The sequence below is a fragment of the Haliotis rufescens genome, unplaced genomic scaffold, assembly GCF_023055435.1.
Source record: "Haliotis rufescens isolate VD_foot unplaced genomic scaffold, xgHalRufe1.0.p SCAF_26, whole genome shotgun sequence".
Taxonomy (NCBI): domain Eukaryota; kingdom Metazoa; phylum Mollusca; class Gastropoda; order Lepetellida; family Haliotidae; genus Haliotis; species Haliotis rufescens.
The window spans coordinates 473,043-602,926 of NW_025963957.1; the positions used below are offsets into that span (position 1 = coordinate 473,043).

Genomic DNA, 129,884 nt, shown 5'->3' on the forward strand with positions numbered 1-129,884 from the left:
TTTAATGTTTCATGTCGTGGTAAAAATATGCGTACCATTGAGAGACAGTTGCAGCTATGTCTCAATAAAATCGAAAAATGGTGTCTTGAAAATGGTTTTAGGTTTTCAAAAGCTAAGACCAATTGTATACACTTTTGTCGGAAATACAAACACCACAAAGATCCAGAGCTATTTTTACATGGCACTCCTATCAAGGTTGTAGAAGAAGCCAAGTTCCTGGGTCTCATTTTCGATCATCATTTGACTTTTAAGCCCCATATTAATTATCTTAAAACTAAATGTCTGAAGGCTCTAGATTTGTTGAAAGTAGTTGCTAATACAAAGTGGGGAGGTGATCAGACAACACTCCTACACTTGTATAGGTCTCTGATCCGCTCTAAATTAGATTATGGCTCCATCGTTTATGGTGGAGCCTGTAAGAGCAATTTACAAAAGTTAGATTCCATTCACCATCAGGGCCTACGACTTTGTCTAGGCGCTTTTCGAACATCTCCTGTTGACAGCCTATATGTAGAAGCTGATGAACCATCGTTGAAGCAACGTCGTATCAAATTATCACTACAATATATTACTAAATTACATTCTAGTCCATTAAACCCCGCATACAAATGTGTTTTTCAACCACTTTACGAACAGCTTTTTCCCCGTAAGTCTAAGTTAGTCCCACCACTAGGCATTCGGATTAAACCTCACATTACAGCTGCACATATTGAGTTAGATAACATTTCTCCTTTCAGGCTTCTGTCTTCTCCTCCTTGGCAACTTATCAGACCAGAGGTGGACTTGACTCTCACACAATTTAAAAAACAAGACACTAATCAATTAATATATCAGCAAGAGTATATTCAGGTTAGAACCAGATATGAAACCCACCGTTCCATTTTTACAGATGGATCCAAGGACGGTAGCACAGTCTCCAGTGCTGCTGTCATTGGATCAAAAACCGTATCATCCCGCTTACCAGACCATAGCTCAATTTTCACCGCTGAAGCCAAAGCCATATTAACTGCTTTGGAATATATCCAACAACAGTCCAGTTGTAGACGGTTCATCATCTTTTCAGATTCATTGTCATGTCTACAGGCGATCAAGTCTGGCTCTTCACATCATCCATTTATTTTAGATATTTTAGAATTATATAATGACCTTGCTACTGGCCAATGCGACATCGTCTTTTGCTGGTTGCCCAGTCATGTTGGAATCACGGGTAACACTATGGCTGATGCTGCAGCAAAGGCAGCTCTCAACAAATCTGTGACACCACTTCTTCTACCATACAGTGACTACAAACCTGTTATTAGATGCTATATCAAAGACCTAATGCAGAAGAAGTGGGACACTCAAGTGGGTATAAATAAATTACATGCAATCAAAGCAACTATCGGTTATACCTACTTGGGTTGTCAGTCCAGATTTGAAGAGGTCATTTTAAGACGTTGTCGTATTGGCCATTCTCGTTGTACCCATGAACATTTACTAAAAGGTGAGGATCCTCCATTCTGCATCCCTTGTGATGAAAGAATCACAGTCAAGCATGTCCTGCTTGACTGTATTGATTTTTCCATCACAAGGGATAATTATTTCCAGGTTTCATCTATGAAGGATCTTTTTAATGTAGGTGCTCATTTAATTATTGATTTTTTAAAAGAAATAGACTTGATTGATAAATTTTGATATGTATTGTTGTAAAAAGTATATTTTTAATTTGGAAGAATGAATTAATAACTGAAATTGTTAGTGGCTGTACCTTCAAAGGGGGTTGAAGTAACGTAAAATAATTGTCCCCCTGAGAGGGTACATAAGTCCTATTTCATTCAAAGTATTTTTCATTTTCCTTGGTTTTAATCGCAGAATACTTGTTTGTTTTTAAATGCTTTGGCTTAAACTTACTACTAATCACCAGTGACCAGAGGGATGGTGTAAATCCTGCAGGGGTACCATGCAGGAAGCAGATGCACCGTAAGTCCCCATGGTCCCTTGTGTGGTGGCCTAACTTTGGTTGCTGGTGATCTCTAGCCAACTCTTATATTGTATTGTATTGATTAGTCCAAATTTTATAGTTACTTACTAGTTTTATATTTATAGCTGTGATATTCTAGTTATTTTACTGTCCTTTGCCGACAGATTTTATAGTTTATAGTTTATAGTTATGTATTATTACTGTACAACTTGATTTAGTCACGATATGGCTGAAATATTGCCGATGTGACTATAAATCTTAACTCACTCACTCACTACTGAAAAGAGAAGCTATTGTGTGAGTTCATCATTGTCCCAGTATCACTGTGTTCATCATTGTCCCAGTATCACTGTGTTAATCATTGTCCCCGTATCAATGTGTTCATCATTGTCCCAGTATCAATGTGTTCATCATTGTCCCAATGTCACGCTACCTCTTACTGAAAAGAGAAGCTATTGTGTGAGTTCATCATTGTCCCAGTATCACTTTGTTCATCATTGTCCCAGTATCAATGTGTTCATCATTGTCCCAGTATCAATTCGTTCATCATTGTCCCAGTATCAATGTGTTCATCATTGTCCCAATGTCACGCTACCTCTTACTGAAAGAGAAGCTATGGTGTGTGTTCATCATTGTCCCAGTATCAATGTGTTCATCATTGTCCCAGTATCACTGTGTTCATCATTGTCCCAGTATCACTGTGTTCATCATTGTCCCAGTATCAATGTGTTCATCATTGTCCCAGTATCACTGTGTTCATCATTGTCCCAATGTCACGCTACCTCTTACTGAAAAGAGAAGCTTTTGTGTGTGTTCATCATTGTCCCAGTATCAATGTGTTCATCATTGCCCCAGTATCAATGTGTTCATCATTGTCCCAATGTCACGCTACCTCTTACTGAAAAGAGAAGCTATTGTGTGAGTTCATCATTGTCCCAGTATCACTGTGTTCATCATTGTCCCAGTATCAATGTGTTCATCATTGTCCCAGTATCAATTCGTTCATCATTGTCCCAGTATCAATGTGTTCATCATTGTCCCAATGTCACGCTACCTCTTACTGAAAAGAGAAGCGATTGTGTGTGTTCATCATTGTCCCAGTATCAATGTGTTAATCATTGTCCCCGTATCAATGTGTTCTTCATTGTCCCAGTATCACTGTGTTCATCATTGTCCCAATGTCACGCTACCTCTTACTGAAAAGAGAAGCTATTGTGTGAGTTCATCATTGTCCCAGTATCACTGTGTTCATCATTGTCCCAGTATAAATGTGTTCATCATTGTCCAAGTATCACTGTGTTCATCATTGTCCCAATGTCACGCTACCTCTTACTGAAAAGAGAAGCTATTGTGTGAGTTCATCATTGTCCCAGTATCAATGTGTTCATCATTGTCCCAGTATAAATGTGTTCATCATTGTCCCAGTATCACTGTGTTCATCATTGTCCCAATGTCACGCTACCTCTTACTGAAAAGAGAAGCGATTGTGTGAGTTCATCATTGTCCCAGTATCACTGTGTTCATCATTGTCCCAGTATCAATGTGTTCATCATTGTCCAAGTATCACTGTGTTCATCATTGTCCCAATGTCACGCTACCTCTTACTGAAAAGAGAAGCTATTGTGTGAGTTCATCCTTGTCCCAGTATCACTGTGTTCATCATTGTCCCAGTATCAATGTGTTCATCATTGTCCCAGTATCAATGTGTTCATCATTGTCCAAGTATCAATGTGTTCATCATTGTCCCAGTATCAATGTGTTCATCATTGTCCCAGTATCACTGTGTTCACCATTGTCCCAGTATCACTGTGTTCATCATTGTCCCAGTATCACTGTGTTCATCATTGTCCCAGTATCAATGTGTTCATCATTGTCCCAGTATCAATGTGTTCATCATTGTCCCAGTATCACTGTGTTCATCATTGTCCCAATGTCAGGAAACTTCCAATAGTCAGCAATAATCCTTAAAGTTCGCATTTATTATTTTCCTTTATCGGGGTAGAACTCTGTTTCGATACTTGTATTTCAAATAACGAGTTGGGTTTCGTATGATTTTACTGTATAACCTGAATAACTTTAGAGTGTGGGTGAAGAAATTCCTTCCTGCAACTTTTTGAAATAGATGGCACATTGTGTATGTGAGTTTGCTTAGCGTAGCGCTGTCGGTAAGGATGTTACTTCCTCAAGTGTCAGCGGCCTTGAGTTATTAATTCTTTGAAGAAATGGTGTTATCAAAAAAAAAGGTTTGACACTCCAAGCTTGGAATTCAACACATTGACTGTAAATTACATTGCATTATCATTGAGTGTAAATACATTATTAAGAAAGTTATATGGAAATGGAACAGATTTATGCATAAATGTCTTGATACTTTCACACTGTTGTCATGCCTGCCATTATATCGAGTTTTTTTCCAACTGTTCTAATCTGAGGTGTGGCACATACATTTAAACCGAGTATTCTCTTATTCCTTGGTAAATATATAATTTATATGATTGATTGATTCTCAAGTGTCAGGTCATTATTAGTTCTTCTTATGTCATCATAACTATTAACAGAATATATACTCAACAACAAAAGTTCCTGTGACACCAATATTTTAGTGTATTTTTCAAACAAGTAAAGTTTGGTTTTTAATATTGTAGTACACGTATGGAATCAAGTCACAAAAACGCAACTGCTTGGACGGCCATGCAGTGGGGACAAGTTCTATTCACTGACGAGTCTCGTTTTCACCTCAGCCACAGCGATGGACGGATTCGAGTGTACCGACGTTGAGGTGAACGTTACGTCAGTCATTGTGTCATGGAAGAAGATCGGTACGGGGGCAGCAGCGTTATGGTATGAGGTGGGATTACAGCAAGACAGAGGACCCGTTTGATAGTGGTAGTGGGAAATCTCAATGGACAGCGCTACCGCAACGAGATCATCGCCCTGTTGTTCTACCGTTTTTGCGAGGTCATGGCCCAGGCATTACCTTTCAACATGACAACGCCCGGCCTCATATTGCTCGACTTGTTCAGGATGCTTTTCAACAAAACAACGTGAATGTCATCCCTGGCCCGCTTGCTCCCCTGATCTCTCACCAATCGAGTACATGTGTGCCTTCGACGTCAACCAGGTGTTCCACAGACAATCCATGAACTTCGAAACATGCTCCAGCAGGTATGGACAGATATCCCACAGGACCTTGTGCAACGCCTGGTCCATTCCATGAGACGAAGATGGGTTGTTTGCATCGCAACCAGAGGTGGACACACACGCTATTGATTTGTAAATTGACATTTTGGCATGTTCATGTTGTTTTTTTATGAAATCACGCATTTTCTGAAGACAGTATGGCAAATTAAACCATTTGAACACTTACAGGCGCCTTTTATCTGTTGCAAACCGAAATTGTTTCAGATTTGGTAAAAACATACGTTTGCATTAAATCTTATTCAATGTCACAGGAACTTTTGTTGTTCAGCATATATAGCTGATACAGAAATATAGTAACGTTACTTATCAAGACCTGTCAGCAAGATTGATGAGGGACCAGTATAGGGTATAATCTCAACTTCCTGTTGACGCTTCTGCTGTGAAAGCGTGCCTGTTAGCAATTTCATCGGGTTACAGATGTGTCTCAATTCTCATCAATCATTTAATAGCTCAGCCTTGTCCAGGAAATAGCACACAATAATTGTCTTATGTACTGTGGAGGGTGAAACACTTGCCAAGACATCCTTAACATTTGATTTAGCACTGTGTTAATACACATTCAAAGAGGTGAGGTGAGGTGAAATTGGGTTTAACGTCGCATCCAAGATTATTGCACTTATATAGCGACGTGCATGCACGTGTGTGTGTGGCTGCTTGTACTAGTCCGGACTCATGCCGATTTATAGCGCTAGCTCACTGAGATACCATGCCGCAGTTTAACATGAATACCCCACTCAGACACAGTATACTGACTCCGAGCCGACCAGTCCTTGTTTTAGCCCCTTAATGCCTAGCGCCAGACAGGGTAACAACAAGTACCATCTTTTAACGCCTTTTGGTATGACGCGGCCGGGGATCGAACCCCGAACCTTCCGCTCTCCGGGCGGACGCTCTACCACTAGACCACGGAGGCGGACCACACATTCAAAGAACAGACATAACAATGGTTAATCTATTGTTTTTCTTAATTTTTTATTTTTTTCTCGATGTGACACTTTAGTTCACTTACATATATTCGATATTCAAATAGTATGTCATAAACACTAAAGACTAATTGACAAAAATGAAACAAATGTTAGATGTTGCTGCAAAAGTTGAAACAGGAAGGTTAACCAAGAAATCGGTAGGTACAGAGTGTGAGTGAGTGAGTTGGGTTTAACGCCACTTTTAACAGTATTCCAGTTATATTATGGCTTGTCAGCTTAATGTGGGAGGAAAGCCCGAAGTAATGCAGGTCTCAGATGTTTACCATTTCGGTGAAACCCACGAGCATGGGTATGACGCTGCCAAAAATGCACAGCGAATCGCGGCGCCTTAGACCACTGGGCTACCCGTGGCCCCAAAGCTACCGATATATTGTACAGATACAGGTTGCATGTGACATTTGTATTATTTCCATTAATTACAGGATTACACCTACTTACGCTTGCTACAGGTAAAATTTGTGAAGCTGATCCTATGATTTACAATCTGATACCATCTAGATGTACCAAATCTGGTAAAATCTAGTGGTTTCAATATCAAATATTATATCGTATCTTACCTATGTCTTACCTACGAAGTCGAAGTCGTGTCTTTATATAATGGGATTCAGATGAAAAAGGAAGCAATCACCTCTCTACTGGTACTATCAGGGGAGGAGGGGTAGCCTAGTGGTTATAGCGTTCTTCAAGCCAAATACCCAGTTTCGATTTCCCACATGGGTACAATGTGTGAATCAGCCCATTTCTGGTGTCTTCCCCCCATGATATTGCTGGAATATTGCTAAAAGCCACGTGAAACTCGTTCACTCTGGTACTGCCAAAAAGTAGGCCCCATTTTGTTCAATTTGCAAAGCTGGCTACTTTCGAAAAGGCAAATAACAGTAGATATTTCAAATTGTTACACAAACAGGGTTTCACTGTATTAACACTTAAGATGATTGATTACTGGAGATTGATTTGTTTGTTTGTTTGTTTTGATTTGTTTGCTGTTTAACGCGCATTCAGCAGTATTTCAGCTATATGACTGCGGTCTGTAAATAATTGAGTCTGGACCAGACAATCCAGTGATTGACTTCATGCGCATCGATTTACACAATTGGGATACGATGACATGCATCAACCAAATCAGCGAGCCTGACCACCCGATCCTGTTAGTCGCCTCTCATGACAATCATAGTCGCCGTTTATGGCAAACATGGGATGCTGAAGACCCCGGATCTTCACAGGTCGGAGATTGATTTGATTACTGCAAATTCTTAAAGTAAATACATTGCTGGTGTGACCAATTGGTTGAAGATGTCACTGTATAATTTTACCTGCCTTTATAAACAAAAGATACAAGTGAATAAATCCAGTATACTACTGAATTCAAACCGACTTTCATGGGACCAACAGACCAATGTTGTCATGGAGGGGAACATATTAACCTATGTGATTCCGGCGTCACAGACAGACCCATGGTGTTGAGTGGATTCCAAACTGCTTTCATTTTCTTGTGTTAAATGTGTATGCAATGATTTCAGCTGTATGTGCAAATATGAGATAGCAGGCTTTTCAAAAGAGGTGGTGCGCACTATCGCACTCCATAAATAACCGTACAGTGACCAAGACAGGGATGTCAGTATTTCACTTCTTTCTCATATGAGATATCAAGATTTTGTACAGCCTCTTAAAGTACGTCAGTAAAATGTACAAGCTGTAAAAACAGTTACCTGTCTGCAAATAATGATGACTCCCTGAATACAATCCAACCTCAGCAATGTCAGACAAGTCCAATTTATTTACAGGGGACTAAATCTGGTATTCTCAACATTTTCATGTTGATTATCTGCAACTTTTCTCCCAATCCTGATTGTCATATGTCTCCTGCTTTTTGATTCGATAGTTCGACCATAGCGTTCATCTGCACTGTCCAGCTACATCTATGGGCTTCAACTCGCAGGACACTTCCCTCTCAAAAATAACGTCCTCCAATTTACGATTCATCTCGTAGCTAACTTATATATCATGGTACAATCTCATGTCACAGCGCACTCAGGCATACAAAAAAGTACAAATAGAAAGAGAATGTTTGAGAATTTATTTTATGTACAATATCCTTGGTTTATGTACATATCATACAGCTGGAGTTGCCTCCCTCCCTCACATAACAATAAGTACACTCTGGTTCAGTCCTCAAGAATTGCCATTTTCTTCAATTTTAACTTCTTGGGGTTTTTCCCAGTCTTCATCATTTGAATCTTCCTCTTTCTTGACTCTTTCCTCACTTCGTATTTCCTTATCTTCTTCCTGGCAGCAACGTCCGGTCTCGACACAGCCTGTGAACATGACACATATAGTGTGAACAGGACACATATAGAGTGAACACACACACAGAGTCAGGACACATACAGAGTGAACAGGACAAATATAGAGTGAACACACACATACAGAGTCAGGACACATACAGAGTGAACAGGACATATATATAGAGTGAACAGGACACATACAGAGTCAGGACACATAGTGTGAACAGGACACATATAGTGTGAACAGGACATATATACAGAGTGAACAGGACACATACAGAGTGAACAGGACACATATAGTGTGAACAGGACATATATAGAGTGAACACACACATACAGAGTCAGGACACATACAGAGTGAACAGGACACATATAGTGTGAACAGGACATATATACAGAGTGAACAGGACACATAAAGTGTGAACAGGACATATATAGAGTGAACACACACATACAGAGTCAGGACACATATAGTGTGAACAGGACATATAGAGTGAACAGGACACATAGTGTGAACAGGACACATATAGTGTGAACAGGACATATATATAGAGTGAACAGGACACATATAGAGTGAACAGGACACATATAGTGTGAACAGGACATATATAGAGTGAACACACACATACAGAGTCAGGACACATATAGAGTGAACAGGACACATATAGAGTGAACAGGACATATATATAGAGTGAACAGGACACATATAGAGTGAACAGGACACATATAGTGTGAACAGGACATATATAGAGTGAACAGGACACATATAGTGTGAACAGGACATATATAGAGTGAACACACATACAGAGTCAGGACATATATAGAGTGAACAGGACACATATAGAGTGAACAGGACATATATAAAGAGTGAACAGGACACATATAGTGTGAACAGGACATATATACAGAGTGAACAGGACACATAAAGTGTGAACAGGACATATATAGAGTGAACACACACATACAGAGTCAGGACACATATAGTGTGAACAGGACATATAGAGTGAACAGGACACATAGTGTGAACAGGACACATATAGTGTGAACAGGACATATATAGAGTGAACAGGACACATATAGAGTGAACAGGACACATATAGAGTGAACAGGACACATAGTGTGAACAGGACACATATAGAGTGAACAGGACACATATAGAGTGAACAGGACACATATAGTGTGAACAGGACACATAGTGTGAACAGGACACATATAGAGTGAACAGGACACATATAGAGTGAACAGGACACATATAGTGTGAACAGGACACATAGTGTGAACAGGACACATATAGAGTGAACAGGACACATATAGAGTGAACAGGACACATATAGTGTGAACAGGACACATACAGAGTGAACAGGACACATACAGAGTGAACAGGACACATAAAGTGAACAGGACATATATAGAGTGAACAGGACATATATAGAGTGAACAGGACACATACAGAGTGAACAGGACACACATAGAGTGAACAGGACACATACAGAGTGAACAGGACACATATAGAGTGAACAGGACACATATAGAGTCAGGACACATACAGAGTGAACAGGACACATATAGAGTGAACAGGACACATACAGAGTGAACAGGACACATATAGAGTGAACAGGACACATACAGAGTGAACAGGACACATACAGAGTGAACAGGACACATACAGAGTCAGGACACATATAGAGTGAACAGGACACATATAGAGTGAACAGGACACATACAGAGTCAGGACATATATAGAGTGAACAGGACACATACAGAGTGAACAGGACACATACAGAGTGAACAGGACATATATAGAGTGAACAGGACACACATAGAGTGAACAGGACACATACAGAGTGAACAGGACACATATAGAGTGAACAGGACACATATAGAGTGAACAGGACACATATAGTGTGAACAGGACATATATAGAGTGAACACACACATACAGAGTCAGGACACATACAGAGTGAACAGGACACATATAGAGTGAACAGGACACATATAGTGTGAACAGGACACAGAGTGAACATGACACATATTGTTTGTTTGTTCCCACTCCTTGATCCAGTTAGTCGCCTCTTACGACAAGCATAGTTTACTGAAGACCTTTTCTTCACAGGTCAACACACATAACGAGTGAACATGATACATATAGAGTGAACAGCAGGTTTATTGGTTAACGTGCGTGCGTGCGTGCATGCGTGCGTCAGTATACTGACTCCGAGCCAACCAGTCCTTGTTTTAGCCCCTTTATGTTGAGCACCAGACAGGGTAACAACAAGAACCAGGACACATACATCTTTCAGTATGACACGGTCGAGCATCAAACCCCATACCTTCCACTCTCCGGGCGGATGCTCTACCACTAGACCATGGAACGCGTCTGACACCCTTAAGACTATTGTTAAAAGTATATCTCACCTCAACAGCTTTCATGCGTTTCTTCCCTGCTCGCTTCTCAGCCCTGGTCTGCTGCACTGTGGCGTACACCTGGGAGAATGCCTCCACTCCCACCAGCCTCTTCAGCAGATCCATCACTTCCTGGGCCAGAGTCTTCAGGCTCGAGTCTGGAGCATAATCATCATAATAATAAGTGGCTGGCGTCTCGTACATAATCATCACAATAATAAGTGACTGGCGTCTCATACATAATCATCACAATAATAAGTGGCTGGCGTCTCGTACATAATCATCACAATAATAAGTGGCTGGCGTCTCGTACATAATCATCACAATAATAGGTGGCTGGCGTCTTATATATTATCATCACAATAATAAGTGGCTGGCGTCTCGTACATAATCATCATTATATTCAGTGGCTTGAGGCAGTGATCAATGAAAATAAATAACAATCACAATGACATAGGGTCCATGGATTTTCTACTTGATGAACAAACTACTCGTCAAGGAGAAAAGAGTGCATCTTGATGTCATTCTATCATGTACTGATACACTTTGTAATTTTCCGAAATAAATGGAAATCTTTATTTGTTTGATATACTGTGTGGTGTACTTATGCATTGATAGCATCAAACAAACACCTAAAAAAAATACTAAACCTTCGCTCACAAGCGAAAACAAGGGGTTCAGTTGGTTATTAACTGGTTTGGCAAGGTAAAATAACAAAACAATTACTGGCAATGTAGTTTACAAAATTGGAAATACATTCCACTTAATTGTATTGGCGGAACTCATTTCAACATGTCATAATGATTATGTCAAATGTGTAATGGTTGGAAACTATTCCTTTAATGTACCTTGGAGCGAGTGAAGAGTACAGTTTTACGCCGGTTTAAGTAATATTCCAGCAATATCACTGCGGGGGACACCAGAAATGGGTTCACACATATACACATGTGGGGAATCAAACCCAGGTCTTTGGTATGACAAGCAAACGCTTTAACCACTAGACTACCCCGACTCCCCTAATGTACCTTGGAGTGAGTGAGTATGGTTTTACGCCGCTTTTAGCAATATGCCAGCAATATCACGGCGGGGGACACCAAAAATGGGCTTCACACATTGTACTCATGTCGGGGTTCGAACCCGGGTCTTTGGCGTGACGAGCGAATGCTTTAACCACTTGGCTACCCGACCGCCCCTCATGTACCTTGGAAGAATCTAAACTTGAAATTTGCTTCCCCATTACTAGGAAACAAAGAGGACACTTCTGAACTGACCTGCATTGGCCTGAGTTGTCATCTCCCTGTGCAGCGCGGGCATGACAATACGCAGGATGTCCTGTAACCCAGACTTGTCCTGTTCCAGACACACCGCCGCCAGCCACTTGAAGATCCCCTCTCTCTGTCAAACCGATAACACTACATGACAGGAGGTTGAAGAGATACACTTCTAAACAGCTCATGATCAAAGGCACCATTTTTATAACTATGAAACATGTTTTCATTTACTAACTGACTTTATGGAGGTAAAAACAGCAATAACTTCATGGACTGATTATTTTAGCATTGAGACAAAACTTGTAAAGAACAATATGAAATCAGTGACATCATTCACTGCAATGACGGACACAAGCCCCACCCACCCACTCTATTATCAGCCATTAAGGAAACAGTAGTCCGGTAGTGGGCGTGGCCTAATTCTTTTTGCTAATGGAAAATTGTATTCATATGTGGTGTTGAAAGCTACATTGAGTAAAATTATGTCTTAAACATCCAATATTTCCCACGACATTATATGATAACTTGATTAGGAACCTTGTGTGTTCCTGTGTTGTAAATAGTTCAAACAATTGCAGGAAAACAATTCATGCATTCAGCTCACCAAAGGCTCACATAATATAATTTCTATTCCTAATGCTAGTATGATATTTACGATGCTAAAACCCATTCAACTAATACTTTATTTATATATATACATAAAGAGAGATGATTTCATACACAAATTCTAGTTGCAAAAGAGTTCCTCAATGGATTTGTAGCTGATCCACAAACAAGTAAGGAACTGGTCATTCATTAAAAGGGGGTGGGTGTAGGGGACCCTCACCTTCAAAGTGACCTTGGTGTTGTTAATGGCCTCATGGTGAGCTTCCCGCACCATACGCTTGATGATCCACTTGACTGACAGCCCTTGCTTGGCCTTGGTGGACCCCCCAGATTCCTCAGGCTCTTCCTCCAGGCCTGCTGGGTCTTCCTCGGAGGAAGGCAGGAGTTTGATGACTTTCCCAACATACAGCATGTTCTTCACAATCTGCAAGAAGGCAACAAGCAAATACTTAATTACTTCAGATGTTATATTTATTTTTGTTTAACACCATAACAGTATGTGATTTCCATACAGTAAACTGCTGACCTGAACTACTGACTGACTGACCAATATATCAAACTAATGTTTTCGTCCCGGCCATTTGTTGTACATAAGCTGTATAAATGCTTATAACGAACTACGGTTATTACGAACTAAAATTAGTGGTCCCTTTGCGTTTGTACTAACCGTAGTTTACTGCATGTCGTTCAAATAGAGTTTTGTTTTTGTTTGATCATTGTTTTGATGCAGCACTCAGGAACGTGCTAGCGAAATGGCAGCAGCCTAATCATAATCAAATTTGGACCAGACAAACCAGTGATTGATATAATGAACAATGATCCAGTTTGGGGTTCTTATAAAAACGCCACACTCAGCAATATTCCAGCTATATGATGGCATTCTGTGATTAATCGAATCTGGACCAGACAATCCAGTGACTGACATCATGCACATCGATCCACACAATTGCGATAAGATGACATGCATCAACCAAGTCGGCGAGCCTGACCCTCCGATCCCGTTAGTCATCTCTTACGACAAGGATAGTCGCCTCTTACAGCAAGCATGGGTTGCTGAAGACCTATTTACCCAGGATCTTAACAGGTAGTTTGAGGTTCTGATAAAATGTAATCAACAAAATCATCACGCCTGACCACTGCACATCTTGAGTTGCCTCGTATGACCACCATAGGTTGTTTGCTTACATCTCATTATCTATACAAGATACAAGACCTGGGATTTCCTTCACTCCTCATTCAAACAAACATGTACCTGGTTGATGAGATCTTCGGTGAGATGTTCGGACTGTAGTTGAGTGATGAAAGACTGAGTGAGTCCCCTCATCTGAAAGACAAGTAACATTCACATAACGGCAACAATACGTCATTCAGTATAGCTGCAACTTACTACATCACACAATCTGTGATCAAAACATTGTGGTCTATACAACCAGTTTGTTTGTTTGTTTGTTTGTTGTTTAACGCCACACTCAGCAATCCAGTGATTGACATCATGAGCACTGATCTACGCAGTTGGGATCGATGACATGCAACAACCAAGTCAGCAAGCCTGGCCACCCGACCCCGGATCTTCACAGGTCTATACAACCCGGCTCATCCCGGCTCATAAGCTTCCAGTGATGTCGCCCCAATGTTCTCCAGTCGGGTTAAATCTCAAAAACAGGGATGTTATGATATCCCCAGGACTTTATATATCCCGGGGACTTTATTAACATAACCTCCATTAATATTGTAACACATCAATGTTTCTCGCTGGAAATTTATTTTGCATTTGAACATAATGTAATGAAATGTAAAATCAAATGACAAATGTTTTCTTCATATTCCCAGGACGGAACACGCAATTTAACCTTTCTATGTGTAGCCCAGTGAGTGTACCACAAGGCTGCAGAAGTGCTAATAAATCGCAATGCTTCTAAGAATGTCTTTTTCAAGTACCCGCACGCCAGCAACAGATATTTTTCACCCGTTTCCTAAGGTTTATAGAAAGTATGTTTGAAACAAAATTGTTGATAAATGTTGTTTTAAGTTTCTTTTTTCGGTTTATAAGTTAGAGAAAACACTTACCCTGATGCCCCTTAAATCTCATAAAAATCCTCTGGTGTCTTTTATCCTAAACTTGTCAAATTTTATACTCAGTGAAAGTGCAAGAATATTTGCATGAATAACACGTTGCATTATGCATCTTTCAGAGGCAAGGGACTTAACTGACTTTAAATGTTCAGTTTCCACCCTTGCCGAACTAGGCTGGAATTATGGAGCTATATTTTGTCTAACGAGTCTATACATAGTCCAACTCGGCGTTGACTGATATTTCATGTTTTAAATGAAGGTGCTCAAATGATTTGTTGCCCTTCGCAAAGAAACTTTTTATCAGAATATAAATTTTGGTTACCAAACAGATGGTCTTGAGTGGATGCTGCCATTTTGTTTGAAGCAAATGCAAAAGATATGAGAGGTGGTTGGTCAAAAGGAGGGACAGTGAGTGAGTGAGTGAGTGAGTGAGTGAGTGAGTGAGTGAGTCAGAGGATGTGAGTTAGTGAGTGAGTGAGTGAGTGAGCGAGTGAGTGAGTGAGTGAGTAGGGTTTAACGCCGCTTTTAACAGTATTCCAGTTATATCACGGCGTGTCAGCTTAATGTGGGAGGAAAGCCCGAAGTGACGCAGGTCTCAGACGTTTACCACTTCGGTGAAACCCACGAGCACGGGTATGGTGCTGACTAACCTAGAAACATAATCGGGGCGGGCCGGGACTCGAACCCACAATCATAGGTTTCTGGCGTGCCCAAGGGACACAACTCTGCACAGTGAGTCGCGGCGCCTTAGACGACTGGGCCACCCGTGCCCCCTGGAGGGACATAGAAGGGACATTACTAGTAATAGCAACTGGTGGTGCTACGATCAAGCCCCGAAATTCCAGCCAAGTTCAGCAAGGGTGGAAACTGGACTCAAATAGTCAGTTAAGTCCCTTGCCTGGGGAAGATGTTCATTGTGTACCAAATATATTCTTCCCAGGAACCAAAAGAGGTAGATCCTCTACTGGGCACTATGGTTAATCATCTCGTGTCCCCAAGACTCTCACCTTCTGCCTGGTATCAGTCAGCAGGTAGTCCTCCGACTGACCACTCTCCAGAAGGCTCTGGACATCATCCAGTGGCCACGCTGAGAACAGTTGACCCAACAGCTGGCAGGCGGTCAGTCGACACCAGGCATGGGGGTACAGCAAGTGGTGCTGGACATGCTCTGAAACACACAGCTTGCATATACACTAGCTATACCATGTCTGTCTTCAGAGCTACAACGTAAACATTATATCACTGCAGCAGGTTTTGCTGGACATGCTCTGAAACACACAGCTTGCATATACACTGGCTATACCATGTCTGTCTTCAGAGCTACAACGTAAACATTATATCACTGCAGCAGGTGGTACTGGTTTGTTTGTTTGTTTTTCAATGCCACACTCAGCAATATTCCAGCTATATGACGGTGACTGTAAATAATCACGTCTGGACCAGACAATCCAGTGATTGATATCATGAGCACTGATCCACGCTATATTGGGATACGATGACCTGCGTCAGCCAAGTCAGCCAGCCTGACCACCCGTTCCCGTTTTTTGCCTCTTAAGACAAGCACGGGTTGCTGAAAAGCAATCCAATCCAAAATCTTCACGAGTCTGGTCCTGGACATGTTCTGAAACAAACATCTCGCACATACACTGGCTGTACCATGTCTGTCTTCAGTGCGTACAACGTAAAGATCATATCACTGCAGCCCCGTTAGTTGGTTGGTCTTAGCATTGATGAGCGAGTGAGTGAATGTTGCCTAACTCTGCAGTCAGCAATATTCAGGCCACATTACTGCAACCTGTAAATAATCAAGCTGGACCAGACAACCTAGTGGTTGATATCATGAGCAACAACCGACGAGGTCATCGAACCTGACCACTGAATTCATTACGTCTCTAATGACAACTCTAGGTCACAAAGGATCAATGCCCTGTTCCACAAATTGATCTTAGCGCTAAGATAATCGTAACTCAAGTAAGACATGAATTGCTCAGGTCACTTTGTGGAACTGGACCCAGTCCTAACCTAGGTGAGAGAGTGTATGGAGTTTAATGCCGCATTGAACAGTATTCCAGTTATATCACAGCGCATCAGTTTACTGTGGGAGCAAAATCCGAAGTAATGCATACCTCAGACATTTACCACTTTGGTGAAACCCACAAGAATGGGTATGGTGCTGACAAACCGAGAAACATAATCGGGGCAAACCAGGATTCAAACCCACAATCATACTTTTCTGGCAGGCCAAAGGGAAGAGATTCTGCACAGCGAATTATGTGGCCTTGGATGACTGGGCCACCCGTGCTAACATTCTAACATGGAATCACCACAGGGAGACACAGAAGAACCTGTTTGACTTACCCCATATTGTGTTCATGTCTTCCGTGTATTTCTGGTTGCGGAGGATGTGACAGTTGTTCAGGAGTTTGGAGATGTTGACGAGGAGGCTGTACAGACAGTGGTCCAGCTCGAACTCCCGGTCACCTTCTTTCTGTGGAACATAGTATATATGAAGTCAATTCATAAATGAACCATTAATAATCCCTAATTAATAATGGGATAATAACTGAATCTTGTTTACTTGTGCACCTATACATGCTTAACATAACATGGACTGACTAAGTCAGCAATTGTTAATGGAGGTTAAAAGAAACATCCATCAGATGAAGACATCTCCAGAGCCTCCTCTCCGCACGTGACATCCGTGCAGAACCTACCTCCACGTATCTGTCAGGGTCAGCTTGCTGTTGTATCAGAGGCAGGACATCCGCCAGTCGATGTTCAAAGTTGGTCTTCTCCACCTCCACAAACAACCCACAAACTTGAGATGCCAGAGTCTGATGAATCACCTGAAACACCATCCATACACATCATCTGTAAACATCATCAGCAGACAGCCCTCAAACAACACTGTCCAACAACACCTTGCAAAAGCACCATTCATAAACATCATCAATAGACATCCCTCAAACAACACTGTCCATCACCACCTTGCAAGAAGTTCATTCAATGACCTACCTTCTTATCCTTCATCCAGTTGGTCACAATAGAAAAAAGCACATCTCGAGTAGCTGCATCCACCTGAGAAACAACAAGTCAATTAACATAACTTTTACAAACCTGTAGAGGTTATGAATTCTCTGATGAAATCCTCCTTGGGGCACTTATTGCATTTTCCTGGCTCAAGAAAATCTACATGACATAGTTGTAACCATTTTCCTTAATAAAAATTGTTACCACACAAAAAACTTTGTTTTTGTATGATATACGTCCATCCTTATGGTGCCTCACCCTCCACGGCGCGTCACGCCAAGGGAAGCAACTCTCACCCAAATCACTTTCCATATGTCTAATGCTGACGGAATGTGGGGAGGCGGGTGGCCGTGCCCCAAGGAGGATTTCATCAGAGAATTCATAACCTCTACAGGTTTCTAAAATTCTCTTTCAGGTTTAAATCCTCCTTGGGGCACTTATTGCATCAAGATAGACTCCTAAAGATAATCTAGGAAGTGGCATCCGTCAGCAACAAGCGTGCATTAATACATCGTATTTTGATTATTTCAATGAATAAACAAGAGTTCAATAAATGGAACCAACCTTATCGTGAGGCACCACCGTCGAAAGGCGGGGGCTGGAGACAGGGCGTTATCGACCATACACAATGAAAAGAGCCATTCTTTGTGGCTTATCATATCGAGAACTCGACACACACACACACCCCCCCCCCCCCCACTTTTTTGAACAAGTGATATTGGGGGCACAGATCACGAGAGACTATAAACCCGCACAGAGCTAGGCCAGAGGGTCCCCGTAAATCGAAGGAGTGCATGTGCAAATACGATGATTATCGAGTAGTAATGGCTGGTATTGTATCGACCGTAGAAGATAAAATACGGACCGTTACTGAGCAGTGTTATAACCGGTCCGGGCGGTCTAAAATCTCGAAGGCTCAATCGGCTAGAGATGTAGAACTTCGGAGAACTGACTGACCAAACCGAGCACGCTCGCTAGAGTGTTTGTCGAGTTGGTAATGTTTGATGAACATGCTCGGCTGGCTCCAAATAGCCGCGGAGCAGATCTCCTCAATGGGCAGAGCCGCGGCATACGCTTGTGTCGTAGCCACTGCTCTAACCGAATGAGCCTTCAACTTGGTAGGGGGGTCCCTGCCTTGAAGTGTTTACGCCGTACATATAGTAGAGACTATCCACCTCGAGATAGTTTGTTTGCTCGCAGGTGAGCCAGCCTTCCTACCGCCATAACAGCAAAATAGTTGATTATCCTTACGGATACCCTTAGTTCTGCTGATATAGGACTTAAGGGTCCTGCGGACATCCAAGACATGAGCATGTCTTGTAGTGGTCCCCGACGAGGAAGGCTGTGAAAGAGCAGGTAGCTCAATAGGAGCCGTCACGTGGAAGGCGTGTGCGACCTTAGGACGGTAAGAGTCCGGCAGGCGAATACTGACCCTGTCCCGGTGAAAGATCGGCTGACATTGCGTGAATGTCGCCTACCCGTCTGCCGGACGTTACCACCACAAGGAACGCCGTCTTCCAGCTCAACAGCTGAAGAGAGAGAGACGACAGATCACGAAAGGAAGGACCGGACAGCCAATCAAGAACGATTGACAATTCCCAAGGGGGACTGATCCGCCAGACAGGCGGTCGGATCCTGTCCACACCTGCTAAAAAACGCTGCACTAATGGGTGCGCACCCAAAAGTGCCCCGTCGACGGGGACGTGAATGGCAGCGATAGCTGTAGAGTACCAGGCCGACATCTAGTCGCGACTGGAGGAACTCAAGTACGGCTACGAGATCTGCAGAAAAGGGATCTGCAATCCTTCTATCGACACACCAGCGCGCATAGCAGGCCCATCTATCCTCGTACTGAACGTTTGTCGAATCCCTCCGCGAAGCCAGTATTGTGTCTGCAACTCGTGCAGGAATACGGCTCTCCTGGAGGCGATTCCGGACAGTGGCCAAGCCACCCACTGAATCCTGGGATTCGGGTGGAGGGCCTCGTTCTGGGATAGTAGGTCCGGTCGTAAAGGTAATAGAACAGGAGGCTGAGCCAGAAACCTGAGTATGACTGGAAACCAACTCTGCGCCGACCAAAGGGGTGCCAGGAGCACAAGTAGTCGCGCAGGCTGAGTGGCTAGCTGAGACAGGACCTTGGAGATCAGAGGTACTGGGGGGAATGCCCACAGAATTCTGTCCGTCCAATCTAGCTGGAAGGCGTCCGGTGCCACCGACCTCGGGTCGGGGACTCGCGAGCAGAACGTTGGTGTCTGGTGATTCACCCCAGACGCAAACAGATCCACCTGGAACGACCCGTATAACTGGGAGATAATCCTGAATATCCCCGGGTCGAGCCTCCACTCGTGAGGAGCGAGGATCCGGCGAGACAGAGCGTCCGCACGGACGTTGTCTACCCCCGGGAGATAAACAGGTAGCACCCTGATAACGTGTGAGTCGCACAATAGGAGGAACTGCCACGTTTCTTGGAGAAGCGACGGAGACACCGTTCCCCCCTGCTTCCGGATGTAAGTCATCGCCGTTTGGTTGTCCATCTCTAGACGCACCACTTGGCCACGAAGCAGATCCAGGAAGCGTTGGAACACCAACCTGACCGCTCTCAGTTCTAGCACATTGATATGCAGTTTGATCTCCTGCTGGGACCATAGTCCCGAGGCAGTGTGATCGTTCAGAACGCCTCCCCAGCCGGAGAGTGACGCGTCTGTTTGAACTGTGAGAGACGGCACGGGAGTGTCGAGGGGGAGCCCCCGGGACTGATTCCTGACCTCGGTCCACCACTGAAGGTGTGCATTGAGCCACTGCGGAGTCTCGAGAACAGTCTCGAGATCTTCCGAGTTCACCCAAAGTCGACGGAGCGCTTGTTGAATGGGTCTCATTCTCAAGCGCGCCCGCCAAACCACATCCACTGTCGCCGCCATGTTGACCAGTAACTGGAGCCATGTACGAGCAGTGTGACTGGTGGACAGAAGGAACTGGGAAGTAACACTTCTGACCTTGGTAATGCGATCTTGTGACAGGGATACAAGTCCGCTCACAGTGTTGAAATTCGCCCCTAGGAAGACTAGATTCTGAGTAGGGCTCAGATCTGACTTCTTGAGATTGACTATCCACCCTAGAGTGATCAGAATATCTATCACTTGTTGTGTAGCTATCTGACTCAGGGATTGCGATAGAGCTCTTAGTAACCAGTCGTCGAGGTACGGATGGCAGAACCGACCTTTTGACCTGGCCACTTGGGCGGGAATCAACATCAGCTTGGTGAACACCCTCGGGGCCGTAGCGATCCCGAATGGTAGAACCCTGAACTGATAACACCTCCCGTCGAAAGAAAACCTGAGGTATTTCTTGAACTCGGGGTGTATGGGTACGTGGAGATAGGCGTCTTTTAGGTCTATTGACGTTAGCCATTCTCCAGTCTCGACAGCTGAGATCACCGAGCGCAGTGTCTCCATCCTGAAGGACGGTACCTCTATAAGTTTGTTCAGCCTTCTCAGATTGAGAATAGGCCTGAACCCTCCGTCTTTTTTGGTGACTAGGAAATATGTCGAGTAGAAGCCCTCGCTTTCCTGTCCCACGGGAACCGGTTCGATCGCAGCCTTCATAAGAAGTGCGTCGACCTCGGCACGGAGGTATTCCGCCCTCTCTAGGGTAGCAGGCACCGGAGTGTGCTTTATCCCGGAGAAGGGGGGCGGATGATGTTTCCACCGAGGCAAATGGCCATCCCTTAGAGTGGACAGGGTCCAGGGATTGGATGTGACTGTCTCCCATTCCTGCAGGAATAGAGCCAGTCGGCCGCCTACGGGGACATCCGGCTTGAGGCAGTGGACTCCGGCTGTCGGCAGTTCGATAACATGCGACCGTGGGTCCGCCCCGGGCACTTCGGGCGCTAATCGGGTTCCCGGCCCCACGAAAAAGCTGCTGGCCAGCTGCCCTGCCCCGGCCCCTGCCTCTCTTGCTCCTCCCGGCGCCCTTACCTGAAGGAAGTGGCTGCTTCCAAGCAGGTGCAGACTTCTGACCCGGCGCATCAGCGTAGGAGGAAGCAAGTGGAGAGGTCCGCTTACACGGTTTAACGCATGGTACCTCCAACAAGGCCTTAGAATCCTTGATGGAGGCATACAACTGTGCGGCCTCTCGAACCACCTGCTGAGCCCCAGGGAAGAGGGTGGCACCCATCTTATAAGGCAAAGCAAGTAGATCCTGGCGTGTGGAAGCCGAGTATTTGGATACCGACATCCACAGCCTGCGCATGCCCATGACTGCGCACATCATCTGCTAGGCACAGCTACGAATAGCGTCCCCCGCAAGATGACTATGTACCTCCGTAAGTTGCGCGGCCAACTCCGAAGAGTCGGCCGGCCCCTCTTCCGCTAACTCCCTCTGTACGGCCGACAGATAAGCGGAGTGTACGGACACCCGGAGCTGCTGACATGCGTTACGATATTGCTCCTCGAAGCAAACGTAAGCAGCCTTCAGCTCCGTACCGCACGCGGGAAAGGGTGGCAACCGCCATCCCTGCTTGACCTTAGCCAAGTTGGGGGTCGAAGACCCCCCCAGGGTAACGGAGGTCCAGACGCATTCGTCCACCACCGGTACCTCAATATTACCATCCTCTGCTAACGGGTACCGCTTAATAAGTTCAGGCAGGTCGAACTTCCTGCGGGCACCCGACAACAGAGGGTTGATGACTTCATGCACCAATGAGGACAGAATACGGAGCCGCACCTGGGGCGCCTTGCTCGGAGCAAAAGCGTGACCCGGAAGGCGGAACTCAGTCAGATCCGACTGGGGCATGGGCGCAGCCACCTGAGGCAGTACCTGGACAATCTTGTCCCGTACATGCCTCAACGAGGAAACGAAGGAAAATATTCCCGAGGTCTCCGAGTCGTCTCCCCCCTCCTCCATCCACTCCTCCTCTCTCGATTCCGAGCCGAAATTAATCGACTCTTCCCCGAGAGAAGTGGCAGACGAAGTCGGAAGGGGACACCCGAAGGCCTGGGCCTTCGCATCCCTGGGCTGCACCCGGCCCGAAGCCGAGTCCCGGTCCCGAGGCGCCGGGGGTTCAAGGGAACCCACCTGGCTCTGGGCTAGAAATCCGCTAGAGGAAGCCTCGGCCTCGGAAGAGGCGTCTGGCTCCGCTAGGGAGAACTGTGCGTCGGTAGTGAACGGGCCAGTGCCCGCCACCCCTCCGCTGGGGAGCGACCTCGAGCCGGCGCCGAAGCCCGGTCTGAGATCGTCCCCGAGACCAAGTGGCCTGCCCTGGCCGACGCCGGGCATATCACAAGGTCTCGAAGCCGCGTCCGGCGCCGACAACGGGGAAGGCTCGGTCCGCATCTCCTCTCGGAGCTGAGACTTTACCTCCTCCATCATCGACGCCATCTGCGACCTCAACAAGGCAGAGATGTCTGCCAAAGACGGTGCAGAAGAGGGTGCAGGGACCCTAGAGCCTTCTCCCCCGGCCCCCGGGGAGGGAGCGGAGGAGACAGTCTCAGCTGCTTTTTTACCCTTTCTTACTTTTTTAGAGGGGGGGGGGGGGGGCGGCGGTCCTTGCCGATCTAATGTCCACCCCCGCCTTCAATAGACCCTTAAAGTGTAAGAGGTCCACATTTCTCTTTTTCTGCGCCTGTGGTGTGAATGCAACACAGATCGGGCATGACCCATCGTCATGCCCGTCTTCGGCCAAACACTTTATGCAAGTATCATGCCTGTCTTGGGGGGGAATCGAAGCCGAGCACAGTTTGAAGGTCTGTAAAAAAGACCGTAATTTTTTAGTTTGGCGGGAAGGGTAATAAAGTGTATCAGTGCGATTGAAAGATCGGAAAGATACGTGCATAAATTGTGTAACTAGAAGCAAAGGCGCAATTTAGAATGCGATTGGTAACGCGATACTAATAGCCAATGTCGTAGTATAATTATAACACCAAAGTGGGCGTGTTACACGCGAAGGTGTAAAAAACCCGTAAAAAAGGTAAGTGTAATTTAAAAATAATTAACACACCACCTTGGGTTTATTTAAAGGAAAAGATTGTAGGCTAAAGCCCGATGATATAACATTAAAAAACCCAAGCCGTTTTTGATGGCCCTGGTGTTACATGTATCATACGTGGCACTACAAAATGGACGCTACGACGGCCTTTGTTTCAAAGGTATCGTACACGTGTCACATAATTACAACTTTATAACTTTACAATGCGAGGTATTACGCCTTTGCATGAAAGAAATGTACCATACATACAGTTTGGTCTGCCATGGTTCTTGTACGAACGATTATCTTGTCTTTATATTGTCTTGAAAAAAACAGCACGTCTGTCTTTGTCAGATGACATAAGGAAAGTGATTTGGGTGAGAGTTGCTTCCCTTGGCGTGACGCGCCGTGGAGGGTGAGGCACCATAAGGGTGGACGTATATCATACAAAAACAAAGTTTTTTGTGTGGTAACAATTTTTATTAAGGAAAATGGTTACAACTATGTCATGTAGATTTTCTTGAGCCAGGAAAATGCAATAAGTGCCTCAAGGAGGATTTAATCTGAAAGAGAATGACATTTTCTCAACCCCTCGGGGACTCAGGTTTAGAATTGGTCCCCAGGTACCTCTGATTGTCATACAAGATGACTTAGAAGTTTGTTTGTTTGCTTGTTGTTTAACGATGCTCTCAGGAATGTTCCAGCAAAATGACAGCGGTCTGTAAATAATCAAGTCTGGACCAGACATACCAGTGATGAACATCATGAGCATCAATCTACACAATTGGGATACGATGACATGCTTGAACCAAGTCAGAGAGTCTGACCACCTGATCCTGTTAGTCGCCTCTTACAACAAGCTAAGTCACCTTTTACAGCAAGCATGGGTTGCTGAAAACCTATTCTACCCCAGATCTTCACAGATGGTGACTTAAATGAATCAGGTGGTCAGACTGGTGACTTGGTTGCTTGGAATCAAAGTAAGATTGGTTCATCGGTCATGATAGTGATCACTGCCCTTTTCTGAGCCAAACTTAGTTAATTACAGGCAGCCATCATACTGAATAGCGCTAAGTGCATCATTCAACGAAAAAACATAACAAAGGCAATCTAAAACATACAAAAAACACTTGCTGAGGAATAAAAAGAAGTTTGGTTGTGTTCAAAGTTTTACATCAATGCTAAATATGCAATCTCGGTCACATAGAGGATCACATACAAGGGAATAGTACTCACTATATCAATTAATGTCTTCCCTACACCACTATATTGGAACATGGTTCATACGTGAAAAGGATAAACATGAAGTCTTTGAATGGCATTTAGAAGTCATACACATGAGGAAGAGGTGAGGTGAAATTAACATTGCGTCCAAGATTGTTAGTGCGTGTGTGTGTGTGTGTGTGGATGCTTGTACTAGTCCGACTGATGCCGATTTTATAGTGCTAGCCCACTGACATACCATGCCGCAGTTTAACATGAATACCCCACTCAGACACAGTATACTGACTCCGAGTCGACCAGTCCTTGTTTAAGCCACTTAAAGCCAAGCGCCAGCCAGGGTAACAACAAGTACCATCTTTTAACTTCTTTTGGTATGACACAGATCGAACCCCGGGTCTTGGGTCACTAGACCACGGAGGCGATCTCCTCATAAAGAAGAAGTCGACATCCATTATGTCTCTTCCTTAGGTTAAACATTGTTATGTTGGGTTGAACATGTGATATGATGCCATTCTACCAACTTGTGCTAACACTAGTGTCACCTTTTCCAGCAGGGCCTTGATGGCCAGGGCAGTCAGCTTGCGGCACTTCTGGGACTCGTCGTTCATCAGGCTGGCCGTCATTGGCACGAAGAACAAGCCAGCAAACTGGATCAGCACTTTCTGTAGGATGTGAAAGCAAGAGAGTGAACTAGACATATATATATAGTGTTCATCCCTTCTGCTGCCATTGTTCACAACATCAAGTGGCAGACATGTACAAGGGATGATTTCCATGTAAGCTTGTTTTGCAGTGAGCAACTTACTGAACATTGTCTCTATCTCACATGTTCAGCAACAACTAATTAACCAAAATTTTGTTTCTTTGTTTGTTTGTTTGTTTGTTGTTTAATGTCACACTCAGCAATATTCCAGCTATATGATGGCAGTCCGTAAATACTTGAGTGTGGACCAGACAATCCAGTGATTGAAATCATGAGCATCGATCCAAGCAATTGGATACCATGACATGCATCAACAAAGTCAGCAAGTCTGACCACTCGATCTCTTTAGTCACCTCTTACGACAAGCATAGTCACCTTTTACGGCAAGCTTGGGTTGCTGAAGACCTATTCTACCTAGGTCTTCATGGGTCTCCAATCTATGCTGACTTCAAGATTAAAGTGTTTATACATCCAGAAACAGTGCTTCTGTATTTATTCCTGCTAGGGATTTCAAAGGTGTCTCTCCAGGGAGGTGGAAGAAGTCTGTCAGTGTTAACATCTCGTTTACATCTCATTTGAACAACGATGAACGTAAAAAAAGTGTCTTTCATATGCATAAGAACATTTGTTTCACAGTCTTGTCCAATAGAAAATCTGTATATTGCCCAAACTTGGAATGTTGAACTTAGTGAAGTAATGGAGCCACTCACCACTGGGAAGTTGGAGAATATTGTCGCCAGCATCTCCAGCGCTGAGACTCGACCCTCCTCAAGGTCATAGGTCAGCTGGGTCACATAGTACTCCATGTGTTTAGTGAGTGTGGTGTTCTTCTGGGGGTAGTCCAACAGGTACTGCAGGAAAACCTGTAATCAACAAACATTGCAGTAGAAGCTCAACACTGTTTAGTCATACGTTCAGACTTGTTTGTGTGTTTGTTGTTACTGCAGGAACACCTGTAATCAACAAACATTGCAGTAGAAGCTCAACACTGTTTAGTCATACGTTCAGACTTGTTTGTGTGTTTGTTGTTACTGCAGGAACACCTGTAATCAACAAACATTGCAGCAGAAGCTCAACACTGTTTAGTCATACGTTCAGACTTGTTTGTGTGTTTGTTGTTACTGCAGGAACACCTGTAATCAACAAACATTGCAGTAGAAGCTCAACACTGTTTAGTCATACGTTCAGATTTGTTTGTCTGTTTGTTGTTACTGCAGGAACACCTGTAATCAACAAACATTGCAGCAGAAGCTCAACACTGTTTAGTCATACGTTCAGATTTGTTTGTCTGTTTGTTGTTACTGCAGGAACACCTGTAATCAACAAACATTGCAGCAGAAGCTCAACACTGTTTAGTCATACGTTCAGACTTGTTTGTGTGTTTGTTGTTTACGCCACACTCAGCAATATTACACCTACATGACAGCAGTCATAATCGAGTCTGGACAAGACAATCCAGTGATTGACATCATGAGCATCAATCTATGCTACTTAGACATGATGACATGTATCAACCAAGAAAGCCAGCCTGACCAGCCGCTCCCATTAGTCACCTCTTACAACAAGCATGGTGAGTGAGTGAGTTTGATTTCACCCGCTTTTAGCAATATTCAAGCAATATAGTCAGGGGACACCACAAATGGGCTTCACACATTGTACCCATGTTGGGAATTGAACCCAGGTCTTCAGTGTGACAAGCGAACGCTTTAACCACTTGGCTACCCAAGCGCCCCTCAACAAGCATGGGTTTCTGTAGATCAATTCTAACCCAGATGTTCACAGGTTACATACTGATTTGTTTGTTAGTTGCTATGCACTGTGAGCAATATCAAAGCTACCTCACTGCAGCCCTTAAACTCTTGGCCACACACGCCATGAGTGAGTTAGTGAGTATGGATTTACGCCGATTTTAGAAATATTCCAGCAATATCACAGTGGGGGACCTCAGAAATGGGCTTCACACATTGTACCCATCTGGGTAATCGAACCCTGTTCTTTGGCGTGACGTGCGACACGCCATGAGCATGATCATACACAACCAAGTCACTGAGCCTGACCACCATGCACTTTAGGAAGCAGTTAAAAAGTGTCCAGTTGAATAAAAATCTCAATTCCTTAAGTTTGGGGGTGGGGTGGTTATCTATTCAACAAAATAAAAATTTCATTTTTTTAAACAGTTCAAGTTATAAACCAACACCTACCTGTCTACAGTGTAGTCTGACATGGCCGGTCGAGCTGGTGATGGACAATTCCCGAACTCTCTCCATCAAGTCATGGAGCTCTTTCACTTTCAACTTCCGGGACAAGATTGCCTGAAGACAATACAGTCATTGCATTGGAATATAAATAAATAAGTGTGGTTTTAATCACTTGGAAACATTCATTCACAAAAGCACTACTGTATCTAGCTATTTGTGAATTTTGTTTAAATGTTATACAAGAGTCACCAGGAGATGTCATATCCAGAGTGATACGGAAATGGTGTTTGGCTACTTATACCCTACTCTTGGTTCATTTCCACTGGATACCTTCAGTTCAGTGAAGACAAAAATAATGCAGTTCAGAATTTTTCAATATCCCCAATCATCAAAAGCCACCAGTTCACCACTAATCTTTTCTGCATAGCAAAAGTCTCAACAAGCAATATTCCCAATCTCATTAAAATCAGATCTTAGTTCTCGCTACCGCTAAACAAAGATCTTAGGACATCCCATTACGGGTCATGTCAGACTGACCTTGCGCAAACTTTGACCGACCAATGGAATGACCAATCAGAAGGCAGCTTTCTCGTGCTTTACGGCACTAATTTCAAATTGGCAACTACACATATTTTGACAAATTCTTGATTACAAATTTGAAACCTGAACAAAAGATCATTCTGGAATGGCTAATAGATGGTCTAGATTGAATCCAATGACATTGAGTGAATGTTCTGCCTACCCGGAGCAGGTTGAAGCCAGTGCTCTGTCTGGTGTTATCCAGCAGATCCTCCTCACAGAAAGTCAGTAGAACTTGCAGCTGCTCTGTTTCCACCTGGTAGAAGTCCACGTCTCTCACCAACACCGTCACCGCCTACACAGACAACTACATCTGTCAGCCATCACGCTACATCAAGCTACACCACATACAGACATCTTAAGGTGATGTCTGCCTCAAACACTGCAACATCCCTTGGTCACAGACAAGTACAGCTGTCAACCATCAAGCTACACCACATACAGACATCTTAAGGTGATGTCTGCCTCAAACACTGCAACATCCCTTGGTCACAGACAAGTACAGCTGTCAATCATCACGCTACACCAGATACAGACATCTTAAGGTGATGTCTGCCTCAAAAACTGCAACATCCCTTGGTCACCGATGCCAATGTGCCTGTTCCTACCATTCCCTTTATAAAACAAGAAGATGACAAATCAAAAAGGCCCCCCAAAATATTAAAGAGAAATCTTCTGACTGTAACCTCAAGTTCACTTTGATGAGGGAATGTGCATGTGTACTATCAACTGGGCATCGACAGATGTTTTCCCAATCTTTTTAATGTTTTAAATCAAGGTGCTCAAGTAACTTGATGCATTTTATGGAGTAAGACCTGTTTTATTATAATACATCTTGATTATAATTTAGATTGTCTTGACTGGGCACAGCCACTTTGTTTGAAGCGTATGCAAGTGATATGAGAGGAGGAATCTGATTGGTCATTAAGAGGGACATAGAAGGGACTTAACTTGTAATGCGCGCTGGTGGCAACGACTGAGCCACGAAATTTCAGCCTAGTTCGGCAAGGGTGGAAACTTGACTTTTATTGTCAGTTACCTCCCTTGCCCGTGAAGATGCTGGTGAAGGGTCAAGCAGTTGCCCTGAAATGCTGTCACGAAAAACGATAAAGAAGTTGTTCTCTATAACAAGTTCCATTTCTTCATGTTTACCAACTCCTAAATGAAAATCAAATTCATTTCTCTACACCCAACACACTCCCCTTGCCAAGCCAGTTGTTTGATCCTACCTTGAAGCACATGATGACCAGCTCCTGGTTATCTCCCTTTGCCGCTCCAGCCGCAGCATAGTTGCTAAGCAACAGGAACATCCCCTGGGATATCTTGCTGATGTTGTTCTTCAGCGCAGGCAGAGGGAACCTCAGCATGAAAGAAAAGCATCGCAGAGCCAGGGAATTCACCTGAAATTGAGACAGCAAGTTTAGATAGATATTATAATTCTGAGAGTTAATTTCTTTAAGGCAAAGAATTTACACACAATAATTGCGTTATTTTCGTGATGGAAAATTTTATAAAAATGAACGAATTTATATCCACTTCCACAAACAAAGCATTAAGAAATTTTAATGTGTTTTTACGAGTAGTACTCTTAAAAGATAAGCCAGTAGGAAAAATCTTTTATTCTGCAGCTAAATCACAGCGACCAGTTAGTCATAAAACCTGGAACAGGTGAGGTGAAATGAGGTTAAAGGTCGTGTTTAAGGTCGTGTCCAAGATTATTGCACTTATATAGCTATATGCATGAAAGTGTGTGTGGGGCCGCTTGTACTAGTCTAGACTGATGCCAATTTATAGTGCTAGCTCACTGAGATACCATGCCGCAGTTTAACATGAATATCCCACTCAGACACAGCATACTGACTCCATGCCGACCAGTCTTGTTTTAGCGCTGAGCGCCATATAGGGGAACAACAAGTACCATCTTTTAACGTCTTTGGGTATGAAGCAGCCAGGGTTTGAACCTGGACCAGCCACACCAGTGGTTGGTAACACGTCACAGTTACACCAACAGGTCAGGTGACCGACCTTGACATGCTTGGAGTAGAGGCAGCGGCAGAGGGGCTCCACCAGGGGGTCCAGCAGCTGCCGGTGCTCGTAGTTGGGGGGCAGCAGGTGCGACCTCTTCAGACACATGTGTAACACCTGCAGACAATACCACAGCATCAGCTTACTGTTATACATCTGTTCACAGTAACAGGCCAGGAATACCGAAATGTCAACATCTTTAACACAGATACTTATTTGTTTGTTTAATTGCGATTCGATGTCATGCATCAAGCAAGTCAGCAAGCATGACACATGATCCTGTTAACTGCCTCTTGCAACAAGCATAGTCGCCTTTTACGGCAAGCATGAGTTGCTGAAGACCTATTCTACCCCGGATCTTCAGAGATACTTAAACATGAGACGAACCAATAGCAGGCCTCTATAAAAAGTCACATTATCTAAAATAATTTAAAATTATTCTGGAAACTTGAGTCATCTAAATCATTGGTTCATAAGAAATACTGATTTGAAAGAAGAATACTAACTTTGTTTGACGTGATGGTTGCCATCAGTTCGAATGATTAAGAATTGTGGACATGTAGCATCTATCCCTGGACTTTCCATTGTCAAAGTGTGAGGTTTTGGGACCTGGCTATACTGACCTGGAACCTCAGGGGGTTAAGGGGGTTTAAGATAGATAAAAGGTTTCGTACCTGGGCCCCAAATGCAACCATGACATGCATGTTGGTCTTGCGATGTATTTTTGGCTTCTCTCCTCCACGAGGGAGAGTTGACGGCAGGAGGAGGCAACTTTCAGGTCTTTTGCCACGCTGCGACTCTTTCGCCATCTCAGATCCATCCTCTCTGATGGCAGGTAAAAAGCAGAGCATGGCGTTTATAATACTTCTATTTCTGTAGAGTTGCAATTTTTTAGGCCTTCATGTGCCCATGGGTCTGATCTGATTCATTTGTGAAATGTAAGAGTAGCAAGGGAGTAACAGATCCAAGCCTTGGTCAGACAAGGGTACAGCGATGACTGGTTGAACTGTCTAGTACACATATGGATCCACTCTTCCCACACATGGATCCACTCTTCTCACACATGCATCCTCTCTTCTCACACACGGATCCACTCTTCTCACACACGGATCCACTCTTCTCACACATGGATCCACTCTTCTCACACATGCATCCTCTCTTCTCACACACGGATCCACTCTTCTCACACACGGATCCACTCTTCTCACACATGGATCCACTCTTCTCACACACGGATCCACTCTTCTCACACATGGATCCACTCTTCTCACACATGGATCTTCTCACACATGGATCCACTCTTTTCACACATGGATCCACTCTTTTCACACATGGTTTCACACATGGATCCACACATGGATCCACTCTTCCCACACATGGATCCACTCTTCTCACACATGCATCCTCTCTTCTCACACATGCATCCTCTCTTCTCACACATGGATCCACTCTTCTCACACATGGATCCACTCTTCTCACACATGGATCCACTCTTCTCACACATGGATCCACTCTTTTCACACATGGATCCACTCTTTTCACACATGCATCCACTCTTTTCACACATGCATCCACTCTTTTCACACATGCATCCTCTCTTCTCACACATGGATCCACTCTTCTCACACATGCATCCACTCTTCTCACACATGGATCCACTCTTCTCACACATGGATCCACTCTTTTCACACATGGATCCACTCTTTTCACACATGGTTTCACACATGGATCCACACATGGATCCACTCTTTTCACACATGGATCCACTCATGGATCCACTCTTTTCACACATGGATCCACTCTTTTCACACATGGATCCGCTCTTTTCACACATGCATCCACTCTTTTCACACATGCATCCACTCTTTTCACACATGCATCCACTCTTTTCACACATGCATCCACTCTTTTCACACATGCATCCACTCTTTTCACACATGCATCCACTCTTCTCACACATGCATCCGCTCTTCTCACACATGCATCCGCTCTTCTCACACATGGATCCGCTCTTCTCACACATGCATCCACTCTTCTCACACATGCATCCACTCTTCTCACACATGCATCCACTCTTTTCACACATGGATCCACTCTTCTCACACATGCATCCACTCTTCTCACACATGCATCCACTCTTTTCACACATGGATCCACTCTTTTCACACATGCATCCACTCTTTTCACACATGCATCCACTCTTCTCACACATGCATCCACTCTTCTCACACATGCATCCACTCTTCTCACACATGCATCCACTCTTCTCACACATGGATCCACTCTTCTCACACATGCATCCACTCTTTTCACACATGGATCCACTCTTCTCACACATGCATCCACTCTTCTCACACATGCATCCACTCTTCTCACACATGCATCCACTCTTCTCACACATGCATCCACTCATCTCACACATGCATCCTATCTTCTCACACATGGATCCACTCTTTTCACACATGGATCCACTCTTTTCACACATGCATCCACTCTTTTCACACATGCATCCACTCTTTTCACACATGCATCCACTCTTCTCACACATGCATCCTCTCTTCTCACACATGGATCCACTCTTCTCACACATGCATCCACTCTTCTCACACATGGATCCACTCTTCTCACACATGCATCCACTCTTCTCACACATAGATCCACTCTTCTCACACATGCATCCACTCTTCTCACACATGCATCCACTCTTCTCCACTCTTCTCACACATGCATCCACTCTACTCCCACTAAGCTGTCAGCTGCCTCACCTCCTCTTCTCCTCCACCTCCTCCATGTTGTCCACGATGAGTCCATGCAGCAGGGTCATGCGCACCTCCGTGGTGAGTCCGGTGTTCTCCATCAGACCACTGGTCATCCTGCGAAACACTTCCTCCACCTTCTGGGATGTCTTCTGACTATGTGTGCTCTCAAGCAGCTGAAATAAGCAGTAATAATTGAACTGGTTCCACTAAGAGAATTTAAAGAGATTTTACTTCTTTCAAAATCCATTTATCTTTTCCTTCATATTTCCTAGGCATAATTTTCCCAGGCAGAAGTGTATATTAAGATCATTTAGATGAAACATATTTTATTGTCCAAAACATCAATGGGATTAGGCACAAGTGCTACACTTCCTGCCGCCTCCTCCTTTAGATCATACCTTGCTATACACAAGCACACTAGTACTGTATTCTATTTAAGAAATAAACATCTAACGGTTGTTGTTTATCGTACAAGAAAACACTGCAGGGAGAATAAATCATGAAGGGCGCATAAACAATGACCATGAGTCGTTTATTTCTTGTATGAGATATCAACATTTTGTTCAACCTTTTCAAGGATGTCAACAGAATGCTCGAGCTTTAAAAACATTTACATGTATGTAAATAATGATGACTCCCTGAATACAATCCGACCTTGGCAATGTCGAGCAAGTCCTTTATATGTACAGTGGGGTCATGTTTTGTATTCTCACAATTTACATGTCGATTATCTGCCACTTTTCTCCCAATACCGATTGTCATATCTCGCCCACGTTTGCATGCGATCTTTCAACCATAGCATATATCTGCTTGGCACAGCTACATCTAAGGGAAACAACTCACTGGACACTTCTCTTTCAAAATTAATGTCGTCCAATTTACGACATCATCAAGTTGCTAGCATATGTTCAAATCCCCTGAAATGACGTCATGACAGAACAATGTTTTATTGTGAAATAAACCAAGCTTCGTTCTTTCTTGTTCTTTGCAATTTATCGCGAAGCTATCTTACATATTAAAAGTATCTCATGATACAGACAAGCACACTAGTGATGTAATGTAGCCCTCTCACCTGTTTCAGGGGAGATATAAGGGTGTGGACAGATCCGACCCCGACATACTTGGCTACAATCTCGTACGAATCATAGCTCTTTGTCTCCTTGGCTTCCATGAGTTTTTTGGTGATGCCCTCAACACCCTTCTCCTCCGCTACTGTGCCGAACAACTCCTCCTTGAACACCTGAATACACACAGCTGATGAAATATTTCCTTCCTCCCGATGCATCAGTTAAAGGTGGACCCAACCCCAGACATTCACCTGAAACTGCCTAATTGATTCTAGCATCCTACAACCTTCTAGATCAATCTGGCACCAACTGCCTGCCATACAGATCCTACCCCTGCACTCTTTTCCGTATATCAAAATCTAAGTCAGTCAATGAATTTAAAGGGGAATTAGGCTTGGCTTTCTTTCAACTCAGTTTCAGATGTATATCAATTACACAGTTATTGGCTACCTTGGCCCGGTTGGGTAGCCTAGTGGTTAAAGCGTTTGTTTTGTCACATCGAAGACCCAGGTTCGATTCCCGAAGTGGGTACAATGTGTGAAGCCCATTTCTGGTGTTCCCTGCCGTGATATTGCTGGAATATTGCTAAAAGCGGCATAAAACCATAATCACTCACTATTGGCTACCTTAATAACAGAGAGACAATGTTAGAATAGATCCCTAGCAACCTATGTCAATTGTTACACTATCAGAAACATGGTCAAAAAGGACTTTGACAAAGTTTTTGATCAAATTTTTAAGCTTTTTACAGATTGGGCTCATAGACAAGGTCAACAAAGGCCAAGAAAACAATACATTATTGGTGGATCTCTTTACACATAAGTTATTGCTGGATGTTTTTTAACAGACATTATTCGATAGATACATTCAATTTTTTTCACAATCTGGGCTTATAGACAAGATCAGCAAAAGGCTAAGAGACAAATTATCATTAAGTTATTGCTGGATTTCTTTTCACATACATATTTAGGAAATCAATTCACAATGCTTGTTACCAGTTAACAGGACGTTTAAGAGTCACATCATGAGTGACAATATCTCAAATTCATGTGTGAAGAAACTGACCTCTGAGAGGTTATGTAGAGCAGGGTCAAGGTCACCCGGGTTGAGTTGAGGCTGGATGTTGATGAGGAGTCTGTTGACGGAGAATCCCAGGACATGGAGCTGCAGGCAGAGGTAATATGATATCATGACAGGGGTGAACATAAGTGGTTGTAAGCAGTAAAACAAGCAGGCTCTGTAGCTCACCTGAAGTAGGAAGAAACATGCATGAAATACTCAGATCCCCCAACCAATATGACATGACCGGTTGTGTGGAGGACTATCGCCATTTTCAATCTAAGTCAAAGTTGTTCCCATGGTAACTCGAGAATTTTTTTTTTTTTAAATCCCAAACTATCAAAAGGCACTGGTTCACCATGTGACCTATCTATGTGCCAAGTTTGGTTAAGATATCTCTCATGATTTTTTAGTTCTGCTCCAGAAACGAAACATGACAGACAGAAGGATGGAAGGACGGACAGACGGACAAACGGACATCACCCATTCCTATATCCCCCTTCCACTTTGTTGCAGGGGATTATTATGGTGACCATGCTTAAAGTTGGATTTGAATTCTGTGTGCAAATTCTTGCGTCACCATAGGTGGGATCATTCATACAAAGTTTCAGTGACATTTAGTTTCAGAGATTTAAAAAATGCAGTAACACTAGAAAAGCAGGGCTATGTGAAGATCAAAAGTTTGTAGCAAGCTCAAAATTAATTTAAGGATTGACTGTGTATTTTTTTCGGTTCATTGAGGTATGAATCGAAAAGCCGATATGCAAACTGTATGAATCCGCGTAGGGGATTCTTACAAAAGTTTGCACATCGGCTTTTCGATTCATACCTCAATGAACCGAAAAAAATATACAGTCAATGCTTATAATTAAATTCGACAACGTAAAACATGTTTTATCTACAATAGTTTAACCCAAAACAGTTGCATATAGCAAAACAGACAAAAATGACGACATTGATAAACATTCCAGGTGTAGGAATACATACAGTGGCCTGACATGAATCAGGTGATCGTTTAATTTATGCACATAGCTTGACACGCCTACACAGTCAGTAGCCAATCAACGGAGAGTGGGATTAAAACAATGTTCATTTGACCTGTCAATTAAGGCAAGAGGCGAAAAGAACTGCAACAGTCAGACTGTAACGAACCGGAAGAAATATGTCCGAGAGAAGGCGGCAGTTTCAAATAGCATGGTCATTTACTGCGTGATTCAAACATTACTTCCCTGATTACGGTAAATCACAGTTGGAGAAATGCTAGTTATAAATGAAACCCGAAGACATGAAAGTTGAACCGGGGCGAGCGGGAATAAAACAGGCGAGCGAGCCTGCACGTTTGCTGTTTCATTCATTCTCGGCCATCGGTTTCAAAGGGTAGTTTGGACAATGAATATGCATGAAAGTCGCTAAATGTCCTGTGCATGACGATACATGTGAGCAGAAAGGGAATTCCCTCGACTGTAATATTGGGATTCCCCGACATTCCGAAGTAATAAAAGTAGTGCGCCGCGGTGGGCGTGGCTTAATTTTTTACGTTCATTGGGAAATGAATGCAATAACACGTGACCAATTCAGCTAATCAGAATGCAGGAATTTCCATGAACACAACGAAAATTTAATTATATTACAATATGCCCCAAATCATATTATGTCATATCTTATTCTGCATGCCACACACATCCTGACATATCCTATTCCGCATAACACATGCTTGCTTCTAATAATATTACACAATCACACATACAGAAATGTCTGAGTAATAGGCAAAACTGACACTTTCAACATGGCCACCATGTTTAATTTAACGTCTGACAGAAACTTTATGAGCAGGTTTTAGAGAACCATTGCTGGGGTCATTCATACAAAGTTTGGGGCAGTGGGGTAGCCAAGTGGTTAAAGTGTTCGCGTGTCACGCTGAAGACCCGGTTCGATTCCCCACATGGGTGTGTGAAGCCCATTTCTGGTATCCCCTGCCGTGATATTGCTGGAATATTGCTAAAACCAAACTCACTCACTCACTCATACAAAGTTTAAGCTCCATAGAACTTGTAGTTTCACAGGACATAAGCTAACATGAGTTTAATTCAGGTGAGCTAAAATTTACATTTTCAATGTCTCAGGTATGTTTAAAGTTGGATCACATTTGTGTGAGCAAGTTTTCAAGACACCATAGCAGAGATCATTCATACACAGATTCAGCTCAATAGATCTTTTAGTTAAGAAATGTAGAAAAGAAAATTCACAAAGGACAGACTACGGACAACGCACCCATAAAAATAAACAAATAATGTGAATGGAAAGTGATATAACTACATGTATAACATTCTAAGCTAAAAACGTAAGATACAAGCAGGAAAATAGAATACCATAAAATCTAAATATTTTACCTATCAAACATGTCAAAAGAACTTAATAAACGCTGAATTCTTTCATATTACTATAGTTAGTCCGTCACGGCAGGTCAGGGCATTTGAAACTTCACTTTAGACAACCAGCAGTAAGGGACTCTTTATTCCTAAATGTTACAGGTTAGATACAGCTGGTATTAATAGAGCAAGTCCATGGATTGGGGTATACATTTACACAAGCACAGCCAGATTATCACTCTACTCATGACGTAACTCAAACCACCTTGATCTTCAACATACCTGATAGCCTCTTGTGAGAGCTTCTCTCATTTCCTTCACAATGAAGTTGAAGTAGCGCAGACCTAGCGATTGACTGATACGGACGAGGGTGTCACGGGATGTCTCTCTAACTTCACGGGATCGTGACTTCAAGAAGCTGCACACCTTCATCAATATGCTGGAATAGTCAGTGAGTGAGGGGGTTATAGAAATAAAGCAACACTTTCCATATCTAATAGATATGTCTGCATAAAGCAGAGTCGATTGCACAAATCCGCTTTCATCATGAGCATGTGTTTATGAATCACTATCATGTGTTTGCGAAAAGGTGAGCGTACCCTGCCCCAACGGTGGCACCCGTCACAAACACATACAAAGGCAAGTCAATTGTTCACCTGAAAAAACATGGGTACATATGGTAACACACTGGGTCAGATGAGTATCACTTAAATATTACTCAAAAGAAGTAAAGGCTAAAAGAAAATAATAGTCTTCGTTCTCAGGCACTTCCCACATCATCATAAAGTTCTTTGCACGTTTTTGTTTCCATTTTCAACTGTTTTTTTGCATTGTGTTTAAGGATTAGGATTTTTATATTTTTTTGAAAATGGAAACAAAAACAAAATGTGTGGCACACTTTATGATGATGCAGGTGGTGCCTGGGAACCAAGACTTAGTCTAAAGAAAACCCGCTTTTTTCAGATGACTATAGTTAATCTGTCATGGCCATGCCAGATCAACTCTCATCTTTTGAAAAAATCAGGGGTTCTTTAACTTCTTTTGAGTAGTATATTTTGAGCAGGCTGACCAGTAGTGAAATAATTGATCAATGCATTCAGGGTGCAATGTGACATGAGCACTGCAAGGACAAAGTGTGGGTAAGTTTACATATTGCCACTGAGCTGTCAGGGGTGCATCTGGACCTGCTGAGAGGCTGGGCGGGCGAGCGAGGGAGGGAGGGAGGGAGGGAGGGAGCTAGCATGGTTTTTATGCCGCTTTTAGCAATATTCCAGCAATATCATGGCGGGGGACACCAGAATGGGCTTCACACATTGTGAACTTTGATTTACAGATGTCTTCTGGTAAGAAATGTTCCTGATTCAGCATTAACTACCTCACATGCACTCACCCTGGCAGCTTGTGTCGGAGTGCCCCTCGAGGCAGTGTCTGCAGCAGCTTGATCATGGCCAGGGCGATCGGCACCCGCAGAATCTCATGGTCATCTGCAAACTTCGACCTCACAGACTTGTGTTCCTCCTCCCGGTTGATCTAAAACCAGGAATCAGTTTGTTTGTTTGCTTGTTTGTTTGTTTACTGCTGCACTCAGCAGCATTCCAGCTATATGACAGTGGCCTGAAGATAATCAAGTCTGGACCAGACAATCCAGTGATTTATATTATGAGCAGGGTATGATGATGCATCAACCAGCTCACACAGCCTGACCACTCCATCCATCAAGTTGCTCCTTATGACCTGCATAGTTGCTGGGGACCTATTCTTGCCCAGAATCCCCCAAAACCAGGAATCAAACAGTCCCTGTACAATGTCACAATTAATGGAGGCATGGAGTTGGCTGGTTATCAAAAGTACCTCAAGCAAATGTATCTTAAACTCCTGATTCTCAAACTCCTCAACTCCTGAGTGAGTGAGTGAGTGAGCTGGGTTTTAACGCCGCTTTGAACAGTATTCCAGTTATATCAAGCTATCAAGGCGTGTCAGCTTTATGGGGGAAGGAAAGCCCGAAGTGATGCAGGTCTTAGAATTTGCCATTTTGGTGAAACCCACGAGCAAGGGTATGGTGACGACAAACCTAGAAACATAATCGGGGCGAACCAGGATTTGAACCATCGACCATAGATTTCTGGCACGCCCAAGAGACGCAACCTTGCACAGCAAACTATGGCGCTTAGACGACTGGGCTACCCATACCCCCCTCCCCCCTCAACTCCTGACTTTACACCTTAAATCTCAAACTCTTATACCCAACTCTTGTGCTATTAGACATGTCAGATGTCATAAATGAAAAACTAAAACATGTTCAATCCTTCATGACTAGATTACTAACTGGGAATACTTCCAAGCTAAACATTCCTACCTTCTGAGTGAGAAGTTTATGAAGTTCTGGAATGAGAATCTTCAGAACATAGGTATGGATTTTGGTGGCCTGTTTAGCTGAACAGAGTTGTCTCCCATCACTGGTAAACTGAGCCTCCTCCTGGTCAACAGGAGAACTCTCTGCTGTCTCCATGGCAACTGGTGCTGCTGCTGCATCTACAGAGTCAGTTCCTGGTTTGTCAGCCTCCTCTGCAACACAGAATGAAGGATGTGACAATTAGAGGATGAACACTTCTCTCTTTCGTCATGGCACATATTATTTTGGTTTACCATGCTATGATGACAGACACAGCAGTGTTCCCGTTAACAGGTAATTACCAGCTTTTTACCGGTAAATTAAGTCTTGGGCCTGTAATTCAGGTGACTGCCAGTCTTTGTGGACCGGCAAATAAGGTACCTTATAAATCTTTGTTGTTTAACAAAACATTGGCGATATCCGTATAAGTATATTTTTCGAAACGAAGTCAGATTGTCTATTTGTAGTGGAAGGAAATGACATTTCACTTTGATTGAGGTTAAATATATACTTGTAGCGACTTTGTTTCAAAATATTATAACAAAGAGAAAATTAAGACTGAAGTTTGTGTGAATGACGTGTAGATCTAACAACCTTACTCCAGAGATGATGAAATTGCACTGAACACGATGTTGAACGAATGATAACCAGGTAGGTTTCACACATTTTTTGTTGTTGAATGTTGAAACTGACAAAAACTAGGTGGGACTGGTAATTTCTAGAGTTGCCAGTACATCAGGACTGTCAGTTTCAACAGCCAGTGGGAACACAGCACTGACAACTCAGTCATTTGAGTATCTGTGATTGAGTGAATGTTGTTTAATGCTGCAGTTAACATTTATGTGAATAATCATGTCACTGCCTGGTCCAGCATGAGCAACAAGCCATGTCATCGGCCATGACGACATGCCATCAGCAAAGGTTTCAGACTCTGACCAACCAATCTCAATATCTGTCAACTTTTACAACAAGCATGATTTGACTGTTTGTCCATTAAATCACCACTTAAAACCAGCACAAGAACCCGGAATCCAAACAGGCTCCGCCGCACTATAAAGTCAACAACCATGATAGCAGTTTGTAGGTTTGTTTTTTTGTTGTTTAACGCCTTACTCAACAATATTCCAGCTATATGAAGGCTGACAGTCAATAACAGAGTCCGGACCAGACAATCCAGTGATCAATATTGTGAGCAATGATCCACTCTGTCGGCGTACTAGAACACATCATCAACAGGCGTCCTTGGACACATCAAACAAGTCACGGAGCCAGATCACCGGAGCCAGATCACCGGAGCCAGATCACCGGAGCCACATCACCGGAGCCAGATCACCGGAGCCAGATCACCGGAGCCACATCACCGGAGCCAGATCACCGGAGCCAGATCACCGGAGCCAGACCACCGGAGCCAGACCACCGGAGCAAGATCACCGGAGCAAGATCACCGGAGCCAGATCACCGGAGCCAGATCACCGGAGCAAGATCACCGGAGCAAGATCACCAGAGCCAGATCACCGGAGCCAGATCACCGGAGCAAGATCACCGGAGCAAGATCACCGGAGCCAGATCACCGGAGCCAGCAAGTCACTTCTTACAACCAGCACAGGTTGTTGTGGACCTTTTCTACTCTCAAATCACCACCGGGAAAACAAGCATGATGTACTGGGGTCCTACTTTCAACACAAATCCCACAAGATATCTTCACCATCAAGTGGATGAGACATTAATGTTTTTATCGTCAAGGGAGAATCAACATAAATATTTTGTATTTCGGAACATTTATCTGAAAAAGTTAATCATGTTAACAAATGAACTATTCAAGACATATCAAGGAACATTGTTTACAGACTTCACTAAACAACTCAAGGCTTGAAATGTATTCCAACCTACGCCAAGAATCTGATGTCATAAAATGGAACAATTCTTTTTTAATTGTTCGTATTTGATTCAGATGTGTCCCTGGTATGATGCATATCAACATCTGATCAATCTTGATGTATGACTATACGGGTGAATAGACATACCGTTATTTTCCCAATCAACAGAAGTTTAGGACCATCTGATTCTTTCATGTCACTATAGTTCATCTGTCATGCCATGATTAGAAATATGGAAGAATTAGGTGGTACTTAACTTCTTTTGAGTAGTATATTTAGGCACTCCATCTATATGATGGTGGTCTGTAAATGGTCAAGACTGGACATGACAATCCAGTGACTGCCATCACGAGCATCAATCTATGAAATTGTGATTGAATGACATGCATCAACCAATTCTTCGAGGCTGATCACCTGATCCCTTTGTGGGGACAGTCTCACCCACCTGTGCTGTGGTCGCGGTCGCGGTCGTGGTCGCGGTCGTCCGTCTCATCTGTCTTCATCCCTGCTGCTTCCACTAGTTTGGGGGCAGTGCTGGTGAACAGCTCACTCTTGCTGATGTCGAAGTGGAACGAGTTCAATACGGCAACCACAACCCTGAAATGGAAGAATAGTTCAGCATTGGAAGGCCAGAGTGTGTACTTTCTCAGGTTGTAGAGAATTTACTGTGTAAAATCCTCGTGGATAGGCTATAAAAAATGAAGAGGAAATTTCAGAAGAATTGTTTTGTTATTCCTATAAAAAAACGTTGTCATTAGAGCAGTATTTGGTTTGTGTTTGAAATATTGTAAGTTTTGTCTCATTGTTTCAACTATTGTAACATGCATTGAGTGATTGAGTGAGTGAGTTGGGTTTAACGCTGCTTTTAACAGTATTCCAGTTATATCACAGCGTGTCAGCTTAATGTGGGAGTTACGCCTGAAGTAATGCAGGTGTCAGATGTTTACCACTTTGGTGAAACCCACGAGCACGGGTATGGTGCTGACAAATCTTGAAATATTATAAGGATTCGAACCCTCAATCATAGGTTCCATTCTGGTGTGTCCAATGGATGCAACTCTGCATAGCGAATTGCCTGAACAACTTTATGAAAAGATTCTGCTGCTGCGGTCAATTTGAATATTTGCATAACTGTCCCACTTCTTGATGCTGACAGTAGGGATTTCTGATCTATGTATGAATATTTCGAGCAATTGGGACAACACATATTGAATGATTCTTTACCTGACAAGTAGTTTCTGATTTTCAAGTTTCTTTGGTAGGAGAGACAGGTAGAAGCGGAGTTGCTGTAGATACTGTGGCCATGGTAACAGTTTACACAAGACAGCTATGAGGTCAATGGCTGCCTCTTTCAGACCTTGGATCTTGAGGTAGGCAGGGTCAAGGACAACCATGGAGGTCAGCGGCAGGAAGTAGGAGGTCAGGTGTTCACGTCGAAGAGTGGTTGTCTCTAGGAAGGTTGTCAGTTTCCGCATCGCCTTCACCCGCCTGTGGATCTGGAGAAATGAGTGAGTGGATGAGCACCATGGTTTGCAGTAATGCAGTGGAGAGAGTGAGATGGGTGAATAGGTCAATGGGTGAGGGAGGAGTGTCTACAGGAGTGTTTGTTTGTTTGTTGCTAAACGCTCTTACGACAAGCATGGGTTGTTGAAGACCAATTCTAACCCAGAATCTTCACCTCTGAATGAGTGAATGGATGGGTGGTTGGCTGGTTGAGTGGTTGAGTGAGTGGTTGAGTGGATGAGTGGTTGAGTGGGTGAGTGAGTGAGTGAGTGAGTGAGTGAGTGAGTGAGTGAGTGAGTGAGTGAGTGAGTGAGTGAGAGTGAGTGAGTGAGCATAAAAGATGGAGTTGTTTAGGAAGAAAGGTGGGGGTCTTTCAGTCAAGGAGGGGGTAGAGGCATGATTGAGGGAGTGAAGGAAGGGGAAATGAGTGAGTGGGGAAGGTGTGAAGGAGGGGACAGCCAAGGGAATGAAGAAATAAAAGAATGGGTATGGTATTGAACATTCTCACCTGGATATGTTTGATATTCTCGTAGAAGTCGTAATCAATCTCTTTATCACTGAGACCGATGAGACCCTCGAAGGTGGGGTGGTCCGGAAACGATCGCACCAAGACCCCCAGCAGAGTGAGAAACTCATGTCTCACATTCTGTAACCAAGATCGATGTATGAACATAGTAACATGCTTCCTAATACATCAACCATAATCGAAAAGGATTTATTTTCATCAACATTTGAACTAAGTTTGTACTCAACCAATATTTCTCTTGACAACAAAATTACTTGTTATGTAGTGTGGTTTTTATAAGTGACCACCTTTGTCCATTTTGTAAGCACGTGGGCACTCGTGGTGACGATGGTACGTCAGTCAGGGAATAATCCTTATATCTGCCTCACAATTACTGTCTGAAATATTTGCTGAAAGTGTAACTTGTCAACTGACCTCTGACTTGTCATAGAGTCCTGACTTGACCATAGGCAGCACTCCCTGAGTGACCACTTCACGAAACACATCTTGATTGAAGTCTGTCTTCGTCAGTTGTGTAACGATGGTTACCAAACAAAATGTTGAGTTGTCCCGTAGAGACATATCTTCCACCTGGACAAGCAAAGGGAGGTCACTGTTAGTACATGTTACATATGTTCCATCCAACAGGAGTGAGTGAGTTGAGTGTAACGTCGCTTTTAACAGTATTCCAGTTATATTACGGTGTGTCAGCTTATGTGGGAGGATAGCCCGAAGTGATGCAGGTCACAGACGTTTACCACTTCCGTGAAACCCACGAGCATGGGTACGGTGCTGACAAACCTAGAAACAAAATCGGGGCGAAATTGAATTCAAACCAATAATCATAGGTTTCTTGCGAAAGGGACGCAACTCTGCACAGTGAATTGCAGCGCCTAAGAAGACTGGGCCACCCATGCTCCCCCATCCAACAGGAAGGATACCTGGTACATACTAAAGTAGTGTGCGTAGATCGATGCTCATGATGTCCAACAAACAACATATATATACATTTATATACTGCAGGTATCCATGTACAAGTATCTGCTCAAATGGGGTTTTATTTGTTCCCCAACCAGTGCATCCATTCGCATTGCAGTTATCATTCTCAACTCCCTGGGGAGTTTTCAACCCAAGCTGCCTAGAGGCGCGAGAAGGTTTAAACATTCGACCTCACATATCAGGTACCCATTCCCTGTTGGGTAAACTCAGGCACATTTTAACTAAGTCACTGGCCCAGAGTGACACCACAAGTTTTGACACTTGTGTTTCGGGTGTATGTACGTATTCGTGTTTCCACCATCTGCTCATCTTCCATTGGACGAGTTGGTTGTTATGAGTGCACAAAGTGAATGTACTGTACACTAAGGGTAGTGACAACACTGTACAAGATCTGTAAACATTGTTGGTCCCAAGGCTGAATAACATCCCGGTCACTAGCGGGATACGATCTCAGCACCTGGCGCTTGCTAGCCTAGTGCTTTTGACCACTTGACCACTCAGTCCCCATGGGAAACATGCTACAGGTGGCCATCAAACATTTATTGCATGTACTGCTTTATCCCAAATCGAGGCTTACATTCTGATGCCATCTGCAGCATGAGAGGTGTTTTCTACCCAGAAGTACTTGCATCCTATATATAAAAAAATAAAAGTCTTGGTCCTCAGGCACCACCCCCATCATCAGAAAGTCTGCCGCACTTTTTGTTTTTATTTCCATTTTAAAAAAATAAATAAAAATCCTAATACTAAAAAAACATGTGATCCAATAGAGCAGCGCAGCTCATGTCATGGTCATGGCAGGAATAGGAGTTTGTATGCTTGATTAGGTAGGGAGGCCTTTCTCAGGTGGATGGTACACATCTATATATTTGGTTACATACTAGTTTGAACAAGCAACAAAAACAAAACACCGCCTGCCCATCTGCACTATGCAAAATGCAGTGCCTGCATGAGAACTAATTCTTTCATTTTCTTAAGCGTGATGAAAAGATCACCTTGAGGATGAAGTGACAACAGTTGTGCATGACAGGGATGAGAGCGTTGACATCGATACTGGTCATCCCGCGGACTGTGTCGTTGAACTTGTTGAAGGCCTCCAGACGTACATCATAGTTGGGTTCCTCTGCCCGGCGTGGGTTCCAGGCGTTCAGCTGCAAGTGAACAATCAGTCATCTTTCAGAGGAAAGTGTTACATGAGTGGGAGTGTGCGCTGCAATCTCAAATATGACGAACATTGTTAAATGGGATTCAAGCCAAAAAATCTTCTGTATTACTTGATGCAAAGGAAAACTTTTTGGGATATGAGTGAGTGAGTGAGTGAGTGAGTGAGTGAGTGAGTGAGTGAGTTTAATGCCGCTTTTATCAGTATTCCAGTTATATCACGGCGTGTCAGCTTAATGTGTGAGGAAAGCCCGAAGTGATGCAGGTCTCTGACGTTTACCACTTCGGTGTAAAACCCACGAGCACGGGTATGGTGCTGACAAATCTAGAAACATAATCGGGGCGAAGCGGGATTCGAACCCACAATCATAGGTTTCTGGCGTGCCCAAGGGACACAACTCTGCACAGTGAATTGACAGATCAAGGATCATCATCAGGGCAGAACTGGAATCTGAACCCATGACCATGAGTTCCAGCAACTAAGATAGCTGGGCCACCTGTGCACTTCACATCTTCCTGAGGCAAGGGAGTTAACTGACTTTAAAAGTTTAGTTTTCATCCTTGATGAACTGTGCTGGAATTATGGAGATTATGGAGTTATATTTTGGCTGGACTAACGAGTCTATGCTTAGTCCAATCAAAATCCTGTAACGATATCAACATTCAGTTCATAAACAACATCGCAACTGCCTTGCCGAATTCGTTCAATTGCATTATTTGGGCGTTGACACATTTATTCCAAATCTTTTCATGTTCTTAATCAAGGTGCTCGAGTGATTTGATGCACTTCACGAGGTGAACCCTGTTTTATTATCAATCAGATTGTCTTGACTGGATGCCGCCATTTTGTTTGAAGCAAGTGCAAGTGATATGAGAGGTGGAATCTGATTGGTCAGTAGTGGGGACATAGAAGGGACACAACTCGTAACAGCCACAGGTGGTGCTACGACTGGGCCACGAAATACCAGTTCGGCAAGTTTGGAACTTGGACTCTTATTAAAGTCCCTTGCCTCTGGAAGATGTGCACCTCATGGACAGATCCACAGCCCTCCACTGAGAACATCTTTCACTGAACAAATAGCATTTAATTTTAAAGTTAGAAGTAACTGACAAATCTTCCACATCCCTGATGCCATTACCTGATGCCATTAAAGAACGACTATGTGTGTCGTAAGAGGCGACTAACAGGATCGGGTGGTCAGGCTCACTGACTTGGTTGATACATGTCATTGTATCCCAATTGCGTGGATCGATGCTAAAGATGTCAATCACTGGATTGTCTGGTCCAGACTTGATTATTTACAGACACCGTCATATAGTTGGAATATTGCTGAGTGCAGTGTTAAACAATAAACAAACCAACCAACCTACTCTGAGACAGGTTATTGTCAAGTGTCATTCTCACCTTCTCAACAACCAGGGATATATCTCTGTACTCCGGGCACTTCTCCCCAATTGTCTGAAACAACCACCAACATGTACACACTTCAAAACATGCAAACAAAACACATGAAATAATAAGCTGAATTTAGCTGTTTGCTGTATGTCTGTAATGTTAGTCAAGAATCATCTGTAACCATGGTAATACAAAGAAGAAGTCTTAACATGCAGCAAGCTAAACACATGATCATCACTGAACTGGTCATGCTAAGATCATCAGGATCTCTACTCATATTACATGCTAACATTTTTGGGATCTCTACTCATATTACATGCTAAGATTATCAGGATCTCTACTCATATTACATGCTAAGATTATCAGGATCTCTACTCATATTACATGCTAAGATTATCAGGATCTCTACTCATATTACATGCTAAGATTATCAGGATATCTAATCATATTACATGCTAAGATCATCAGGATCTCTACTCATATTACATGCTAAGATCATCAGGATATCTACTCATATTACATGCTAAGATCACCATGACATCTACACATGTTACATAACTCGGGGATTTACCTTGAGTATTGTACACAGCTGGCTCCTGGACTGTCGGTTACACAGGACAGAGAACAGTTTGGCCACCGGTCTGTAAACACCGACAACATTCAACACAATCCTGTCGGTTCATGTAAAAACATTGTAGTATAACACCCTTACATACCATCATGACACTGGTACAAGAAGACACAGGTACTTCCAATAGAAGCTACACAAATGGATACAAACACTGATTGAAGTCACTTTTCTACTTGTAATACATCTGTGAAAAGGTTTTATTTGTTTTACAATGATTTGGTTCAGTAAACAGATGGAGAATGTCACCATCATACACAAGTAATGTATATCATCATGAGTATGCGGACCATCCCCATATCATAAACACTTACTTTACTCATAAAATATTATTAATAAAAAAACACATATGCTACCGCCTGTAATTTGGCATTACATATAAATAGCATGATAAATAAGCCCATAACTAGCCAAGTACAGCACACACAGACTCCAGTATGATAAGGACTTGTTTCATGACCAATAAAACTAGAACTCAAAACGCTAAACCTCTTTTCTAGTTCAGCCCATGAAACCTCCCCTGCCTCCAGTTGTTGAAGTGTTTTGTTTGTCTGTTTGTTGTTTAACGCCACACTCAGCAATATTCCAGCTATATGATGGTGGTCTGTAAATAAGTCTGGGCCAGACAACCCTGTGATTGACATCATGAGCATCGATCCACGCAATTGGAAGACGATGACATGCATCAACCAAGTCAGCAAGCACGCCCACCCAATCCAATTAGTTGCCTCTTACGACAAGCATAGTCGACTTTTACGGCAACCATGGGTTGCTGAAGACCTATTCTACCCCGGATCATCACGGGTCTTGTTGAAGGGAGGGTATATAACAACCATTACCTGTAGAATTCCCTGGGAGACTGAAGCACCTTGGTCAGATTGACAATACTGTGGAGGACATTCTCTTCAACATCCTTGCAAAAGAATTTCATGTTTTAACTCCACAATTGATAACTAATTCGGTGAAATGTATTGAACCAATCCCTAGTCCATTTTCTATATTACTGTATTCGACGTAATAAGCGCACCGCTCTAATAAGTGCCCGCAGCGATATTTGCTAATTTATTGGCTTGTGAACAATCCCAATTAGCACCCCTTCCGATTGATCAATGTACACAAGACTTTTGTATTCGCGTATAATACGCACTCGTGTGTTATATGCAACCTTAATTATGGGCAATTAAATTCTGGAAAAATATATCTGTCAGACATAAACCATGAAATTTATCTTTCAACTGTTTTTTTTCACCAAAATAATATTCTAATAAGAGCCCCCTATTTTTAATTTTGAGAGCGCCCTGGGCGCTTATTACGTCGAATACGGTATGCAGATTGTTTCTATTTCTCATTTACCCAACAGCTGTCTCACATATAAGTCAAGCTTCACTATACACAAGCATAGTGTCATAGTTTCTCACACACATGTATTTTCTCACAAACAATTCAAGTTTCTCACACACAATTCTAGTTTCTCACACACAATTCTAGTTTTCTCACACACAATTCTAGTTTCTCACACACAATTTTAGTTTCTCACACACAATTCTAGTTTCTCACACACAATTCTAGTTTCTCACAATTCTAGTTTCTCACACAATTCTAGTTTCTCACACAATTCTAGTTTCTCACACACAATTCTAGTTTCTCACATTTCTAGTTTCTCACACACAATCTAGTTTCTCACACACAATTCTAGTTTCTCACACACAATTCTAGTTTCTCACAATTCTAGTTTTTTCACACACAATTCTAGTTTCTCACACACAATTCTAGTTTCTCACACACAATTCTAGTTTCTCACAATTCTAGTTTCGCACACACAATTCAAGTTTTCTCACACACAATTCTAGTTTCTCACACACAATTCTAGTTTCTCACAATTCTAGTTTCTCACACACAATTCTAGTTTCTCACACACAATTCTAGTTTCTCACACACAATCTAGTTTCTCAAACACAATTCTAGTTTCTCACACACAATTCTAGTTTCTCACACACAATTCTAGTTTCACACACACAATGCTAGTTTCTCACACACAATTCTAGTTTCTCACACACAATTCTAGTTTCTCACACACAATATAGTTTCTCACACACAATTCTAGTTTCTCACACACAATTCTAGTTTCTCACACACAATTCTAGTTTCTCACACACGATTCTAGTTTCTCACACACAATCTACTTTCTTACACACAATTCTAGTTTCTCACACACAATTCTAGTTTCTCACACACAATTCTAGTTTCTCACACACAATTCTAGTTTCTCACAAACAATTCTAGTTTCTCACACACAATTCTAGTTTTACACTCAAGTCAAGTCTCTCACACAATTCTAGTTTCTCAGAATTCTCATTTTTCAGACACAATTCTAGTTTCACACACAATTTTGTAGAATTTTCCTATTCGGAATATTCTATAAGTAATACGTTACCACTGTTATACCGAGGCTGTTGTCTCCCACAACTGCTGCTATAGCGAAATCTACCACAGAGATCTCAATTACCTCATGCAGCACGTGCGTAGCCACCTAGCTGCCATGTGACACCCTTCACTCTTGTCTCCTGCGAGAGCAAGTGCTCGGGGGACGGACGGGCGGGCAGCAGCCCAGTGGTAACGTATTACTTATAGAATATTCCGAATAGGAAAATTCTACAAATTACATTAAGTAATACGTTACCACTGTTATACCGAGGCTGACTACCACAGTAGGCGGTGGGGAGCACCTACAACCCGAATCCTGACTGCTAGCGTTCCTTCCGACCAGCGGAAGTAAACACCAAGGCGGAAGCACTCGATGCGCATGCACCTAGCTAGGCGTTACCCTATAGGAATACCAAAGCACTGTCATGCGCATACCGTAAGGCTCAATCGTCATTGCCAAAACGATTGGTGACTCCAAACGGCCCCACTGGATAGGTATTTCATCGCCGCAGCGGATGAGAACACTGTATCCGCGTGAGCTAAATCTTAGATCAGGTTAAACAGTCGAAAAGAGGGAAATTAATTTCCTTCAGACCGTATATCCCAGAGCAAGCCTACTGAAAGTATGCATTAGGCGCGTGACCTAATTCCAGTATTCGTAAGCATGTATCGCAAGGTTGGAATACACGACAGACAATTAAATGCATAATTGTCAAAATACAAATAAGGACAAAACACACAAAAAGCCGCCTCACCTGTGGTGTGAGTGCGCTGGTTTGCAGGACCCCCACTCCTGTACCCACAGCGTGGGAACATTGGAGACGACCCAGATTGACCACCGTGCAAGGACTGACGACTGCGGAGTTTGAAATTGCGCTGGACACACCCCCTAGATGACCGCTTGTGCCGCGATCAGCGGCCCAAGACGGTGCACCCCCTCCACGTCTTCATCAGAAACCTTTCTGAGGTAATGATTGGCAAAAACCGAGTCAGAACGCCAGTAACAACCTCGTAATATTCTGTGAACAGAGATATTCGAGTGTAGGGCAAATGTTGCCGCTAGCGCCCTGATCTCGTGCGGGTTTGACCCCGCTACCGGTAACCCCCGAGACCGGTACGCCAGATTGATGACAGAACGAAGCCACAACGCAATCGAGTTGCGAGTTATGTCAACCGTGCGATTAGGGTTACACGATATGAACAGACGGTCACGCCCTTGTCTACGTTCATTCGAAGCCTTAAGATAATACTTAAGGGCCCTAACCGGACACAGCGCTCTTTCCTCAGTATCAGCAGGATGTAAGATTTCTTTGAGTGATCTTACAGTGAATTCTCTCTCCGCTTGCCCGACTCTCTGATTCTTGGCGACGAAGCCCATGAGCAGGCCCAGGCGGACCGCTCCTTCGTCACCCCTATCGAATCGTACCTTGGCGACATCGAGTGCATGAATTTCGGATACACGTGCCGCCGTGGCAAAGGAGAGGAGAAATGCTGTTTTCCAAGTCACATGCCGGAACGAAGCACTATGCAAGGGTTCATACGGAGCTTCCGTAAGTGATTGCAACACTAGGGAAAGATCCCAGGCTGGTGCCCGAAGGCGGCCCTTCTTAAGATCGTGCTGTTTGAAACCCTTGATAATACCCCGTATCACCGGCTCTTTGGAGAGACTGGTACCCATAGCAACGTCCCGTACCGTAGCAACGGACGAGACATAGTTGGCAATGGAACCCCCGGAGAGTTTCCGGGTCTCTCGCAAGTGAGACATGAAACGAGCAATATCCTGCACAGATACCTTATCTGGCGAATGAATGTGATGTTTACAACACCACTTCGTGAAAATAACCCAACGTGCATTATACACCTTCTGGGTAGAATCACGATGCATACTAACGTATGCCGGAGACGCCCGGCGAGAAAAACCTTTACTCCTCAGACGCTCGGTGACAACATCCACGCGTGCAGATTGAACTGCCCTGCGTTTGGATGAAGCTGACGGGTGTGAGGGTGGATCAAGAGATCCGGTCTCACAGGCAGTGGGAGTGGCGACTGCGTGACCTGGGTCAGCAAGTCGGGGTAGCACGATCTGTTCGGCCACATGGGCGCGATCAGTAACATTCGACAGCGAACTCCTCGAAGCCGGCTTAGAATGTGTGGTATCAACGCTGTCGGCGGGTAAGCATAAGCGTCCAAGCCCGTCCAGTCTAACGCGAGAGCACAGCCACTGAAACACTACTGGGTTCAGCATCCACTCTGTGGGGCTCGGATCCCGAGGCCTCGATAGAGCATCGGCCAGTACGTTCCGCACACCTGGGATGTGACGGGCGCGTATCTGGCACGGGACACTGTCCACCAGAGCGTAAAACTCGAACGTGAGATCGAGCAGCGAGTGACTGTGGGTTCCCCCCAGTTTGTTCACATAGGACACTACCGTCGTGTTGTCGGTCGCCAGCATGAGCCGGGCGTCGACGAGACGATGCTTCCAGTGATTGACTGCGTTGATCACTGCCTTGAACTCGAGACAATTGATGTGAAGACCTAGTTCGTCTACGCACCACAGCCCCGAGCTCACCTCCCCCTCTAGATGGGCGCCCCAGCCCACTAGAGAGGCGTCTGTATACAGGTTCAACGTGGCCCGGTAGGGCCGCATAGAGACTCCTGATAAGACATTGTAAGGGACCGTCCACCACTCCAGATGCGGTCGGAGCCGATCCGGGAGGGCGACGGTCGCACTGTTCACCTCCGTTGCTAACAACTGGATTAAAAACCGTTGCAGCGGGCGGAGTTGGAGACGACCCCGTACGGTGCAGTCCTGGGCTGATACAAGTAGCCCTAACAGCTGTTCCCAAAAGTGAACAGCCTGTTGCACCGCTAAGACTTTGGCAATCATCGCCTGAATTTTGTGCCACCGGTCTGGGGGGACAAATAGGCGATGGGACACCGTGTTGAACCGACCTCCGATGAACTGCAAGTTCTGAGAAGGGGTTAACTCGCTCTTGGGGAGATTGACAATCCACCCCAATTGCTCCAAGAGCCGACGTGCGAAAACGAGATGGCGTGACAGGGTGTCCGACATTCGATTTGCTACTAGCGAGTCGTCCAGGTACGCGAAGTACCGGACACCCGTCCGGTGGAGGAACCCCACTATGGGGGTGGTTAACCGGGTGAACAGCCAGGGAGCGGACGAAAGACCGAATGGGAGTACAACCCACTCGTAGTGCCTGCCTTGAAAGACAAACCTGAGATACCTGTGATGATCCGAGTGAATCGGAACATGCAGATAAGCATCCTTCAGGTCGATCGAAGCTAGCCAGTCGGCCGGCATGATCAGTGCTTTCAGGTCCGTCAAGCTCAACATTCTGAACTTGGGCGGCTTGCGCAGGTAGAACTCGTTGAACGATTTCAAGTTGTGAATCATTCTGAGTTCGGCACTGTCCTTCTTGGGAACGAGAAATATCCTGGAGTAAAACCCCGGTGTTATTTCTGGTAGAGCTAACTCCCGAACTGCCCTCTTCTCCACCAACCTGCCGATGGCATCGGCGAGGAAGGGAAGATCGGTTTCCGAATAGAAACCTGCCGACGGGGCAACGGTGAGCGGCGGATTCGCTTTGAGATCGAGCCGATAGCCGTACCGAATCGTGTTGACCACCCACGGGTCGTCGAACACTTGTTCCCAATTCTCCCAGTAAGTCTGGAGTCTGGCTCCCACTGGGGAAAGAGAGGGGGGCCGGACGGGCTGCGGCAGGCGCAACTGTCCAGGGCCGTGTGACTCGGGTTCGCCTACGGGCCAACCGAAGTTGGCGCTGTCGGCATACGAACCCCTCCAATGAGAGTCACCTGGAGGGGCCCTTGCCGTCCTTAGACGACTTGGGCTTCCCCCAGTTCCCCTTCTTCCCGCGAAAGGGCTGCTGAGAACCCTTACCGGAGCCCTCAGAGCGGGGCTTCTTCCCGGAGGAAGAAGGACCCGACCCCTTAGGCCTGCCGGACGCAGCAACCTGGGGCGCGCTCCGCTTCGGAGCGGCACCCAGGCGCCTATGCAAGGACCCCACAAGATCCAGTGTGTGCCGAGAGGCCTCGGCAGACACAGCGGCCTGTTGTTCCTTCAGAACCCCAGGGATCTTGTTATTAAACAGGGTCCGAGCAGACCAAGGCTGCGAAAGGAGCACCTCCTGATTGGCAGCGTCCAACCCTGAAGCAACCAGATACGACTGGCGCCGAAGAAAATGGCACGTGCCGGAAACAAAGGCCGAAGCCCCGGCAACGTACTCCAGGGAAGCATTCAAACCGAGCAAGCAGTTGTAAATGCGCTGGTCACGGTCCGTGGGAGAACCTTCGACCAGACTGGCCGCCGCAGCCAGGTATGTGTCTCCGTGAGACATAGCCAGCATGGAGTGTCGAGCGAGGGTGTCCAGCTGTTGCAGGGTACCTTGCGGTACCGTGGCAACCGGTGGGGCACGGACCCCCAAACGCTCCACATGGGCTTCCGCAGAAGGACCAGCCTCGAGAAAGGCAAGGTCATGAACTGGGAAAGACCCTTTTCTCCACGACGGGGGAGGTAACGGGAGACCCCGACCGGAGGCAGCCGTGAAGGCTTTCTCCAAAGACGGCTTAATCCCGCGCAGCAAGGTTGATGCCGGGAAAGCCTTGTCGGACGACTCGTCGTATACCTCGGAGGAACCCACGGAACCGTGGATACCCCGCGGTATCGGCAGGGGCTTTGGCATGTCCTCGAAGAGGTCATACACCATGGCCACGCGGTCCTTAACCGATAGCGGAAGCAACGGTTCGGGGGAAGGACCGGTAACCACGGCAGCCGGCGCCGTACCGGTGGACCCCGCGTCCGAACCCGCGGCCACCGAAGAGGCCGGGGACGGAACAGCCAGCGGCCTATCTTGCGATAAGGCCGCCAGCTTGGAGTCCACAATTTGCGACAACAATGCGGCGACGGAAGCCCCAGACAGCCCGAGGGCCGCAAGGGGATCCGCCGCAGCCGACAAGGAGGTGCCCGCACGGGGGCCCCGACCGGACGAACCGGCCACCACAGGGGTGGAAACCAAGGAACCCTGCACCGCGGGCAACGATCGTGGGGATCCCGGGACGACAAAAACTTTCTGCACACCCCACAACTCCGAGGAGCAGGGGTAGAGGGGGTGGAGACAGGGGACATATCCATGTCAGACATTGATTGTTTTCTAGAAACAAAGAACAAAACATGGTTACAACGCACGCACCACAATGATTCACAAACGAACATTTTCACAAGAAAATAAACGAGCAATGTGAACATATAACATACACATATAACTTTTACTAAAGAAATAAGTTATGTTAACCCCCAAAACATACAAGAACAGGGGAAACGTAAAACACAACGTGCATACGCGAACCCCGCAAGTATATAGAAAAAAGGGCGGGAAAAATTTTCCGTTTGGCGGGAAAATTATAACCAAGCGTAGCTACCGCAACGCCCCATAAAAGCACAGTTTATTAGAGAATAAACGATAATAAATATCACCAAATCTTCAAGGAACGCTTCAGCAGGAGAAAACACGTCTTGCTAAGCAGACGAAGGAGACAAGAGTGAAGGGTGTCACATGGCAGCTAGGTGGCTACGCACGTGCTGCATGAGGTAATTGAGATCTCTGTGGTAGATTTCGCTATAGCAGCAGTTGTGGGAGACAACAGCCTCGGTATAACAGTGGTAACGTATTACTTAATGTAATATAGCCTCTCACACAAGTCAAGCTTCACACACACACACACACGTCCAGTGAGTGAGTATTCTGAGTATTCACCATGGTCCGCTTGACCTTCTGGTCCAGGAAGGGGAGAAGCATGGAGCAGAGGAGTGTGCACTGGTCATCGGACGTCACGTGGCAGCTCACTCTGAGAACAGAACACATCACACTGCCAGTGAATGACGTCTTTAACCACTCATAGTCATCAAGCAGCCATTACATGACATTTGACAAAATTTGGATAAACATTTCATATTTTCCATCTACAAGAAAACCTGGCTATATCCTGCCAAGACAATTAAACTAAAAATCCATAAAGGAAACTGTCAAAGAGCCAACAAACAGCCGACAAACAGCTGCATAAAACTGAAATACAATAAGATTCTATCATTGAAAAAGAAAACATTATATTTGAACAGGACACAGGAACCAAATATAATATTGTGTAAGCTTATTGCATAAACCTCAAGTTAATACAAAAAGTGGGATTTCCTCCAATGACACTTTGCCCGTCAACCTACTTGGCTAGCATCTTGAGTTCGGTGACAAAGCCTTGCTTCCTGTTGGAGAGAGCAGAACCCAAGGACTGTACGGACTTCTTGAGAAACACCAGCACATCAGGGATGAAGGGGCGGAGCAGACCAACTCCACACTCGCTGCCAGCTACATCACCAACAGATTCAGTCAATACCCTCATACATCGAGGTTGTAGATGAGAAACATTACTTACCCGGCAACTCTTTCATCTTGAAAGAATGTTGCTGCAGTAATAAAATTCTTCAATCATTTTCTTATTACAAATTAAAGTATTTAATATTGTGGGGAAGGTTTCATCAGTCTTAGGACTGGATCATATTTTGCCAATCCCGCCATTCTATGTAACCTTTTTTTATGCCCCCTCCAGAAATTAAAAGACCAGTTCCTAGATAATGTTCAAATTAATAACTGTTAAATTTATAAAAATAGCACAGCCATTTTTTCATCCCACCCATATAGTTGGTGAACCCCTCTTTCGCTTTTTCATGATCCCCGTTAATCTCACCCTCTATAATAAATGCCCAGTCCCCAAGCCAGTGGTTAATTTTGTGAGCACCATACCATGCTGTATGGGTGTGATGACAATCAACCAAAAAACGGGGCCTGACCACCCAATCAAAAATATTTGCCTTTTTCAGCAAGCAACAGAGTACTCCGGGCCTATCATATCCTTGTTCCCACCTTGCCTCTGTGTAATGAAATGATCGTTTCATTCTTGTTGTGATCTAAATCCTGTTTGATTTAGCAGACAAGCAAAGATTTGTTTAAATGTAATGAAATCACATCTGCAAGGGCTTCCTATTGGCCTAACCCTTATTCCTCAATACCAATCAGACATAAATATGTGAAATTGAAAAAAATGCCTGATAAGATGGCTATTGTCTATAAACACTATGAAATCCTTCAAAATGATATCGGAATGCTTTACCTTGTTTGCACGACATAAAGTTTTCCCTGTCAACCTCTGAGAGGTTCTTTAGCATTATCTCCCCTTCTTCACTCTCCTCCAAGGAGAGAAGATTGTCCACCATCTCCAGAATGAGGCTGGACACTTTTGAAGTACATCCTTTAGCGTTGAGAAGTGAAAACACAGCTGACAGGGGAGTTAACTCTGGTGCTTCTTTGGTTGGCATTGCCAGCAGATGGAAATATCTGAAGTACATGGGAACATTAGCAGGGATGTGAGCAGGTTTTCCCGAAAAAAGAGGAAAAGTCTAGGGGGGTCTGGGGGCATGCCCCCCAGAAATTTTTTAAACATTTGATTGCATTTTAAGCAATTTCGTGCAGTTTGGACATTATTCACACCAAGAAATGTAATGTCAATGGCAAAAGTCAATAAGTGAAAAAAAACAAGATGGCAGATGCAGTAAAATTTCGAAGTTAAATCAGTACTTTTAAAAAAATTGGGCATAGCTTCCGTGCACCTGGCTACCCGCCAGGTCTGGGAGCAATACTGCCATAAACTTCAAGCCCCATCCCCCAGACACAAGGACAACTGTCACAAGCATTCAATGTCTGACCCTTTCCCCATCATGAAGCATATTGAAAAAAACTTACCTTGTACTTACTTACCTTTTGTTGAAAAAAACCAAAACTCCATTGCAAACATAAGACATTAATACAACATATATCCCCATGTTATGGGTTTTTGGACGCTGAAGAAACATTCATAGTTTTCTCGCTAATCACATGAACAACTGTAAATAATCTCATTCACTTACAGGCTAAAAGACAAATGTATCTTAAAAACAAGCCATCATCTGACAATTTCTGTGTGACGCCACACCCCACGTTATAGTGCAAGTATTCGTGATAGAAAACATATGATACCCGAAAACCTACGCTGCTGAAAGCTCTGGTCGAAAACAGAACAATCCATGACGGTTGTCCGGTTTTCGATCATAATTTTCAGAGTGGTTTTTTTTTAAATCTTTGATTATATTTTTACACGGAAGATGATTTTTTCCGAGGACTACTGTTTTAAAAAACGCGATTTTCCGCGTTTCCGCGGAGATTTCACATCCCTGCATTAGACATGTTATGTGACAAGGTGTTATGGAGACATTTATCATGATAGTCCATATATCCATCTGTACTCAAGCAGGAGGCAGAGAGACATGTCACTCTTAGGTGCAGTGACTTTGCACAATGCTTGATGCTGAACAGTCTGTGCCAAATACTTTTGAGTCCACCAGCTCAAACTTAGCTCTTAGGCTAAAAATAAAATAGTCTTCGTTCTCAGGCACTGCCCGCATCATCATAAAGTCTGCCATATGTTTTGTTTTATTTCCATTTGCAATTTTTTTTTATAAAATCTTAACTATTCCGTGTCTCGAAAACAAGACCCAGGCAGTGAAATGCTACAATACTTAAGAACATGATTTCCCTGAAATTATTGTAAACAAAATTTGGTTACATACTTGCTTGAAAAACGAACCCAAACAAAAAAAACACTGCCCACCTGCACTATATTTTCCAAAAACATTGCCTGAGAACCAATTCTTTATTTTTTTAAGCCTTAGCATCATTTTCAGTACATTTTAGTGTTATCATATGGAGTTTTATCAGCTGATCTTACTAGACCAAACAGAATTTTATTAGATACTGGTTTTGGACAAGTGGCTAACGTCGCAGACTGTTATGATTACCAAAATGCTTCAGGGTCAAACATCTCATTGAATCTATAATGAATAGGATACCCATGATGAATTATTTTCTTCAAATTTTTGCATGAGAATGATTTTATGAATAGAAGTATTCAAATGTCTTGATAAGTCTATAAAATGTCATTTTAATGATAACAGTTGCAACGATTGAGTCAAATGTCGACGTACGATACCAAATTTCAGCTTAAATAAATGTGAGTAAAGAACGAGATTTGCTGGACTGGACATAAAAAACAAAAACTTCTTTTAATATCCTGATTATCATCCCACATCACATGGGAGATTTGTGACAAAGGGAATTTCATAATAGTGAGTGAGTGAGTGAGTATGGTTTTACGCCGCTTTTAGCAATATTCCAGCAACATCACGGCGGGGGACACCAGAAATGGGCTTCACACATTGTACCCATGTCGGGAATCGAACCCGGGTCTTCGGCGTGACGAGCGAACGCTTTAACCACCAGGCTACCCGACCGCCCCTTAATTTCATAATAGATGTGGATGAAAGTGTTAGGGGTAGAGATCCGAGGTTTGTCGCAGTAGTTCCCCTGGTGTATGTGTGGAGGGATATGTACGAGGGGTGCCCTACCTGATGTGTCTGGTCCACACACTGAACAGCTTGAGCAGGGGCGTGGCAGAGTAGACCCCCTCAGTGACCAGTCTGTCCAGCTGAAAGAAGTCAACAGGTGGTCAGCAAGACAGACGTAGGAACAAGTCGTGACCAGAAACATAAATATCGTGTTTCCATGGCTTTACACAAGTGAGTAAATTGGGGCGAAATCTTCTTGCTCATCAAAGAAAATATAAGCTTGTAATGATTGCCTGGGCGACCATCACAGTCCTTGATTCTCTGTAGGCAATAGACATTTCCAGATGATCTGTTGAGTAACAGCATTACATGCTGCTTTGTAGATCTGCCACTGAACCTCTAGTTTTGTCTTTCGCCACTGCTGTTACGCAATACGACATTGTGTTTCAGCAAGGGCAACTTTTTCGGCATAGAAGGGAGTTGCTGGTCTACTAGGAATCTGCTTTTGGACCACTGGTGCCTGTTGATCTGGTAGTTTGGTAAGGGAAGAGTTGTAATTTTGACAGATTTTGTCAATGTCAATTGATGAATCTGTAAGCAGACCTCATTCTTCTAAGTTATTTGCAAATGCTGACGTGTCCATATTCTTGATGTTGTAACACTGAAAGCTTAGTGAGTACCATGTCGTGGTCAGTAGGGCTGGCCATCAATACAGATCGTAGAGATCGATTATCGTTAACTAAATATCCATCAATTATCGATAAATAGCAGAGAAGTAACTTTTCGCAAAAATTTTGAAAGAAATCAACATATTTCACTCCACTGGTGAGTGGTGGCACATTTATGCAGGGATTACTTTGTGGCCATTTGAGATATAACAAAAAAAGGTACTTTCCATCTTCAGCAACTGACATTATTGACAACAACAAGCCTGTTTGGGTAAATCTAAACTTAATTTCATCACAATAGTTTATGTAAGATATTATGATATTGCACTCTATCCTAGTCACTACCCAGTCAGTTATGTGACCAGGCCGATGAGTGGGGCTGCTGATGTGCAGTTGTAGTCCATCTGACGTTAATGTTTGTACTTTCTTGACTTGTTTTCTCACATTCGTTGTAAAGTCACCAAGAAGAAGTAATTTGGCTTGTGCATAGTTTTCTAGCAGTTGAATAAAATCGGAATAAAATTAGGTTAACAGATTTGATTGCTTTTGATAGGGTGGTCCTCTACTGATCTCATAGATAAGCCGAGGTATTAACTTGGTCCTTGAAATATGTATCAAAATATTATGTGCGGTAGATAAGCCGGACCCCCCACCTAAAATTACGTCTCATCTATGTCTCGTGTTTAAAGTGTTTAATTGTATATCTGGACTCAAGTTTGAAATCTAAATCTATTTAATTAATTTCAATGAAACTTTCATTCAAGAATATTTACATTAATTTTGGTGTCCATCCAGTACTTACAACTTCTGTTAGCCCTGTTCCATAATGTCCGCTATACCAACTCACCTTTGTTTACAGCAACCACGATCATATAACCGCTACTGATACTTTGAAACGAACCTTAGTTGACAGAAAATGGATACATATATATCATACTGCCATACTTTGACTCTTTAAAAGTAATATTTGTTGTAGTTTGATGATTAAATGTCAAAATATATACCAGCAAATCTGACGCTGTCGCAGGAGATTCTGAATTCCATCATTTCCAAAGACTGACACTGTGACGTAGGACCTACCTGTGGGGAGACAACTGCCTCAAACACGGCCTCGACCTCCCGACCACTGAAGGCATACTTCTCAAACTCCTCAAAGAACTGAAACAAAACAAACAGCCTTAACCACTACTTCCCAATGTGGACACTAGCACCAACTCATATCTCTAAATGGGATGTAATAAGGTATTGTCGAATGGAGAATAATAACAGTTGTATAATGTTGAGCGTGATTCATACCCTGTCGTTTCCGAGGGCCATAGCATGTACACCTAATAGAGCTAGGTGTTGACAAGAGGAACATATGTGTTCTGTGTCTTTGTTCAAACCATTGTTTCTGCATCAGATTATTGTTTGTTTGTTTGTTGTTTAACGCCACACTCAGCAATATTCCAGCTATATGACGGCGGTCTGTAAATAATCAAGTCTGGACCGGACAATCCAGTGATTGATATCATGAGCATCGATCCACGCAATTGGGATACAATGACATGCATCAACCAAGTCAGCGAGCCTAACAGATCCCATTAGTCGCCTCTTACAACAAGCATAGTCATCTTTTACAGCAAGCATGGGTTGCTGAAGACCTATTCTACCCCGGATCTTCATGGGTCTCCACATCAGGGACATAGTGAGTAGAAAAATGAACATGAATACATTTAAAAAGCTGAAATCAGGTAGAATAAAAAAACAACTGGTTCTTTCATCTCATTGGAGTAAAGGTTGATCAGAGTACACCTATGTGACCTTTTGTGAACAGTCTGTCAGATCTTGACAGAGGGTATTGAACCTCAGTTAAAAACCTTTCTAATGGATGAGACTGACAAAAGCACACACCTCCAGCACTGCTAGTTTGACCGTCTGCCGGATGGTCTTGAGAGCAGTGACAGCACCAGGCCGCAGCTGGTCGCGCAGCTCAAGACAGGAGTTGCAGGTGGCGGCCAGCCCCAGCAGGATCCGCAGGAGTGATGGCAGGAAGTCATCCAGTAGGTGGCGCAGCTTCCCGATCACAACCATCACTGTGTGTAGCACTCTGCAGCAGGATGGACAGACAGAGGCACGCAGTGAAACAAATGTAGTGAGTGAGTGAGTTTGAACAGTATTCCGATTATATCACAATGTGTCAGCTTAATGTGGGAGGAAAGCCCGAAGTGATGCAGGTCTCAGACGTTTACCACTTTGGTGAAACCCACGAGCACGGGTATGTTGCTGACAAGCCTAGAAACATAATCGGGGCGAACCGGGATTCGAACCCACAATCATAGGTTTCTTTGCGCCTAAGGGACGCAACTCTGCACAGCGAATTGCGACGCTTAAGACCACTGGGCCACCCATGCCCCCGAAACACATACACCACGTGGTCGATAGTGTTCATTAAGAAACAGTATTTGCTGTATTGCTACAGGCAGACAAGTGGTCAATTCTTTTTAGGTTAAGATCCCCTCAAAATCAACTACTCAGGTTATAAGTGGTTTATCATTAAAGTGAGTGAGTGAGTTTGGTTTAAAGCCACTTTAAACAGTATTCCAGTTATATCACGACGTGTCAGCTTAATGTGGGAGGAAAGCCTGAAGAGATGCAGGCCTCAGACGTTTACCACTTCGGTGAAACCCACGAGCACGGGTATTGTGCTGACAAACCTAGAAACATAATTGGGTCAAAACAGGATTCAAATCCATGATCACAGGTTTCTGGCGTGCACAAGGGATGCAACTCTGCATGGCAAATCGCTGCCTCTCAGATGACTGGGCTGTCCATCCCATAAATCGTTAAAGAAACCATTGCCGTCCTCCAGGCAAGGGCACCACAGATTTATTCCAAGAGACTCATGGGGAAGGAGGAGGAATATGAGTTCATAATATGACGAATAAAATATACCATTAATACTATTGGCAATCCAGCATTCAACTACCGTATTTTCTTGAGTATAGTGCGCACCCATGTATAATGCACACCCCCCTCTAGCGGGTTCAATATTTTGGAAAAAAAGAAATTTGAATATTATGCGCAGTAAATTTGTACACCGTACCCTTTCAGCGAAGTCCGGCAAACGAACGGGTGCTGAGAAACTTCGTCAGTACAAATTCGAAATTTGAGATAAAAAATCACCAGACATGTTTATTTACCGTTTAAAAAGTATTTATTGTTCTGTTAGGCATTGTTTTATATTTAGGGATTAAGATTACCTTGCGTATTTTCTCGTAAACTAAGCTTGAAACAGCAATCAGCTGTACAAACATTTTCTTGGAATCGACCGGTGATTCGGTCAAGACACACCCAATGATATAACTTTATAAGATTTTTAATGCAAGGATCGGCAACAATTGTATCTGAAACTATTTTATTTATAAGGAATAATATATTCCATTATTTTCTTAATTATATGCAACCTTTACTAAACATATTTAAAATAATAATAACCCTAAGCGAAGCAGTTGATCGCTATTCCCGGGTATTATTTTTTACATGGAACATGTCTGACCAGTCACCGTCAAGGCTCACGCGCACGTGATCGCGAGAATTTCATGTTGACATAGAATCGTCAAACAAAAACAAATATGACTTTTAACGAGGCAAAGTATGTCATTTATGATATATGTATCCATTCTCTGTCAACTAAAGTTTGTTTCAAGGCGTCAATAGCGGTATTCTGACCGTGGTTGCTGTTAATAACGGTGAGTTGTGCGATCTTCCGATCGCTTCACACACGATTTTCGCCGAAATTAATAAAAACAATATTATAAGGAATTTTGAATAAAATCAATGAAATAAGTTACAAACATAAGTCCAGATATAAAAAGAACACTTTTTATAGCCAGACAGTGTAATTACATAAGTATTTTGCGTACTTCAGTATGGATTTGTTGACATGGTATTTCCGGTGTTTCGTGCTCACGGTAATGTCTTTCCATGGGGGGAAAAAAACATCCAAACTCATAATTCGTGTATAATGCGCACCCCCTTCTACACAGCTGTGTTTTTTCGAAAAAAAGTGCGCACTATACTCAAGAAAATACGGTAGTGAAATCCTCATATGATAAGCTGGGCTACCATGAACTTTCACTTATCCAGTACAGTATTCCAGGACATCTTTATTTAGAAGCAGAACCTCACTTACCCTCTCATTCTCCTCAGGGGAAATATGCTCTCTACATCTAGGGTCTCCGACACCTTCCTTATCATGGCCACGGGGTCATCTGTAAAACATACACACAGAACTTTGTTAGCTTTGACAAAATTAGTAATAACCACACAAGAGGAATTTTACAAATGTTTCAAAATATTTGCCCAAACGTTTTGTAAATTATTACTTTCATGGAAAAGAAAAAAAAGGTGTGAAAGGACTAAAAATTTAGTTTCCAATATTGAAAGAAGTTGTTTCATCATACATGTTGTGATCATACACGTCACTTGAACTGAACAAACTTCGTAAAGGGGGAATGTGTCGAGCAGTCTTTATATTCCAGACTTTGTGAATGAGTGCCATGTATGCAACTGAGACTGTCTGTGAAACTACCTCTAGAGCAATCACTAGCTGTTAAACATAATAAAGGTAGATTTAGCATACAAAATACTATTTGAATAACTCAAAGGATTGAGGCAACTGGTGTAGATTCTCTTAGAACCTGTACAATCATTGGAGATCAGAACTATATTAATTGCAAATGCCATATTTGAAATTTCCTCCTAAAGATTTCAAGAAAGTTAGAGCACATGTCATGGGGGACAAGATTAGTTTGTGAAGACAGCAAATGATAATATGCAGTTAAACTGCTATCACCCCATAGCAGCGTTAGAAATTGGCACTAGTCCTATAGTCCTTGCCAAACTGCCCAATGGTAAAGGTATCATAAGGACTAGTAGAAATGTGCCCTTTTTAAGGGTTTTACTATATGTTATCATTATAAGGACTAGTGGACGAAAACTGTTAGTTTCTAACCCTGCCATAGTATCTCATGAACTTCAAAGCCTACATTCTTGGTATTATCATTTGCTGATTAGTTCCTTAACATCAAAGGTAGGGCTACTCTCAGTAATTCATGGTGCATTTAGGCTCAAGGTTAGCACTCAAGGGCTAACTCAGCTAACTCAGGTACTCGGGTCGGGTCAGTTCTGAGTAGGACTTGGGTACCCTAACCACTACCCAGGTTAGATACTGATATACTGTTTAATGACATTAACAATAAAATCCATGGTTACACTACAAGTATAGCTAATGTTTACATTTCTTTCAGACTATGCTTGCATTCGTTATGACTTTTATATGTTCAAGTAAGGATAAAGCTTTTATCAACAACATGATCAGATCGTTTCATACGTGTATCTAAATAACTTTGCCAGAGCTGCAGTAAAACAATTCCCAATCAGACATTTTGTACCCAACTCTTGAGGCTGCTAGCGGGTATCCGGGTAGGATGGGGTAGTAGGGTGTTGGGTATCCAGATAGTAAATTTGGATTTGTCCCAGCCCTACAGTCACATTAATATGGTGACACATTAAATTCATGATTTACAGTACATCGTAAGATAATACATAGATTTCAGAATAATGAGAGTTCACTACTACGACTTACCCTGTACAAAGTTGAGTAAGGGTTGGAACACGAGGTCAAGGAAGACCTTGAGTTCTGTTGTGCTGCACCCAGCCAGGAAGCGGAACACTACAGCACGTCGAACATTACTCTTGGCCTTCCCTGTGGTCTCCTTGCCGATACGGCTCTGCATCCTCCCATACAGGACCCTGCATCATACAACATTCTACATCTCATATTCCATCTCTACCCAACACATCACAATACACAGTACGGCTCTGCATGCTCCAATACAGGACCCTGCATCATACAACATTCTACAGCTCATAATCCACCTCTACCCCTCGCAACACATCACAATACACAGTACTGCTCTGCATCCTCCAATACAGGACCCTGCATCATACAACATTCTACATCTCATATTCCTCCCCTACCCAACACATCACAATACACAGTACGGCTCTGCATCCTCCAATACAGGACCCTGCATCATACAACATTCAACACCTCATATTCCTCCCCTACCCAACACATCACAATACACAGTACCGCTCTGCATCCTCCAATACAGGACCCTGCATCATACAACATTCTACATCTCATATTCCTCCCCTACCCAACACATCACAATACACAGTACGGCTCTGCATCCTCCAATACAGGACCCTGCATCATACAACATTCAACACCTCATATTCCTCCCCTACCCAACACATCACAATACACAGTACGGCTCTGCATCCTCCAATACAGGACCCTGCATCATACAACATTCAACACCTCATATTCCTCCCCTACCCAACACATCACAATACACAGTACGGCTCTGCATCCTCCAATACAGGACCCTGCATCATACAACATTCTACAGCTCATATTCCTCCCCTACCGAACAAATCACAATACACAGTACGGCTCTGCATCCTCCAATACAGGACCCTGCATCATACAACATTCAACACCTCATATTCCTCCCCTACCCAACACATCACAATACACAGTACGGCTCTGCATCCTCCAATACAGGACCCTGCATCATACAACATTCTACATCTCATATTCCACCTCTACCCAACACATCACAATACACAGTACCGCTCTGCATCCTCCCATACAGGACCCTGCATCATACAACATTCTACATCTCATATTCCACCTCTACCCAACACATCACAATACACAGTACGGCTCTGCATCCTCCAATACAGGACCCTGCATCATACAACATTCTACATCTCATATTCCACCTCTACCCAACACATCACAATACACAGTACGGCTCTGCATCCTCCAATACAGGACCCTGCATCATACAACATTCTACATCTCATATTCCACCTCTACCCAACACATCACAATACACAGTACGGCTCTGCATCCTCCCATACAGGACCCTGCATCATACAACATTCTACATCTCATATTCCTCCCCTACCCAACACATCACAATACACAATAAACCTGACCTGGTCAATGTCCCAGTGACAACAGACAATATATCAATGACGCAAGTATTATAGAGATTCTAGACAGATCTCCATATGGAGAATTTAGATAATATATTGATTATTATTAAGTTGGGTGAGGTGAGGTGCACTTCTGAAGCCACGTGTATGTCGACCAGTCCTTGTTTTGGCCCCTTAATGCCGAGTCGCAGGTTAACAACAAGTACTATCTTTTGGTATGACACATCTCCAGGCGGACGCTCTAACTCTAGACCACAGAGGCGGTGAAAGTGAGTTGGGGCTAACATCGATTTCAACATTATTCTTGGAAGTTAGTATCAAAGATTTCTGTCATGTTTAAGCAGCACAACTCTACACAGCCGCCACTGATCAAAAACATTTTCCTTGTTGTTTAATGCGCCTTAGCAATATTCCAGCAAAATGACAGCACTTTGAAAATAATCTAGACCTGTCAATCCAGTAATTGATTTTATGAACCATGCCATGGGTACGATGACATACAGTCAACCAAGTCAGCATCCGATCCCTCGTCATTTAGCCGGAATATTGCTACACTGAGTATGGCAACAACAAACAAACAAACATTGCACCGAGTCCAGGAATATGAATTACCACAGGTTGCTACAAACAACCTACCCCATAAGCACAGGCAGGATGTTCTGTCGGTGTTCCGATTTGATCTGCGTGTTGTCGGGGTCGATGCTGAATGCTATTATTTCCTCCTTAAATGTCTTGTCATCGAGCAGACGTGAAAAGTTCTCTCTGAAACACGGAACCATTTCTGTGTTAATGATTTTGTATATAACACATATATTCACATCATTTAACATTTAGTTACACCTCTGATTTTGATGTTGTTGGTAAAAACCTTGAGACATTTCAACCACATTGTCATTCATTTCAACACTTTCTTTAAATTTCAAGAGAAAAATTAAAAAATGTTCAAAAGATAAAAAAACAACAACAAAAACAATGACTGTGTGTCAAATGAAACCTGTGAATGCATTCACATTAGTTTTCCAAATCTTTGAAATTTGGCATTTCTGGCATTGCATAGTAGGCCCCAAACACAGTCCTGAATCATGACGTGTCCTTGGGGAAGGTATCGTAATGAATGACTGCCAAATTGCTTGTATATTATTTACATCGCACTTCCTCTTAAAATGATCTGTTCATAAATACAACTTTGTTACACTAGAGCAAAGACTCTGAAATATTGTGTACTTTGCCTTACGCTAAGTGATGAATGTCACGTGTATTTGTGAATATTAACATAAGGGTAGAATGACCGTGTGAAACAACTTTCCAATATTTTAGAGATTCACAATGCTGATTGGTGATGTGAAGCCTAACTATGACATCACAGTGCTTCCTTGTTGAAAAAATTTGACATGATGTCATCTATTGTTCATGACATCACAAACTGATTACATTACATCGAACAATAGGCTACTCTCAGGGAAGTTCTCCGTAGGGTTGACATGTTTTTCTTCATTTTCTTGTTTAAAAAGTCAATGAGTAATATATAGAATATCCAGCAAGGGTGGAGGAATTATGGATTATCTTCCCCAGTGTTTGAAAGATGTCCCTCAGCAAAGGTTCACATCTTCCCACATCTTCCCGAGGCAAAGGTGTTAACTGACTGTAAAAGTCCAGTTTCCACTCTTGCCGAACTAGGCTGCAATTATGGAGTTATATTTTGCCTGGACTGATGAGTCTATGCATAGTCCAATCAAAATCGAGTAACAAAATTGACATCCGGTTTATGAACAACATGGATTTCAACGTGCAGATTTCGGTTGATAGCAGGATTTTAAAAAAAAGATATAAACTGCCAACTGGGTATCGTCAGATATTTTGCAAATCTATTCATGTTCTTAATCAAGGTGCTCACATGATTTTAAGCACTTTTTGAGGTAAGACCTGTTGTATTACATTTTATATCTTGATCAACGATCAGATCGTCTTGACTGGGGGCCACCATTTTCTTTGAAGCAAATGCATGTGATATGAGAGGTGGAATGTGATTGGTCAATAGGAGGGAGATAGAAGGGACATAACTCGCAATAGCCACTAGTAGCGCTACGTTCAAACCTAGAAATTCCAGCCAAGGGTGGAAAAAGGACTTTTAGAGTCAGTTAACTCCCTTGCCTCGGGAAGATGAAGGTTTGGGACTTTCACCATCCATTCACTCAGGACATAATCTGTAATTCCTAGAAGCTTGTTTGTTATTCTCCAGATCTCCCCTCCTCCTCCTCGGTCCCGTCCCCCATCGCCATGGTCACCTACCTGTATGGGTTGAGGTACTTGTGGTTGTAGGTGAGAACACAACTGAAGGCAGCTTTCTGTACAGACAGATCCTTGTGGTGGAGCAGCTGAAGACAAAAACACATCACACTGAATCCATGCACCACATACAGGGTACGATGACAAACACACTGTTACAACATGCATTCACAAGGGTTTGTTCAGATAGGAGGTAAGAGCCCTGTTTCAAACCACCACTTCTTATAATACTGATCTGACACTAGGGTGGAAGTAGGTCCAGCATGGAGACACCCACCTCCTGGTAGATCTTCCTCAGTTCCTGGTCTTTATGGAGGGACTTGGGACTTTTGAACTTGGAGAAAACATGCAAGTGTGCCAGCAGTGATCTGAAACAATCACAGAATGCAGAGATGGTTTCATATTAATTCATCATCATAATGCTGCAAGATGTTAGTCTTGGAGGGGCTTACAAACTGAATGATTAACTTTGACTTATTGAGGTGAGGGGAAATGGGTTTTAACGTGTCGTCCAAGATTATTGCACTTCTATAGCAACACATGTCTGTGTGTGTGTGTCTGCTTGTACTAGTCCAATGCCGATTTATAGTGCTAGCCCACTGAGATACCATGTCAGTTTAACATGGATACCCCACTCAGACACGATATACAGACTCCAAGCCGACCAGTCCTTGTTCTAGCCCCTTAATGCTGAGCACCAGACAAGGTAGCAAAAAGTACCATATTTTGACGTCTTTTGGTATGCCACAGCTGGGAATCCCAGACCTTCCGCTCTCCGGGCAGATGCTTTACCACTAGACTTACGGAATAATCCCCTTCCGTCTCTTTTTCTTCTTCTTGGAATATTTGCCCCTTGGTTGGTCGGAAGGTTCATCTTTCGGCTCATCCTCCTCATCCTCATCTTCAAACTCTGACTGGTCAGCGTGGCCATGTTGGATGGAGATGTCTTCTGTCGGGGCAGAGTTCATGTCTCGCCTATGGTACTCCTCACTAGCCACAAGTAGAAACATGTATGGGTTTATATCAGTGTGACTGACAGCATGTTCTTATGAAACTAAAATAGATAAAGACATTATTTACTCACTAATACAGTTTGTTAAAATGAGTTTCACAAACATTTGGGGGAATATAGAAAAAAATCTATGTGAGTGAGTGAGTGGGTTTGGGTGAGTGGGTTTGGGTGAGTGAGTGAGTGAGTGAGTGAGTGAGTGAGTGAGTGAGTGAGTGATGTTTAATGCCATATTGAACAGTATTCCAGTTATATTGGTGTGTCTGCTCATGTGGGAGGAAAAACCAAGTGATGCAGGTTTCCAGCACACTAAAGGGACATAACTCTGTACAGTGAATTGCTGCACTTTCAATAGATGGGCAACTTGCAGCCCTTAAACTCCCCCTCCCACTATCAAAAATCTAACATCAGTATTCATGGTAATCAAAAACAATTGCCAATAGAAAAAATATTAATTTTAATCTCGTCAAATAATTTTCTGCAATAGCCTTACTTAAATAATAAAAAATACTGACGTCATAGTCTTGTGTTTTCCTCACCTAAGAAACTTTAAGAAGATGGGCACAACCAGCTTCCCCCTGGCCTCGCACTTGTCTGGGAACAGTTCCATCGCCCGCCACAGCTGCAGCCTCATGTTGACGTGGTCTGGCGCCGCACCAGTGCTGTTACTCTGGTGTCTATGGCAACTGGTGTATATTTCACTCACAGCTGTCACATCACCTGTCATACTGACATCCCCTGTGACTGACTGACTAGATACCGCTGCACTGTCTTTCTCTAGAAAACAAATAAGTGATCATATTGAAGGTAACAGCAAGAAAACTAGTTTCAAAACTATTTAAATATCCAACTAAATGTGAGTGTTTGTTTATCAAAACTACTTTGCTAAAACAGTGAGTGACCAAAACTTTGTCATTATTGAAATGAAAGAGTGTGTATTTATTGGGAAAGGGATTTTCACCAGGACTTCAAAAAGGGTTGATTTAAAAGCTATACTGTTGGCCCATGGCCAGTAAAAATTACAAAGGGCTTGCTGAAACAAAAAGTAGATCTCTCATCTGTCGCTAGTCAAAATTTCACCCCTTCTCCGTGTATGTTTAATTTATTAAATTGGATCATCTCAGTAGAATGACAACTGGCTGCCATTTCGTAATGTGTACAACAACTACTTTGTTTACTCATAAATCACCACGAAATGAGGCAAATAGAAAGCAAGATTTAATCTCAGAGTGCAGGTAAAAACGTTTGCGGCCTGTACCATTTAGTTTTGGGCCAGTTAGTTTGGAGAAGGGCCAGTAACTTTCAAAAGGTGTAAGCCCTGAAGGCTACATACAAATTTGTTGTTAAAAACTATCCCTGCCTCAGTCATGCCATCAGAACGTGATCAATGCCTAAAGTGACGCAGCTTGAAGACATTTACGTGAAACAGGCACAGGTATTGAATTGAGAAACAAATTTACAGCCAATCTGAACCAAGGACCACAACTCCACACCTCAAACATGTCAAAGCTGAGAACCTTTACCAACAAGCCAGCAATGCCTCCAACATGAAGAAGTCTAACTACAGTAAACTATGTTTATAATGAACACGCTTATAACGAACTGACGATATAACAAATTGTTATTTTGGTCCCGGCCATCTGCTGTATATATCCTTATAATGAAGTATGGTTATAACAAACTAAACTTAGTGGACTCTTTGAGTTTGTTATAACCGTAGTTTACTGAACATGTGAGTGACGAGTTTAACAACTAACAAACAGCTCAAACAAACTTTGTCATGGTTCAAAAATACTGCCATTGAAATACATTCAAGTGTGTAGGGTCTTACGCCGCTTTTAGCCATATTCCAAAAACAAGTGACACCAGGCACGGGTTTCACACATTGTACGAATGTTGGGAATAAAACACCATTGAACACAGGCCTTTGGTGTGACAGGCAAACATTTTACCACTGGGTATCCCATCTCCCCCAAATTGTATGAGACCCGTGAAGATTCCGGGGTAGAATAGGTCTTCAGCAACCCATGCTTGACGTAAAAGGTGACAATGCTTTTCGTAAAAGGCAACAAACGGGATCGAGTGGTCAGGTTCACTGACTTGGTTGATGCATGTCATCGATCCCAATTGCGTGGATCGATGCTCATGACATTAATCGCTGGATTGTCTGGTCCAGACTCAATTATTTACATACAGATTGCCGTCATATAGCTGTAATATTGCTGAGTGCGTCGATAACCAACAAACCAACCTATTGTATGAACATGACCTTCTCGGTTTACAATGTGTGAGTGTGCTATCTACCTGCTCGCTCTGCTGCAATTTTGAGCTGGTCACCCATGACTGACCAGAAGACATCCTGCTCCATTCCCACGGCGTAACTCTTGACCAACTCCCGGACTGGCTCCCACATCAGCTTGAAGTTGACGTACAGACTGCCCAGCAGGTAGTACAGGGGCACCTGAAATAGAGACACCTACTGTAACTATCGTAACACAGAGACATACAGGCTGCCCAGCAGGTAGTACAGGGGCACCTGAAACAGAGATGCCTACTGTAACCATGGTAACACAGAGACATACAGGCTGCCCAGCAGGTAGTACAGGGGCACCTGAAGCAGAGACGCCTACTGTAACCATGGTAACACAGGGACATACAGACTGCCCAGCAGGTAGTACAGGGGCACCTGAAACAGAGACACCTACTGTAACCATGGTAACACAGGGACATACAGACTGCCCAGCAGGTAGTACAGGGGCACCTGAAGCAGAGACACCTACTGTAACCATGGTAACACAGGGACATACAGACTGCCCAGCAGGTAGTACAGGGGCACCTGAAGCAGAGACACCTACTGTAACCATGGTAACACAGGGACATACAGACTGCCCAGCAGGTAGTACAGGGGCACCTGAAGCAGAGACACCTACTGTAACCATGGTAACACAGGGACATACAGACTGCCCAGCAGGTAGTACAGGGGCACCTGAAGCAGAGACACCTACTTTAACCATGGTAACACAGAGACATACAGACTGCCCAGCAGGTAGTACAGGGGCACCTGAAACAGAGACACCTACTGTAACTATGGTAACACAGGGACATACAGACTACACACCATGTGGTACATGGGCACCTGAAGCAGAGACACCTACTGTAACTATGGTAACACAGGGACATACAGACTACACACCATGTGGTACAGGGGCACCTTAAACAGCGACACCTACTGTAACCATGGTAACACAGGGACATACAGATTACACACCATGTAGTACAGGGGCGCCTGAAACAGACACCTACTGTAACTATCGTAACACAGGGACATACAGACTACACACCATGTAGTACAGGGGCACCTGAAACAGCGACACCTACTGTAACCATGGTAAAACAGAGCCATGCAGATTACACACCATGAATTACAGGGGCACCTTAAACAGCGACACCTACTGTAACCATGGTAACACAGGGACATACAGACTGCCCAGCAGTTAGTACAGTGGCACCTGAAGCAGAGACACCTACTGTAACCATGGTAACGCATAGAGAGATTTTTGGCTAGAGGTCAGCAGTCCCATTAATTTGGAGACATATTAATTTCCAGATTTACAGTAGTACAGGGGCACCTGAAGCAGAGACACCTACTGTAACCATGGTAACACATAGAAACATACAGACTGCCCACTAGGTTGTACAGGGGCACCTAAATCAGAGACACCTACTGTAACCATGGTAACACAAAGAAACATACAGACTGCCCACTAGGTTGTACAGGGGAACCTAAATCAGAGACACCTACTGTAACCATGGTAACACACAAAGCTTGGAGAACAGGAGAAGTGAATTTTAGAATTTCAATATTTCACCGTCTACATCATCTCTACTTCTGGGTACTTCTGTCCATTCAGTCTGTATAAGTAAAACAAATGAATCATGCCCCTCTATCAGACAGATGTGTGATCTAGTGGTTCACCCACCTTTTCAAAAGGCCCAATGGGGATGTTTGTCTGAACAAGCTTGTAATCCAGCTTCTGCAGATGTCGGAGCCTGTCCCTGTAGTTGTAGACGTTGATGTCCACTCTCTCCGCAGCCTGACAGATGTCAAACACTCCCAACTGCTCTGTCTCCTGAAAACAATTAACTGGATAACAACTGTGACCTTACACAAGTAGATATCTTAACTGAGGTCGCACTCCTTACATGGGCCAGTGAGTGAGTAAGTGCGGGTTAGTATCAAAGGCATCACTCAGTTCAGGAAACAGGAAGTCATCATGACTCACAGCATTTCTTTGTTTGATTGTTTGTTGTTTAACGCCGCACTCAGCAATATTCCACCTATATGACGGCGGTCTGTAAATAATCATGTCTGGACCAGACAATCCAGTGATTGATATCATGAGCATTGATCCACACAATTTGGATCAATCATGCATCAACCAAGTCAGCGAGCCTGACCACCCGATCCCGTTAGTCGCCCTGTACGACAAGCATAGTCGCCTTTTATGGCAAGCATGGGTTGCTGAAGACCTATTCTACCCCGGAATCTTCACGGATCAGCATTTCTTTGAGCGTCACAATTCAAAGCGTCAGGACTTTTAACTGACATGACATCAATAACAAACCATCATGACAGGGATGAGGATCACAGTGCGATGAAGATCCAGGGGAGAACAGGTCTTCAGCAACCCATGCTTGCCGTAGCCAGCATCTATGCTTGTCGTGGGATCAGGTGGTCAGGCTCACTGACTTGGTTGATGAATGTCATAGTATCCCAACTGTGTGGATGGATGCTCATGATGTCAATCCCTGAATTGTCTGGTCTAAACTCTATAATTTACAAACCACCGTCATACAGATGGAATATTGCTGACTGCGGCATTACTCAACAAACAAACAAACAAACAAACAAACAAACAGCGTGATGTCAACCACTAAGCTACTCCACCTACCTGTTACCTTCTCAAGTGAAAAACAATAACGTACCTTTTCTTCAACAGGAGGCAAATCTACTGGAAACAGTGAGAGGGTGTGCAGCGAGAGGAGACGCACCTGAAATACAGCCAGAATACAGGGGTCACCTCATGAGACGAACAGACTTGTAACTTGCTTACAGCATCCGTCTGAACAACTCTAGTCGTGTAGATGCTTATGAAAGAAATCTTCTTAACTGAGAGACTGCCACCGTCTAGCGGATGAAGCACCTGCCCGGAGAGCAGAAGGTTGGTGTTTAGATCCCTAGCCATTATCCCAAAAGACCAACTTATCGTTATAAATTGTATATATACCCATATTGTATTTCACAAAGGACATATTCTAGTGGTAACAGCATCTGCCCAATGAGCGTAAGGTCTGGGGTTCGATTCCTGGCCGTGTAATAACAAAAGAATGGTACATAAAAGATGGTACTTGTTGTTACCCTGCCTGGTGCTTGGCATTAAGAGCATAAACAAGGACTGGTCGGCTCAGAGTCAGTATACTGTGTCTGAGTGGGGTATCCATGTTAAAGTCAATGTGCCATAAAAGTGCAAAAATCTTGAACAGGAGGTTAAAACCCCCTACACTGGAACTAATAAATAATCCTCTGCCAAGGACTACTGCAGACATCACGGAAAATGAAGAATGCAACTGAACACAAACATCATTTATATTTGGTGCAAATGATGATGACGATTGATGACGATGCTGAGAATGACGATTGATGATGATGGTGATAATGATACTGCTTTTGTTGGCAATGGTTATTATTCTGTTCTTTATAATACCAAGGGATGGGCAGGATGGCACAGTAAAAGCTATCAGCATGGTATGCTATATTATGGCGGTAGTTAATATATAATGATTTGTAATGGCGCACGCTTACTAACCTATTAAATATTGTATACGCAAAATTTTCTTGTTCTTTGTACAACTTTTATGACATTCATTCTTTCATCGATGCTGATGTTCTTTAGCAAGGTCGGTAAACAATGTACCAGTCATTAGCAACTCAAGGGCAGGCAACTCTATACTATGGCAGTATCACTATTTTGTGGTGTGATACGTGTGGAATATGTCCTTTACATCACTTCCAGTTTTGTATTGTGCACAGTATGCATGTGACCTAGGTTCGGTCAAGGGATATCGTCCAAACAAATGGGTTCTTCACTAACCAATTTCGAATGGACGTAGGAGTTTTTCCACTTTAAATATATTCAAGAAAAAAGTTAACGTGTACACTTAGCCATAACGTACTGCAACGAGTCCTGTATTCAATCAAGTGATGAAATATTGTGCTTAGATTTGCATAAGTAAGCAGTCGACAGGGTATGTGGATTACGAGATTTACCGATGCCATGATAACATAGAGTCAGACAATGAACTGATTCTTACTTGACTTGACCATGATGCCAGATTGACTTGTAGCAAGGGAAGTAACTCCAACAGACATTCCTGTGACACAATGTCATCCCGAAGGTCAAGGGCACATTGACTCAAATACAAGTTGGCCATTTTGAGAACATTCCCATTGTTTGGGTGTTTCCTGAAAAAGAAGGAATGTTCATTCATTATCAAACATCACAAAACAAAGTGTGTGTCTGCAAACCTGAAGATTGAGAATCGACATACCTACAACCAACTGAAGATAGGTGTTATATGCCGTATCATTTAAAACATCTATTACTTCTAGAAGATTCCTATCAGTGAGACGACCTAACAAACTCTCAAGCAAACTTTGACTGCCCAATCAAAATGATTGGTATTTTTGTTCTTGAGCCAATTATATGCCATCTTTCCACAGCAATGATAGTTTCATTTCCTTCATCTTACTTACAGAATTACAGAATTTTTTCGCGTAAACAAAAACCAACAAAAACAAATACTGTTCATCTTGAAACTAACGCAAGTCTGAATTAAATGTGAGAAATGCACGTGGTCTTTGTTCGCATTAATGAAACTTTGCATTCATGTCGTCAAAATATATTCAAACACTCAGTAACAGGATACGTTTTAACTATGTTTATTTTTTCAATTAAGAACTGTAAGTGAATTAATTAACTAAATGTGTGGAGATGTATACTTGGAGGATGGATTAACATAGCTAAGATTTGGAGTGTGGAGTTTTGGAAGTAGAGCACTTGTTTTAAATATATTTTGAAGTTTATACAATTGCCTACCAAGGGAAGGACAAGTGAATCCTGACTTTCCTCACAAGATGTAACCTAGAGTACTTCTGTAATGCAGACATCATATATGCCTATGGTACATTTATATCAGTCACCTTGTTTGTTTGGATAGATATCATTCCACTGGGGAAAGGGTGGGGATAGGGTTTCGGGGATGGGGGGGGGGGGGCACAATTTTGGCTGGGGGTCAACAGTCGTACTAATTTGGAGAATTTGGATACGCGTTAATTTCAAGATTTACAGTATTCCACAATAGTTGTAATTTCAGAACATCCTTTTGAGTGCAGATGTACACAGAAATGACAGGGTATATCAAATATCTTCAACATACACTACTCAAAAAGTGTGCATCTATTGAAAGAACCAAAGACATTATTGTGGGAAGACATGTATAATGAACAAAAGCTATGTGCCACACAATGCCAACAAACAATATGACAATCATCAGTCAGATCACCTGTCCAAAAAAAAATGTTATTGTTAAATAATACATTGCTGCAATTAGGAGAAACCTGTCTTCATGGTGTGTCGTGGAATGCTGTCGACAACCTGCATGTTGCTTGGTAGCCAGCCCGCCGGCCCACACACCCGCCCGTAATAAGCGCCCTGAGCACCATACATTTGACAAATGGGGCACTTATTAAAACCAAATTAAAAACGCACGCATGCACGCACCCAACCACCCCACCCCCGCTCAACCGAGCCCCCCACACCCCCTCCACCAGTGATATTGGTTAGAAGACTGGTGGGTGTCAATGGTACAGTCTGGTGGTAACAATGGGATTCTGGAACAAGACCAAGGTCCCACATGTTGCTAAACCCACCTGAGTAGAGTCTTCAAGTCTTCCCACGAGAGCCAAGTATAAATCTGTGAGTCTTCATTCATGAGTATCATTGTCATTATAACTTGTTCCATGACAAAAAGGAAATTATCTGGAATAGAGGCAAAAACAGTGTATAAAGTCAGTATCAAACTGCACAGTACATCCATCTTTGTTATCAAACTGCACAGTACATCCATCTTTGTTATCAAACTGCACAGTACATCCATCTTTGTTATCAAACTGCACAGTACATCCATCTTTGTTATCAAACTGCACAGTACATCCATCTTTGTTATCAAACTGCACAGTACATCCATCTTTGTTATCAAACTGCACAGTACATCCATCTTTGTTATCAAACTGCACAGTACATCCATCTTTGTTATCAAACTGCACAGTACATCCATCTTTGTTATCAAACTGCACAGTACATCCATCTTTGTTATCAAACTGCATAGTACATCCATCTTTGTTATCAAACTGCACAGTACATCCATCGTTGTTATCAAACTGCACAGTACATCCATCTTTGTTATCAAACTGCATAGTACATCCATCTTTGTTATCAAACTGCATAGTACATCCATCTTTGTTATCAAACTGCACAGTACATCCATCTTTGATATCAAACTGCACAGTACATCCATCTTTGTTATCAAACTGCAGGATTATTTACTTATATCTATGTTAGTTGCATTCAAATTGGTAAATGGTTTGGTGGTTACATTCACTGGTGCTATTCTGGTGAGCATAAAAACATGTATAGAGCCAATTAGGAAATAAAAATTGTAGTGATGATATTTTTTAAAAAGGAGGCAATTATCAGAAATTTATTCTTTTAAATTATGAAATGCTTCACGATATGGTTCATTTGCAATACTTACAGTATACGATTACAATCAACTTTACATACCGGTAAAAAACACATTATTGACCCTTGAAACTAGAATTGTGGCAGTTAGCTAGAACGGTGCCGCCTCCTCCAGTGACATCTCCAGGGAGTCTACTTACTACTGCAGGCGGAGTCATCATCTTCGGCAGCCTCTCTCTTCAGCAGCATTGACCACACCATCCTCATCTTCTCCACAGCAGCATCTCGGTCCACTGGTCTGTTCACAGCAGGTAAACATCATCATAATAGTTTAGCATACATACAGAGTAAACAAAAGTTCATTTGCTTGTTGTTTAATGTTTGTTTGTTTAATGCCGCACTCAGCAATATTCCATCTATGTGACAGCAGTCTGTAAATAATCAAGTCTTGACCGGACAATCCAGTGATTGATATCATGAGCATCAACCAACACAATTGGGATATGATGACACACATCAACCAAGGGTATGATGATGCATAATTAACCAAGTCACGGAGCCTGACCCCCTGATCAGAATCCCCGTGGGGTTAAAGACAAGGCATAATCAGCACCCATACTCAATCTCATTAAAATAAGATCTTAGTTTTCGCTACCGCTAAACAAAGATCTGAGGACATCCCATTATGGGTCACGTCAGAACGACCTTTCGCAAATTTTGACTGACCAATGAAATGACTGACAAGAAATCGACATTAGCCAACCAGAAGGCAGCTTTCTTGAGCTTTACAACACTTGTTTCAAACTGGCGACTACGCTTCGAAACATATTTTGACATTTTCTCGATTAAAAAAATTAAAACTGATAAGAAGAAGATTCTGGAATGGCTTATAGATGGCCTAGTTTGTATGGATATAATCATAAAACCCGTAACTGTCGTTCTGAATAGCCTCTGTTAAATATTTCGTGGTTGCATGGTTTGAAAACACATTCCGACTGTCACTTTCATGATCTGGTAAGCGACGCTCTGATTGGTTGGATGAAAGGTCGTTCTGACGTGACCCTTAATGGGATGTCCTCAGATCTTGTTTAGCGATAGCGAGAACTAAGATCTGATTTTAATGAGATTGCACACATACTGCACCACCAACGCTGTTAGATATGTGATCACTACAAAGGTTCATTCCACCAATAACAAGGGCATATTTTACCACACCTACATGTTTGGACAGGTTACAACAACAAATGCAAAAGTAAGGTTAAAATGTGTAAAGGAAAACTGGTTTTCAGGAAGAAATTGTCTAACCTTTGAACAAGGGCAAGTCCTTCTCTCTTTCCCCACGTCACCTAGTGTGACAAGTTTAAAGGGCATTTTCATGCAGTTACTAGGATGAACATTAGACTGTTCTCATATTTTCAATTGTATTCCATGTTTGTTTGTTTGTTTGTTTGTAACTTAACGTCACACTCCAGCTATAAGATGGTGGCATGTAAATAATCCAGTGATTGATATTATGAGCACGGGGTATAATGACATGCAATCAGCCAAGTCACCAAGCCTGCCTACCAAGGCCCTGTTCCACAAAGACATCGTAGCACTACAGTTGTAAGCCTGTGCACTACAATCGCTTTATGGAAAGGACCCCAGGGCCCACTTGGCCAAAGCAATCTTAGCGCTAAGACTATCATAAGCCTATGTTAAAGTATGGGAGTTACGATCATCTCAGCGCTCAGATCACTTTGTGCAAGTGGACCATGATTCATAAGTCATCTCCTATGACCAGCACTTACGTCTTGGGACCTATTCAAACCCAGAATCCCAAGAACCATGTTTATGAAACTTTGGGTTGGTAGAACTTCAAATTTAAAACCATGCTAATCTGAGATTGTTGTCCTCCCTACCTGCAGTGTGGCAGACAGACGTGTGCAGCCCACAACTTGGCCAGTGAGCTGGTGTCCGACGTCTCATCAAGACTTGTCTCCAGCACGGACAACAAGTACTCCTGGAAACACAGCTTCTTACGACTGGAAGAAATCACATGAATCTTACAGACTACAAAACACACATTAATTCATAGCTGTCCTGAAAAAACTCTTTTGGGTCACAAAAAAGATGTGTAACCATGGTGATACTGGCCAAACCTTTTCCTGTGTGTCTGAACTGAACTGTACTTTATTAACACTCAGGCTACTGTCAGCGGCTTCAGAAGTACAAAATTATTTCAACAATATAATACATAAAAATATGGAATAGATACAAAAACATCTTTGCCAAGCATGCATGCATATTTATACAGATTCACTAGGGTAGCAATATATGTGCAATTCAATAAGAGGACTGGACAGGTGTTACTGGACAGGTTTAAACAATGACATGAGTTACAGAATTTGGGACAATTTTCTCAATGTTCCTTATCACGAATTATTGAAATATACATTCATTTTATGTACATTTTGGGTTCGATGTAGTAGAATCTGTGTCAAAAAATTGTGTCAAGATAGACGCTGTTTCAGTGGACACTGTACAGGTGAGCTAACAAGCAGCTGGACAAGTGCGTTCCCTGTCCTCAGCCCCGCCTCCATCTACACGACAGACACGGGTCCCTAGGTTGTCGGCACACTAGCGACGCTCACAGGAACATCGCCAGCACTGAGTGCGCAAGGATGCTGTCATCACTGGACAGGGAAATCTCTGCACATAAAACTGGGAGGAGAGAAGACCTGTACTGAAACTACATCTTGTTTTACAATCAGTATGCTAACTTGCCAAGTCGGACATGTATATTGATCCTATATATGTCAGGTTATACCCTTAAATTTATTTACTCATCGAGGAATATACTGTAACCATAGTAGAGAACACTAACATCAAACTCCATGCTTCAACTATACTAATGAAATCACTATGACTGCGCCAAAACGTTTTAGTGTACAAGCCAGAACTGTCATTTTCAGATTCTAATGTTAAATTGAGTATTATTAGCTGGGCTTACTAAACCGAACAGAATTTTACTGGACTTTTTAGAACAATGCGATTGTAGCACTACAACTAGCTTAAGTCTATTAAAAGTATGGGATATACGATCGTCATAGTGCTACGATCGCTTTGAGGAACGAACCCTGAAGATTACCATTAGGAATGTTCATATACAATTAAAGGGAGACTAGTATGCACCTGTTGTCTGTGCATCCAGACATTTGTTGATCTCGACAATATTACTGGTTAACAACAGCGTTTTGCTTAACATTGCATATTTTTTACCTGATTATTTTTAGAGGTGGTGTTTTGGTTTTCTATTTGGTAATTATTCTTGTGTGATTTCAATGCTGTCCTCAGCCCCGCCCCCATCTACACGACAGACACGGGTCCCTAGGTTGTCGGCACACTAGCGACGCTCACAGGAACATCGCCAGCACTGAGTGCGCAAGGATGCTGTCATCACTGGACAGGGAAATCTCCAGCAGAGAGTGGGCTCAGTAGAGCTTTATCCCACTTACAGCAATATTAATAACATCGGCAATATAGCAACATAGAAATATTAATAACTTCAGGTATCAAATTAATAACATCAGGTATTTAAAAAAGACAAGAATGGGCTTCATATACTGTACTCATGTGGGGAATCAAAATTGGACCAAACTGGACCAGAGCAAGCTTTAACCACAAAGCTATCAAACTGCCCTATAAAGGGAGATCTCACCTTTTCCCTACAGCCCCGAAATCCAGTGTGACTGGTTTGAATCCCGACAAGTGAGAACCATCCACAGGAGCCTTGACCTTGTGTAGCACCAGGTCTGTGACCAGAGCCAGCAGCGTGTCCTTCACCTCTGACCCTTCACATCCGATGTGGGTCTGGATGTAACTGAGCAGGTTGGGCAAGACGTCCTGGAGTCAGGAAACAGATTACTCAACGGACAACAGTGCTGAGTATCGCCTGGTATCTTGCGATACGATTCATATCATGATACAGACGGACAATATGACTGATATCACGTTACACCACATCAAATAGTAAGAAATAATGTTATCACTGAAATACAGCTCTAAAACCTCTTTCGTCATACATTTCTTTCTTGTTATCTCAAAAACTTTAACAAAGAAAACCACAGGAACAAAACAGTCTTAAATGAAGGGATTGTTATTAAATGTAACAGTTAGAGAGCCCACCCTTGACGACCACGTCCTTGTGTTCTGCCATGCTTATACGTGGCACTATGCTACTTCTGCCAATATGGGAGGTAAGTTTACGCTATAACTGCCGTAAGTATAGAAATTACTTTAGTCGTAGGTCCTATACTTACGACAGTTATAGCAGATGACTGGTGTGTAGGAGTTTCTATAGACGTAAGATTACGATCACTTTGTGAAACAGGCTTGGTTGTTGTTTAATGCCACACTCAGCAGTATTCCAGCTATATGACAGCGGTCTGTAAGTAATTGAGTCTGGACCAGACAATCCAGTGATTGACATCATGAGCATCGATCCACGCAATTGGGATACAATGACATGCATCAACCAGGTCAGCGTGCCTGACCACCCGATCCCAATAGCCTCTGACGACAAGCTGAAGACCTAGTTTCCCCCCGATCTTTACAGGTGTGATATTAGTAGAACTAGAAGCGGTACCTTGTCAAACATGAAGAGGTCATACAACGACTTGGTGAACACACTCAGATCCTTCACAGGAAACTTCCGGATGTAAACCTGGGGGAGATGAAGATACAGATGACATTCAACATTCTTCTTGTCCTCATTAGGAGGCAAAGTACCCAAGAATTCAAATCATTTTCAAATGCCTCAATGTTTCATACATATTAATCAAAGAAGTAAAAGAACACCCAATTTGTTCTTATTTCTGGTACTATATTTAATCTGTCACGCCATGACAGATTAACTTAGGTAATATGAACATGAGGAAAGAATTGGGCATTCTTTAACTTCTTTTGAGTAGTACAGAACATAGAACATCATATTTCATAGAACATCATAGAACATCAATGCTTTAGGTGATGGGATATGATGTGAAATAATAATAATATCATCATTGTCCGTTGTAAAAACGTTCAACAGCCACAGAATATATTGTCAGACTTATCCATATTGCACATATGTGACTTTGCAGTAACCAAGGTTACTCCATCCCAGCAGACTACCAACATCCCATCCATTTGAATCACACTATGCAACTAGACACTGCAAACAAACCACAGGATTCGTCGCAAGGTTTCATCCGTCATCATTTGTCACCCAGTGTTCCCGTTTACTGGTAATTACCTGTTTTTACCGGTAAAATTAGGCTTGGACCGGTAATACATGTGACTCCCAATCCCTGTGGACCAGCAAATAAAGTCACTTATAAATCTTTGTTGCTGAACCATCAGGGTTTCTTCTTGTCTACATTTCGCTTCGCTTCGAGGTTAAATTCATATTCATAGCGACTTAGCCTCAAAATCTTAAAAAGAAGAGAAACTTGTGACTGAACTTTGAGTGGATGACATGCAGTTCAACTAAGTTACTCTAAAGATGACGTCATTGCATTGAACATGATGTTGTAGGAATTAAAACCAGGTAATATGCATTCATGTTTTTATTTGTTGAAAGTTGGAACTGACAAAAAATAGGGGGGAATCCGACTGGTAATTTTAAGCATGTTAAGAGTTCCAGTCCACAGGACTGTCTGTTTCAAAAGACTGCAGGAACACTAAGCCATATAACCATGTCCTATTAAATTGTTGATCAGTCATTTCAAATGTAGTTACCAGTATCTGTGCCAAAATGTCAACTTAAAAGAAGTTTACATCGATAAATCAACACTGTCTCCATCGTGATGTTGTCCTTCACCAACAGTACCTGTGCAAGGATCTTGGCTGTGACTCCCATAGTCAAGCGGTCACTCAGATTGACCAGGATACTTGATACGGCAGTTAGCAGGGGCTGACCAACACACTCCGGCTGGACAGACGTCTTCAGTAGCACAGTCAAAACCTGCAGAGGTTCAACACAAACGCAGTATTTTGTAAGTGTGAAGGTTACCTACCTTCACCTTTGTAACCACATTTTGCAAAATACTGTAAATCATTTGAAATAGCTCAAAAGCTCTCAGAAATGTTCAAGGTGTCAACAATACATATGGGTCTTGTAAAATGTTTTTTCAATATTATAGTGAGTGAGTTGGGTTTCGATGCTGCTTTAAACAGTATTTCAGTTATATCATGGCTTGTCAGCTTAATGTGGGAGGAAAGCCCGAAGTGATGCAGGTCTCAGATGTTTACCACTTCGGTGAAACCCACGAGCATGGGTATGGTGCTGACAAACCTAGAAACATAATCGGGGCGAACAGGGATTCGAACCCACAATCATAGCTTTCTGGCTGCACAGCGAATCGCAGTGCCTTAGACGACTGGGCCACCCATGCCCCCTTTCAATAATTGTAGCAGAATCACGAAGGGTACATGGAGTTTAATGTGTACCCGCGTCAGGTTTTATGCCACAAGCCGGAGGCAAGTAGTATAAAACCAAACGAGGGACACATAATACCCCATGTACCCTGAGTGACCCTGCTACAATGAATTTATCTTACCGACATGATTTAATGAATAAAGAATTCAAACAAATTCCAAATTGATAGAAAACAGCTATTTGAGGCGATTGAGCGAAGGTTAGCTTGCACTATGTTATGTGACTTTCATAGACTCGGGAAAAAACGTGCGGCTTTTTGCTTTGAATAGGGGTATAAGGGATTTATTCTGTCTCTCAGAAATACACGTGCAGCCTGACTTGCTCATGGGAGGAATTTATTCCCAAGGCGGGTCACACAGTATTTTATCAAGATCACGTGGACCATCATTCTGACATGGTAGGTATGATAATGTTTTTCAAAGCACAGGGAACATGCTTTCGCGCTGTTATTTCCTCTGATGCACTGTGTCTGATAATCAAGACCACATACATACATGCATTTGAGCTGAATCTGTTAACAGGTATGTGGTTAGACAATATAACCATAGTAATCCACATGTTCACCTCTGCTACTCGTGATGCATCACAGACAAGCGCCCCCTGGTGGTGGTCAAGCCAGACAGACGTCACACGCAGCAGCCGACACAATTGCTCAGCCTTCACCTTCTGCTTTTGACCTTTCACCTTGACACACTCTTTCTGAAGGTGTGCAAGGCAGTCCTGGAGGAGAGTGAAAACAAAAGTGAGACGAGAGGGGACAAGTATGGTGCTGACAAACCTAGAAAAATAATCAGGGCAAAGCAGGATTCAAACCCACAATTACAGGTTTCAGGTTGCCCAAGGGAGGCAACTGTGCATCGCAAATTGCACGACCTTCGACAACTGGGCTACCAGTGCCCCCTCACCTCTTATGACATGCATGACAAGCAATAGACAGCTGGGCCCACTTGCACAAAGCGATCTTAGCGCTAAGATGATCTGATTGTAGTCAGCAGTGTTATAGTTAGAGCCTTTCTACATGCAAAGTTTGTTTGTTTGTTTGTTTGTTGTTTAACACTGCACTCTGCAATATTCCAGCTATATGATGACGGTCTGTAAGTAATCGAGTCTGGACCAGACAATCCAGTGATGGACATCATGAGCATCGATCCACGCAATTGGGGTACGATGACTTGCATCAATCAAGTCAGCGAGCGTGACTACCCAATCCTGTTAGTCGCCTCTTACTACAAGCATAGACGTACATGTGCACCAGTGATTGATAATGTGACCATCAATATACATGGTCAGCATCTAGGTCTAATTTGAAAGATGGTCTTGTGAGTTGAGGGGCGGTCGGGGCAGCCTAGTGGTTAAAGCGTTCGCTCGTCATGCCGAAGACCCGGGTTCGATTCCTGACATGGGTACAATGTGTGAAGCCCATTTCTGGTGTCCCCCGCCGTGATATTGCTGGAATATTGCTAAAAGCGGCGTAAAACCATAATCACTCACTCACGTGAGTTGAACTTAATCATACAGTTATTCAGACAAAAACTCAATGATAGTTGCTTTGTCGGTATTTTAAACAACTGAATGGACACGTTTGGATAAACATGATTTGTTTTATCAAATACTTAGATATTTCATATCATTCCATGACACACAAAACTGATTCTCATGCTGAGTGCATATCTAACCAGAATCACTGATTTAGCAGGCAGGCAGCTATTTCGAACACTGCATCGATACTACTCCACGTTCGATAGGGATATTCTATATCTGACCATGATACACAACACTGATTCTCATAATATGTCAAGTGTCTATTTAGGCTAAAAAAAGTAACAGTCTTGGTTCTCAGGCACTGCCTGCATCATCATAAAATCTGCTGCATGTTTTGTTCTTATTTCCATTTTAAATTAGATATTCTGTGTCTCGAACACAAGACCCCAGCAGTGAAATGCTACAATGCTAAGGAACATGATTTCGCCGAAATTATTGTAAACAAAATTTGGTTACACACTAGCTTGAACAACCCCACCCCCAAAAAAACACTGCCCACCTGCACTATATTTTCAAAAGCCATTGTATGAGAACCAAATCTATTATTTTTTTAAGCCTTATTATATATAGAATGACATATATGACCATCCCTTTTAAAGTTTAGTGTTATATTTTTATTTGTGACATTTTACGTCACATCTTTGTTTTAGATGACAAAAAACAATAAAAAGCTGTAAACATGAGTTCACAATTTAAAGCATATTCTCTGCAACTCAAAAAAAGTGGTAAGTCCCTGTACTCTTTATGTGTTAAATAGTTTCACCCTCCCTGTTTGTCCTACCAAACTGTTCCACCCAATAGCTTTATGAGGCTTAAAGAAAATAACATAATTGGATCTCAGACAATGTTTTTTGAAAATATAGTGCGGGCAGACAATGTAATTTTTTTGTGGGTTGTTCAAACTAGTATGTAACCAACTAAACAGTTGTGTACAATCAATCTGGGAAAGGGCCTCCCTACATAAATGTATTCCTTGATGAGTAAAATACTGGAATACAGTATTTGACAACCATTGGGACATTTTAAGGATTTTTTTTGTTTTTCTTAAAACTGGAAATGAAACGAAACATGCGGCGAACTTTATGATGATGCGGGCAGTGCCTTAGAACTAAGACTATTATTTTTATTAGCCTTACATGTAAAACATGTTATATAGACACACAAATCTATATAAATGTATATGTGTGGCCTGACTGAGACAATCACATGCATCCTGCCTCACCAGTAGGACACTCCACAACGGGGCGATGTGATCTCTGTTGGTGTGTTCAGCACAGGACTTCATCAGCTGGATGAGGGACTTTTCCACCAGTTGCCATGGTAATTTGTTGGCGGAATCAGACTTTTCCATTGGCCCTAGCTTTGACAGAATGACTGGGAAAATCTGCAAAGTAAATAAATTGACAGACTTTTTGTGTTAGATTTCCATGAGAATCAGACTTAACGAGTAGAAACCTAGAACAATAACCGTGGACTGTACACAGTCAAGCCTCAGCTCCTACAGCAAGCCAGAGACAGGTGATACTGTTTGTTTGTTTGATTGTTTGTTTGTTTATTGCTGAACGCCACACTCACCAATATTCCAGCTATATGATGACGGTCTGTAAATAATCGAGTCTGGACCAGACTATCCAGTGATTGACATCATGAGCATCGATCCACACAACTGGGATACAATGAAATGCATCAACCAAGTCAGCGAGCACTACCAGCTGATCCTGTTAGTCGCCTCTAAAAACATAGTCGCCTTTTATGACAAGCATGGGTTGCTGAAGACCTATTCTACACTGGATCTTCACAGTCCAAAGTACATATAGCCCTACGAGAAGGATCAAAATACATATAGCCCTACGTTAAGGATCAAACTAAAGTACTTATAGCCCTATGAGAAGGATCAAAGTACATATAGCCATACAAGAAGGATCAAAGTACATATAGCCCTACGAGAAGGATCAAAGTACATATAGCCCTATGAGAAGGATCAAAGTACATATAGCCCTATGAGAAGGATCAAAGTACATATAGCCATACAAGAAGGATCAAAGTACATATAGCCCTACGAGAAGGATCAAAGTACATATAGCCCTATGAGAAGGATCAAAGTACATATAGCCATACGAGAAGGATCAAAGTACATATAGCCATACAAGAAGGATCAAAGTACATATAGCCATATGAGAAGGATCAAAGTACATATAGCCCTACGAGAAGGATCAAAGTACATATAGCCCTATGAGAAGGATCAAAGTACATATAGCCCTATGAGAAGGATCAAAGTACATATAGCCCTATGAGAAGGATCAAAGTACATATAGCCCTATGAGAAGGATCAAAGTACATATAGCCATACGAGAAGGATCAAAGTACATATAGCCCTACGAGAAGGATCAAAGTACCGCTAGCACTAGGAGATTTATCAAACATCCTTCCCCTACTGTGTGTAACAAGTGACTTTTATTGAGACCTACCTTTTCTGTTGTGCTGTGGAATTGTTTCTTCACTCCTTTCATCATTTCAAACAGCAGCTGGCCGACCCCTTCGGCTGTCTGATGGACAGATATTGACATGCTACAGACATCAATACTCTCACAAAGAAAGTATGAACATATCAACACAATCAACTTAACACCAAAACAACATACTATTAAATACTCTTAAGCATGTTCACTGACCAAACATCATGGGTTTGTTGCATACACTATGCTTCTCCATCAACCTGGAATACATATACATGTGTAGTGTCACAGTGATGTGTCTACTTGCAGGGAGCTGACCCAAGGAGGCCAGGTATAACCACAGACGTCCAATGAGCCTTACACTATGTATGAATGAACTTGGTGCAACCCCCACCACTGCCTGATATTACAGTAAACTGTAGGGCAGACGCCTGCAATGTTATAACACATGCCGCACATGAACTAGTGCGAGGTGCATGATTTGTGTGATGTAATCTGTGAGTAAATTTGTCTGGATTCCCTCTCAGTGGAACCATCCATGTCTTGATCCATTTGGTGGAATTAGAGACAACATCATAAAGCGGCCATGTGCATTCACTGGAGACTGAAGAATGTTTTGTTTGATTTTTGTTTGTTGTTTAACGCCGCACTCAGCAACATTCCAGCTATATGACGGCGATCTGTAAATAATCGGGCCTGGACCAGACAATCCAGTGATTGACATAATGATCATCAATCAACACAATTGGGATACATGACATGGATCAAACATGGGAAGTCTGACTACCCGATCCCTTCAGTCGCCTCTTACGACAAGCATGGGTTGGAGAAGACCAATTCTAACCCAGATCTTCATTGGGGAGACAAGCATGGGTTGCTGAAGACCAATTCTAACCCAGGTCTTCATGGGGGGAGACATGCATAGGTTGCTGAAGACCAATTCTAACCCAGATGTTCACAGGGGGATGGAGGAACAGAGTATGTACAATAGGCATGAAGCACATGAGATGTAACATGTTTTGGGTTATGTTTTATAACCGTGACAACAAGACTCACATCAGGGTGTTCCTCAAGTGTAGAAAACAGGAAATCCAGGAAACCGCTGTGATCTTTCACCTGGAGCAGAATCAAGTGAATTCATGATAATGCAGACCTGAAACATTTCACACACCTTTTACTCAAACCTCCCTTGACAGATATCCTCTATTTATTATACCTATTGTCAAGTTAATCTGACATGCTTAGTTGCATATGATTATGTAGGATTAACAAGTATGTTGGATAAACGAAATTAAGTTGTATCAACGTTCGCAATCCAAAATCGGACAACTACAAAATAGATAATAACACAAACACGTAATAAAAAAAATGAAAAATGAAATATTCATATTGTTGTTAGATTGGGGAGATGACCGTGGAGTACGCTGATCACTGTGTCGGATTAACGAGACTGATGAATGAGTTACTTCAGTAATTCGTGGCAAATTAGGTGTGTCGGAGTCGGAGCACAAGACTGTTGGATTAACGGGTCAAAATAGCACTGATCTAATTGGTTCCCATCATTTGTGTCGGATAAAACCGATTGTTCCCATCATTTGTGTCGGATTAAACCAACTGTCGTATTAACGAGACTTGACTGTATAATGTTATGCATACATCAATAAATAAATTCCAATATTGCATATAATCCACAGCACTGTACCAAGCCACCAAGCCTGACAACCTGATTCATTAAGTCGCCTCTTACAATTAGCTGGGGACAAATTCAAACCAATAATCGACACAGAGTTCAAAAGAATTTCAAAGACTACTATTTTGCAACATGGTAACAGTATTCTTACTGTTGTACAAATATTTGTGCTGTTCATTTGGATTTGGCTCTGTATACCTGGAACACTGATTAACAAGTTAGAATTGATGAAGATATACCTCGTGTTTTTTAAAATGAATTTTAAAAATATTCTTTATCTCCTGACAAATGAATGATCAGTAGATGTTTAATATTTATACTGCATAATACCAAATAGTTGACACATTACTTCATGAAAACACGCAATCAGGCACTCTTTGTTACCTTTCTCATAAGAAACGCGAAACTCTCTGCGGCGAACTTCCTGATGTATTCCTTGTAGTGTGCAGCAAGCAGGGCCGAGAACAGCCTGCAGGGGAGACAACTCATCACATGAATGCTTTAAAACCAGTTTGAGATATCACCAAGCACGTTTAGCAATATCAATGCTCTTTATTCAGGTAATCCTGAAGTCCTTTTTGATGAACACCGCCCACAGTTCAAAGTAAAATTATGTGAATTGTGATTTATAATTTCACCATTTTTTTGTGTACAGTTTTTCCATAGCTTGACTCAAGGTATCTTGCTTTGAGCACAAAAAGTGTGTCACATGCTTCAACGAAATCCTTTTTCATATAGACTATAGAAGCTGCACTTGCAATGTGTCGTCTTTATGATAATGATGACTCCATAAGAAAAATCTGTCACCATGCACACCATAATTCTTCCTCCCCTAATCTCCACCCCCATCCCATAACACTCAAGGCCCCTTTACTATGAATGTGCTTCCGACTTCTCCCCCCAACCCTCTGCCATCATTCCCATTCCATTCTTTCCACCCCTTCCACTTTCCCCTCACTTGTACCCAACCCTCCACCCCTCTTCCCTCCCTCCACCCTCTCTCTGATGCCAGACCCTTCTCCTGATTCTGAAATTGTCTCTGGGATTCTTTCTTAAAAAAAGCTACTATCAGCAGTTTACCCATAAACCTCCTTGATGTCCTTCGCCAGGTACCGCCAGAGAAACTTGAAGAGGTAGGCGAGGCAGGTGAAGAGTTTCTCCAGGACATCCACATCCTTGCTGATGGAGTTGAGCAGCTGGACCAGGATGTGGAACAAGTCATGGAAGTGCTTGTAGAAGTCAGCCTGGAGATCTCGCGCCAGCTGCACCACAAGGCTGAGAAAGAAAGAGGCAGGGATGATTAGATGAGGTGAAATGGGGTTTAACATCACGTTAGTCAGGCAGCCCAGGCCTAATGCACATTTCTTAATGCAAGCCCACTGCGCCATGCCACAGTTTTAACATGAATACCCCACTCAGACACAGTATACCAACTCTGAGCTGACCAGTTCTTGTTATTGCCCCTTAATGCCAAGCACCAGGCAGGGTAACAAGTACCATATTTTGGTATGATGTGGCCGAGGACCAAACTATCGATCTTCCGCTCTTGCACAGATGATAAGATGGTAGCAAAGCCACAATGAAATAACCGTTACCATGGTTTTTAATTATGACAGTTATATTCATCAAAATACTGAATAATAATTTGATGCACAAAAAGAAAACCCCAACAAATATGCTTTTTCAAACAGTCACACTATTCATCATATATGCTTGGTTGGTTGGTTGTTGTTAAAGGGCAAGTTCACACAGAAATGAACCTATTTTTCTTGTATTTTTTCCACATTGAAAGTGTTAACCTAGAAGTGTCATAGACAAAAATATAAAATTATCACAATTAATTAACATATTTTTAGCATTAAAACGATTTACATTTTTCACATGTACCAAGTGTTCTATTCCATAACAAAAACACCATGGCTTATGCCCCTTGCAATATGACGTCATTGGTGCCAATTGATAAACATTATGACATCATCATGCTTTGTTAGAGCCGCTTCACGTGGTGTAGGTACAGGTGTGTGATTCTAGCGTCTGAGATGCCAGCCAGCGTAGTGTTATGCTGAGTCACCACTGCGCCGGAGTGTGTCGTAGGCCATGTTGTTTTACTGCAAACTGGTACTTGATATCTTTTGCGTTGAGAATAGACAGGGACCTAGTTGAAATGGCACCAATTACGTCATAATCTAAGGGGGATAACTCAGGCCTGTTTAGCTCGAAAAACGAAGGCATCATAACGGCATATCATTTTCACACTATTATGAGCTTCCTACTTTCACTGTGAAACAAATGAGTGTATATTTTCAAACACAGATACTAACTAATTCTAAACTTGTGTTTTGTTTAGAAAAAGAAAGAAAGTGATTTTTGTGTGTACACTTCCCCTTTAACACCGCATTCAGCAATGTTCCAGCTATATGATGGTGGTCTGTAAATAATCGAGTCTGGAACAGATAATCCAGTGATTGACATCATGAGCATCTATCCACACAATTGGGATCGATGACATGCATCAACCAAATCAGCAAGCCTGACCACCCGATCCCGTTAGTCGCCTCTTCCACCCGATCCTGTTAGTCACCTCTTATATGCATAACCAAGTGTGGTGAGACAACAGGATTCACACTTTGTAAATGTTTCAATGAAACTGACTGTATCCCTCAGGTACACTACATCCTGCAGGCTACAGGAAGGATATGGAGTCACTAAACTGTCGGACTATGTAGTTGAGGTATAAGTATAAAATTAAAATACATTAGAGAGAGCATTATCTTGTGTTATGTTCAGCACAGATAGCTTACTCTAGTAGCGGTTCATATGCCATTGTGTTTGGAACCAGCAAATGTTTCTTCAGAGCTTCAACAATGGATTCCTGAAAGAAAATAACGATGTTGTCAAAACATAGTTTTGAATATCACACAGTATAATGCAGCAAAATATTGCAATGACCATATGCACTGACGCATCCTTATCCTGAAACAAGGGCAACAGTCTACATGTACTAACAGCTTTCAAACACACTTCCTGAGCATTGCTGAGAACCTATCATTCTTTATCATTCAAGGTGTAACATATATGTTTATTTCCAAAGGCCCTATACAATTCCACACATATAAAAACATTAATCACAGATATAAGACAGCTACGCGATAAATCTTGTGGTTTATTTAAACATTGTTCTATCATGACGTTTTATCAACATCCCTAAAGAGGCTGCGCCCCTCATGGTTTATTCTCCCTGCAGTGTTTTATTGTACAAAAAACAACTCCCAGTCGGTTTTTTCTTATGTATACAGGAACGTACAATGTTCCCCCATCCCTGACCCAACTAGTAAGTTGTTTAATGTCTAATTCTTCTTTTTATGTTGATGACACTTTCCAGGTTACTATGTTAACTTCCTAGATAGAATTAATCACACATTTATGTAGATTCCATTCAAAAGATCTATAAATAAAGTTTCAATGGCATGATTTCAAGTTCGTTACCGTCCAAGTAAACATGATGGACAATACTATAGAATACATCAGGGTTTTACTTGACCTCAAAAATTAATTTCCAGGGTTCTACACAGGAAATATGAGGGCCCTGTAAAGTAATGAATGGTGCAGTGTACTCTATGGTAAGATTTCATAATTACTCTAAGAACATGACCTTTATATTTCTTGTCAAGAATGTTGTACAATAAATGCTGCATAATACACACCTCATTGTGGACTAGCTGTGGGAAGGTGTGAACTTTCTCTGATATTTCTTGCTGAAAATTGTCTGCAAACAAAACAGAAACTTTAAGATGAAACTGTAAATCATCTATGGAGGTGTACTGGAGGTGTAGATTTACATCATGAAGATAGTAGAAACGAGTGAAAAATATATTTTTGGTCATGCATTGGTGTATTTTCTCAACATATAACCAAGAGATTTAAATAAATCACCTGTTTTCATCGATTCAGCTGTACTACTGTGCTTGATCATACCATCAGTCCCAAACTTTCAATGGTTAGAAATTTTAGAAAAAAGACTCATTGTCACTTACATGAACATTCCCATTAACTTTCAAAACAACATTTTTAATGTTACACTTTTCTTTTCAAGTTGCTTTGGACTCCATCATCGATTTCACCGAATTCAGTCTACCCAAAAGAACTCACTGAAGTGTTCTGTACAGTTCATGTCACTCCAACTGAGTAGTGCTTCCCCAAAATATGTGGATTGGTCCTGCAAATACAAATATGGAAGCTTACACATGTAATATATACTACATACATAAAACACATCCATGTAAAACAGATACGGTTCAAACATAAGCTAACTTCTAATTGTTTACTTTAGCATATTACAAAAACAATCAATGAATGCAGTTTTAAAAAACAATAGTGTATCAGGATTACTGAGATTGCACTTAGAAAGATTGCACTTACATCGTTAATGGCAAATATCTCCTCAAGGTATCGTGCTACAGTAGCAAATACTGACATAATCCTAAATCCTGTCCTACTGCAAACAGTAGCTAATCTACAACAAGTGCATCAGGTGAGGTGAGGTGAAATGGGATTTAACGTCGCGTCCAAGATTATTGCACTTATATAGCGACGTGCATGCACGTGTGTGTGTGTGTGTGGCTGCTTGTACTAGTCCGGACTGATGCCGATTTATAGTGCTAGCTCACTGAGATACCATGCCGCAGTTTAACATGAATACCCCACTCAGACACAGTATACTGACTCCGAGCCGACCAGTCCTTGTTTTAGCCCCTTAATGCCGAGCGCCAGACAGGGTCACAACAAGTACCATCTTTTAACGTCTTTTGGTATGATGCGGCCAGGGATCGAACCCCGGACCTTCCGCTCTCCGGGCGGACGCTCTACCACTAGACCACGGAGGCGGTACACCAAGTGCATCACCTCACACAGCTTAGTATGTTGTTATACATGGTGACATGTCACACAATCTCATTAAAATCAGATCTTAGTTCTCACTATCGCTAAACAAAGATCTGAGGACATCCCATTACAGATCACGTCAGAACAACCTTTCATCCGACCAATCAAAGCGTCGCTTACCAGACCATGAAAGTGACAGTCAGAACGTTTTTTTTCTAATCATGTAACCTCGAAAATGTTAACACCGGGTTTTCTGAACGACAGTTATGGCCTGTACGACGGATTCCGTCAAAATTATCGCCTATCTTTCACTTCAGTGGGATAAACATTTGAACGGAGGAGGCATTGCACAGTACGTGGGAAGCACTGCCATGCAATCTCAACTATATATTAGACATTCCAGAATGTTCGTTTGTACAGTTTTCAAAATTTAACCGAGAACTGTGTCAACATATCTATCAAGCATAGTCTGCAATGGAAGTCGCCAGGTTGAAACGAGTGCCGTAAAGCTTGAGGAAGCTGCTTTCTAATTGGCTGATGTCGACATCTTGTTAGTCATTTCAGTGGTTGGTCAAAGTTTGCGAAAGGTCGTTCTGACGCGACCCGTAATGGGATGTCCTCGGATCTTTGTTCAGCGGCAGCGAGAACTTAGACCTGATTTTAATGAGATTGCATGTCACATAGATTGATGGTTGCAGGTCTCTCATTAGGTAACAAATAAAATAACTTAACTAAATATCAATATGTGTCAAAAGTATTGAGATACAATTCAGGGACTCATCTGGACCCATTCACAAGTCCACAACAAATGTCAGCTAACTTCCTAAACTGTAACTAAACATTTCCCAATTTATGTTGTAATACTTTTAACTAATGTGATGGGGTTTTACTGCTTAGTTCTACATATTACATTTTAATGCACTGAGCATGCTGAGTGCAATGTAAAAATACCTCTGAATTTAAGAAAATAAGAATGTTAAAAAAATGCCAATTATGAGTCCAAAAACAATGAAAAATAATGTTTGAAACTTGATATGTACATGATGAAAACAAACATCTATGTGTACAAAACTTACCTCAACATCATCATCATGGTGTCTAATTTTGTGAATGACATCAATGTTAACTGCAGCAATTCGTTCTGCAAAAGTCTGAAACTAAAAAGACACACAATATCTTTGAACATGTTGAACACATAAATCAAATTTACCATATTTACTGTTTGTATGCAAACAGTATCATATGTAGGGATTAGTTATTACAAACAAAGGAATTAAGACCAAACATGATACTAACCATGCTAATAACAGTAATACCTTGTGTGTTTTGCAAGTTGATTGTATAACAACAAATTAATGACTATATTGATAAATGATTAGATATTTTAAATTATGATGCTGAAATGTAAAGAAATATATATTTGTCATGCTAAGAATTTACTTCATTATTTTTTTGAGTTTATGGAGTGTAAACATAAACATGATAAGAACTGACGCAAACCTTGCTGACAGAGCTTGTAAAAGTCACTTAGTCAGTGTTAACTCAGCGACAGATGACATTACGAAGGAAGGAATCATAGCTATACATGTACATGTCCTGTGAAGATCCGGGGTAGAATAGGTCTTCAGCAACCCATGCTTGCCAAAAAAGGCTACTATGCTCGTCGTAAGAGGCGACTAATGGGATCGGGTGGTCAGACTTGCTGACTTGGTTGATGCATGTCATCTAATCCCAATTACATGGATCGATGCTCATGATGTCAATCACTGGATTGTCTGGTCCAGACTTGATTATTTACAGACCGCCATCATATTGCTGGAATATTGCTGAGTGCGGCGTTAAACATGTCAAACAAGAAACAAACAATCAAAACATGTACATGTATTACTATTGTATATTGTCAGATCAGTGGATGTCGGGTAATAATAGATAGTAGTACATATAGCTACAATATTTATCTACAGCAGATATATCTATATGATAGGAATCTAGAGCTATCAATTGTTATTTGTTCCTCATGAGTGAATGTGGTTATTTCAAGTCACCAGAATTCGTACAAGGAGGGAAATGTTTGTCTCCACTCATTATGGGTTATAGTGAAAACGGCACCTCAGCAAAAAGTCACCGGGCGAAAACGGCACCTCGACTCAAGCGAAAACGGCACCTCGACTCAAGCGAAAACGGCTACTATTGCCTGGCGAAAACGGCACCTTATTTATTTTTTTACCTTGGTCAAATAAGTGCTATTAGTGCTAATTAGACCCCTACTCCAATTTACTTGCCGACTGATTGGGAGGAGCAGTTAACTTATTGTGAAAACACTATACGCTTTGAAGTTTTAAGTACCTTTACTCAATTTAAACTGAAACTGTATTTAAGAGGCCTAACATGGTGCTGTCAGATCACAATTATTCACAATGGCCTTTCGATGTGTTGCATGAGAGAAGAATGTCAGAAAACAACAACATGCTGTGATAACTGTGACCATGTAAATAAACCATATATATTACCACAAAAATCGTTCTTATCCTTATTAAAAATAGAGCTGCCGTTTCCGCCCGACACATAGTAGCCGTTTTCGCCAAATGCGGTGCCGTTTTCGCCAGAGAAATCGGTGACGTTTTGCTGGGGGGCCGTTTTAGCCTGCACCCCTCATTCTCCTAGCTAATCCTACGGTTTATTATATCACAGATATACTGGTAACCCACCAGCTTAGACAGCTGTACATAGAGGGTCAAAAATTCGAAACCGGGCTGAATATTACATACAACATTTGGGGTTTGATATCCCCATCTGCGGACATCCTCTACCTCCACAACTGCACGCTGTCAAATATTTAGAACAGATTATCTTTTTATTTCCATGAATATGAATGGTTTTGTGGTGAATAAAGTTTCGTCATATCTTTCAGTCAAGTAATTTATCAACCGGAACTTACTCTGAAGTCATTCTCAGACTGGTGGTGCGAAGATTTAACCATTTTGGAAATATCTTCTAGGTATTTCTCTCTACCTAACTGTGTGTATACATTTCCAAACACGTGTGGACATTGCGGAAGTAAACTAGCGCCACCTATATCCACATTTCTGATTACCTCCCCTGTTACGATGCATTCGGATTTTGAGACACGTTCAATCCTTAGCGATGTTCCGATTGTTTCTAGCCTATGAAAAGAATTACTGGATTAGTTTCTTATCCAACCTTGAGTCGGAACGCTGCGTGTATTAGAAACCAAAAGACTCAAAGCATTCAATGACGATTGTCGAAGATGTGTCACCTAAATCATCCAAATCTACTCCGTATTAAATATTTTATTATACAATTCGACATAACTCCTTTACAAGAATCATATTCACGGGAAATACAGTCGAAACGCTCGCACAGAGACTTGATAACAATCAAGTACATTTTTGTCTTCGGCTGTCCCGTACACACGTGAAATTATTAATGTGCTTACTCACACACGGATATTTCCGAGCCGTCCTGGCATTTACCACGGACTTGTATAACTTGTTATATAGGTCCGTGCATTTACATACATATTTACTTCATTACGTATCAACAAGAACACTGATGTTATAAACACACACACACACACACAAGGGTTTTTTAATTACTTTTGTGAAAATGGACGAACGGTGAAGCCAACACAAATTATATGTGCGCTTCTCCGAGGTACTGAACGTAGACGTCAGTTTAAAGCTCTCGTTGTCAGTTTCAAATACCAAATGTCTGTTGTGTTGAGGTAGACAATCTATAAATGACACATTTTAGACAACGATATGACGTTTACCGTACGTAGAAATGCAGATTATGTGCTAAACGCATTCACGTTTCATTTTGGAGATATTGATTGAGCCAATTGCAAACATATGTACATTCGTAGTGACAACAAGATGTAACTGGATGCTATTTGTTATTAAACATACTTTATTGTCCAAAAAGACAAAGAGATTGGGCACAAGTGCAACACATATTACCGCCTTCTCCGTATATAACAGTGTGCATCTCCTACATATGCAAATATTATACATTTTAGTGTTTAAATATAGATTTAACAATATTAATTATTAACAATTTGGAAACAATGATATGCTAGCTACTGAATCTGTTAGTCGTTTCTATAAATTTGTGTACAGACAAGAATATTTTTGTATTCAGAAAAACATTTAGGTTTGGGTCACCAAAAAGAATACTGTGTAGAGTTTTTTGGCCTCCAAGATTATCGATAGCTGTCAGTTATGTCAGTAACTGGGTGTTCAGTGTTTGTCTTTGTTTATAATGTTGTTATTACGGCTGTCTAAAAACGTCATGTGTTTGATCATATGATAACAAAACTTCCAAATATATGTGTACAAGTAAGCTAATTTAAGTATATACTCTCGTAGTCTTCTCTTCTGATTGATCTATTTTAGTCGATACCTGTTAAGGGAATGCCGTGTTGTTTAAAGCCCGATTTCGTTCACAGTATCGTGTAATAAATGTCATATTTATAGAAATCTGTACTTTCCCTAAGTATGAAGTAGAAAACCTTGGAACTCTGATCTTGTATCTGTCAGTGGCACATAATATTGAATTATAATAGGGAAAGAATGTCATTCCCTAACACAGTAAGTGGTTCCACGTGAATGTTCTATTTACCGATATAATAATTACGGGGGTGGTCGGTTAGCCTCGTGGTTAAAGCGTCCGTTTGTCACGCTGAAGACCCGGGTTCGATTCCCCACATGGGTACAATGTGTGAAGCCCATTTCTGGTGTCCTCCCCGTGATGTTGCTGGAATATTGCTAAAAGCGGCGTAAAACCATACTCACTCACTCACTATTTACCGATATGAGAAGTAATGTGCGCACCAACCCATGTTGAGGTCGCTGTCATCAGACAACTTCTTGGTTGGGAATTCGGTATCGTTGGTTGGTTTCAATTCCGCACATGGATTTAATACATCAATGCAATGCTCGGGTCATAGACAATTCATTCACACGGGACTGGTAACCTTCCATTCCTCGTAGACCTGCAGAACAAACAGGAGTTTATTAGCCAGCCACAGGGTAGCATGTGACCGACTGTCGACCATGTTTATACCTATTCTAGTTGTTACAAATAATTTCATTTTCGGATTAAAGTGGTGATAAAGTTGTTATTTGGAGGTTTAGTCAGAAATGTACAAATTAGTTTGACCGAAGCATCTGTGATAACGGTGTTGACGTTAAACCAATCAACGTGACGCTCCCGGCCTTGATGTACGGCACCCAGCTGGCGGAGGAAGGAGTGATCACGTGCTGTATACGGGTGCCCAAACATAAAAATGGAAGTGGCGGTGAGGATATCAGGAAGTACATCTGTACATTTCATGTCACCAGTACATCGTCCACGCGGCTCGTGAGTGGCTACTTTTATATGGCTAATGACCGGTGCTTGCCCCGAGAGGCGACTTACATGGGGATTGGGTGGCAACATTGTGTAACCTGCTTGATTGTCATGACGCGTTACTCTGAAGCTACCATGTTTCCAAGCCAGATTGGTGTTTAGTTATTGAACGCCGCACTCAGCAAATTTCCAGTTATATGACGGCGGTCTCTGAGTAATGGAATCTGGACACACAATCCAGTGATTGATATCATGAGCATCGATCCAATGTATGAACCAAGTCAGCTCGAAGTTAGAGGTATATTATTGTAGATTTAAACATATCAGTTTATACACAACAAGGTATATCAAAAGAGGTACCTGTCTTCAGCCGATCACAATATTCTCTGAAGTAATGGTTAAAAGCAAATAATTTTTTACCAGGATTTTGGACACGGTGACATCCTAGACCCAGTTCCATGGGAAGGTAGGTTCAAGAAATGTATTGCATTTAAATATTCTTAAATTATTTATCAAGGAGAGGACGTTATCTTTGATATACTTGTGAATTTCTCTCTGAGTGAGAGGATTTACGCCGCTTTTAGCAATTTTCAAAGGATATAACGGCGCTTCACATATTGTACTTATGTGGGGAATAGAATCCGGACCTTCAGCGTGACAAGCGAACGCTTTACCCGCTGGGCTACTCCACCGCCCCCTTTCTCAAGAACCCCATGCTTGTCGTAAGTTACAATGACCTGGTAGGTTGAGTACGTGTGAGTGGGCGATGGTTGTGCGTTGCTCGTGTCAAGCACGGATACAACGTTTTGGGCAAAGACGAGTGCAACCCTTTGTAATGTAATCAAGAATTTTGTATTGGTATTTATAACCCTCATGACAAATAGTGTCATTTTCTAGCATTTATACCATACAATTGTCAGTTAAAGGAGTATGATTTGGTTCATTTCAAAGGTTGCCATCTACGTCTGCAAGAGTGAGTGAGAATGGTTTTACGCCGCTTTTAGCAATATTCCAGCAATATCACGGCTTCACAAATTGTACCCATGTCGGGAATCGAACCCGGGTCTTCGGCGTTACGAGCGAACGCTTTAACCACAAGGCTACCCGACCGCCCAACTTCTGCAAGACGACCGACGACTCGAGGCTGGACGAGTATCGCCAGTTTATACTGGGGATGGTGTCTGCTACCCTTTTTGCTGCCTTTCAGAGGTCCAATAACTTTTATTTTCACAGCTATTTTGCCCTTTACGCCAAATTTCAATCTGTTTCGGCGGATAATCTGGACTAGTTACTAATTTTCTCTTGCACTGACAAATATATTTCCAAATCCAGTACTTCGAAAGATGACCCAAACATGACACTTCCGGTCGAGTAAATAATTATAAGGAAAACAATCTCATTAAAATCAGACCTTATGTTCTCGCTTTGTTTAGCAGTAGCGAGAACTAAGATCTGATTTTAATGAGATTGTAAGGAAAAGTACATGCATTTCTATATTTCGACGGTTCACACAGTTTAACCAGCGCTTTTAAATTGTTCACACTTCAATGAACCCATCCAAAGTGACGTTCAGTTCTTAATAAATCAAATCTTAAAAATAGGTTACAGGAAAGTGAACAAAAATATGATCCTCGATGCTCCGATTCCAACCAATGCAACCTTCAAGCGCGGATTTATATATGACGTCACATAAGTTTGTAAAGAGGTGCATTTCGAGTCGAACGGGAGCATCAGGATGAAATTTATACTTACAGCTGTTGAAAATGAAGTTTATGGGGCAGTTATGGAAAAAAAACGACGCGTGAACCCTCTCATGGCACTAGCAAATTGGTAATGTCACCGATTTATGAATGTGTTGCTTGTGTTTGGATAATCGCAAACCAATTGGGACGATGTGGAATGGACTAGTGGGGATTAAACAGAGTGCTCTGAAAATTGTATGTTTTGTGTTAATTTTCAAAGTCAGGGTGTGTTATATTTGGAGTTTGGGATTTGTCGTGTGTGCTGTAATACTTTGCTAAGCTGGTGTTTCTTGTCACCTGAGATGGACCTACTGTATGACCGCCGTGTGCTGCCGCTTCTCGGCCTAGAATGCACGGAGAAGGTCAGCCAACTCAGATACCGGAATAGGAATTCCGTCTACGGATATTTACTCCGATGACCAATCGGTAAAAGAGGTAGGCAATTTTTTTTGTCGTTTTATTGGGTTTTTTAAAAAATAAAATGTCTTTCCCTACCTATTTATGTTTTATGGTTTCTCAAAATCTTAGATTTTGTTCCCGGTACGATAGTGAATCGGGTTTTAGTTTCGGATTGATCAGGAGCAGTCGCTTTGATCTGTGTCAGCGGCCACATCTGAGCAGGGTGCGACATTGATTCCATTGGTGCTAGATTCATGTCATTTCCGAAAACAAGGCATCAAAGTCAATATCGCTCAATAAATCAATTTCGTTCACATCAGTATTTTTACAGAATTCATTTTCTTCACTTGCGTTATTCGCATTGATAGATAGATCTAGCCATTCCATATCCAAATCACCGTAAGGACAGTCCATTTTGTTTCATCTAGAAGCTAGACGACATTAAACACCAGAACCAAAGCATTTATTTGATTTTAAGTCAGATGAAATGTTACAAGACAAGGAAAAATACTAAATTAATTGTATTCCTCATAAATTCAGGGATTAAAAAGAAAATAGAAAAACGAGTTTATTGTGAACACCGATCGAGAATTCGGGGAAAGTAGTTCCGGCAAAAGTTCACACAATCAATTTCACAAAAAATTATTGTTCACATCGTGTGAACTTTTCAGTCCGTTCACAGGAGTGCGAACTCCAAATATCAGATCACGTGTCTACCCATTCAGCCACTCAGCATGAAAGAAACCGTGTAAACTTTAAAGTATGAATTTATCAAACCATGAACAAATACTATACAAATTGATTAGCTAAGCAACTGTATAACAGTTATTACAAAAGATGGCTAAAAACAACATTTTGACAAGACAATCAGCAAGACCATAGACAGCCAGTTAAGCTGGATGTGACCAGTTAACACCTGGGAGTTAATTAACTCAACGCTCGACTGCATGAGTGAGTGAGTGAGTGAGTATGGTTTTACGCCGCTTTTAGCAATATTCCAGCAATATCACGGCGGGGGACACCAGAAATGGGCTTCACACATTGTACCCATGTCGGGAATCGAACCCGGATCTTCAGCGTGACGATCGAACGCTTTAACCACTGGGCTACCTGACCCCCCCCCCCCCCCCCCCCCCCCCCCTCGACTGCATGAATAACCTCGGCCTGGTTAGACAGTGTTATAGTGCAAACCATTTCAATACTTTTATTTATAATTGTGCAAACCATTTCAATACTTTTATTTAACATTTCATTTATCTAAATACCAAACTGGTTCAATATGTTTCCAAGTGCACCGAATTTCTATGCCCTTTGTCTGTTTAATACATTCAGCAAACATTCGGCGTATCCCCTCTTATCATAAGCCCCTCCGGGCAGGACCCTCTCCAGCGCTATCTATAAATTTCAATTAACACCTCCTAACGTCGCCGGATCTTACGTCTATACATACACGTGGGACAATGACCTTGCCACACGTTACGTAATACCTCGCTCTACAAAACCCGACTGACATGGTCAGTCAGGGAGAGAGACAGCCAGGAGACAGCCTGGAGACAGCCAGAAGATCGACTAAGTGACAGAACGGTTCTCCCACCCGGGAAGATTGGCCACTCGGTCCCGGTGTGCGTTCTGTCACGTTATTATCAACATGTACCTTTTCGACTTATTCCAAACCATCAACAATAAACATGGCTGCTGTCGTCTTAAACTTCACCCCTGAGTTTTGTCTTCCGTCATCACCCTGAGCTACCATCCGAGGGCCGAAACTACGCTCTTGGACAACAGGGAGAAATGGTCACTGAGGACCTATCTCTGAACTATATCTCTTATGTCACGCGTAAATACATGCAAGTTTAGCCTTACAGGCTAAAGCCGCTTGGACTAAAAAAAGGAAACACTTGACTTCAAGAAGATACAGGAACTTGACCAACAGAGGATCTAGACTCACAACAATAAAAAGATACTTGACCTGAAGAGTAACTTGACTTTCAACCATAAACATATACTTGTCCTAAACTAGGCAATCCCGTGAAAATTAGTTATCAATTATAAGATATGATACCCTATCCAATATATCTAGCTCAGTAACACCAAGAGTAAGCCAGTACAAGGTCAAAACTGACCCATAATTACCAACTGGCGAAACTTAGTTCGAAGGATCACTCAGTAACAGAGCGACCGTGAAAGGTCTAGCGACCCCTTGCGATGGTTACGCTCGAAAGCATTGAGGTTCTGAAACAGGACGCGCGGACCTCGGAGACGACAACTGGCTATAAATACATGAGAACTGTCTACATAGTACGAGTTTATCTCGCTTCTGCGTGAAAATCAAAAGTTACTGAAACACTTTCGATACATGAATATGCATGCATACATACATGAAATAACATATAATAACTCAATACATGATAAAAGTATGAGATTTAACTGCTAGGGAAGAACCATTTACAGACAAAAAATTCTCTAACAATATCTCGTAAGAGGCGACTAACGGATCGGGTGGTCAGCCTCGCTGACATGGTTGATGCATGTCATCGTATTCCAATTGATGCTCATGATGTCAATTACTAGATCGTCTGGTCCAGATTGGATTATTTACAGACCGACGTCATATAGCTGCGATATTGCAGAATGCGGCGTTAAACAACATACAAACAAACAAACAAACAATCAAACAATACCCAAATGAGCATTAAGGCAGAGAGAGAGAGAGAATATTGTTTATTAAAGTGTCACATGTTATATACACTTCGTAATACGATATATACAAAACAGTAAAATATAACATCCGGCCAAATATGACCTACGAGACACTATAAAACATATCAATCATAAAACTATTCAGTTGAAACAGAATAATAAATACATACCTCGTGATGCAGGCGCGGAGCACGGCCGTGGGCGGTTTCAATGAGGAGCGCACCAGTATGCCAGGATACAGGGCAACTGACTTCGAAAGTCCTAAGTTAAACAGTGCGCTCCCCCTTAACTCCCCCCCACCGCGTTGCGCCGCCCACACACCACGTCATTCATACATACATACATACATACATACATACATACAAGTCATACATACATACTTGGCTTAAAATGAAATTGCCTTCTTTTAACCATGTTGTAAATTGATTTGGCTAAAATACATTGGAGCGATTCTTCGTTCATAATAAAAATAAACTTTTCTAAACTACTCATATAATGAAATGTTTTATCTACAGAAGTTGCTTCTTTAGCTAAGTTGTATCTTAAATCATCATAAAATAGACATTCTATTAAAAAGTGACATTCATCTTCAACATAATTTACATGATCATTAGTAGGATTGGCGTGACAATATTTACAAGTCCTATCCAACAGTAGGGTAGGTGGCTTGGCGTAGCGGCCGGTCTCAACATGTAAAGGTAAAATACCACATCGAAAGGATGCTAAAAGTCTTCGATGATCTCTAAAACGTACATGACATAAATAAGGCTCAGCAGTAGGTGATGATTTGTACATTCTGTATGTGCGTAATTTATTGCCATTTGGATTATTCTTGTCATTCCAAAGCGCAGTATACCACATATCACAATCCTCAGCAGTTAAGAAACACTTTACACGGTCAACACACTGTTTAATGCTGTATCCACAATAAGGTAAATTTGACAAATTATAGTGAGCTAAAATGTTTACGATTTTTTTATCCCAGGATTGTGATCGGATTTTGGACCAATTATGAATGATAAGAGGGAGAAGATGGGCCTGCATATTCTGAATTCTAAAATATAATCTAAAGCATTCAACGTGCTGCATTAAGACACCGAGCTATGGTGAGCGACGCAACAGTTACGAGTCGGTTGGCTCTTTGATTACAGGACCGTGACGAGCTTGGTTTTACGATCTGGTGACACAGACAGACAGACAGACAGACAGACAGACTGTTTATTTGAGTCAGAGACACAGAGATATGGCTATCTGAATTAATGGGCACATGATGTCAGTGTTTGTACTAATATCTATACGAAAACATGCAAATTACTTTCTCAACTTCCGCTTAAATGGCCTCTGATAAGAACTAATAAATCTGAGAGAACTTGTAGTTTAGATAATCCAGGCATGAGATGGGTTCATATTTGTCTGAACCATCCAGGCATTTAATGATGGTGTCATCGTCTGGGTTGATAAAAAACGCAAGCGACTGTCGTGTCTGATGTTTCTTTAGTTCCGATTCAGGAATCAGGACCCGGTGTTTCTGAAAATCACAAACAATCATGACACACTTGACACTAGGGTTGCGACCGGGTACGAAAACTGAACTCGAGTACCCGGCAGACAATACCCGAACCGGACTCGAGTACCCGTAGTTCAATGTTGTCCCACTTGTTTGTAATGCTTTTGCCAATAAAAGGTCATCAAACATCTATTGATCTATTCTAAGGTATTATGTTTTTTATTAAATGCCTGCAGTGCTTACCTAAAACCACAAGTGACGCAGAATATCAAAGTAAATGCTCTTGTTTTTAAAAAATGTAGCTGATACATATGCCACAGAGACGGCATTTGGTCTTTTTCTTTGTGTCATTAAGGTCAAAATACACCCAAACATTTGAACGTTTGTCCATTTTGAAGTGAATTACGAGTTATCTCCCCTGAACGGGTACTCGAGTCCTAGGCTACCCGACCCGTTATCGGGTACTCGAGCACCCGTCGCAACCCTACTTGACACACTTGTGAACACTTTGCCTTCCGGATGGCTCCACTCTGAACAGCAAGCGTATTGGTCAAGTCCATTCAAATACTGTTGATACTTGCAACAGTAGGCACTTTGCCCACCTCGTTTGTGCATAGACGGGTTTGGTATTCAGCCAGCATTGTCATGTAATTTAAGGTATATAATGTACGCCCAGTCCTCTAGCGCCAGCCAGAGTCACGGGCGGCCCAGTCGTCTAAGGCGCCGTGATTTGCTGTGCAGAGTTGTGTCCCTTGGGCACGCAAGCAACCTATGATTGTGGGTTCGAATCCAAGTTCCCGATTATGTTACCAGGTTTGTCAGCACCATACCCATGCTCGTGGGTTTCACCGAAGTGGTAAACGTCTGAGACCTGCATCACTTCAGGCTTTCCTCCCACATTAAACCGACACGTCGCGATATGACTGGAATACTGTTAAAAGCGGCGTTAAACACAACTTACTCATTCACTCTACTGTCTGCCTGTTTGTGTTGGTATGCTGGTGCTAACCTATGCTTGGAAGTACTTCATTCAAAGCGGGGGTCACTTCTTAAAATAATTTATAATGATGTCAGTTGTCCAAGGTTTTACCTGCAGCTGGACTCAAACAAAAAGTAGTCTCGACAGATCCGATACCTAATACAATATACCTTAAAACAGATGACATGCCTCAAAGGATTTGTTGTTGTTGTTGTTGTTGTTCAGATATTGATGCATAAAAGTGGTTTCAAATAGTTAAACACAAATTACCCACTTCACCCGCTACATATTTTAAGCACGAAATACCCACTTCACCCGCTATATATACTGAACCGCAAAAGAAACGCCACCCCAAATAACACTGCATGATAATATGTGATTAAACATCTAGGTCATTTTTGTCAAAGTTTCTAAAATGTAACATTACCTTGTCAGGAAAAATGAAATTTGATGATAAAAAAACAAAAACGCATCACGACAACGGCCATGGTAACCCGATGCACGTGAGTTCCGTGCAAATTGAAATGCACATGCGTTCCCCCATTTCTTGCCCCATAAAAATCCACCCAGGTCGGATAACATAATTCATTGCTACCACATACCAAGATTGACAAGAAATCAACGACACCAAGCCCTGAACGATTGCAAGCTGGACAAACCGCCCGGCAAGTAGCCAATGCATTTCCCCGTAAGGACTATACACAGGCTCCAGCAACGGTACCAGACCACCAACACTACAGATGACCAACCACATGGTGGAAGACCAAGGGTCACCACCCGACGTCAGGATCGTCATATTTTCGACAGCATCTTCAAGATCGCCTTGTTACTGCTGCGGAAACTGCTCGACAGACCAAGGGGACACACCAGCAACACATTAGTGCGGACACCGTGCGTCGACGATTGACCAGCAGACACCACGAGTGTCACAGGCCACACCGAGGATCCATTGTGGCACGACGTCATCGCCGGGACCGTCTTCAGTGGGCAACACAGCACCAGCATTGGCGCCACCAGCAGTGGAAAAGAGTCCTCTTATCAGACGAGAGCCATTACTGTATCTCAACAGCAGATGGCAGAGAGAGAGTCTGACGCCACCGTGGGGAACGTTATTCGGATGCTTGTGTTGTTGAGAGAGACTCGTGGGATGGTCCGAGCACCATGGTGTGGGGTGGAATTGGTCTTGCACAGAGGGTCGGCCCTGTGGTCTTCCAGAACATCGGTCCAGGGAGAAGCAATGGTGTCACAGAAGCTCGGTACATTGATCAAGTCTTGCGACCACACGCCATACCTCATTTGGCACGTCGCCGCATCCACGAGTTTCAGCATGATAACGCCCGTGCCCACACTGTGAGAGCAACAAGAGACTTCCTCCAGCAGAACGGCATCAGAACAATGCTCTGGCCTGCAATTTAAATCCCATTGAGCACCTGTGGGACGAGATTCAAAGATGGCTGAATGACGTCCGACCAAGGCCGACAACTGCAGCTGAACTGCGACAGGCGTTCCTCAGAGTGTGCCTATGGCTATCAAGTGCCTATGGCTTTCATCAACCGCCTCATCCATTCCATGTATCGACGTTGCACGGCAGTCATCAATGCACATGGCGGACACACGAGTAACTGACTTGTGATGCCATTTTCTCAGAGACGAGTGTTGTGTTTCACTTTAAGAACATTTGACACTTTAATTTCAACCTTGATGATCAGTTTTGCCAAATTTCATCTTTTTGATATCCCTCAAAGTATGTTGACAGTGTTTGGACAAATGCGGTTTCTCATATATCCATCCATGGTGACGTTTCTTTTGCGGTTCAGTATATTTTAAACACGAAATACCCACTTCACCCGCTATATATTTTAAACACGAAATACGCATTTCACCCGCTATATATTTTAAACATGAAATACGCATTTCACCCGCTATATATTTTAAACACGAAATACCCACTTCACCCCTATATTTTAAACACGAAATACCCACTTCACCCCTATATATTTTTAACACGAAATACCCGCTAAAACAACTTGATGTATGACGACATTGAATAGCATCTTCATTTGGAATAAATATTCTCAACACAATTTACAAAAGGGGATTTTAAATGGTATCTGGAAACCTTTTCAATAACATTTCATATCATTGTAAATTATCACAAGCGTATTTCGAGAAGAAACTAATGTTACTCGCTCCTGACTTTGTACATGTTTTCCAACTTAAATTACTTGTCGAATCACCAATGAGAACGGGAACTGTATCGTTGGCTTACTGCTGCTCTGAGTTTGTCTGCCGTCCATCGCTGCATGAGGTCACCAATGTTGACCACGATGGCGCCGGGGACAGGCTGGGCCGGAACATACACGTCGTCGGTATTCATCACCTGAAACATGTCATACCACATACATGCCATCAGTATTCATCACCTGAAACATGTTATACACACATACATGTCATCAGTAGTCATCACCTGAAACATGTCATACCACATGCATGTCATCAGTAGTCATCACCTGAAACATGTTATACACACATACATGTCATCAGTAGTCATCACCTGAAACATGTCATACCACATGCATGTCATCAGTAGTCATCACCTGAAACATGTCATACCACAGACATGCTGTCAGTATTCATCACCTGAAACATGTCATACCACATACATGCCATCAGTATTCATCACCTGAAACATGTCATACCACATACATGCCATCAGTATTCATCACCTGAAACATGTCAAACCACATACATGCCATCAGTATTCATCACCTGAAACATGTCATACCACAGACATGTTGTCAGTATTCATCACCTGAAACATGTCATACCACATACTTGTCATCAGTAGTCATCACCTGAAACATGTCATACCACAGACATGCTGTCAGTATTCACCACCTGAAACATGTCATCAGTATTCATCACCTTAAATATGTCATATCACATACATGTCATCAGTATTCATCACCTGAAACATGTCATACCACATACATGCCATCAGTATTCATCACCTGAAACATGTCATACCACATACATGCCATCAGTATTCATCACCTGAAACATGTCAAACCACATACATGCCATCAGTATTCATCACCTGAAACATGTCATACCACATGCATGTCATCAGTAGTCATCACCTGAAACATGTCATACCACATGCATGTCATCAGTAGTCATCACCTGAAACATGTCATACCACATACATGCCATCAGTTTTCATCACCTGAAACATGTCATACCACATACATGCCATCAGTATTCATCACCTGAAACATGTCAAACCACATACATGCCATCAGTATTCATCACCTGAAACATGTCATACCACATGCACGTCATCAGTAGTCATCTCCTGAAACATGTCATACCACATTCACGTCGTCAGTATCAACATAGTGAGACAACTTGAGCTTTTAAGTCATATTTCAATGACATTTTGGATGGTGTCAAGGGCATTTGAACTTCATTATGACTAAAAAACATTTAGAAAGTATAGACATGTGAACACATATTTTCAAAATGATGAAAAATAAACATGACAAGATCCTTCATTTAATTCTGTCATGTTGTCATTTTTTCGTTTCCGTCTAATCCTGAAACTCATTGAAACTGAAACTAACCTCTAAGCCCCCGATGTCATCTTGGAATAGCAGGGTCACTGTGCCATAGTCAGAGTGTTCTCCACAGCGAGCTTGTCCTGGCTTCACGGCTGTAACAGCAGATTTATTCATTCCTTTGTTCGTTCTTTCATTCATTCGTTCATTTATCATAAGGACACCCCCACGCCCATTACTAGGGCTGCGACGATACAGGAAGGTCACGATACGATACGCATCTCGATATTCTGGTCACGATACGATACGTATCCCGATACGCAATGATAAAAAACAAGACTTAAAGCATGTCAAGATTGAACCTTTCATGATTTTGGAACAGTCAAAATTATTTTATAATAACAAGACTACTGAAGTTGTTCAGCTTCAAAGTGGAACATTCTCTAACTTTCCTTCAACACAATTCAAAGTTCAAACACCAGAAAACAATTAATGTATAACTTCAAAGAATTTTGATGCAATGGTCGAAGAAATTGTATCTGAAATTATTGTTTTATCAGGAATAATATATTCCAATATCGTGTTACCTTAGTTGCAGCTTTTACTATATATATATTTAAAATTATAAGAACCACAAGTGTAGCATTTTGGTACTGGTGATTGCTGTTGCAGGATATTTTTACGTATGGAACAATTTGACCAGTCACCCTAGGGACTTCCCGTGCTACATGTATTTCGATTGCGAAAACGTTATGTTGACATATATTTGCCAAATTGCCACAAATATGACTTTTAACGAGTCAAAGTATGGCATTTTTAATATATGTATCCATTCTCTAGCAACTTAAGTTCGTTTCAATGTGTCAAAAGCGGTAATCTGACCGTGGTTGCTGTATCTCTTCACACACGATTTCACATAACTTAATGAAAACAATATTAAAGGAAATTTTGAATAAGAATAATAAAATATATTGCAAACACAAGTCCAGATATACAATGAACACGTTTTAATAACAAGATAGTATAATAATGGTATTGAATTGCGTACTTCAGTTCGGATTTGCTGACTGGTATTTTCGGTGTTATGTGCTTGCGGTGATCAGCTGATAATGTTTTATGAGATGGGGAAAAACATCTGTCGGTGTAAAACCTGAGCTTATTAATAATGTAAGTACGTTTTGGGGAGCCATGCGTTAGAGCGCGCTATAACCAAGTTAGCGGTTTATTGAAAGGCACAATAGCGAGGAAATGCTGTACTTGGGATTTGCGTTTCGTATCGTGGCGTATCGATAAATGGGCCCACGTTTATCGTATATCGTATCGTGGGTCAAGTATCGCGATGCATCGGAATATCGGTGTATCGTTTCACCCTTACCCATTAACCACCCCCACCCCAAACACCCCACCCCGTGTATATAAAATAGCCGCCATAGCTCACTTCCGGCTAGAGGGGGGTAGTAGAGGCTTCTGAGCGTGGTGATGTTGCCCTTGTTTCCTATCAGACTGTGACACTCCCGAAGGAAGTTGCGATCCTGAAACACAGGACACTGACAGCCTCAAACACAGACAAAACCTCTTGTGTGAGTGAGGATACTTGGTGTGTGTGTGTGCGTCTGCATGTGTGTATGTGTTCAACGAATTTTATAATTTAGCTATCATTAAGGTCAGGCAAGAAGATTGAGGCCTATCGACAGAATACAATAACTACAGCTTACTGCCCCCTTTCACTACGACCACGAATATCCCGAATCGGAAACTTTCGAAATTCGTGATGATTCGGCCAATAATGCAAACTTTCGTGGCTAATCGGGTTGAAAAATATGAAGAATGCCAGGAATGGGTTAAGAAACATGTACGAATTACAAGATTCATGTACGGATCATGCACGAATTGTAACAATCACCTACGACTAAGTTACGAATATGCCGAATGTTGTTCTTACTTAATTCTTACATGATTCGTAGTTGACTCGGGACATTCGTGGCTGTTTCGGGATGTTTTCGGGTTGAAGACAAGTCATTTTGGGAGCTAAGAATAGCCATGAATGCAAAAGAATCGATTATGAAGCTGTTACGGAACATAAGAATTAATTACGAATGGATTACGATACAGCCACCAAATTGCAATTCGGGGACCCTTCCACGAAAGTTTTTGACAAATAAAAACGTTCTCGCCGATTCGAAGAACTCCGGCGAACTGTACGAATGTTTGGGAATCAAATAGGATTCATTTAAGAACTTCAAGAAATGATTGAGATTTATCTACGGAAATGAAAAATGTCCTATTCGGGCTGATTCGGGATATTCGTGGTCGTAATGAAATGGGGGCATACAACAGCACGTCACCCCAAGAATCTACATCCAAGGTCCTGTCTGAAGTTTGAGGTCGATAGACAGGACATCATGGACCCGCTCTGTCAGCGGTTTATACCTGCAGTTTGCAACAACACACCAACATTCACCCCATGAAGCTACTAACAAGGTCCTACCTCAAGTTTGAGGCCGATAGACAGGACATCAAGGACCCGCTCTGTCAGCTGTGTGCATTCGTCAAAGAAAGAGAAGAAAGTTGACTTAAATTGGGGAACATCCGCCGGCCACGCCTGTAATAGACCAACATTATATTGTTGTCACCTGGCACCTGGACAAGACTTAATTACTTGTTTTCTTGTATTTGACTTGGTATCATTTGTACGTAAAGACTGCGCCAACACGCTGACATTTTCCAAAAGATTCAACTCTAAAGCTTGATGAAAGGATGCATATTTGCCATTCATGTTCGTCCCACCTGACTGCTAGTGGTTACTTGGGCTGAACCCACTGAAATATGGCAGGTTTTGTTTGTTTGTTTGTTGTTTAACGCCGCACTCAGCAATATTCCAGCTATATGACGGCGGTCTGTAAATAATCGAGTCTGGACCAGACAATCCAGTGATTGACATCATGAGCATCGATCCGCGCAATTGGGATCGATGACATGTATCAACCAAGTCAGTGAGCCTGACCACCCGATCCCGTTAGTCGCCTTTTACGACAAGCATTGTCGCCTTTTACGGCAAGCATGGGTTGCTGACGACCTATTCTACCCCGGAATCTTCACAGGTCGAAATATGGCAGGTAGTGCCGAGCGTTAACATAAAGATATTCCCGCTGATAAATTAGTGCGTGGTTTAGTTCACGAAGCAGGCAGCGATGTGGCAGCTATATCACAGCAGCCTGTAAATAACTGATGGAAACAAGTGACTGAAAGCATGAGCACACACGCACTACATCGGGGTACGATAACATACAATCAGCCGAGTCTCCGAACCTGACCATCCGATCTTTTATAGGCACCTGCACCGCGTCGACAAGCATATTGGGATACAGGTTTATCCTGAAGGTAAACAATTACAATACCCCATCATCTTTTGGTGTAAAGTTGAACGCTTCCTTGAGGTCTGCAGACTGTCGCTCGGGATTCAACCTTTGGGGAAATACAAACGTAGATTGAAACAAACGTTTAGAAACAGTGAGGATTTCAGGATGCAGGAAGAAAGCCTGAAGGGACAAAGTTTACCACCAAGGTGAAACCCATGAGCACGAGAATTGTTGTCATTAGGATCAGACCCTCAACCAGCGGATCCAAGGGATGCAACTCGGACAACACTTTAGTTCACTGGGCCACACGTGAGTAGCATAAATATTAAATGTTTGAGTGAGTGCATGTTGGTTTACATATAAGTATCAATATTTATCTACACCATGGATGCCTGTAGCTAATCAGGTCCAGATCAGACAGACCCAGAGCAAAATAACTATTCATTCAACTACTGACAACACAATCTCGTATATTCACAGGGAATAATGTACAGCGAGAGCATAAATTCATATCGAGCAAAACAAAGCCCAAGTACTTGCACGCCCGTACTTTGCATTGCGGATGTGTGCAAAAATACCAAATTATCAAAACACTCAAAAAAAATTCAAAACACTTGACATATATATATATATATATATAGGAGTGTTAGTAGCAAATTAGATCCACGTGTGGTGCCTCAGAGAAGATTCACCGGTGTCCCAGTCACGGGCGCGATTTCTTTTCCAACACGGGTGCAGAAATCGGACAAATATTTTCATGTACTTGTTATGAACAGATAAATTTATATTCTGTCTGCGTTTGTACGAAAGTGTTATGAGAGGCATTTATAAGTTGGAGTACTAAGAAAGGATAAGATATATGGATGAACAATTTCATTATTACAATTAGGAGCTTCACCGGCCAATATGTTTTACCCTTCTGTGCTTCTCCACTCCAGGGTGGTCGGGTAGCCTAGTGGTTAAAGCGTTCGTTCGTCACGCCGAAGACCCGGGTTCGAATCCCGACATGGGTACAATGTGTGAAGCCCATTTCTGGTGTCCCCAGCCGTGATATTGCTGGAATATTGCTAAAAGCGGCGTAAAACCAAACTTACTCACTCACTCATTCTCCACTCCAATGTAACTGCATCTTAAACCTACTCAACTGTATAAACACTGCCTCCTATCCCATATATACTTGTCAACCATACTCTGTACATCACTTGCTTGATAACGGTGTTAGAACCTACACATAAAGGTCGCTCCCAATTATAATATAAAAGTTGTTCATCGATACATCCTATCCTTACTTACGTTTCAATGACTTTATCGGAAGACAGAGAAGAAGAGAGGCCCCCATCTTCCCGAGGCAAGTGAGTTAACTGACTATAAAAGTCCGGTTTCCACCCTTGCCGAACTAGGCTGGTATTATGGAGTTACATTTTGGCTGGACTAACGAGTCTATGCATAGTCCAATCAAAATCGCGCACCGAAATCGAATTTCCGTTCGTAAAGTGTCATGCAGATTTCGGCCAACTGCAGGATTTGCAAAGCATGTGCACCGCTAACTCGTTGTCAACAGATATTTTCTAAATCTTTTCATGTTTTTAATCAAGGTGCTCACGTGATTTGATGCACTTCGCGATATAAGATTCGCGATTTTGTGTATTATCACAATATAGATCTTGATTATCGATCAGATCGTCTTGACTGGGCGCCACCGTTTTGTGCTACGATCGAACCCAGGAATTCCAACCTAGATCGGCAAGGGTGGAAACTGGACTTTCAAGTCAGTTAACTCTCTTGCCTCGGGAAGATGAGAGGCCCCGGGGACTTGGGAGATCTAGTGGTTTTCCCGAAACAGGGAATGGTTAGCAGCTATATCATCCTTTTAATTATCATTGTGGAATTTTGAAACTATCATCTACTTACATACTTGAATGTGTGAAATATGCCGTAGTGGCATGGTAACCACTAAACACAGATATTACCATGGCAACTCACGTTTCGCTCTCTAAGGCAACATAGCCATGATAATTTTTACCCTGGACTCGAGCACACTTCCTCTTCTCCTCCACGGGTTGATCAAAGAAGGCCTTGGACGCCGTGAACATGTCATCCACCTGGAATAACAATAGTACAATAACCTTCCATGGCTCACCGAGTGACGCTCTGAACATCTCATCCACCTGGAATAACAATAGTACAATAACCTTACATGGCTCACCGAGTGACGCTCTGAACATGTCATCCACCTGGAATAACAATAGTACAATAACCTTACATGGCTCACCGAGTGACGCTCTGAACATGTCATCCACCTGGAATAGCAATAGTACAATAACCCTCCATGGCTTAGCGGGTGACGCTCTGAACATGTCATCCACCTGGAATAGCAATAGTACAATAACCCTCCATGGCTCACCGCGTGACGCTCTGAACATGTCATCCACCTGGAATAGCAATAGTACAATAATCCTCCATGGCTCACCGAGTGACGCTCTGAACATGTCATCGAACTGGAATAACAATAGCACAATAACCCTCCATGGCTCATCCGGTGACACTCTGAACATGTCATCCACCTGGAATAACAATATTGTATTGTGACTTAAAATGACTTTGCTACAATACAAACTCTGAAAAATATGTTTGTTAATATTTTTTTCCGGTTCAGTAAAAACGGAAAGGAATTTAAGGGTATTTGAGATGACAAACATGAACCAAGATCAGCGCGAGCCCACTCATCACGATTAAGGGACATAACTCTGCAGAGGAAAGAGCGATACCTCAGACAAGTGGCCAATCTCATTAAACTCAGATATTTTACTCTCATAGGATTCTCTCTGGGTGAAGATCGACGACACCACCAGAGAAGGTTGGGGTATCGCAACAGTTTGGAGTGACCAACAATGAACGATTCACATTTCAACCTAATATGACAATAATATTTGGATACTGTCCCTGACCCATATACAGACATGATATGTCGTTACCTTCCTTTGCTCAACGCCATGATTGATCAGGTACAGAAAGCCAATTGTACTGAAGACATCATATATCTCCCTGGCCGTAGTCTCCAAAACTTCACTCGCCACGGACGTAGGGTCCGCTACATTCAGTCCGTACTTCTGGAAATCAACAACTGGAATAGCAGACGCCGCCATTGTTACATAGTATAGGTCACGCATCGATGGTGTCACATGGTTGCATGTGTGGTGTGAAAATAGAGGTTGAGCATGTAACTTGAGTATAGAGCGACTGGATGAGAACGGCGGCTCTGTCGTCAACCTATACTTGTTAGTGTGTCATATATGAAATAGGTGAGGTGAAATGGGGTTTAACGTCGCGTCCAAGATTATTGCACTTATATAGCGACGTGCATGTACGTGTGTGTGTTTGTGTGGCTGCTTGTACTAGTCCGGACTGATGCCGATTTATAGTGCTAGCTCACTGAGATACCATGCCGCAGTTTAACATGAATACCCCACTCAGACACAGCATACTGACTCCGAGCCGACCAGTCCTTGTTTTAGCCCCTTAATGCCGAGCGCCATACAGGGTAACAACCAGTACCATCTTTTAACGTCTTATGGTATGGCGCGGTCAGGGATCGAACTCCGGACCTTCCGCTCTCCGGGCGGACGCTCTACCACTAGACCACGGAGGCTGTCGATATTATATAGGAGAATATATGAAATAACCGACAGCTGAGCTTACTACGCTTTATAATTTGGGTATGAGTATTTTGATTATAATAAAAGCGACGGAGCCTTTTCCAGAATTATAGAACTATCTACAAAAAAACCAGAGTGCATTGAACGTTTCCGACTGTTTCATAAGCATGTATTTATGAGCCACTATCAAGGAGTGGTGATACCTGGTGTTCGCGACGTAATGATCTATATTCCCGGTATGTTGGTACAAAGAAATATTGTCTGTGTTTAGAATATTTGAGGTCTACACGATTCCTCAGTTGTATCATGACCACTGAAAGTGTTCACTTTCAGCCAACAATTCTTTCGAGAATACGTTTACCTCAAAATAAAATAAATGTTCGCTTACTCATGAATGTACAGAAGCATCAAGTATTACAGAAGCAATATCCGCCTCTCGGAAATGGATACTATTGAAGATATCACACCTTCATTATATTATACACCGATGGCTGTGTCAACAAAAGGCAACTTGTGGTACTATTCTGCTTCCATCTATTAAAATTTCTTTTGGTAATAAATTAAAAGCTACTAGTCCTGACTATTCTGCAAAATTCTAATAGATTACAACTCATTTTAAGTTCGAATAAATGAAATTTGGATTTGTATACAGGCAAGATTGTTTATGCGAAATATCGCTCCAGGAAAACAATAGCTGGAAAATAAATATGTTATTGATAAACATGATTACATTACCATTAATAAAATCCAATCCGCAGATGTGATTTGTGGTGGCTGGAAACGAACTATTGATATTTCAAATTCGAATTAAAGGTCACATCACTAACTAAAGGCCTCCGATTGAGAGTAAAGGTGTGTTGATCTTTGAACTTTGGACCCTTAAACACAAAGACCAAGGGTTATTTATGCTATCCGTTCGCTTCGTCAACGCCAGACAATAACCAGTCTCGCATATATGCAGAAGCTGATTCCATGGGGTGTGAGAGACCGACCCTATGATATTCAGGGGTTATTAAAAAAACGAAAAAAATAATTATGCTTCCGGCCTTTAAACAAGACATTGCCTGCCACATAAATTACATTGTTGCAAGGTGTTTTCCTTTTAAAAATATCAGGCTCATAATTGTTTAAACAAATATCTGGTTTTGCAGCTGTGGCGTATCTAATGGCCATACAAATCGAAAACTTTTATATATAATAGAGAGATGTCTCACATACCAAGAAGCATTGGATGTACTGCGAGAACATGTTGTGAACACTGTGCTGCATATAAGGGATGTCTCACATACCAAAAAGTAGTGGATGTACTGAGAGAATGTTTTTTGAAAACTGTGCTGTATATAAGGGATGTCTCACATACCAAGAAGTAGTGGATGTACTGAGAGGACGTGTTGTAAAAACTGAGCTGTATATAAGGGATATCTCACATACCAAGAAGCAGTGGATGTACTGAGAGAACGTGTTGTGAAAACTGTGCTGCATATAAGGGATGTCTCACATACCACGAAGCAGTGGATGTACTGAGAGAATGTTTTTTGAAAACTGTGCTGTATATAAGAGATGTCTCACATATCAAGAAGCAGTGGACGTACTGAGAGAACGTGTTGTGAAAACTGTGCTGCATATAAGGGATGTCTCACATATCAAGAAGCAGTGGACGTACTGAGAGAACGTGTTGTGAAAACTGTGCTGTATATAAGGGATGTCTCACATTCCAAGAAGGAGTGGATGTACTGAGAGAACGTGTTGTGAAAACTGTGCTGCATATAAGGGATGTCTCACATTCCAAGAAGCAGTGGATGTACTGAGAGAACGTATTACGAAAACTGTGCTGCATATAAGGGATGTCTCACATACAAAGAAGCAGTGGATGTACTGAGAGAACGTGTTACGAAAACTGTGCTGCATATAAGCGATGTCTCACATACCAAAATGCAGTCGATGTACTGAGAGAACATGTTGTGAAAAATGTGCTGCATATAAGGGATGTCTCACATACCAAGAAGCAGTGGTTGTATTGAGAGAACGTGTTGTGAAAACTGTGCTGTATGTGAGGGATGTCTCACATTCCAAGAAGCAGTGGATGTACTGAGAGAACGTATTAGGAAAACTGTGCTTCATATAAGTGATGTCTCACATACCAAGAAGCAGTGGATGTACTGCGAGAACGTATTACGAAAACTGTGCTGCATATAAGGGATGTCTCACATACCACGAAGCAGTGGACGTACTAAGAGAACGTGTTGTGAAAACTGTGCTGCATATAAGGGATGTCTCACATTCCAAGAAGCAGTGGATGTACTGAGAGGACGTGTTGTAAAAAATGTGCTGCATATAAGCGATGTCTCACATACCAAAATGCAGTGGATGTACTGAGAGAACGTGTTGTGAAAACTGTGCTGCATATAAGGGATGTCTCACATACCAAGAAGCAGTGGATGTACTGAGAGAATGTTTTTTGAAAACTGTGCTGTATATAAGAGATGTCTCACACACCAAGAAGCAGTGGATGTACTGAGAGAACGTGTTGTGAAAACTGTGCTGCATATAAGGGATGTCTCACATATCAAGAAGCAGTGGACGTACTGAGAGAACGTGTTGTGAAAACTGTGCTGTATATAAGGGATGTCTCACACATACCAAGAAGCAGTGGATGTACTGAGAGAACGTGTTGTGAAAACTGTGCTGCATATAAGGGATGTCTCACATACCACGAAGCAGTGGATGTACTGAGAGAATGTTTTTTGAAAACTGTGCTGTATATAAGAGATGTCTCACACACCAAGAAGCAGTGGATGTACTGAGAGAACGTGTTGTGAAAACTGTGCTGCATATAAGGGATGTCTCACATTCCAAGAAGCAGTGGGTGTACTGAGAGAATGTGTTGTGAAAACTGTGCTTCATATATGGGATGTCCCACATACCAAGAAGCAGTGGACGTACTGAGAGAACGTGTTGTGAAAACTGTGCTGCATGTAAGGGATGTCTCACATTCCAAGAAGCAGTGGATGTACTGAGAGAACGTATTACGAAAACTGTGCTGCATATAAGGGATGTCTCACATACAAAGAAGCAGTGGATGTACTGAGAGAACGTGTTACGAAAACTGTGCTGCATATAAGCGATGTCTCACATACCACGAAGCAGTGGATGTACTGAGAGAATGTTTTTTGAAAACTGTGCTGTATATAAGAGATGTCTCACACACCAAGAAGCAGTGGATGTACTGAGAGAACGTGTTGTGAAAACTGTGCTGCATATAAGGGATGTCTCACATACCAAGAAGCAGTGGTTGTATTGAGAGAACGTGTTGTGAAAACTGTGCTGTATGTGAGGGATGTCTCACATTCCAAGAAGCAGTGGATGTACTGAGAGAACGTATTAGGAAAACTGTGCTTCATATAAGTGATGTCTCACATACCAAGAAGCAGTGGATGTACTGCGAGAACGTATTACGAAAACTGTGCTGCATATAAGGGATGTCTCACATACCACGAAGCAGTGGACGTACTAAGAGAACGTGTTGTGAAAACTGTGCTGCATATAAGGGATGTCTCACATTCCAAGAAGCAGTGGATGTACTGAGAGGACGTGTTGTAAAAACTGTGCTGCATATAAGCGATGTCTCACATACCAAAATGCAGTGGATGTACTGAGAGAACGTGTTGTGAAAACTGTGCTGCATATAAGGGATGTCGCACATACCAAGAAGCAGTGGTTATATTGAGAGAACACGTTTTCAAGCAAATGCCACACGCAAAGCCTGCGATTGGATTTAGGGATATTTGTTCAGCTACAGCTGCAAAACCGGACATTTTGTAATTAAAACTATGGGCCTAAATCTTTTTCTTCTTGTTACAATTTCTCTTTTATACGGAAGCCTTTTGGGACCATTTCGGCTGTTTTTTCTTTGTTTTTTTTTTGTTTTTTTGGTTTTTCGGGTTTTTGTTTCTTTTGATTGTTTTGCTTTGTTTTTTCGGGGGTGGGGTGGGGTGGGGGTGTTCTTTCTTGACATTTCGACAGACTAACTTGAAATTATGTTTTAATTTCAAGATACTAAGTTGAAATTTCAAGATAAATTTAAGTATCATAACTTGAACTTATTATCTGGAAATTTCAAGTCAGTATCTTGGAATTTCAATAAAACAAACAAATGGCCCTAAAAGGCTTCCGTCCTTTTAACCATAATTTTTTTTTTTCAAGCATTTTATGGGACAATTTACCTTTTTCGATCAAATACCAGAACGCGTGCCACAGGTTGGGTCGGGTACGCTCACTTATTCGCCAACACTTGGGATCATCACTATTTGATAGTGATTCATCAACACATACTGTCGGAATTGTACAATTGACTCTATATCTAAACTGAGAGGCATTAAAAACGCACACCGGTCACCGGTCAAAATCATGCGACAGGGTTGATATGACGTAAAAAGATCATAAAACGTGAAATGGAGATCAATCTTGACAAAATGACGTTGTTTTTCTCAGGTTTTAATGCAAACGAATGACTAGAGTTCAATGTTCAAAGTTCAATAACGTGTATGCCCACCTTGGGCGACAATGCATGTCTGAAGTCTGTTGGGCATTGATAAGCACAGTCTTCGAATATACGCCTGTGGAATGGCCCTCCATTGCACCTGCAGAGCTTGAGTTAACTCAGCGACAGTCGGTGGTGGTTGCAACTGACGTCGAACCCTTCGGCCAAGCTCGTCCCACAAATGTTCAACTGGATTCAAATCCGGCAATCGAGAGGGCCAATTTAATAGGGCTGCAACGATACAGGAAGGTCACGATACGATACGCATCTCGATATTCTGGTCACGATACGATACGTATTTCGATACGCAATGATAAAAAAACCTTTCATGATTTTGGAACAGTCAAAATTATTTTATTACAAGACTACTGAAGTTGTTCAGCTTCAAAGTGGAACTTTCTCTAACTTTCCTTCAACACAATTCAAAGTTCAAACACCAGAACATAATTAATGTACAACTTCAAAGAATTTTGATGCAATGGTCGAAGAAATTGTATCTGAAATTATTGTTTTAACAGGAATAATATATTCCAATATCGTGTTACCTTAGTTACAGTTTTTACTATATATATATTTAAAATTATAAGAACCACAAGTGTAGCATTTTGGTACTGGTGATTGCTGTTGCAGGATATTTTTACGTATGGAACAATTTGACCAGTCACCCTAGGGACTTCCCGTGCTACATATAATTCGATTTCGAAGACGTTATGTTGACATATATTAGCAGCAAATTGCCACAAATATGACTTTTAACGAGTCAAAGTATGGCATTTTTAATATATGTTTCTATTCTCTAGCAACTTAAGTTCGTTACAATGCGTCAAAAGCGGTAATCTGACCGCGGTTGCTGTATCTCTTCACACACGATTTCACATAACTTAATGAAAACAATATTAAAGGAAATTTTGAATAAGATTAATAAAATATATTGCAAACACAAGTCCAGATATACAATGAACACGTTTTAATAACAAGTTAGTATAAAAATGGTATTGAATTGCGTACTTCAGTTCGGATTTGCTGACTGGTATTTTCGGTGTTATGTGCTTGCGGTGATCAGCTGATAATGTTTTATGAGATGGGGAAAAACATCTGTCGGTGTAAAACCTGAGCTTATTAAAAATGTAAGTACGTTTTGGGGAGCCATGCGTTAGAGCGCGCTATAACCAAGTTAGCGGTTTATTGAAAGGCAATAGCGAGGAAACGCTGTACTTGGGATTTGCGTTTCGTATCGTGGCGTATCGATAAATGGGCCCACGTTTATCGTATATCGTATCGTGGGTCAAGTATCGCGATGCATCGGAATATCGGTGTATCGTTTCACCCTTACAATTTAACACCTGAACATTGTTTTGTTGCAAGAAATTCCGGGTCACGCGAGTTGTATGAGGTCGGGCATTATCATGTTGGAACACCAGTTGGTTAACGCCACGTCGGCGTCCTCTCAGCAACGGTAAGAGCGCTGGTTGCAACACTGTGTCAATTTTACGTTGGGCGTTGAGTCACAACCAAGTCAGAGCGAAAGTTGGCATTAACTGCACCCCACACCATGACGCCTCCACCTCCAAAACGATCATGTTCAATAACGCAGTTTCGAGCAAAACGTTCATGGTTCCGTCTGTATACACGGATGCGGCCATCTTGGAAACTGACGTTGAAGCGTGATTTATCTGAAAAGATGACATCACTCCATTGCCTGGGAGCCAGACGACCACCTGCAGCTGCCCAACGTTGACGTGCAAGACGGTGTGCGTGAGTCAAGATCTGGCCACGACAGGGTCGACGGCACCGGATGTTTCGTGCCGTAGGCGACGTCGGACTGTGCGATCACTGGTTGGTCGTCCCCTTATTCCCATCATGCCAATGGCAGTCTGTCGTGCTGTTCTGAAGCGATCCCTAAGGCGACTCACAATGAAGAGTTGGTCCTGCCTCAGTGACGTCACAGGCGGCGTTCCTGGTCGAGGACGGTCGGCAACACTCCCAGTTGTCCTGTGACGATGCCGCAGTCGGAAAACAGTTGATCGATGGACTTTGAAGTGCGCAGCAACGTCTCTCGGCGTCTGACCAGCTCCCAACATCCCTATGGCTTGGTTCCTCAGTGCGTTGCTTAACCATGGCATCGTGAATATGCATGATACCCTGCCCGCACTGTATTTTTTAATAGGGTCCAAGTCCCCATTTTGCACGTGCATCATGACTTTTTTTCTTCCTGATTTCCCACATTTCACTTTCATGGTTGCGTTTTAGTCGTCGAGCCACTGCGTTCATGGCAGTTGGGATTCAAACTCAAACATTTGATGTTCGCCATTGCTCTGTATACCCCTTCACTTCATGTCGGTTGTTCACAGACACAGATAACGCCGACTTTTAGCATGATAATGGGTGTGCGTTTTTAATGCCTCTCAGTATATAACAGAGTGACATCGTTAGAGGTTTATAAAGTCAGTTGACGTCCTTGCCTCTGGAAGATGTACCTATTCTAGCTACCACAGATAATCATATTTTCTGATTACAATAGCTAAACTGACGTCCAAAAGAAACTTTACCAACTGAAAATATAAATTTCAGACAAAGTATAAATTTTGTTTCGATGAAGTCTATCTAAAACACATAACCTAAATACACCAATAGTGTATGCAGAAAATGTTAATCGTCTGTTACATGTTTGCGAGATAACACGGGAAAAAGTGAAAAACACGTGCACCACGGACAACTGCAAATGTACGTGCGGTTAAGGGTATAAAACGATTGCAACGGCAAGTCAGACATCCACAGTGATAAAAAAAAACGCAAAAGAAATGCCACGACTCACAGTCGAACAACGTGAACGAGCCTTGGGCATGGTACAGATGGGAGCCACCCACGCCCATATTGCACGAACCTTCGGTTGCTCCCGTGTTGCCGTTACCAACTTGATGCAACGTTACAGACAGACAGGGCGGACCGCTGACAGGCCAAGAACAGGCAGACCCAGGGTGACCACGCCCCATGATGACCGGTACTTGCGTACCTTGCACCTCCGAAATCGCTTCCTGACAGTGACGTCATCGGCGACAAATGCCTTAGGTCACAGGGTTAGTCGACAGACAGTGGCCAGGAGACTCAGGGCTCATGGAATCAGGGCTTTTAGACCATACAGAGGACAGCTATTGACAGCGCGACATCGTCGTCTGCGATTGAGATGGATTGAGATGTACGACGTTGGCAACGACGTGACTAGCAGAGGGTTGTCTTCACTGACGAAAGTCGATTCTGTATGTTTAGGGCTGATGAAAGACAACGTCGTTTACAGCCGAAGGGGTGAACGAACGGCGGCGTGTTGCGTGCAGGAGGTCGTACCATATGGTGGAGGGAGTGTCATGGTGTGGGGAGGGATCTGTGGGCAAGAGAGGACACCGATGGTCATCGTTGACGGAAACTTGACAGCTCAGCGTTACATGGATAACATTCTTCGTCCAGTTGTCCTACCAAATCTCAAACAGCAGCAACGTGGTGTCATTTATCAGCATGACAACGCCAGAGGCCATACAGCCAGAATTGTCACTAACTTCCTCGCAGCCAACAACGTCAATGCCCTGCCGTGGCCTGCACACTCACCCAACATGTCCCCCATAGAACACCTCTGGGACTTGATGGATCGTCGTGTTCGACAACGACCACACACTCCGTCGCAGTGTACTATGCTAGCTGGCTGCCGGCCGCATGGAACTCTGGGTAGGAGAGTGCAACGACCACACTCTCCAGCCAACCGGAAAGAACTGATCTTTGCTCTCCAAGAAGAATGGCGTCAAATCCAACGTGACCTCATCAGACGACTGACTTTTTCTGTGCGTCGTAGAGTTTTTGCGTGTATTGAGGCATTTAGTGGTCACACAAGCTACTAATGACTTGTTATTGAACGTGAGCGATTGTTTATGTACTCTGCCTATTGTCCACGATTCTGAAAGCTCGAGTTTTGTAACACACCCAACTTTGGGAGGCTCTGATGTCATTCTCGGTCGCGGTATGATTGTCATTTTCAGTGTTGATTATGTTGATATATTGATCTTCTCAATACACATTACTTCATGCATGTATGTTTTGATGTTTTTGAGCAAGAGTGATTTCAAACTCTGGTAAAGTTTCTTTTGGACGTCAGTTTATAAAATTGTTATTGTGAACATTAGTAACGGTATCTCGACAGAATTGCATAATTTAGTTTGATCGAGGCATTGGTGATAAAGGTGTTTACAAATGAGATTTAGTATGAAGAAGAATTGCTGGCCAAATGCGTGTATGCCACGGTTATATAACTGGTACGTGCTGACATGACTGTACATACAGATCAAGGTTTTAACGTCCTAAGTGTGTTTGCCTAACTCTATCTGACCAGCACAAGAGATACTGGTCCTGGACTATGTCCGAAACACGGTATCAAGGTGACCCATTTGTTTTCAACATTTTTATGGTTTCAAAATTACATCAAATTTATCATAATTTACGAATTGAAACGGGTAAGAAATGAAGGCATTGTCAGAAAAGAGAGATTATGTCCATATTGTATATTGGATTACATTGAGAATGAGGGGGTGAGGGAGGGGTGTAGTGTAGTGGTTAAATCGTTTGCTCGTCACGCCGAAGGCCCGGGTTAGATTCCCCACATTGGTACAATGAGTGAAACCCATTTCTGGTGTTCTGATATTGCTGGAATATTGCTAAAAGCGGCGTAAAACTCACTCACATGAGGATGAGTATAAGCTCATTCTTGTCTGCACAGTATACTCGGACGAAAGACAAAAGTATATGCCTTTAAAACATGTAACTATATGCCATCATTGAATAAGTTTAATATTTTAAAGTCAACTAAGTTAAATATATAGTATTCATGATATCGGCTTGTATGTCTGTAATGCAAAAAGTTATTATGGTGTACAGATGTTACTGTGAACCATATCACTGTATGTGGGCCGATGGCCCATTCTCGGATAAATGAGGATAGATTGTTCTCAGTTTGACAAGCCTTGTGTGGCAATGACATGTGGACACACGCAGTCTTTCTTACCATCAGTTACACCTTAAGGTACACGGGTGCATAGAAGGGATGAGGTCCTTCTTACAGGGCTTCGTGTTGAT

General features: G+C 42.4%; 2 protein-coding genes across 3 annotated transcripts; both read right to left on the reverse strand.

Moving 5' to 3' along the window:
- Nucleotides 1-8,210: 8,210 nt before the first annotated feature.
- LOC124141476 (small subunit processome component 20 homolog) lies at nucleotides 8,211-100,024 on the reverse strand. The gene is made up of 64 exons (XM_048402402.1): nucleotides 99,899-100,024; nucleotides 98,037-98,117; nucleotides 96,229-96,295; nucleotides 95,784-95,845; nucleotides 94,881-94,951; nucleotides 93,160-93,354; nucleotides 92,464-92,548; nucleotides 91,446-91,505; nucleotides 90,402-90,479; nucleotides 89,156-89,317; nucleotides 86,956-87,111; nucleotides 85,783-85,917; nucleotides 84,559-84,636; nucleotides 83,632-83,816; nucleotides 81,833-81,955; nucleotides 80,132-80,229; nucleotides 79,121-79,229; nucleotides 77,503-77,653; nucleotides 76,117-76,182; nucleotides 75,111-75,260; nucleotides 73,435-73,591; nucleotides 71,670-71,907; nucleotides 70,926-71,111; nucleotides 70,399-70,489; nucleotides 70,125-70,210; nucleotides 68,472-68,597; nucleotides 66,409-66,575; nucleotides 64,954-65,032; nucleotides 62,673-62,868; nucleotides 61,860-61,937; nucleotides 60,172-60,251; nucleotides 57,846-58,069; nucleotides 56,902-57,043; nucleotides 56,438-56,528; nucleotides 49,061-49,134; nucleotides 48,165-48,234; nucleotides 47,603-47,656; nucleotides 46,032-46,187; nucleotides 44,473-44,628; nucleotides 44,041-44,178; nucleotides 43,254-43,525; nucleotides 42,475-42,626; nucleotides 40,117-40,325; nucleotides 39,151-39,290; nucleotides 38,043-38,199; nucleotides 35,398-35,496; nucleotides 34,338-34,505; nucleotides 33,272-33,438; nucleotides 31,181-31,331; nucleotides 30,507-30,623; nucleotides 29,711-29,881; nucleotides 28,645-28,776; nucleotides 27,906-28,016; nucleotides 26,415-26,567; nucleotides 25,544-25,663; nucleotides 17,801-17,863; nucleotides 17,500-17,631; nucleotides 17,144-17,273; nucleotides 15,793-15,953; nucleotides 13,965-14,036; nucleotides 12,933-13,136; nucleotides 12,107-12,230; nucleotides 10,848-10,993; nucleotides 8,211-8,462 (listed from the first exon to the last, which is right to left on the reverse strand). Exons 1-64 carry the CDS (start codon nucleotides 99,938-99,940, stop codon nucleotides 8,313-8,315), a joined length of 8,244 nt encoding a protein of 2,747 aa, XP_048258359.1. The 5' UTR covers nucleotides 99,941-100,024; the 3' UTR covers nucleotides 8,211-8,312.
- An 8,351-nt stretch (nucleotides 100,025-108,375) lies between these two features.
- On the reverse strand, nucleotides 108,376-119,734 carry LOC124141475 (proline hydroxylase buaE-like). Of its 2 annotated transcripts, none has more exons than XM_048402404.1 (8): nucleotides 119,549-119,734; nucleotides 118,557-118,675; nucleotides 116,613-116,679; nucleotides 115,703-115,750; nucleotides 114,653-114,746; nucleotides 113,281-113,369; nucleotides 111,927-112,037; nucleotides 108,376-108,699 (listed from the first exon to the last, which is right to left on the reverse strand). In XM_048402404.1, the coding sequence occupies exons 1-8, from the start codon at nucleotides 119,717-119,719 to the stop codon at nucleotides 108,523-108,525; spliced, it is 876 nt and encodes a 291-aa protein (XP_048258361.1). In that variant the 5' UTR covers nucleotides 119,720-119,734; the 3' UTR covers nucleotides 108,376-108,522. The 2 variants fall into 2 exon arrangements, with proteins under 2 accessions (XP_048258361.1, XP_048258360.1); XM_048402403.1 differs by having other exon boundaries at nucleotides 115,703-115,816.
- Nucleotides 119,735-129,884: the final 10,150 nt, after the last annotated feature.

What these genes read in the sequence shown, in the direction of transcription:
- LOC124141475 (XM_048402403.1), bottom strand. Translation starts at nt 119,719, where the DNA reads ATGGCGGCGTCTGCTATTCCAGTTGTTGATTTCCAGAAGTACGGACTG. An exon ending in CTATCGGCCTCAAACTTGAG is followed by an intron (nt 114,747 to 115,702) that starts GTAGGACCTTGT and finishes CCTGTGTTTCAG; the next exon opens with GATCGCAACTTCCTTCGGGA. An exon ending in CAGACAAACTCAGAGCAGCA is followed by an intron (nt 108,700 to 111,926) that starts GTAAGCCAACGA and finishes TGTGATTTTCAG; the next exon opens with AAACACCGGGTCCTGATTCC.
- LOC124141476 (XM_048402402.1), bottom strand. Translation starts at nt 99,940, where the DNA reads ATGGTTAAATCTTCGCACCACCAGTCTGAGAATGACTTCAGA. An exon ending in AGACGGAAGGGGATTATTCC is followed by an intron (nt 70,490 to 70,925) that starts GTAAGTCTAGTG and finishes TGATTGTTTCAG; the next exon opens with ATCACTGCTGGCACACTTGC. An exon ending in CTTACTCAACTTTGTACAGG is followed by an intron (nt 65,033 to 66,408) that starts GTAAGTCGTAGT and finishes TATGTTTTACAG; the next exon opens with ATGACCCCGTGGCCATGATA.